Consider the following 144179-nt stretch of genomic DNA (forward strand, 5'->3'; position numbering starts at 1 on the left):
CTCCCGTACCCAGTGTTTGTGTTGGACGGCCCAATGCTCGGTGGATATGACCGCATTGTGATGACTACAGCCGACACGCTTCAGGCCTTAGTGACAGTCGGCCCCCAACGCCGCCCGCCATTGGTCAACACGCATTATGATTTCATCACTCGGAGAAGGCCTCGCAGGGGACCCCCGCTGCTTCCATTTCTGAATATTTATAAAGCTGCTTCTGGTTTGACGGCCAAAAGATGACACAAAGCGTGAAAATGTCAAACGGAAAAATCTGTTTTTTAAGTGGTGAGGAGATCGGCACAGAGGATAACCGAGAACTCCGGAGGAACCGAAGAATTATCGGGATCATCAAAGGCAGAAGGACAACAATTTCATCTCTTCTACAAATCGGGCGTCAGAAACGTAAAGTCCAGAACCGGAGTACAGCCAACGCCGACATCTTCTAGAACCGACTTCCCGAAAACCATCACCGCAGAGATACATGAAGGAGAAATATCTTACCGGTCACAACTTGTACATGGGTCACATCAGCAACATAGCCGGATCCGTGACCTCATTCTTCTCCACCGCAAATAAACAATACAGACCGGCCCCCAGCCTGCCCTCAGCCTCTGATAGGACATAGAGCAGGGGTCTTAACCTGGCGGCCCTCCAGCTGTTGCGAAGCTACAAGTCCCATGATGCATTGCAAGGCTGACAGTTACAAGCATGACTTGCTCAGGCAGAGGCATGATGGGACTTGTAGTTTCGCAAAAGTTGGAGGGCCGCCAGGTTGAGACCCCTGACATAGAGAGACAGGCCGGCCCACAATGCTGACCACCAGTGAACGGATAGGCTGCATTCTCAGTGATGTCACCGCTCTCTAGTGATTGGATAGGCTGCATTCTCAGTGATGTCATCGCTCTCTAGTGAATGGATAGGCTGCATTCTCAGTGATGTCACCGCTCTCTAGTGATTGGATAGGCTGCATTCTTAGTAATGTCACCGCTCTCTAGTGATTGGATAGGCTGCATTCTCAGTGATGTCATCGCTCTCTAGTGATTGGATAGGCTGCATTCTCAGTGATGTCACCGCTCTCTAGTGATTGGATAGGCTGCATTCTTAGTAATGTCATCGCTCTCTAGTGATTGGATAGGCTGCATTCTCAGTGATGTCATCGCTCTCTAGTGATTGGATAGGCTGCATTCTCAGTGATGTCATCGCTCTCTAGTGATTGGATAGGCTGCATTCTCAGTGATGTCATCGCTCTCTAGTGATTGGATAGGCTGCATTCTCAGTGATGTCATCGCTCTCTAGTGATTGGATAGGCAGTATTCTCAGTGATGTCATCGCTCTCTAGTGATTGGATAGGCTGCATTCTCAGTGATGTCACCGCTCTCTAGTGATTGGATAGGCTGCATTCTCAGTGACGTCATCGCTCTCTAGTGATTGGATAGGCTGCATTCTCAGTGATGTCATCGCTCTCTAGTGATTGGATAGGCTGCATTCTCAGTGATGCCATCGCTCTCTAGTGATTGGATAGGCTGCATTCTCAGTGATGTCATCGCTCTCTAGTGATTGGATAGGCTGCATTCTCAGTGATGTCATCGCTCTCTAGTGATTGGATAGGCTGCATTCTCAGTGATGTCACCGCTCTCTAGTGATTGGATAGGCTGCATTCTCAGTGATGTCATCGTTCTCTAGTGATTGGATAGGCTGCATTCTCAGTGATGTCATCGCTCTCTAGTGATTGGATAGGCTGCATTCTCAGTGATGTCATCGCTCTCTAGTGATTGGATAGGCTGCATTCTCAGTGATGTCATCGCTCTCTAGTGATTGGATAGGCTGCATTCTCAGTGATGCCATCGCTCTCTAGTGAATGGATAGGCTGCATTCTCAGTGATGTCATCGCTCTCTAGTGATTGGATAGGCTGCATTCTCAGTGATGCCATCGCTCTCTAGTGAATGGATAGGCTGCATTCTCAGTGACGTCATCACTCTCTAGTGATTGGATAGGCTGCATTCTCAGTGATGCCGGCAATCTAACGTCTGGTTTGGTTACTTTGTACAATCATTTTGTCCTTGCTGGGGACAAGTGCTCTTACCCACTGAGTGATTGGTAATTATTTTATAAATCCTACAATTGTGATCAATAACCCAGCATTGGTAGCACCATGATACATATAATAACACTTATATAAGATGTCGGTTTCTGTGCATTAAACTCACAGATGATGTGTTTGTAGACGTCCGCCATGTTCCGGTGTCGTGCTGCTGAGTACCAGAGACACTGCGGTCAGATTGGCGTTCCTCGCTCTTCCATGGAATAAAAGTTAGATAAATACATTGTGTCATTGTGAAAGGAAACGTGAGACGAAATTGTCATTCAATATGTCAGCCTGTGGCTCCCCCAAGGACATGGGGAACGCTCGCCGCGGATCTAATAAATTCAGTATGAGCGATTTCATGAAATATGTCATCATGTGACAAGGTGGTGGTTCCTTCAAGCAGGTGCACTGCAATTTAAGAAATGGGAATTCTTCAGAGGATTGCGCAGCATAATGGATGGCAGCTTGATGGGTTTTGGCAGGATTTCAGATGGAACGGTATTTTTTTTTCTCCCCCCCTTTCTTAAACCCTTCCATCAGTTTGAAGAGAGCGCTGCCAAGATCTAAACCCCGATCTGGATACACACAGGCTCACGTTTAAATTCGGGGCGCTCAGCCAACTTTCTGCAACAGCCAAACTTCAGACCGCTCCATCAAATCCATGAAATGGAATGCAAGCTACGGACTGAATCCATGTTCTGCCTAATGAGCCTCAGAGTCGCCGAAAATCATTTTGTATTTAAAGTTTGAATGAAGCCTTGAAGTGAACCCGGGGAACATGGCTGGGCGGCCTGGGTCTCCCATCTTCATCCAAGGATCAGTGGTGGGTAGACATGTGCTATTCGGTTCGTTCAAATTCATTTTTCGGACGAAAATTCAATTTTCAGAGATTCGGATGTGTCCGCATTGCAGAATGGACAGCAAATGGAGCGAAAAAAATTATAACGGAATTTTCTGATTCATTTGGACACATTGGGAAGTTGGTTGTTAAGGATTTGGGCGGCTGACGCATCCGTAACAGCCAGTAGAAAGTACATTGTAAATGCAAAGTGCAAAAACAGCGTGGAGCTCAACCCTCAACCCATACCAGATCCTTTGGGATATTGGATGTACCTCATTCGTATGGGGGGGTAGGATCTGGGGGCCCCTTAATAAAGGGGGGCTCCCAGATTCTGATAAGCCCCCACCTATAGACAACCACTGGGCCAGGGTTGTGGGGAGGAGGCCCTTGTCCTCATCCTCCAAAGCACCTCCCTATGTTGGGGGCATGTGTCCTGGTATGCGCGCTCGTCTCCTGGCCTACCAGCCTATTCATCTAGCAATACCTTCAGATTACAAAGTAATAAACGCTGGGACTCGGTGATCACAGACCTATCAGTGGGTCTCAGTATGTGGCCCTGGGATTCGGTGTTCACAGACCTATCGGTGGGTCTCAGTATGTGGCCCTGGGATTCGGTGTTCACAGACCTATCGGTGGGTCTCAGTTGGTGGCCTGGGACACGGTGTTCACAGACCTGTTGGTGTCGTGGTATGTGGATCTGCGATTTGATGCTCACAGACCTATTAGTCAGTCTCAGTATGTGGCCCTGGGATTCGGTGTTCACAGACCTATTGGTGGGTCTTGGTATGTGGCCCTGGGAATGGCATGGCTAGGGGGTGACTTCTGGGGCTATAGACCCGAATCTGGGGCCCATAGCCCTGAGTCTCTTACCGGGTGAAGCGGCCGCTTGGGAAATCCCGTACACGCTCGGCCCTTTTCTAGTAGGCGGGCACATGCGCAGTGACATAATGACACCGGGCGGCACCATTTTTAAATGTAAAGCAGCAGTGTCACCTCTGTGAGGTCTCGGCGGTAGCGGGCACCTCTCATAACGGCCGGGTAAGACCCCTCTGCAGCTTCTGACTACCTCCTGGTATTGCTCTCCTGCACCATGTCCGCAGCCACTGACATCTCCTCCTGCACCACGTCCACAGCCTCTGACCATCTCCTCCAGAACCATGTCCACAGCCTCTGACTATCTCCTCCTGCGCCATGACCGCAGCCTCTGACCATCTCCTCCAGCACCATGTCCACAGTCTCTGACTATCTCCTCCTGCACCATGACCGCAGCCTCTGACTATCTCCTCCTGCACCATGACCGCAGCCTCTGACTATCTCCTCCAGCACCATGTCCGCAGCCTCTGACTACCTCCTCCTGCACCATGACCGCAGCCTCTGACTATCTCCTCCAGCACCATGACTGCAGCCTCTGACTATCTCCTCCTGCACCATGTCTGCAGTCTCTGACCATCTCCTCCTGCACCATGTCCACAGCCTCTGACCATCTCCTGCACCATGTCTGCCGCTTCTGACAATCTCCTCCTGCACCATGTCTGCAGCCTCTGACCATCTCCTGCATCATGTCTGCAGCCTCTGATCATTTCCTCCTGCACCATGTCCATAGCCTCTGACCATCACCTCCTGCACCATGTCCGCAGCCTCTGACATCTCCACCTGCACCATGTCTGCAGCCTCTGATCATCTCCTGCACCATGTCCGCAGCCTCTGATCATCTCCTCCTGCACCATGTCCATGGCATCTAAACATCTCCTCCTGCACCATGTCCATAGCCTCTGACCATCTCCTCCTGCACCATGTCCGCAGCCTCTGACATCTCTACCTGCACCATGTCTGCAGCCTCTGACTATCTCCTCCTGCACTATGACCGCAGCCTCTGACTATCTCCTCCTGCACTATGACCGCAGCCTCTGACTATCTCCTCCTGCACCATGACCACAGCCTCTGACTATCTCCTCCTGCACCGTGTCTGCAGCCTCTGACATGTCCTCCTGCACCATGTCTGCAGTCTCTGACCATCTCCTCCTGCACCATGTCCACAGCCTCTGACCATCTCCTGCACCATGTCTGCAGCTTCTGACAATCTCCTCCTGCACCATGTCTGCAGCCTCTGACCATCTCCTGCACCATGTCCGCAGCCTCTGATCATCTCCTCCTGCTCCATGTCCATAGCCCCTGACCATCACCTCCTGCACCATGTCCGCAGCCTCTGACATCTCTACCTGCACCATGTCCGCAGCCTCTGACCATCTCCTGCACCATGTCCGCAGCCTCTGACCATCTCCTCCTGCACCATGTCCGCAGCCTCTGACATCTCCACCTGCACCATGTCTGCAGCCTCTGACCATCTCCTGCACCATGTCTGCAGCCTCTGACCATCTCCTGCACCATGTCTGCAGCCTCTGACCATCTCCTCCTGCACCATGTCCATGGCATCTAAACATCTCCTCCTGCACCATGTCCATGGCATCTAAACATCTCCTCCTGCACCATGTCTGCAGCCTCTGACCATCTCCTGCACCATGTCCGCAGCCTCTGATCATCTCCTCCTGCACCATGTCCATGGCATCTAAACATCTCCTCCTGCACCATGTCCATAGCCTCTGACCATCACCTCCTGCACCATGTCCGCAGCCTCTGACATCTCTACCTGCACCATGTCTGCAGCCTCTGACTATCTCCTCCTGCACCATGTCCGCAGCCTCTCACCATCTCCTGCACCATGTCCGCACCCTCTGACCATCTCCTCCTGCACCATGTCCGCAGCCTCTGACATCTCCACCTGCACCATGTCTGCAGCCTCTGACTATCTCCTGCACCATGTCCGCAGATTCTGACCATCTCCTCCTGCACCATGTCCGCAGCCTCTGACCATCTCCTCCTGCACCATGTCCGCAGCCTCTGACCATCTCCTCCTGCACCATGTCCGCAGCCTCTGACCATCTCCTCCTGCACCATGTCAGCAGCCTCTGACCATCTCCTCCTGCACCATGTCCGCAGACTCTGATCATCTCCTCCTGCACCATGTCCCCAGCCTCTGATCATCTCCTCCGGCACCATGACCGCAGCCTCTGACATCTCCTCCTCCACCATGTCCGCAGCCTCTGACATCTCCTCCTGCACCACGTCCACAGCCTCTGATCATCTTCTCCTGCACCATGTCCACAGCCTCTGATCATCTCCTCCGGCACCATGACCGCAGCCTCTGACATTTCCTCGTCCACCATGTCCACAGCCTCTGATCATCTCCTCGTCCACCATGTCCGCAGCCTCTGACATCTCCTCCTCCGCCATGTCCGCAGCCTCTGACATCTCCTCCTCCACCATGTCCACAGCCTCTGATCATCTCCTCCTGCACCATGTCCACAGCCTCTGATCATCTCCTCCGGCACCATGTCCACAGCCTCTGATCATCTCCTCCTGCATCATGTCCGCAGCCTCTGACATCTCCTCCTCCACCATGTCCACAGCCTCTGATCATCTCCTCCTCCACCATGTCCGCGGCCTCTGACATATTCTCCTGCACCATGTCCACAGCCTCTGATCATCTCCTCCTCCACCATGACTGCAGCTTCTGACATCTCCTCCTCTAGCATGTCCGCAGCCTCTGACATATCCTCCTCCACCATGTCCAGAGCCTCTGACATCTCCACATCTCCTGCAGCATGACTCTTGCTTTATTTTCTTCCTCTATATCAAATATATTTAATTTATATATGGTAACGGTGGCCAACAGTTGGGTTTATATATTCCTCAGTCACATATGTGGGTACAGTTCTCATTAGTAGAAATTTAAAAATCAGAAGTGAGATATATTGTGTAACTATTGTTTCATTTTATAAAGCTATATTATATATATATTATATATATACATATATATATATATATATATATATAAATATATATATATATATATATATATATATATATGAATATATATACACACACACGTATATTATATACATGTGTATGCCCGCCCAAGCTTATGACTTTCTTTACTTCACTGCTTTGGGCTCTAGCCCCAGATCTTTTGTAGACCTAGCAAAGCCCCTGGCCATGGGACTCGATAATCACAGACCTATCTGTGGGTTTCAGTATATGGTCCTGAAACTTGATGATTGCAGACCTATTGGTGGGTCTTTCTATGTGGTCCTCCTGGGACAAGGTGATCACAGACCTATTGGTTTGTCTTTCTATGTGGTCCTGGGACTTAGCGTTCACAGACCTATCTGTGGGTCTCAGTTGGTGGTCCTGGGACTCGATGATCACAGACCTATCGGTGGATCTTTGGTATGTGGCCCTGGGACTCAGTGATCACAGACCTATTGGTGGGTCTCGGTATGTTGTCCTGGGACTCGGTGATCACAGACCTATTGGTGGGTCTCGGTATGTTGTCCTGGGACTCGATGATCACAGACCTATCTGTGGGTCTCGGTTGGTGGCCCTGGGACTCAGTGATCACAGACCTATCGGTGGGTCTTGGTATGTGGCCCTGGGACTCGGTGTTCACAGATCTATCTGTGGGTCTCGGTATGTGGTCCTGGGACTCGGTGATCACAGACCTATCGGTGGGTCTCGGTATGTGGCCCTGGGACTTGGTGATCACAGACCTATTGGTGGGTCTCAGTACATGGCCCTGGGACTCAGTGATCACAGACCTATCGGTGGGTCTTGGTATGTGGCCCTGGGACTTGGTGTTCACAGATCTATCTGTGGGTCTCGGTATGTGGTCCTGGGACTTGGTGATCACAGACCTATCTATGGGTCTCGGTATGTGGCCCTGGGACTCGGTGATCACAGACCTATTGGTAGGTCTTGGTATGTGGCCCTGGGACTTGGTGATCACAGACCTATCGGTGGGTCTTGGTATGTGGTCCTGGGACTCGGTGTTCACAGACCTATCGGTGGGTCTTGGTATGTGGCCCTGGGACTCGGTGATCACAGACCTATCGGTGGGTCTTGGTATGTGGTCCTGGGACTCGGTGTTCACAGACCTATCGGTGGGTCTTGGTATGTGGCCCTGGGACTCGGTGATCACAGACCTATCGGTGGGTCTCAGTATGTGGTACTGAGACTAGATGTTCACAGATCTATTTCTTGGGTCTTAGTATGTGGCCCTGGGACTTGGTGATCACAGACCTATCGTTTGGTCTTGGTATGTGGTCCTGGGACTTGGTGATCACAGACCTATCGGTGGGTCTCGGTATGTGGTCCTGGGACTTGGTGATCACAGACCTATCAGTGGGTCTCGGTATGTGGCCCTGGGACTCGGAGATCACAGACCTATCGTGGGTCTCGGTATCTGGTTCTGGGACTTGGTGTTCACAGATCTATCGGTGGATCTCGGTATCTGGTCCTGGGACTCGGTGATCACAGACCTATCGGTGGGTCTCGGTATGTGGCCCTGGGACTCGGTGATCACAGACCTATCGTTTGGTCTCGGTATGTGGTCCTGGGACTCGGTGTTCACAGATCTATCGGTGGGTCTTGGTATGTGGTCCTGGGACTTGGTGTTCACAGATCTATCAGTAGGTCTTGGTATGTGGCCCTGGGACATATTGATCACAGACCTATCGGTGAGTCTCGGTATGTGGCCCTGGGACTCGGTGATCACAGACCTATCGTTTGGTCTCGGTATGTGGTCCTGGGACTCGGTGATCACAGACCTATTAGTGGGTCTCGGTATGTGGCCCTGGGACTCGGTGTTCACAGACCTATCTATGGGTCTCGGTATGTGGCCCTGGGACTCGGTGATCACAGACCTATCGTTTGGTCTCGGTATGTGGTCCTGGGACTCGGTGATCACAGACTTATCGGTGGGTCTTGGTATGTGGTCCTGGGACTCGGTGATCACAGACCTATCGGTGGGTCTGGGTATGTGGTCCTGGGACTCGGTGTTCACAGATCTATCGGTGGGTCTTGGTATGTGGTCCTGGGACTCGGTGTTCACAGACCTATCGGTGGGTCTTGGTATGTGGCCCTGGGACTCGGTGATCACAGACCTATCGGTGGGTCTCAGTATGTGGTACTGAGACTAGATGTTCACAGATCTATTTCTTGGGTCTTAGTATGTGGCCCTGGGACTCGGTGATCACAGACCTATCGTTTGGTCTTGGTATGTGGTCCTGGGACTTGGTGATCACAGACCTATCGGTGGGTCTCGGTATGTGGTCCTGGGACTTGGTGATCACAGACCTATCAGTGGGTCTCGGTATGTGGCCCTGGGACTCGGTGATCACAGACCTATCGTGGGTCTCGGTATCTGGTCCTGGGACTTGGTGTTCACAGATCTATCGGTGGATCTCGGTATCTGGTCCTGGGACTCGGTGATCACAGACCTATCGGTGGGTCTCGGTATGTGGCCCTGGGACTCGGTGATCACAGACCTATCGTTTGGTCTCGGTATGTGGTCCTGGGACTCGGTGTTCACAGAACTATCAGTGGGTCTCGGTATGTGGTCCTGGAACTCGGTGATCACAGACCCATCGGTGGATATTGGTATGTGTCTCTCGGACTCAGTGATCACAGACCTATCAGTAGGTCACCGTCTCGGTATGTGGCCCTGGGACTCGGTGATCACAGACCTATCATTTGGTCTCGCTATGTGGTCCTGGGACTCGGTGATCACAGACCTATCGGTGGGTCTCGGTATGTGGCCCTGGGACTCGGTGATCACAGACCTATCATTTGGTCTCGGTATCTGGTCCTGAGACTCGGTGATAACAGACCTATTGGTGGGTCTCGGTATGTGGCCCTGGGACTCGGTGTTCACAGATCTATCTGTGGGTCTCGGTATGTGGTCCTGGGACTCGGTGATCACAGACCTATCGGTGGGTCTCGGTATGTGGCCCTGGGACTTGGTGATCACAGACCTATTGGTGGGTCTCAGTACGTGGCCCTGGGACTCAGTGATCACAGACCTATCGGTGGGTCTTGGTATGTGGCCCTGGGACTTGGTGTTCACAGATCTATCTGTGGGTCTCGGTATGTGGTCCTGCGACTTGGTGATCACAGACCTATCTATGGGTCTCGGTATGTGGCCCTGGGACTCGGTGATCACAGACCTATTGGTAGGTCTTGGTATGTGGCCCTGGGACTTGGTGATCACAGACTTATCGGTGGGTCTTGGTATGTGGTCCTGGGACTCGGTGTTCACAGACCTATCGGTGGGTCTTGGTATGTGGCCCTGGGACTCGGTGATCACAGACCTATCGGTGGGTCTTGGTATGTGGTCCTGGGACTCGGTGTTCACAGACCTATCGGTGGGTCTTGGTATGTGGCCCTGGGACTCGGTGATCACAGACCTATCGGTGGGTCTCAGTATGTGGTACTGAGACTAGATGTTCACAGATCTATTTCTTGGGTCTTAGTATGTGGCCCTGGGACTCGGTGATCACAGACCTATCGTTTGGTCTTGGTATGTGGTCCTGGGACTTGGTGATCACAGACCTATCGGTGGGTCTCGGTATGTGGTCCTGGGACTTGGTGATCACAGACCTATCAGTGGGTCTCGGTATGTGGCCCTGGGACTCGGTGATCACAGACCTATCGTGGGTCTCGGTATCTGGTCCTGGGACTTGGTGTTCACAGATCTATCGGTGGATCTCGGTATCTGGTCCTGGGACTCGGTGATCACAGACCTATCGGTGGGTCTCGGTATGTGGCCCTGGGACTCGGTGATCACAGACCTATCGTTTGGTCTCGGTATGTGGTCCTGGGACTCGGTGTTCACAGATCTATCGGTGGGTCTTGGTATGTGGTCCTGGTACTTGGTGTTCACAGATCTATCAGTAGGTCTTGGTATGTGGCCCTGGGACATATTGATCACAGACCTATCGGTGAGTCTCGGTATGTGGCCCTGGGACTCGGTGATCACAGACCTATCGTTTGGTCTCGGTATGTGGTCCTGGGACTCGGTGATCACAGACCTATTAGTGGGTCTCGGTATGTGGTCCTGGGACTCGGTGATCACAGACCTATCGGTGGGTCTGGGTATGTGGTCCTGGGACTCGGTGTTCACAGATCTATCGGTGGGTCTTGGTATCTGGTCCTGGGACTTGGTGTTCACAGGTCTATCAGTAGGTCTCGGTGTGTGGCCCTGGGACATATTGATCACAGACCTATCGGTGGGTCTCGGTATGTGACCCTGGGACTCAGTGTTCACAGAACTATCGGTGGGTCTCGGTATGTGGTCCTGGGACTCGGTTATTACAGACCTATCGGTGGGTCTCGGTATTTGGCCCTGGGACTCGGTGATCACAGATCTATCGGTGGGTCTCGGTATCTGGTCCTGGGACTCGGTGATCACAGACCTATCATTTGGTCTCGGTATGTGGTCCTGGGACTCGGTGATCACAGACCTATCGTTTGGTCTCGGTATGTGGTCCTGGGACTTGGTGTTCACAGGTCTATCAGTAGGTCTCGGTATGTGGCCCTGGGACATATTGATCACAGACCTATCAGTGGGTCTCGGTATGTGACCCTGGGACTAAGTGTTCACAGAACTATCGGTGGGTTTCGGTATGTGGTCCTGGGACTCGGTGATCACAGATCTATCGGTGGGTCTCGGTGTGTGGCCCTGAGACTCGGTGATCACAGATTTTTTGGATGGATCTCGGTATGTGGCCCTGGGACTCGGTGATCACAGACCTATTAGTGGGTCTCGGCATGTTGTCCTGGGACTCGGTGATCACAGATCTATCTGTGGGTCTCGGTGTGTGGCCCTGGGACATAGTGATCACAGACCTATCGGTGGGTCTCGGTATGTGGCCCTGGGACACAGTGTTCACAGAACTATCAGTGGGTCTCGGTATGTGGTCCTGGAACTCGGTGATCACAGACCCATCGGTGGATATTGGTATGTGTCTCTCGGACTCAGTGATCACAGACCTATCAGTAGGTCACCGTCTCGGTATGTGGCCCTGGGACTCGGTGATCACAGACCTATCATTTGGTCTCGCTATGTGGTCCTGGGACTCGGTGATCACAGACCTATCGGTGGGTCTCGGTATGTGGCCCTGGGACTCGGTGATCACAGACCTATCATTTGGTCTCGGTATGTGGTCCTGAGACTCGGTGATAACAGACCTATTGGTAGGTCTTGGTATGTGGCCCTGGGACTTGGTGATCACAGACCTATTGGTAGGTCTTGGTATGTGGCCCTGGGACTTGGTGATCACAGACCTATTGGTAGGTCTTGGTATGTGGCCCTGGGACTCGGTGATAACAGACCTATTGGTAGGTCTTGGTATGTGGCCCTGGGACTTGGTGATCACAGACCTATTGTGGGTCTCGGTATGTGGCCCTGGGACTCAGTGTTCACAGACCTATCTGTGGGTCTCGGTATGTGGCCCTGGGACTCAGTGTTCACAGACCTATCAGTGGGTCTCGTTGTGTGGCCCTGGGACTCAGTGATCACAGACCTATCAGTGGGTCTCGGTATGTGGCCCTGGGACTTGGTGTTCACAGATCTATCGGTGGGTCTTGGTATGTGGCCCTGGGACTCGGTGATCACAGATCTATCTGTGGGTCTCGGTGTGTGGCCCTGGGACATAGTGATCACAGACCTATCGGTGGGTCTCGGTGTGTTGTCCTGGGACTCGGCGATCACAGATCTATCTGTGGGTCTCGGTGTGTGGCCCTGGGACATAGTGATCACAGACCTATCGGTGGGTCTCGGTGTGTTGTCCTGGGACTCGGCGATCACAGATCTATCTGTGGGTCTCGGTGTGTGGCCCTGGGACATAGTGATCACAGAACTATCAGTGGGTCTCGGTATGTGGTCCTGGGACTCGGTGATCACAGATTTATCGGTGGGTCTCGGTATGTTGTCCTGGGACTCAGTGTTCACAGAACTATTGGTGGGTCTCGGTATCTGATCCTGGGACTCGGTGATCACAGACCTATCGGTGGGTTTCGGTTAGTGGCCCTGGGACTTGGTGTTCACAGACCTATCGGTGGGTCTTGGTATGTGATCCTGGGACACGGTGATCACAGATCTATCTGTGGGTCTTGGTGTGTGGCCCTGGGACATAGTGATCACAGACCTATCGGTGGGTCTCAGTGTGTGGCCCTGGAACTCGTGATCACAGACCTATCGGTGGGTCTCGGTATGTGGCTCTGGGACTCAGTGATCACAGACCCATTGGTGGATGTTGGTATGTGTCTCTGGGACTTGGTGTTCACAGATATATCTGTGGGTCTTGGTGTGTGGCCCTGGGACATAGTGATCACAGACCTATCTGTGGATCTCGGTATGTGGCCCTGACACTCGGTGATCACAGATTTATCGGTGGGTCTCGGTATGTTGTCCTGGGACTTAGTGTTCACAGAACTATTGGTGGGTCTCGGTATCTGATCCTGGGACTCAGTGATCACAGACCTATCGGTGGGTTTTGGTTGGTGGCCCTGGGACTTGGTGTTCACAGACCTATCGGTAAGTCTCGGTATGTGGCCCTGGAACTCAGTGTTCACTGATCTATCGGTGAGTCTCGGTATGTGGCCCTGACACTCGGTGATCACAGATTTATCGGTGGGTCTCGGTATGTTGTCCTGGGACTCAGTGTTCACAGAACTATTGGTGGGTCTCGGTATCTGATCCTGGGACTCGGTGATCACAGACCTATCGGTGGGTTTTGGTTGGTGGCCCTGGGACTTGGTGATCACAGACCTATCGGTGAGTCTCGGTATGTGGCGCTGGGACTCGGTGATCACAGACCTATTAGTGGGTCTCAGTTGGTGGTCCTGGGACTCGGCGTTCGGTTTCCCCGAGTAGACGTCCTGCTACATAGGAACTTCTGGCCTGTGAATGATTATCTGGTTATTGGGAACATTCTTGGAGGAGGAATGTACGGCAATTATATGAAGGAACAGATTGTAACTGACACCGGCGGAGGGGAAGTCGAGGTGACAGGTTCCTCTCCTCCGATTCCGCTTCATTCGCTCCTGGTGGGTCTCCCGACCTCCAGAGGTGAGATGGCGGGACTTTGTAATGCTGGAATGTTCAGGCCGTGTCCCCTCCGTACCCTCTCACCTCTCATTCCACGCAGGTGAAGCTGGACACGGGGGGCAAATAAAACGTCTTCATTTCCATGCAATATAGATTTTTGTACATTTTCATTATTGTGGCAAAAAGGGATGTCAACTGGGGAGGCAAAAATTACAGCCAAAGATAATAATATACATTGCATAGATATGAATAGCCCATTAAAACATTAATAAAACTCTATTCACCTTCAGTCCAGAGATTTCCTCTGCAGTACTTATTTTACACCACTAGATGTCCTCAGGCAAGAATCCTACAACCCACTTCCTGTGAGCACAGGTCACCCCAGCCTGTGATTGGCCAGTGAAAGAGGAAGCAGCCTCAGTCATCTCTATGACTCTCGGAGGCCGGGCGCGATGTTATGACGTCACATCCAGCTCCGGCAGTTGTAAACACTAACGTGTGATTGGCTGGAAAGCCTGAGATCGTTTTTTTTTTTTATCTCAGGCTTTCCTGCCTAGAGGAGAGATGTGAGGACTTATCGATCCCCAGATCTCTCCATAAAGAGGACCTGTCATGTTGTATTCATATTACAAGGGATGCTTACATTCCTTGTAATAGGAATAAAAGTGATAAAAAAAAAAAAAAAAAAAAAGGAAAGTGTAAAAACAACAATAATGTACAATGAAATTTTTTTTTTTAAATTAAAGCGCCCCTGTCCCAGCATGCTTGCCCCCATATGTAAGTAACGCCCACATTTGTAAACGACCTTCAAACCACATATGTGCGGTATCACCGCGAACGTTAGGGGAACGGGATCGTGGACGGAATAGCTGCACTTCCGCTCGCAGTTCCAAATCGCACCGCAATGCTGGCAAAATGCAGCTTCGTGCAGTGCAGTATGCCACAATTTTGGCGCGACTAGTCGCAGCAAAACCGCAGTGTATTTAGGATCCATTGAAAAAGAATGCATGCTGCGTTTTGCCAGTATCATAGCACGATTTGGAATCGCTGACATTTCGCCCTCGACCCCAAAATGCTAGATGTGAACGGGGCCTTAAATCCTTCCAAATCCTTTTTTTCTTTCCCTTTGGTTGTGGCTGTGTGACCACTTTGCACCTTTTCCTTGCTTGGGCGGCAAAGTTTGGGGGGAGGGGGGGGCAGAGACTCAAAATGATGTCACAGATCCCAGGAGCTACTGACAGAGTAACTCCTCCACTGTCAATCAGGCTCCCCCTGCTGGCGAGGGGGACCCCAGAAGAAGAGGTTACCAATACCATTACCAATACCATTACCATTACCAATACCATTACCATTATCATTACCAATACCTTTACCATTACCAATACCATTACCATTACCAATACCATTACCAATACCAATACCAATACCTTTACCATTACCAATACAATTACCATTACCAATACCAATACCTTTACTATTTCCAATACCATTACCAATACCTTTACCATTACCAATACAATTACCAATACTATTACCATTACCAATACAATTACCATTACCAATACCATTATCAATATCATTACCAATACCTTTACCATTACCAATATTATTACCAATACCAATACCATTACCAATACCTTTACCATTACCAATACAATTACCAATACTATTACCATTACCAATACAATTACCATTACCAATACCATTATCAATATCATTACCAATACCTTTACCATTACCAATATTATTACCAATACCAATACCATTACCAATACCTTTACCATTACCAATACAATTACCAATACTATTACCATTACAATTACCATTACCAATACCATTACCATTACCAATACCATTACCATTACCGTTACCATTATCAATATCATTACCAATACCTTTACCATTTCCAATACCATTACTACCCTGTTTCCCCGAAAATAAGACCTAGCGCGATTGTCGGTGATGGCTGCAATATGAGCCCTACCCCCCAAATAAGCCCTAGTTAAAGTCCTTGTAGGTCTTATTTTCAGGGTAGGGCTTATTTTCGGGGAAACAGGGTATTACCAATATCATTATCAATACCATTATCATTACCATTACCAATACCATTACCATTACCAATACCATTACCAATACCAATACCATTATCAATACCATTATCATTACTATTACCAATACCATTATCAATACAGTTATCAATAACATAACATTAAAATATATATATGTTTTACTATCGTAATTATAAACCTCATACACTGTATATCTCTTTCCTTACTCTCTCAGCTGTTATTTTTATTATAATGTGTAATAAATAAAAGAGACAAAATGTTAGTACTGAAGCTGAAGCCCAGAAGTCACATCTGTCGTGGAGGAATACTGCCACTCAGTGGCTGCATCTGGAATTACAGCTAGTACAGGTGTGACAGGGAGGTGGGGTTCTCACACCATTCCAATAGTCCCACCTTTGGAATCAAATCCCTTTTGCTTCCACAACTGTCTCACATTTAGGATTATAGTATATCTGAGGGCGATGTGTGTTTTTTGGATACAATGGGCAATGGTTAAAACCCCGAACGTTTTTTGTTTCGTTTTTTGGGGTATTTTTGCTCCTTTTTTTGTGGAGAAAGGTCAACTCTATCCAAAACACAAGACACTTCAGTTCTGAACCACTTCTAGAGTTCCTCTTCTGCTTTTATACTGCTGACTCCACCCACCCACACTTGGCGGCAGGCGGCAGGATACGTCTTCTTCCAGCCAATGCGGAAGGAGTTGTGGGAACCATCATGGAACCGTTAGGATTGGCCCTGGCCCTGGGGCAGTGGCGGCTGGTGCTCAAAATTTTTTTTTGGGGGGGGGGGGGGGGGAACAAACTGAAAAATAATTAAAAAAAAAAACATCAATTGCAGCCACACTGTGCCTATCAAAGTCAGCCACTGTGCCCGTCATATGCAGCCACTTGTGCCCACTGACCCTCCCACTCGCGGGGCTCGCACCTCTGGCAGCCCTTGGCCCCCCCCCGCACGCAGCTCTGACAGACCCCCCCGGCACTTACCGCAGGCAGGCAGCACCTCCTCCTCTCCAAGACAGTGCACAAGAGCGGCGGCGACCTCCACCTCAGCGTGTGTCTCCTCCACTCCTCTTCCCAAGCGCCTTGCATCCAATAGGGTGGCCTGGCGCTTTGGCCAATCAGGAAACAGGTCTGACGCCCTGCCTCCTGATTGTGTGAAAGTACTGAAAATGTATTTGCTATGGTCACACAATTGGGTGGGATCAGGGCGCACTCTCTGCCCACCCTATTTTGAAGCCTATTGAAGCCTCTGGCTCTAATCAGGTGCTTCAAAATGTACCACCTTCTCCTGCCCCTGCCATAGGAATCCATGCGTCCGGCGTCCTGAAAGGGGCCGGGCGCATGGATGGGGGGGCGGTGCCTGTGCGCCTACAATGCACGGGCCGCCACTGCCCTGGTGCCTTCGTTTAATGGGTCCAATATTCCCCTGGCTGAGCGGGAAGAGAGACCAGAGAGCGCCGCACGCCTGTTTCAGGTTCCCGTCCGGCTGATCAACTCCCTGTAGGATGACGCCCGCTGAGCAGTGATGGCGCTACCAGGAGAGAACCGGGCCGGCCTGGAACAGACTGTCGCACGCTTGGAGGGCCTGTTTGGAGAGAACGTGACAGTTCCAGAGTGGAGGCGGAGGTTCTTTGTCAGCAGGAGGGTGAAAGCCTCACCCACTTGGCAGCGGCACTCCAGAATCTTTGGAAGAACCTAGAGAAGAGGGGTGTGTGTGGCTGAGATGATATATCAGCCTCTGCCCACTTCTGAGGGACCAGTTTGTGGTGGGAATGAAGGCTGGACCAGTCGGGAGAACCCTATAGGAGCGGATCAAAGTGCAACCTGCCATCTTCTTCCAAGATACCTTGGTGGATGTTGCCTGGGAACTGGAAGATGTGGAAGAAACTGTGGTGGTGAAGAAAATGTAAGAACCGTTAGACCTGAAGGAGGAGGCCATGGCCCCATCTCCTCTGTCGGCCATACAGACAGCTTGGGGGGAACTCGCCCAGGACGTGGCCTACGTGAAACAAGAAGTGTTCCTATTCAAACAGGACACAGCCAACCTCTCTAATGCCGCGTACACACGATCGGAAATTCGGCCAGCAAAAGACCAATGAGAGCTTTTGGTTGGAAAATGCGACCGTGTGTACGCTCCATCGGACTTTTGCTGGCCGAATTCCAGCCAGCAAAAGAAAGAGAGCATGCTCTCAATTTTTCTGTCGGATAAAGTTCCGATCGTCTGCAGCAATTCCGACGCGCAAAATTCCTACGCATGCTCGGAAACAATTCGAAGCATGCTCGGAAGCATTGAACTTCATTTTCTCGGCTCGTCGTAGTGTTGTACGTCACCGCGTTCTTGGCGGTCGAAAGTTCAATAACCTTTTGTTTGACGGTGTGTAGGCAAGCTGAGCTTGAGCGGAATCCCGTCGGAAAAACCACCCAAGATTTTTCTGACGGAAAATCCGCTCGTGTGTACGCGGCATAAGGGCGAGAATCCCTTACGGAGGGACCCGGAGGAGGACCGGAAGTGCAGGCGGTGTAGCCCAAGAACTGTGGTTGGGCAGAATCCAAAAGTACCAGTAGACCGCCATTAAACTAGCAGCTCCCCGGGCAGAGGGACAACCCCTGGGACCGTAAACACAAGGAACTTAGTTAGTCTCTCCATAGACTTAAAGTGGTTGTAAACCCTCCATATACCCAGTGAAGTGACTGGCTTTAGGTGATACACAGAGATGAATCAAATCCTCCTACATAAGTTGTACCTGTTTATCTGCAGTCTTATCTTCTCTACATCCGTGCAAATTTATATAGCTTGTCTGAGAGTTCAGAAAAAAGGGGGTGGAGTGTTGAAGTTACACTCTGTAGAGCTCAGTGAGGAGAGCTCCGAGAGCTGATTGGAGGGAAGAGACACACGCAGAACACAGGAACAGAGCTGAGGCTGTCAATCACAGGCTGTGTGCTGAAGCTCCCTCCCCTGTCACCTTTTTATCTCTTGGTGTCAGAAAAACTTGTCAGAAGGGGCCTGTACAGTGAAGATTTGGGGGTGTACAGTAAAGAGTTGGGCCACATGCAGTAAAGATTTGAGGGCCCATACAGTGTTGATTTGGGGGTGTATAGTGAAGATTTGGGGCCCTACATACAGTAAAGACTTAGGGGTGTACAGTGAATGTTTTGGGGCCCCTAACAGTGAAGATTTGGGGCTCCATACATTGAAGATTAGGGTGTGTACAATGAAGATTTGGGGCCCCTGTACAGTAATGATTTAGGGCCCCCGTACAATGAAGGTTTGGGGCCCCATACAGTGAAGGTTTTGGGGCCCCGTACAGTGAAGATTTGGGGCTCCTGTACAGTGAAGATTTGGGGCCTCTGTACAGTGAAGATTTGGGGGCATACAGTGAAGATTTTGGGCCCCATATAGTGAAGATTTTGGCGCCCTGTACAGTGACAAATTTGGGCCCGTACAGTGATGATTGGGCCCCCTGTACAGTGATGATTTGGGGCCCCCTGTACAGTGAAGATTTGGGGGTGTACAGTGAAGATTTGGGGCCCCTGTACAATGAAGATTTGGGGGCATACAGTGACGATCTGGGGTGTACAGTGCAGATTTGGGGGGGTGCAGTGAAGATTTGGGGTGTGCATAGTTGCCAACAGTCACACATTTCCCGGGATATTAATGGGAAACTGACTGATGTCCTGGGGAGACTTTGTCCTGGGGAGAAACCCGAAAAATTATCAATGTCCCGGGTAGGACTGATCCAGGCGCGGAAGCATACGGGGGAGGCGTCCGCCCCAGGTGCCACACATTGGCGCGCCCCTGTTGGAGTCCTCGCCTCCCTCCTCCTCTCCTTGTATGTGTCATGCAGAGCGGCGATCTCCCGCTGTAACACTGAGCTTTGATCTCAAATGTCCCGCCTCCTAGACTGACTCCTGAGATTGATAGCACACTGATCCAATACTGGGAATTAGAATCAGTGTGACCTCTATCATAGCCGGTCTAGGAGGTGGGTGATTGTTACAGCAGCTACCCAGGCAATCCAACTCCTTGGCACAGCGGGAGATCGCCGCTTTATGTGATCCGGGCACAGTGAATCTGCAATGATGGGCTGCATTGATGGGCTCAGTGAATCTGCATTGATGGGCGCAGTGAAAGAGATGCTCCTCTAACGCGGGAATTCTTTGAGGAACAAATGAGTCAGGCAACATGGATGGTTGGAAACCATAATTCGCCATAAAGACAATCGGGAAGCGATATTAATGCCACTATTGTGAGCAAACTCCGCCCAAGGTAGGAGGTCTGACCAGTTATGGTGGTCAGAAATATAGCAGCGTAGAAACTGCTCCAAGGCTTGGTTGGCTCATTCTGCGGCCCCATGGACTGCGGGTGATACGCAGAGGAGAAAGAAAGCTGAATTCCTAACTGTGCACAAAAGGCTCGCCAAAACCTGGAGACAAACTGGCTACCCCTGTCAGAGATGATTGGGTAGCCCATGTAACTGAAAGATCTGGATGTGGGCAACTTCTTTAGTGGAATACAATGTGACATTTTTGAGAACCGGTCAACCACCATAAGAATAACTAACTGTGTTGCCCTGGGAGTTGGGTAACTCCACAATAAAATCCATAGACAGGTGGGTCCAAGGCCTCTCTCCATTGGGTATGGGTTGTAGGAGGCCCACTGGAAGGTGTCGTGATGTCTTACTCTGAACACATACGGAACAAGCAGCTACAAAGGTGGTTATATCAGCGCGGACACTAGGCCACCAGAATTGTTGAGAAATAGTCCAAATGAGTTGATTCTTCCCTGGGTGGCCAGCCACCTTGGGAGAATGGTAAGTCTGGAGCAAAGCAGTGCGGAGATTCTCAGGAACAAAGCAGGTTTCTCGGGAGGAGACTGGATCTGAGCGGCACAAATTCTAAGGTGAGGTGAGACTGGTGCGTACAGTATCCAGAATGCGATCGGGGGGTATTACAGGAACAGGCACCGACTCAAACTTGAAAGCGGAGGAAAACTGTTGCGACGATGCGTCAGCCCTTACATTCTTAGTACCGGGTAAGAATGAGACTATATAATCCAAACTCGACAGAAAAAGACCCCACCGCGCTCGTCTGGGAGATAAGCGGTTAGCCTCAGACAAGAATGTGAGATTCTTATGGTCAGTCAAAATGAGGACTGGCACAGTGGTACCTTCGAGGAGATGCCTCCAATCTTCAACCACTTGCCGACCAGCCGCCATCATTATACTGCGGCAGGTCGGCACGATCCCGCGAACCGTCGTAGCTGTACGCCGGCTTCTTTAAGCAGGATGGCAGGCGCACATGTGTGCCCACTGCACTGCGGGGGTGCCGATGTGCTATCGGTCGCGGGCACGAGAGCCAGAACAGGGACATGTGTGTGTAAACACACAAATCCCTGTTCTGTGAGGAGAGGAGAGGCAGATCGTGAGTTCCTTCCAGCTAGGAACAGAGATCTGTCATCTCCTCTAGTCATTCCCATCCCCCTACAGTTAGAACACACACTAGTGAACACACTTAACCCCTTGATCACCCCCTAGTGTTAACCCCATCCCTGCCAGTGACATTTACACAGTAATCAGTGCTTTTTTATAGCACTGATCACTGTATAATTGTTAATGGTCCCAAAAATGTGTCAAAAGTGTCCGATCTGTCCGCCATAATGTCGCAGTCCCCATAAAAGTTGCTGATCTGCGCCATTACTAGTAAAAAAAAAAAAATAATAAAAATGCCATAAATCTTTCCCCTATTTTGCAGACGCTATAATTTTTGCGCAAATCAATCAATATACGCTTATTGCGATTTTTATTACCAAAAATATGTAGAAAAATACATATCGGCCTAAACTGAGGAAAAAATTAGCTTTTTTTAAAAAAAAATGGGGGTATTTATTATAGCAAAAAGTACAAAATATTGTGTTTTTTTTTTAATTGTCACTCTATTTTTGTTTATAGCACAAAAAATAAAAACAGCAGAGGTGATCAAATACCACCAAAAGAAAGCTCTATTTGTGGGGAAAAAAGGGCGTCAATTTTGTTTGGGTACAGCGCCGCACGACCGCGCAATTGTCAGTTAAAGCTACACAGTCCCGAATCACAAAAAATGACCTGGTCATTGAGCAGCCAAATCTTCCGGGGCTGAAGCGGTTAAGTGCTAAAATGATAGCTAACAATTCTCTCTTCCCAATCTCATAATTGCAATCTGCAGGAGACAATTTCTTATAAAAGTAGCCACAAGGATGCATAGCGCTCTCAGAATTAGGACGTTGAGACAGAAGGGCGCCAACACTAGTCTTAGATGCATCAACCTCAAGAATGAAGGGCAGCCTAGGATCAGGATGTGCCAACACAGGAGCAGAAACAAAGGCAGCCTTGAGAGACTCAAAGGACTTAATGGACTCCGGAGACCAGTTACCGTCCTTTCTGGTCATATCAGTCAAAGGTTTGAGATGAGAAGTCTGGAATAAATTTCCGATAATAATTGGCAAAGCCAAGAAAACGGTTGAGGCCACTGGGTCCATCAAAAAAAAACAGCAGTAGAAATGTCATAACCCAGAAATGGAATTCTCACTTCTCCAACTTACAATGCAGGTTATTATCTCTCAGCCTCTGCAGCACAAGGGAGACATCTGTTTGGTGGCTCTCTAGGGATTTAGAATATATGAGAATATCATCGAGATAAACCACCACACACATTGCTGCAACATATCTTGAAGGACATCGTTGATGAACTCCTGAAATACTGCAGGAGCGTTGAAAAGACCAAACGGCATTACAACATATTCATAATATCCTGTCCTGGTGTTAAACGCAGTTTTCCATTCGTCGCCCTCCTTGATCTTCACAAGATTGTATGCTTCTCAGGACTGGGCTCGGCCCTTCCTTCTCAAAGCTGGCCACTCAACTGTCTGCTAATTGCCAGCTCCTTTCTCTCCACAGTGACTCACCTGTTGATATCCTGCTCATCAGTCCTGCCTACTTAAGATGTCCAGCCCAGATGATCTCTGCCTTCGCCTTGGTCACATCTCTAGAGAGGCTCTCCTGTGTTCTTGTTAAAGACTTGCTTGGCTGACATTCCTTCTGGCTCTCCGACGTTTTGGCTTGTCTGACTATCCGTTTCTGGTTCCTGAACAAGTGAGGTTTAACTGTACCTCTGTCTCAGTCTGATTCATGGTTCCTGACAGTAAGCCATGAATTCAGAAGATAGTCCATCCACTTGTTGGTAATATTTTTTTCCAGATTAGATGACCAGGATCATCGCATGGATCAGTTTGCCATGCCGTTACAAACGCTCCTGAGTCGCACGGCTCACCTGGAATCTCCCACTGTGGCTGCTCCGGTACAACTTGAGTTGTAGGCCATCCCTGCTGCTGCGCCAGTCTCTAAGCAGGCACCGGCCTTGAGTATTACCTCTATAAGAGGTATGTCTGGTTCCACTTCCCCAGCGATTTGGGGGCGATCCAGTTCAATGCAGAGGGTTTCTCAACCAGGTTGAGATATACTTTGAGATGCTGCCCCAGGCGTTTCCCATGGACAGAAGCAAAGTAGGCTTCGTGATATCTTTGCTTTCTGAGAGAGCCTTGGCCTAGGAAAACCCTCTATGGGAGATGCAAAAACCTGTTGTCTTGAGTTACCTTGAGTTTGTGGCCTCCTTTAAAAGGGTATTTGACGTTCCCGCATGCTCCGCTTCTGCTGCCAAGTGCCTCATGTCCATCAAACAGAGTACGAGAACTGTTGTCGACTACACCATCGAATTCTGTACTCTGGCAGCAGAGGTTGCTTGGAACAATGAGGCCCTCGTGGCTGCTTTTTCTCATGGTCTCTCGGATACCATCAAGGATGAGATAGCAGCCCAAGATATACTCACTGAGCTGGAGAGGTTGATCATGTTTGCCATCCTCATTGACTTCAGACTCAGAGAAAGACTCTCTTTTAAGGAGCGCTTGTGGAAGCCTCCTGTATATTTGTCTCCGAGCTTTGCAGTCCCACCTGTGCCTCCCTCACCTCCCATGCCTCCTGGTACCGAGTCGGTCAATGAAGGTGAACCCATGCACTTGGGCTTCACGCGTGTCTCTGCGGATGAGAGAGCCTTTAGGAGGAGGGAGAGATTGTGCCTTTATTGTGGCCAGGCAGATCACTTTTTGAAGTCTTGTCCTACCCGTCCAGGGAACGTCCGAACCTTAAGGTCCTGTCACGGACAGATCTTAGGTGGTGTTGTTTGGTCCCCAGTTATCCAGAAGAATAAGCCCCTGGTTTCGGTCACCCTTTCTTGGGCTGTGTCGTCCATCGAGATACAGGCTCTAATGGACTCTGGGGCTGCAGACCTGTTCATTGATGCTGCCTTTGTATCGAAGCAGTCAACTCCTCTGCAGCGTTTTCTTGACTTTGCCAACTATTATCGGAAGTTTTTTCGTAACTTCTCGTCTCTGGTCAAGCCCCTGACTGATATGACCAGAAAGGACGGTAACCCACAGAGTTGGTCTCCGGAGTCCATTAAGGCCTTTGAGAGTCTCAAGGCTGCCTTTGTTTCTGCTCCTGTGTTGGCACATCCTAATCCTATGTTACCTTTTATCCTTGAGGTTGATACTTCTGAGACTGGTGTTGGCGCCCTTCTGTCTCAACGTCCTACCTCTGAGAGCGCTATGCATACAGAGAGCTGTTGGCGATCATTTTAGCCCTGAAAGAATGGAGACATCTTCTCGACGGTACCACTGTTCCGGTTCTCATTCTTACTGACCATAAGAATCTCACATTCTTGTCTGAGGCTAAATGCCTCTCTCCCAGAAGGGCGCGATGGGCTCTTTTCTTATCAAGTTTCAATTACATTGTCTCATTCTTACCCTTTACTAAGAATGTAAGGGCTGACACTTTGTCACAACAATTTTCCTCCACTTCCAAGATGGAGTCAATTCCGGTTCCTGTGATTCCTCCTGATCGTATTCTGGCTACGGTTTGCACCAGCCTCACTTCTCCTTTGGGTGACAAAATTCTTGCCACTCAGGTCCATGCTCCTCCTGAGAAACCTTATGACCACTACTTTGTCTCAGAGAGTCTCTGTACTGCTGTGCTCCAGACTTACCATTCTCCCAAGGCTGCTGGCCACCCTGGGAAGGATCAACTCTTTTGGGCCATTTCCCAACGATTCTGGTGGCCTAGTCTACGTGCTGATGTAAGCGCCTTCATAGCTGCCTGTTCCGTGTGTGCTCAGAGTAAGACTCTACGATACCTTCCAGTGGGCCTCCTACAACCCATACCCAATGGAGAGAGGTCCTGGACCCACCTGTCTATGGATTTCATTGTGGAGTTACCCAACTCCCAGGGCAACACAGTTATCCTTATGGTGGTTGACTGGTTCTCGAAAATGTCCCATTGTATGCCCACTTCTAAGGAACTGGCTTCCATTTTTGCTCAGAACTTTCGCTTACATGGGCTACCCAAGGTGATTGTCTCGGACAGGGGTAGACAGTTTGTGTCCTGGTTCCCATAGGTTCTGTGGGTGCATACAGTACCTGGTGCATTGGAAAGGGTATAGTGCGGAGGAACGCTCTTGCGTCTCATCCTCGGACGTACATGCCCCTGTCCTCCTCCGTGATTTCCATAGATGTTTTCCCCTCAAGCCTGGTGGCCCTCTGAGGGGGAGGGTTCATTGAGGAAGGGGTACTGTCAGGGTTGGGCTCAGCCCTTCCATCCCTGAGCTGGCCGCTCAGCTGTCGGCTAATTGCAAGCTTCTTTCTCTCCATAGTGACTCACCTGTTGATGATCCTGCTCGTCAGTCCTGTCTACTTAAGCCGTCCAGCCCAGATGATCTCTGCCTTCGCCTTGGTCACATCTCTAGAGACGCTCTCCTGTGTTCCTGTTAAAGACTTGCTTGGCTGACATTCCTTCTGGCTCCCTGACGTTTTGGCTTGTTTGACTATCCGCTCCGGTTCCTGAACTCTGGCTATGTTTTGACTATGTTTACTCTGTTTACCTTTTTTTATTATTATTAAACAAGTGAGATTTAACTGTACCTCTGTCTCAGTCTGATCCATGGTTTCTGACAATGCCCCTCTCAGACTGAGCTTCGTGAAAACCGTTGCTCCCTTGAGGCGGTCAAATAATTCCATAAACAACGGAATCGCTGATGCGATTGAAACCCCTATAATCTATACAAGGTCTCAGTTCACCACTCTTCTTTTTCACAAAGAAGAAGCCAGCACCAGCAGGAGATGAGGATTTGCGGATGAACCCTGGAGAAAGTGCGTTAGCAACATACTCCTCCATAGCTTTATCTTCCGAGACAGACAAAGAATAAACCCAGGCACAGAAAGGCATAGCACCAGGTTGAAGGCCAATTGTGCAATCATACGACCAGTGTGGAGGCAAACTACTGGCTTGACCCTTGTCAAAGACATTGCTAAATTTGCGGGTACTCCTCTGGCAAGGAGGAGAGGGAAGAGGTGCATAAGACCTTAGCCACTTTCTGAAAACATGTCTTACTGCATTGTGGCAACCAGGAAAGAACCTCAGTACGAAGCCAATCAAAAGAGGGGTTGTGCTTCTGTAACCAAGGATAACAATAACTACTGGATAATCAGGAGAGGAAATGACTTGAAATTGGATTATCTCATGGTGAAGAGCCCCTACGGCCATGGCCAATGGAGCAATCTCATGAGTCACATGGGCAGGCTGTAGAGGTCTCCCATCAATAGCCTCAATGGCAAGTGGAATGGCACTAAGCTGCAGCGGAATGGAGTGCTTAGACACAAAGGCACTATCTATGAACAGGCCTGCAGCCCCAGAATCGATTAGCACCTGTGTATCGATGGATGACTCAGACCACGAAAGGGTAACCAAAACTAGAGGCTTATCCTTCTGGGTAACTGGGGATGTAACAACGCCACCTAAGATCTGTCCCCTACAGGACCTCAAGGTGCAAGCGTTTCCCGAACCGGTAGGACAAGACTTCAAGAAGTGACCTGCCTGGCTACAATCTCTCCCTCCTCCTAAAGGCCCTCTCATCCTCAGAGAGATGTGTAAAGCCCGATTGCATGGGTTCTACTTCACTGCCAGACTTGGTACCAGGAGGCATGGGAGGTGAGGGAGGCACGGGTGGGACTGCAAAGCTCGCAGCCAAATGTACAGGAGGCTTCCGCAAGCGATCCTTAAAGGAAGTTCTCTCTCAGAGTCTGGAGTCAATGAGAATGGCAAACGTGATCAACTTCTCCAGATCTGTAGGTATATCTCGGGCTGCTATCTCATCTTTGATGTTATCTGAGAGACCATGAGAAAAAGCAGCCACGAGAGCCTCATTGTTCCAAGCGACCTCTGCTGCCAGAGTACGGAATTCAATGGCGTAATTGGTAACAGTTCTCGTACTCTGTTTGATGGACATGAGGCTCTTGGCAGCAGAAGTGGAGCGTGCGGGAACGTCAAATACCCTTTTAAAGGAAGCCACAAACTCTGGGTAACTCAGGACAATGGGTTTTTGAGTCTCCCATAGAGGGTTTTCCCAGGCCAAGGCTCTCTCAGAAAGCAAAGAAATGATGAAGCCTACTTTGCTCCTGTCCGTGGGGAACGCCTGGGGCAGCATCTCAAAGTATATTCCAACCTGGTTCAGAAAACCCCTACATTGAACTGGATTGCCCCCAAATCACTGGGGAAGCGGAGCGGAACCAGACATACCTCTTACAGAGGTAATATTTAAGGCAGGCGCCTGAACAGAGACTGGAGCAGCAGCAGGGATGGCCTGCAACACAGGTTGTACTGGAGCAGCCACAGTGGGAGGATCCAAGTGAGCCGTGTGAATCAGGAGCATCTGTAACGCCATGGCAAACTGATCCATGTGGTGATCCTGCTCATTCAACCTGGAAAAAATAACCAGTTACACTTACCGGTAACGGTGTTTCTGGGAAGTCTTCCAGGATGGCACCCTGAGAGATGACTGGTCCACCTGACAGGAAACACAATCAATCAAGAGGTTAAAGGCCCCCCGCCCCTCCCTGTGCTCCTCAGTTGTGACAAAGTATGTGAGTCAGTTGTGACACCAGTGCAGAGTGAAGAAAATAAACACCACCACACTCTAAACATTGAATTACACCTAAAGAGAACGGGTGGGAAGTAGGCCATCCTGGAAGACTTCCCAGAAACGCCGTTACCGGTAAGTGTAACTGGTTATTTTCTCAAGTCGTCTTCCAGGACGGCACCCTGAGAGAGAAGCAAGTAGCTCAGGCCTACCTTTAGGGCGGGACAACCGCTTGCAGGACTTTCCTGCCAAATGCCAGATCCTGAGGGGACAGTAACTCCACCCTGTAATGCCTCAGGAAAGTGTTCTGCCTTGACCATGTAGCGGCTCTACATATCTGCTCCATCGAAGCTCCGTCCCTTTCTGCCCAGGAGGTTGCCAGAGATCGCGTGGAATGCGCTTTAAGGTCCCTAGGAGCTGCCTTACCGGACTGCTCATAGGCTAAAGAAATTGTATGCTTAATCCATCTAGCTATGGAAGCCTTGGACACTTGTTGGCCCTTCTTTTGGCCTGAAAAATTAACTAAAAGATGGCTGGACTTTCGAAACTCCTTAACTTTCTCGAAGTAGGATAATAAACAACGTCTGACATCCAGATAGTGAAAAGAAACTTCCCTTTCATCTTTGGGATTGTTACAAAAGGAAGGTAGCACTACGTCTTGAGTTCTGTGGAACTTTGATGCTACCTTAGGAGGTACAGGGGGTCCTGCCTAAGTATAAGCCTGTCCTCAAATAAACGAAAAAATGGCTCCTTAATCGAGAAGGCCTGGATGTCACTTACTCTCCTGGCTAAGGTGATCGCTAGTAGAAAAGTCAACTTAAAGGTCAGGATCCTAAGGGGGGTCTGATCTACTGGTTCAAACGGGGCCCTCGTTAACCCTTCTAATACTAAGGTAAGGTCCCAAGGTGGATACCTAGACATCTGAACAGGGGACAACCTCTCTCTGACCAAGAGAAATCTCTTGATCAAGGGGTGTAATGCCAAGCGCCTCTCCAGAAAGCAGGACAAGGCTGAGACCTGTGCCTTAAGTGTCTTGGTTGCCAAACCCTGATCTGCTCCATCCTGGAGAAATTCTAAAATAGTAGGGATCTCTTCTTGTGAAGTCCCTCTCACCTGACACCAGTGAGAAAAAACCCCCCAGGTCTTACGCCTTGTGATCGGTTTTCTACTAAGGAGTAGTGTATCCACTACTCTGTCCGACAGGCCCTTCTCCCACAGGTTCTGCCTTTCAAGAGCCAGGCCGTCAGCTTGAAGAAGCTGGGGTCTGGATGGCAGACTGGACCCTTAAAGAGAAGGTCGCACCGAACAGGAAGGTGTAGGAGGTGGGGCTATGGACCAACCCTGCAGGGTTGGAAACCAAGCTCTCTTGGGCCACCAGGGGGCTATCAGAATCAGAATGCCTTCCTAGAGGAACAATTTTTGAAGAACCCTGGGAATTAACCCCAAGGGGGGAAAGGCATAGGCCAGTCGGAAGTCCCAAACTTGGGCCAATGCATCTATCCCCTCTGAGCCCCTCTCTCGGGAAAGGGAAAAGAATCTCTTTACCCTTCTGTTTTTTCTGCGGGCGAAGAGATCTATCTTTGCAACGCCGAACTGCCGACCTACCAGGGAGAAGACCTCTGGATTCAATAGTCTGCCTCTATATTCAAAGTTCCCTTTATGTGGAGTGAGGAAATGGAGAGAATCCGACTCTCCGCCCAACACAGGATCTCTGATGACAGGGACAGGAGAGTTGTAGATCTGGTGCCTCCCTGATGATTCAGGAATGCTACTGCTGTGGCATTGTCTGATAAGACCTGAACCTCCTGGTCCCTGATCCTCCCCTTGAAAGCTTTTAATGCTTCCCCTATGGCCAAAAGCTCTCGAAAGTTGGAGGAGGTCCTTCTTTGCCTTGGATCCCAGGACCCCTGAGCTATTAGATCCTCCAGGTGGGCCCCTCACCCCCAGGAACTGCGTCTGTAGTTATCCTGAGAGGCTGAAGCTGACTCCAAAGGAGACCCCACTGAAGCCTCTGAGGAAAAAGCCACCAGTGAAGAGAGTCTTTTACTTCGACCGGAATGGTAGCCTCTATGTCCAGAGAGTCTCTTTTCCTATCCCTAGAGGATAGGAGGAAGTGCTGGAGGGTCCTGGAATGTAGTTGTGCCCAAGGAACTGCTGGGATAGATGTGGTCATCAGACCCAGTACCCTCATGATACCTCTGTAGGAGATGGTCTTTGCCTGTACAGTGATGTGACTGCTGATATGAGGCCTTCTACCTTGCTCTGGGGTAGAACTAATTTTTGTTCCGAGGAATCCACCAGGAAACCTAGATACGACTTTTGTTTGGGCAGGAGACAGCAAGGATTTTTCCTTGCTGATGATCCATCCCAGGGATTCTAAGGTCTCCATTACTCTGGTTAGATCCAGAAGTAGCTGATCCCGATTTTGATTGTAAATCAAAATGTCGTCTAAATAGGGAATCAGTGCCACTCCCTGGAGATGCAGGAAGCCCACCACTTCTGCCATAACCTTTGTGAAGACCCTTGGACTGGATGCCAATCCAAAGGGGAGGGCCACAAACTGCCAGTGCTGCACTCCCTCTGGAGAAGCAATCATGAATCTCAGGAAGATCTGATGGTCCTGGAATATAGGGACGTGAAGGTAGGCGTCCTTTAATACTAAGGTTACCATGAACACGTCCTTGAGGAGGTGTCTCCTGAGAGAATAAACACTCTCCATGCGTAACTTCTTGTATCAAAGAAAAACATTGAGGTTCCTTAGATTTATGATAAGACGATACCTTCCTGAGGGCTTTGGTACCACAAATATGTGGGAGTAAAAACCTTGACCCTGCTGGCCCACTGGGACTGGTATTATGACCTCCTGACTGGCCAGTTCTTCTATTTTCTGTAGGTTTTCTGCTGCTTTGCAGGGCTCCCTGGGAAGGTAAGTCAAGAGAAATTTGGGGGGCGGAGGGGAGAGAAACTCTAATCTGTAACCCTCTCTTATAATTTGAAGAATATGGGGGCTCTGTGTGACCCTTTCCCACTGAGGGGCAAAGTGGGAAAGTCTTCCCCCCACTGTAAAGTCATTTAGGGGTCTTGTCGCCTGACTTCTGGCTGGAAAAGAGAATGCCTGATTTTTGCTTGTCCTTTCCAGCGCCCCAACGTCTATTAGGGGAGACCTTTTTCTCCGAGAAGCGTTTTTTTGCCTGGGGGCCTCGAAAAAACCTCTTCCTCTCCCTCCTAGGTTTAGTAGGGAATTTCTTCCCCTTTTCGGTAGACCTAGCCAGGGCTTGATCTAGGCCAGTACCAAAAAGGAGGGTCAAAAGGGAGACCGCATAGATGGGTTTTGGATGAGTTATCCCCGTCCCAAGTTTTAACCCAGAGGTCTCGCCTGGCTGAGTTTAATAAAGCACCTGATTTGGCGGTTGTACGCACCGTCTCAACCGCAGCATCCGCTAAGTATTCCACAGCATTCCCTATGACCTCCAATGAATCTAAGATCTCCTTAGATTTGGAGGTTCGGTATACGTGGTCCATCAGTTTACAGACCCACATGTCTGCATTCCTTGCGATGCAAGCTGAGGCCAAGGCGGGGCTCATAGCCGCCGCGTTAGCCTCCAAGGGTCTGTGTAAAATGGTTTCAGCCCTTTGATCCATTTGATCCTTTATATTACCAGTGTCTTCGTAGGAAAGATTAGACTGCTTAGAAACCTGTGCTAAGGAGGTGTCTAGCCTAGGTGTTTTGAAAATGTTTTCCTCGTTCTCCTCAGTAAAGGGGCATCTACGCTTCCATGTTTTGTATTTCAGGAGTCTTTTTTCTGGTTCTTTCCATTCCCTCAAGATGACCTCCTTCAGGGAGGAATGTACAGGAAGAATCCTGGCCTGAGGCTTAATTAAGCCTCTATACCTTTTATCTTGGGCAGAGACCTGCGCAGCGGGCTCCTGAATTTCTTCTGAAGCATAAATGGCTCTCAGAAGATCATATCCTGAATTCATGGCCTTCGCCTACTGTCAGGAACCATGAAACAGACGGAGACAGAAAATTCAGTAAAAATCACAACTTTTAATAAATTGGTAAAATAGTAAAACGTAGTCAAAACATAGCCAGAGCTTGGTAGCCAAATCAGGTAGTCAGAACAAGCCAGGAAATCAAGTAGGCAGAGATCAGCGTAGTCAGAGGCAGGAACCAGAAGGGACGTCAGCAAGGCAAGTCTTCCACAGGAACACAGCCGAGAGTCTCCAGATATGTTCACCAAGGCCAAAGGCAAATGATGAAATGAACCAGGCAGTTTAAATAGCCAGAAGGGGCTGGCTGTGGGGTTTACTGACGAGCAGGAAATGATCAACAGGTGAGCCACTATAGAACGATGAGTACTGGCAATTAACCGACAGCTGAGCAACCGGAGCACAGAGAAGGAAGGGCGGAGAGCCCAGCCCTGACAGATGCATTGATGGGCACAGTGAATCTGCATTGATGGGCACAGTGAATCTACATTGATGGGCACAGTGAGTCTGCATTGATGGGCACAGTGAATCTGCATTGATGGGCACAGTGAGTCTGCATTGATGGGCACAGTGAGTCTGCATTGATGGGCACAGTGAATCTGCATTGATGGGCACAGTGAGTCTGCATTGATGGGCACAGTGAGTCTGCATTGATGGGCACAGTGAATCTGCATTGATGGGCACAGTGAGTCTGCATTGATGGGCACAGTGAGTCTGCATTGATGGGCACAGTGAGTCTGCATTGATGGGCACAGTGAGTCTGCATTGATGGGCACAGTGAGTCTGTATTGATGGGCACAGTGAGTCTGTATTGATGGGCACAGTGAGTCTGTATTGATGGGCACAGTGAGTCTGTATTGATGGGCACAGTGAATCTGCATTGATGGGCACAGTGAGTCTGTATTGATGGGCACAGTGAGTCTGCATTGATGTGCACAGTGAGTCTGCATTGATGGGCACAGTGAGTCTGCATTGATGGGCTGCATTGATGGGCACAGTGAGTCTGCATTGATGGTGTGATGGATCAGAACCGCAATCGGGTTCAAATTAGATATCTGCTGCTGGTCCTAATTTAAAAGTGAAGATGTGCGTGTACGCCGGGAGTAATCACTCTGACTGCTCAGTTCAATCACTTCCTAATCTTTGTTTATTGCAGGGCGGTGCCCAACGTTTTATACACAAAGAACAATCGATTCTACATCATTACTATGTAAATGTGGTCAGTCTAAAAGGTACCTCTTATTGGCTGAAATACAAGAAGAATGCAGGAACTTGATGCTGAGGCTCGGTTGTTGTTGGTTCTTCTCTTTACTTCCTCATACCTCCGGTGCGGGGGCAGTAGGGGGTAGACGCCATCTTTGGTTCCAAGGCAGAGCTGAGCTGTTTACTATATAATAAGTAAGGAGTTGCATAGAAACATGTATACAGATAAGAGAATAGATATTTTTATGATTATCATTATGTTCATTACACTCATTCCTGCAGTGAATCTGCATTAATGGGCTGCATTGATGGGCACAGTAAGTCTGCACTGGTGAGTCTGCATTGATGGCACAGTGAGTCTGCATTGATAGGCACTGGTGAGGCTGCATTGATAGGCACTGGTGAGGCTGCATTGATGGGCACAGTGAGGCTGCATTTGATGGGCACTGGTGAGGCTGCATTGATAGGCACTGGTGAGGCTGCATTGATAGGCACTGGTGAGGCTGCATTGATAGGCACTGGTGAGGCTGCATTGATGGGCACAGTGAGGCTGCATTTGATGGGCACTGGTGAGGCTGCATTGATAGGCACTGGTGAGGCTGCATTGATAGGCACTGGTGAGGCTGCATTGATGGGCACAGTGAGGCTGCATTTGATGGGCACTGGTGAGGCTGCATTGATAGGCACTGGTGAGGCTGCATTGATAGGCACTGGTGAGGCTGCATTGATAGGCACTGGTGAGGCTGCATTTGATGGGCACTGGTGAGGCTGCATTGATGGGCACAGTAAGTCTGCACTGGTGAGTCTGCATTGATGGGAACAGTGAATCTGCACTGATCAGTTTGCATTGATGGGCACAGTGAGTCTGCATTGATGGGCACTGGTGAGGCTGCATTTGATGGGCACTGGTGAGGCTGCATTGATGGGCACTGGTGAGGCTGCATTGATGGGCACTGGTGAGGCTGCATTGATGGGCACTGGTGAGGCTGCATTTGATGGGCACTGGTGAGTCTGTATTGATGGGCACTGGGGAGGCTGCATTAATGGGCACTGGTGAGGCTGCATTGATCTCCTGCATCATGTCCGCAGTCTCTTGTATCTGTTTGATGGGATCTGCCTGGGGGGGGGGGGGTGGTGTTTGGAGTATCTTTATCTGCTGATTGTTTCTGGAATACACATATTTCTATTGTAGGATCCGGGCCTGCTGTCCCTCCATCCCTCCTTCTTTCCTTCCTTCTCTCTCCTTCCCTTCCTATCTCTTTTTTCTGACTTTCTTTCCCCCCCTCCATCTCCCTCTTCCTTCTCCCTTTATCCCCCTCTCCCTTCTCCCTCCATCCCCCTCTCCCTTCTCCCTCCATCCCCCTCTCCCTTCTCCCTCCATCCCCCTCTCCCTTCTCCCTCCAACCCCCTCTCCCTTCATCCCCCTCTCCCTTCTCCCTCCATCCCCCTCTCCCTTCTCCCTCCATCCCCCTCTCCCTTCTCCCTCCATCCCCCTCTCCCTTCTCCCTCCAACCCCCTCTCCCTTCATCCCCCTCTCCCTTCTCCCTCCATCCCCCTCTCCCTTCTCCCTCCATCCCCCTCTCCCTTCTCCCTCCAACCCCCTCTCCCTTCATCCCCCTCTCCCTTCTCCCTCCATCCCCCTCTCCCTTCTCCCTCCATCCCCCTCTCCCTTCTCCCTCCAACCCCCTCTCCCTTCATCCCCCTCTCCCTTCTCCCTCCATCCCCCTCTCCCTTCTCCCTCCATCCCCCTCTCCCTTCTCCCTCCATCCCCCTCTCCCTTCTCCCTCCAACCCCCTCTCCCTTCTCCCTCCATCCCCCTCTCCCTTCTCCCTCCATCCCCCTCTCCCTTCTCCCTCCATCCCCCTCTTCCTTCTCCCTCCATCCCCCTCTCCCTTCTCCCTCCATCCCCCTCTTCCTTCTCCCTCCCTCCCTCTTTCATCTCAGGACTCTAATCACACCCCCTTTAAGCCACGCCCAATATTTTACATAGTTGAAACCACGCACATTTTTCCACTCTAACTAGAGCACACCTACAAATGAATGCCCCGCCCCTAATTAAAAAATACTCCGTCTACAGACAAAGTGTCCCTAGATATTGTTTGAGAATGTTGGCAGATTTGGGGCCCCTGTACAGTAAAAATTTGGGGCTCCTATATATTGTAGATTTGGGGGTGTACAGTGAAGATTTGGGGCCCCGTACAGTGAAGATTCGGGGCCCCCGTACAGTGAAGATTCGGGGCCCCTGTGGATTTGGGGCCCCCATACAGTGAAGATTTGGGGCCCCCCATACAGTGAAGATTTGGGGCCCCCCATACAGTGAAGATTTAGGGCCCCCTGTACAGTGAAGATTTGGCCTGTGCAGTGTAGATTTGGGGCCCCCTGTACAGTGTAGATTTGGGGCCCCTGTGTAGTGTAACTTTGGGGCCCCTGTGTAGTGTAACTTTGGGGCCCCTGTGTCGTGTAGCTTTGGGGCCCCTGTGGATTTGGGGCCCTGTACAGTGAAGATTTGGGGCCCCCTGTACAGTGCAGATTTGGGGCCCCCTGTATAGTGCAGATTTGGGGCCCCCTGTACAGTGTAGATTCGGGGCCCCCTGTACAGTGTAGATTCGGGGCCCCCTGTACAGTGTAGATTCGGGGCCCCCTGTACAGTGTAGATTTGGGGCCCCGTACAGTGAAGATTTGGGGCCCCTGTACAGTGTAGATTTGGGGCCCCTGTAGATTTGGGGCCCCCTGTACAGTGTAGATTTGGGGCCCCTGTAAAGTGTAGATTTGGGGCCCCTGTAGATTTGGGGCCCCTGTAGAGTGTAGATTTGGGGCCCCTGTACAGTGTAGATTTGGGGTCCCTGTAGATTTGAGGCCCCTGTAGAGTGTAGATTTGGGGCCCCTGTACAGTGTAGATTTGGGGTCCCTGTAGATTTGAGGCCCCTGTAGAGTGTAGATTTGGGGCCCCTGTACAGTGTAGATTTGGGGTCCCTGTAGATTTGGGGCCCCTGTACAGTGTAGATTTGGGGTCCCTGTAGATTTGGGGCCCCTGTAGAGTGTAGATTTGGGGCCCCTGTACAGTGTAGATTTGGGGTCCCTGTAGATTTGGGGTCCCTGTAGATTTGGGGCCCCTGTACAGTGTAGATTTGGGGCCCCTGTAAAGTGTAGATTTGGGGCCCCTGTAGATTTGGGGCCCCTGTAGAGTGTAGATTTGGGGCCCCTGTACAGTGTAGATTTGGGGTCCCTGTAGATTTGAGGCCCCTGTAGAGTGTAGATTTGGGGCCCCTGTACAGTGTAGATTTGGGGTCCCTGTAGATTTGGGGCCCCTGTAGAGTGTAGATTTGGGGCCCCTGTACAGTGTAGATTTGGGGTCTCTGTAGATTTGGGGCCCCTGTAGAGTGTAGATTTGGGGCCCCTGTAGATTTGGGGTCTCTGTAGATTTGGGGTCTCTGTAGGTTTGGGGTCCCTGTAGATTTGGGGTCCCTGTAGATTTGGGGTCCTTGTAGATTTGGGGTTCCTGTAGGTTTGGGGTCCCTGTAGATTTGGGGTCCTTGTAGATTTGGGGTTCCTGTAGATTTGGGGTCCTGTAGATTTGGGGCCCCTGTAAAGTGTAGATTTGGGGTCCCTGTAGATTTGGGGCTCCTGTAGAGTGTAGATTTGGGGTCCCTGTAGATTTGGGGCCCCTGTAGAGTGTAGATTTGGGGTCCTGTAGATTTGGGGCCCCTGTAAAGTGTAGATTTGGGGTCCCTGTAGATTTGGGGCCCCTGTAGAGTGTAGATTTGGGGCCCCTGTAGAGTGTAGATTTGGGGCCCCTGTAGATTTGGGGTCTCTGTAGATTTGGGGCCCCTGTAGAGTGTAGATTTGGGGTCCCTGTAGAGTGTAGATTTGGGGTCCCTGTAGAGTGTAGATTTGGGGCCCCTGTAGAGTGTAGATTTGGGGTCTCTGTAGATTTGGGGTCTCTGTAGATTTGGGGCCCCTGTAGATTTGGGGTCCCTGTAGATTTGGGGTCCCTGTAGAGTGTAGATTTGGGGCCCCTGTAGAGTGTAGATTTGGGGTCTCTGTAGATTTGGGGTCCCTGTAGATTTGGGGCCCCTGTAGATTTGGGGTCCCTGTAGATTTGGGGCCCCTGTAGATTTGGGGTCCCTGTAGATTTGGGGTCCCTGTAGATTTGGGGTCCCTGTAGATTTGGGGCCCCTGTAGATTTGGGGTCCCTGTACAGTGTAGATTTGGGGTCCTGTAGATTTGGGGTCCCTGTACAGTGTAGATTTGGGGTCCTGTAGATTTGGGGGTCCTGTAGATTAGGGCCCCTCTCTCTCTCTCTCTCTCTCTCTCAGACTAGAAGGTTGCGGTGATTCTCGCCGTCCAGCAGGCGTCGCTCTTTTCTCTTCTCTTCTCTCCTCTCTCAGGTCACGTGATGTTAAATGTCCCAGCAGGGGCGGCACGTGACTGTTGCGCGCTCCCGGGAGCCGGTACCGGCGGAGGCGCGCAGGGAGTCAGTTGATCGCCTCATGTCGGGGTTGGCCGGTACCGGGGCGGTATGACGGAGAAGAACGGCGAGTGTGATTGGGGGGAGGGGCCGGAGGACGGGGGGAGGGGCCGGTGTCGCCGCCGCCGCCCGGAGATGAGTCTGGAGCTCACCGCCTTCCACTCACCGGAGACCGGAACACCGGAGGAGGAGGAGGAGCCTGAGGAGAGATTACCCCTCCCCCTTCCCGGGAGGAGGAGGACCCGATCCAATACATCCCGGCCCCGGTATGAGATCGTCACCGAGCTGGGCCCGGAGGAGGTCCGATGGTTCTACCGGGAGGAGCGGAAACCATGGAAACCGTTCATTGGATACGACTCCCTCCGAGTGGAGACCACCTACCGGCGTCTGGAGGAGGGGGAGGGGCCGCTACTACCGGTGTGTGTGAGGAGCGGACTGTACGAGGTGGACGTCACCGAGGGGGAGTGTTATCCGGTGTACTGGAACCGTGAGTACCTACCTCCCCCACCTACCTACCTACCTACCTCCACCCCTCCCCCACCTACCTACCTACCTCCCTCCACCCCTCCCCCCACCTACCTATATACCCCCCCATATACCCCACCGAGGGGGAGTGTTACCCGGTCTACTGGAACCGTGAGTACCTACCTACCCCACCTACCTACCTCCACCCCTCCCCCACCTACCTACCCCCTACACACCTACCTACCCACCTCCCTACATACCCCTCCCCCCCTATATACCCCACCGAGGGGGAGTGTTACCCGGTCTACTGGAACCGTGAGTACCTACCGACCGACCTACCTCCCCCACCTACCTACCTCCCCCCCCTACATACCCCTCCCCCCCTATATACCCCACCGAGGGGGAATGTTATCCGGTCTACTGAAACCGTGAGTACCTACCGACCTACCCCTCCCCCACCCTCACCTACCTACCTACCCCCTACATACCCCACCGAGGGGGAGTGTTATCCGGTGTACTGGAACCGTGAGTACTTACCTACCTACCTACCTCCCCCACCTACCTACCTACCTACCCCTCCCCCACCTACCTACCTACCTCCCCCCACCTACCTATATACCCCCCCATATACCCCACCGAGGGGGAGTGTTATCCGGTCTACTGGAACCGTGAGTACCTACCGACTGACCCCTCCCCCACCTACCTACCTACCTACCTACCCCTCCCCCACCTACCTACCCCTCCCCCCCACCTACCTACCTACCCCCTACATACCCCTCCCCCACCTATATACCCCACCGAGGGGGAGTGTTATCCGGTCTACTGGAACCGTGAGTACCTACCGACTGACCCCTCCCCCACCCTCACCTACCTACCTACCCCCCTACACACCTACCTACCTACCCCCTACATACCCCTCCCCCCCTATATACCCCACCGAGGGGGAGTGTTATCCGGTCTACTGGAACCGTGAGTACTTACTGACCTACCTACCTACCCCTACCCCCACCTACCCCCTACACACCTACCTACCCCCTACATACCCCTCCCCCCTATATACCCCACCAAGGGGGAGTGTTATCCGGTCTACTGGAACCGTGAGTACCTACCTACCCCTCCCCCACCTACCTACCTACCTCCCCCCACCTACCTATATACCCCCCCTATATACCCCACCGAGGGGGAGTGTTATCCCGTGTACTGGAACCGTGAGTACTTACCGACCGACCCCTCCCCCCACCTACCTACCTACCTACCCCCCCCTACATACCCCTCCCCCCTATATACCCCACCGAGGGGGAGTGTTATCCGGTGTACTGGAACCGTGAGTACCTACCTACCCCTCCCCCACCTACCTACCTACCCCCCTACATACCCCTCCCCCACCTACCTACCCCTCCCCCCTATATACCCCACCGAGGGGGAGTGTTATCCCGTGTACTGGAACCGTGAGTACCTACCGACCTACCCCTCCCCCACCTACCTACCCCCTACACACCTACCTACCTACCTCCCTACATACCCCTCCCCCCCTATATACCCCACCGAGGGGGAGTGTTATCCGGTCTACTGGAACCGTGAGTACTTACCGACCTACCTACCTACCCCTACCCCCCTACACACCTACCTACCCCCTACATACCCCTCCCCCCTATATACCCCACCAAGGGGGAGTGTTATCCGGTCTACTGGAACCGTGAGTACCTACCGACCCCTCCCCCACCTACCTACCTCCCTACATACCCCTCCCCCCCTATATACCCCACCGAGGGGGAGTGTTATCCGGTGTACTGGAACCGTGAGTACTTACCTACCCACCTACCGACCCCTCCCCCACTCTCACCTACCTACCCCTCCCCACCCCCCCATATACCCCACCGAGGGGGAGTGTTACCCCGTGTACTGGAACCGTGAGTACTTACCGACCTACCTACCCCTCCCCCCCTATATACCCCACCGAGGGGGAGTGTTACCCGGTCTACTGGAACCGTGAGTACCTACCGACCCCTCCCCCACCTACCTACCCCCTACATACCCCTCCCCCCTATATACCCCACCGAGGGGAAGTGTTATCCGGTCTACTGGAACCGTGAGTACCTACCTACCTACCGACCGACCTACCCCTCCCCCACCTACCGACCTACCCCTCCCCCACCTACCTACCTCCACCCCTCCCCCACCTACCTACCCCCCCATATACCCCACCGAGGGGGAGTGTTATCCGGTCTACTGGAACCGTGAGTACTTACCGACCGACCTACCTACCTACCCCTCCCCCACCTACCTACCGACCCCTCCCCCACCTACCCCCCTACACACCTACCTACCTACCCCCTACATACCCCCCCATATACCCCACCGAGGGGGAGTGTTATCCGGTCTACTGGAACCGTGAGTACTTACCGACTGACCCCTCCCCCACCTACCTACCTACCCCCCTACACACCTACCTACCCCCTACATACCCCTCCCCCCCTATATACCCCACCGAGGGGGAGTGTTACCCGGTGTACTGGAACCGTGAGTACCTACCCCCACCCCTCCCCCACCTACCTACCCCTCCCCCCCTATATACCCCACCGAGGGGGAGTGTTACCTGGTCTACTAGAACCATGAGTACTTACCGACCTACCTCCACCCCTCCCCCCACCTACCTACCTCCACCCACCTGCCCACCCCTCCCCCCCTATATATCCCACCGAGGGGGAGTGTTATCCCGTGTACTGGAACCGTGAGTACTTACCGACCTACCTACCAACCGACCCCTCCCCCACCTACCCCCTACATACCCCCCCATATACCCCACCGAGGGGGAGTGTTATCCGGTCTACTGGAACCGTGAGTACTTACCGACACCTACCTACCCCTCCCCCACCTACCCCCCTACACACCTACCTACCTACCCCCCCATATACCCCACCGAGGGGGAGTGTTACCCGGTCTACTGGAACCGTGAGTACCTACCTACCGACCTACCTACCCCTCCCCCACCTACCTACCTACCCCCCTACATACCCCTCCCCCCATATACCCCACCGAGGGGGAGTGTTACCCCGTGTACTGGAACCGTGAGTACCTACCTACCCCCACCTACCTCCACCCCTCCCCCACCTACCTACCGACCCCTCCCCCACCTACCTACCTATATACCCCACCGAGGGGGAGTGTTATCCGGTCTACTGGAACCGTGAGTACTTACCTACCTACCTACATACCCCTCCCCCACCTACCCCCCCTACACACCTACCTACCTATATACCCCACCGAGGGGGAGTGTTACCCCGTGTACTGGAACCGTGAGTACCTACCGACCGACCTACCTCCACCCCTCCCCCACCTACCTACCTACCCCCTACATACCCCTCCCCCCCTATATACCCCACCGAGGGGGAGTGTTATCCGGTCTACTGGAACCGTGAGTACTTACCTACCCCCACCTACCTACCTACCCCCCACCTACCTCCCCCCTATATACCCCACCGAGGGGGAGTGTTATCCGGTCTACTGGAACCGTGAGTACCTACCTACCTACATACCCCTCCCCCACCTACCTACCTACCCTCCCACCTACCCCTCCCCCACCTACCCCCCTACACACCTACCTACCTATATACCCCACCGAGGGGGAGTGTTACCCCGTGTACTGGAACCGTGAGTACCTACCGACCTACCTACCTACCCCTCCCCCACCTACCTACCTCCACCCCTCCCCCACCTACCTACCTACCCCCTACATACCCCTCCCCCCCTATATACCCCACCGAGGGGGAGTGTTATCCGGTCTACTGGAACCGTGAGTACTTACCTACCCCCACCTACCTACCTACCCCCCACCTACCTCCCCCCTATATACCCCACCGAGGGGGAGTGTTATCCGGTCTACTGGAACCGTGAGTACCTACCTACCTACATACCCCTCCCCCACCTACCTACCTACCCTCCCACCTACCCCTCCCCCACCTACCCCCCTACACACCTACCTACCTATATACCCCACCGAGGGGGAGTGTTACCCCGTGTACTGGAACCGTGAGTACCTACCGACCGACCTACCTACCTACCCCTCCCCCACCTACCTACCTCCACCCCTCCCCCACCTACCTACCTACCCCCTACATACCCCTCCCCCCCTATATACCCCACCGAGGGGGAGTGTTATCCGGTCTACTGGAACCGTGAGTACTTACCTACCCCCACCTACCTACCTACCCCCCACCTACCTCCCCCCTATATACCCCACCGAGGGGGAGTGTTATCCGGTCTACTGGAACCATGAGTACCTACCTCCACCCCTCCCCCACCTACCTCCCCCCCCTCCCTCCCCCCACCTACCTACCCCCCCTCCCCCCCACCTACCTACCTCCACCCCTCCCCCCCCATATATCCCACCGAGGGGGAGTGTTATCCCGTGTACTGGAACCGTGAGTACCTACCTACCCCTCCCCCACCTACCTACCCCTCCCCCCCCATATACCCCACCGAGGGGGAGTGTTACCCGGTCTACTGGAACCGTGAGTACCGACCTACCTACCTACCTACCCCTCCCCCACCTACCTACCTCCACCCCTCCCCCCCTATATACCCCACCGAGGGGGAGTGTTACTCGGTGTACTGGAACCGTGAGTACCTACCTACCCCCACCTACCCCCTACATACCCCTCCCCCCCATATACCCCACCAAGGGGGGGTGTTACCCAGTCTACTGGAACCGTGAGTACCTACCTCCACCCCTCCCCCACCTACCTACCCCTCCCCCACCTACCCCCTACATACCCCTCCCCCCCCTATATACCCCACCGAGGGGGAGTGTTACCCGGTCTACTAGAACCGTGAGTACTTACCGACCTACCCCTCCCCCCACCTACCTACCTACCCCTTCCCCCCCCTATATATCCCACCGAGGGGGAGTGTTATCCCGTGTACTGGAACCGTGAGTACTTACCTACCCCTCCCCCCACCTACCTACCCCTCCCCCACCTACCCACCCCTCCCCCCTATATACCCCACCGAGGGGGAGTGTTATCCCATGTACTGGAACCGTGAGTACCTACCTACCCCTCCCCCACCTACCTACCTACCCCTCCCCCCCCTATATACCCCACCGAGGGGGAGTGTTATCCGGTCTACTGGAACCGTGAGTACCTACCTACCCTCCCCCACCTACCTACCTCCACCCCTCCCCCCACCTACCTCCACCCCTCCCCCACCTACCCACCCCTCCCCCCTATATACCCCACCGAGGGGGAGTGTTATCCGGTGTACTGGAACCGTGAGTACCTACCGACCTACCTACCCCTCCCCCACCTACCTACCTACCCCCCTACACACCTACCTACCCCTCCCCCCTATATACCCCACCGAGGGGGAGTGTTACCCCGTGTACTGGAACCGTGAGTACTTACCGACCTACCTACCGACCCCTCCCCCACCTACCCCCCTACATACCCCTCCCCCATATACCCCACCGAGGGGGAGTGTTATCCGGTCTACTGGAACCGTGAGTACCTACCGACCCCTCCCCCACCTACCTACCCCCTACATACCCCTCCCCCCTATATACCCCACCGAGGGGGAGTGTTATCCGGTGTACTGGAACCGTGAGTACCTACCGACCTACCCCTCCCCCCACCTACCCCTCCCCCACCTACCTACCTACCCCCTACACACCTACCTACCTATATACCCCACCGAGGGGGAGTGTTATCCCATGTACTGGAACCGTGAGTACCTACCTCCACCCCTCCCCCACTGACCTACCTACCTACCCCCCCATATACCCCACCGAGGGGGAGTATTATCCGGTCTACTGGAACCGTGAGTACTTACCTACACCCCTCCCCCACCTACCCCCCTACACACCTACCTACCTACCCCCTACATAACCCCCATATACCCCACCGAGGGGGAGTGTTACCCCGTGTACTGGAACCGTGAGTACCTACCGACCTACCCCCCTACACACCTACCTACCCCCTACATACCCCCCCCCCATATACCCCACCGAGGGGGAGTGTTATCCGGTCTACTGGAACCGTGAGTACTTACCTACACCCCTCCCCCACCTACCCCCCTACACACCTACCTACCTACCCCCTACATAACCCCCATATACCCCACCGAGGGGGAGTGTTACCCCGTGTACTGGAACCGTGAGTACCTACCGACCCCTCCCCCACCTACCCCTCCCCCACCTACCTACCTACCTCCACCCCTCCCCCACCTACCCCTCCCCCCTATATACCCCACCGAGGGGGAGTGTTATCCCGTGTACTGGAACCGTGAGTACCTACCGACATACCTACCTCCACCCCTCCCCCACCTACCTACCTCCACCCCTCCCCCACCTACCCCTCCCCCCTATATACCCCACCGAGGGGGAGTGTTACCCCATGTACTGGAACCGTGAGTACTTACCTACCCCTCCCCCACCTACCTACCCCCCACCTACCCCTCCCCCCCCTATATACCCCACCGAGGGGGAGTGTTACCCGGTGTACTGGAACCGTGAGTACCTACCTAATACCCCACCTACCTACCCACCCCTCCCCCCACCTACATACCCCTCCCCCACCTACCTACCCCTCCCCCCCCCCCTATATACCCCACCGAGGGGGAGTGTTACCCGGTGTACTGGAACCGTGAGTACCTACCTACCTACCCCTCCCCCACCTACCTACCTACCCCTCCCCCACCTACCCCCTATATACCCCACCGAGGGGGAGTGTTATCCGGTCTACTGGAACCGTGAGTACTTACCTACCCCTCCCCCACCTACCTACCCCTACATACCCCTCCCCCCTATATACCCCACCGAGGGGGAGTGTTACCCGGTGTACTGGAACCGTTAATACCTACCTAATACCCTACCTACCTACACCTACCTACCCCCCACCTACCTACCACCTACATACCCCTCCCCCCTATATACCCCACCGAGGGGGAGTGTTACCCGGTGTACTGGAACCGTGAGTACCTACCGACCTACCTACCCCTCCCCCCCACCTACCTACATACCTCCACCCCTCCCCCCCTATATACCCCACCGAGGGGGAGTGTTATCCGGTCTATTGGAACCGTGAGTACTTACCGACCTACCTACCCCTCCCCCACCTACCTACCCCCCTATATACCCCACCGAGGGGGAGTGTTATCCGGTGTACTGGAACCGTGAGTACTTGCATACCCCCCACCTACCTACCTCCACCCCTCCCCCCCCATATACCCACCCCTCCCCCCTATATACCCCACCGAGGGGGAGTGTTACCCGGTGTACTGGAACAGTGAGTACCTACCTAATACCCCCACCTACCTACCCCTCCTATATACCTCACCGAGGGGGAGTGTTACCCGGTGTACTGGAACAGTGAGTACCTACCTAATACCCCCACCTACCTACCCCTCCTATATACCTCACCGAGGGGGAGTGTTATCCCGTGTACTGGAACTGTGAGTACCTACCTCCACCACCTACCTACCTACCCCCCTACATACCTCTCCCCCCTATATATCCCACCAAGGGGGAGTGTTATCCCGTGTACTGGAACTGTGAGTACCTACCCCTCCCCCACCCTCACCTACCTACCCCCCTACATACCTCTCCCCCCTATATATCCCACCAAGGGGGAGTGTTACCCCATGTACTGGAACCGCGAGTACCTACCTACCTGCCCCTCCTATACCCCACTGAGGGGGAGTGTTCCTCTCTATACTGGACCCACCAATACCTTAAAAATAACAAACATGTCATAATTCCCTCCTCTGTACAGAGCGGCCCCCATCCTCCTCTTCTCGGGTCCCTCTTCTGTCATCCTGGCCCCTCCCTCATGCTGAGTGCCCGCCCACAGCCAGCAGCTTTCTACGGGGGCAGCTGAGTCACATCCACCAATGGAGCCCCGCCCCTTCTCTCTCCTCATTGGCTCACTGACTTTGACAGCAGTGGGAGCCAATGGCACTGCGCTGCTGTCTCAGCCAATGAGAAGGGGAGTGCTAGACTGCCGAGACTCCTGTGCACATCGCTGGATAGAGAGGGGGCTCAGGTAAGTATTAGGGGGGCCGATACACACACAATGCACCTCCTTCTGCCTTTACATCCTCTCTAAATAGACGGCTTTACTTCCGCTTTAGCACGTTCAAAAAACACACACAGTGTGTGTATATACAGTATCTGACAAAAGTAAGTACACCCCTCAGTCACATTTGTGAAAATCTTTTCTTCGTTTCTTCATACAGAGGAGGGTCAGTGCACCGGGGACACAGGAAGTCCATACAAAGGACAGACCCGACCCCGGGGACACAGGAAGTCCATACAAAGGACAGACCCGGCACCGGGGACACAGGAAGTCCATACAAAGGACAGACCCGACCCCGGGGACACAGGAAGTCCATACAAAGGACAGACCCGGCACCGGGGACACAGGAAGTCCATACAGAGGACAGACCCGGCACCGGGGACACAGGAAGTCCATACAGAGGACAGACCCGGCACCGGGGACACAGGAAGTCCATACAGAGGACAGACCCGGCACCGGGGACACAGGAAGTCCATACAAAGGACAGACCCGACCCCAGGGACACAGGAAGTCCATACAAAGGACAGACCCGGCACCGGGGACACAGGAAGTCCATACAAAGGACAGACCCGGCACCGGGGACACAGGAAGTCCATACAAAGGACAGACCCGGCACCGGGGACACAGGAAGTCCATACAAAGGACAGACCCGGCACCGGGGACACAGGAAGTCCATACAAAGGACAGACCCGGCACCGGGGACACAGGAAGTCCATACAAAGGACAGACCCGGCACCGGGGGACACAGGAAGTCCATACAAAGGACAGACCCGGCACCGGGGACACAGGAAGTCCATACAAAGGACAGACCCGGCACCGGGGACACAGGAAGTCCATACAAAGGACAGACCCGGCACCGGGGACACAGGAAGTCCATACAGAGGACAGACCCGGCACCGGGGACACAGGAAGTCCATACAAAGGAGGGTCAGCGCACCGGGGACACAGGAAGTCCATACAGAGGACAGACCCGGCACCGGGGACACAGGAAGTCCATACAAAGGACAGACCCGGCACCGGGGACACAGGAAGTCCATACAGAGGACAGACCCGGCACCGGGGACACAGGAAGTCCATACAGAGGACAGACCCGGCACCGGGGACACAGGAAGTCCATACAAAGGACAGACCCGGCACCGGGGACACAGGAAGTCCATACAAAGGACAGACCCGGCACCGGGGACACAGGAAGTCCATACAAAGGACAGACCCGGCACCGGGGACACAGGAAGTCCATACAAAGGACAGACCCGGCACCGGGGACACAGGAAGTCCATACAAAGGACAGACCCGGCACCGGGGACACAGGAAGTCCATACAAAGGACAGACCCGGCACCGGGGACACAGGAAGTCCATACAAAGGACAGACCCGGCACCGGGGACACAGGAAGTCCATACAAAGGACAGACCCGGCACCGGGGACACAGGAAGTCCATACAAAGGACAGACCCGGCACCGGGGACACAGGAAGTCCATACAGAGGACAGACCCGGCACCGGGGACACAGGAAGTCCATACAAAGGAGGGTCAGCGCACCGGGGACACAGGAAGTCCATACAAAGGAGGGTCAGCGCACCGGGGACACAGGAAGTCCATACAGAGGACAGACCCGGCACCGGGGACACAGGAAGTCCATACAGAGGACAGACCCGGCACCGGGGACACAGGAAGTCCATACAGAGGACAGACCCGGCCCCGGGGACACAGGGAGTCCATACAAAGGACAGACCCGGCCCCGGGGACACAGGGAGTCCATACAAAGGACAGACCCGGCACCGGGGACACAGGAAGTCCATACAAAGGACAGACCCGGCACCGGGGACACAGGAAGTCCATACAAAGGACAGACCCGGCATCGGGGACACAGGAAGTCCATACAAAGGACAGACCCGACCCCGGGGACACAGGAAGTCCATACAAAGGACAGACCCGACCCCGGGGACACAGGAAGTCCATACAAAGGACAGACCCGACCCCGGGGACACAGGAAGTCCATACAAAGGACAGACCCGGCACCGGGGACACAGGAAGTCCATACAGAGGAGGGTCAGCGCACCGGGGACACAGGAAGTCCATACAAAGGACAGACCCGGCACCGGGGACACAGGAAGTCCATACAAAGGACAGACCCGGCACCGGGGACACAGGAAGTCCATACAAAGGACAGACCCGGCACCGGGGACACAGGAAGTCCATACAGAGGACAGACCCGGCACCGGGGACACAGGAAGTACATACAAAGGACAGACCCGGCACCGGGGACACAGGAAGTCCATACAAAGGACAGACCCGGCCCCGGGGACACAGGGAGTCCATACAAAGGACAGACCCGGCACCGGGGACACAGGAAGTCCATACAAAGGACAGACCCGACCCCGGGGACACAGGAAGTCCATACAAAGGACAGACCCGGCACCGGGGACACAGGAAGTCCATACAGAGGAGGGTCAGCGCACCGGGGACACAGGAAGTCCATACAAAGGACAGACCCGGCACCGGGGACACAGGAAGTCCATACAAAGGACAGACCCGACCCCGGGGACACAGGAAGTCCATACAAAGGACAGACCCGACCCCGGGGACACAGGAAGTCCATACAAAGGACAGACCCGACCCCGGGGACACAGGAAGTCCATACAAAGGACAGACCCGGCACCGGGGACACAGGAAGTCCATACAGAGGAGGGTCAGCGCACCGGGGACACAGGAAGTCCATACAAAGGACAGACCCGGCACCGGGGACACAGGAAGTCCATACAAAGGACAGACCCGGCACCGGGGACACAGGAAGTCCATACAAAGGACAGACCCGGCACCGGGGACACAGGAAGTCCATACAGAGGACAGACCCGGCACCGGGGACACAGGAAGTACATACAAAGGACAGACCCGGCACCGGGGACACAGGAAGTCCATACAAAGGACAGACCCGGCCCCGGGGACACAGGGAGTCCATACAAAGGACAGACCCGGCACCGGGGACACAGGAAGTCCATACAAAGGACAGACCCGACCCCGGGGACACAGGAAGTCCATACAAAGGACAGACCCGGCACCGGGGACACAGGAAGTCCATACAGAGGAGGGTCAGCGCACCGGGGACACAGGAAGTCCATACAAAGGACAGACCCGGCACCGGGGACACAGGAAGTCCATACAAAGGACAGACCCGACCCCGGGGACACAGGAAGTCCATACAAAGGACAGACCCGACCCCGGGGACACAGGAAGTCCATACAAAGGACAGACCCGACCCCGGGGACACAGGAAGTCCATACAAAGGACAGACCCGGCACCGGGGACACAGGAAGTCCATACAGAGGAGGGTCAGCGCACCGGGGACACAGGAAGTCCATACAAAGGACAGACCCGGCACCGGGGACACAGGAAGTCCATACAGAGGACAGACCCGACCCCGGGGACACAGGAAGTCCATACAAAGGACAGACCCGGCACCGGGGACACAGGAAGTCCATACAGAGGAGGGTCAGCGCACCGGGGACACAGGAAGTCCATACAAAGGACAGACCCGGCACCGGGGACACAGGAAGTCCATACAAAGGACAGACCCGGCACCGGGGACACAGGAAGTCCATACAAAGGACAGACCCGGCACCGGGGACACAGGAAGTCCATACAGAGGACAGACCCGGCACCGGGGACACAGGAAGTACATACAAAGGACAGACCCGGCACCGGGGACACAGGAAGTCCATACAAAGGACAGACCCGGCCCCGGGGACACAGGGAGTCCATACAAAGGACAGACCCGGCACCGGGGACACAGGAAGTCCATACAAAGGACAGACCCGACCCCGGGGACACAGGAAGTCCATACAAAGGACAGACCCGGCACCGGGGACACAGGAAGTCCATACAGAGGAGGGTCAGCGCACCGGGGACACAGGAAGTCCATACAAAGGACAGACCCGGCACCGGGGACACAGGAAGTCCATACAAAGGACAGACCCGACCCCGGGGACACAGGAAGTCCATACAAAGGACAGACCCGACCCCGGGGACACAGGAAGTCCATACAAAGGACAGACCCGACCCCGGGGACACAGGAAGTCCATACAAAGGACAGACCCGGCACCGGGGACACAGGAAGTCCATACAGAGGAGGGTCAGCGCACCGGGGACACAGGAAGTCCATACAAAGGACAGACCCGGCACCGGGGACACAGGAAGTCCATACAGAGGACAGACCCGGCACCGGGGACACAGGAAGTCCATACAGAGGACAGACCCGGCACCGGGGGACACAGGAAGTCCATACAAAGGACAGACCCGGCACCGGGGACACAGGAAGTCCATACAGAGGACAGACCCGGCACCGGGGACACAGGAAGTCCATACAGAGGACAGACCCGGCACCGGGGACACAGGAAGTCCATACAAAGGACAGACCCGGCCCCGGGGACACAGGAAGTCCATACAAAGGACAGACCCGGCCCCGGGGACACAGGAAGTCCATACAAAGGACAGACCCGGCCCCGGGGACACAGGAAGTCCATACAAAGGACAGACCCGGCCCCGGGGACACAGGAAGTCCATACAAAGGACAGACCCGGCACCGGGGACACAGGAAGTCCATACAAAGGACAGACCCGGCACCGGGGACACAGGAAGTCCATACAAAGGACAGACCCGGCCCCGGGGACACAGGAAGTCCATACAAAGGACAGACCCGGCCCCGGGGACACAGGAAGTCCATACAAAGGACAGACCCGGCCCCGGGGACACAGGAAGTCCATACAGAGGAGGGTCAGCGCACCGTGGACACAGGCTGGCATGGGATAAAGCAACACTGGTCAGGCAACGCAGTTCCGGTAAACGGGCAATGAGATTTGAAGAGGGGATGGAAAATGGGTGAGGTCAGCCGGTCTCCACAGCGGTAAAGGGGTACCGGAGATGGGGGAGAGACAGCCTGTGGTCACTTATAGTTCCAGAAGACGGGGTACAGTGTGGATGCGAGAGCGGTCACTTACAATATCTCAAAGTAAGTACACCCCTAACATTTGTGTAAATCTTTTCTTCTATCTTTTCATGTGACAACACTGAAGAAATGACACTTTGCTACAATGTAAAGTAGTGAGTGTACAGCTTGTATAACAGTGTAAATTTACTGTCCCCTCAAAATAACTCAACACACAGCCATTAATGTCTAAACCGCTGGCAACAAAAGTCAGTACACCCCTAAGTGAAAATCTCCAAATTGGGCCCAAAGTGTCAATATTTTGTGTGGCCACCATTATTTTCCAGCACTGCCTTAACCCTCTTGGGCATGGAGGTCACCAGAGCTTCACAGGTTGTCACTGGAGTCCTCTTCCCCTCCTCCATGATGACATCACAGAGCTGGTGGATGTTAGAGACCTTGTGCTCCTCCACCTTCCGTTTGAGGATGTCCCACAGATGATCAATAGGGTTTAGGTCTGGAGACATGCTTGGCCAGTCCATCACCTTTACCCTCAGCTTCTTTAGCGAGGCAGTGGTGGTCTTGGAGGTGTATACCAAAAGAGAAGAAGGGAAGGGACTTTTGGACTTTTTAGGCACAACCAAATGTGTAAATAAAAATTCTTATTTTATTAATATAGAAAAACATGTAGCAAAAAGAGACAAAAATATTAAAAACGCAACATATGTCTATGTTCAGATAATTGCTATACAACACCATCTACAGTATATGGTTCTTCGGACATCTGAAGAGTTGCTTCAAATATGGATCAGTCCGAAGAGGTGGCTAGATATCTAGATCTATCTAGCCACCTCTTCGGACTGATCCATATTTGAAGCAACTCTTCAGATGTCCGAAGAACCATATACTGTAGATGGTGTTGTATAGCAATTATCTGAACATAGACATATGTTGTGTTTTTAATATTTTTGTCTCTTTTTGCTACATGTTTTTCTATATTAATAAAATAAGAATTTTTATTTACATGTTTGGTTGTGCCTAAAAAGTCCAAAAGTCCCTTCCCTTCTTCTCTTTTGGTATACGTAATTGTTAGGACGTGGCACAGTGTTATTTTATGTGTATCCACGGCACCACTCCGTGTGACGATACACTTTTTCACATTTTTTTCAATTGACAGGTCTTGGAGGTGTGTTTGGGGTGGTTATCATGTTGGAATACTGCCCTGCGGTCCAGTCTCTGAAGGGAGGGGATCATGCTCTTCTTCAGTATGTCACAGTACATGTTGGCATTCATGGTTCCCTCAATGATCTGTAGCCCCCCAGTGCCGGCAGCACTCATGCAGCCCCAGACCATGACACTCCCACCACCATGCTTGACTGTAGACAAGACACACTTGTCTTTGTCCTCCTCACCTGGTTGCCCCCACACACGCTTGTCACCATCTGAACCAAATACGTTTATCTTGGTCTCATCAGACCACAGGACATGGTTCCAGTAATCCATGTCCTTAGTCTGCTTGTCTTCAGAAAACTGTTTGTGGACTTTCTTGTACATCATCTTTAGAAGAGGCTTCCTTCTGGGATGACAGCCATGCAGACCAATTTGATGCAGTGTGCGGCGTATGGTCTGAGCACTGACAGGCTGACCCCCCACCCCTACAACCTCTGCAGCAATGCTGGCAGCACTCATACGTCTATTTCCCAAAGACAACCTCTGGATATGACGCTGAGCACGTGACCTCAACTTCTTTGGTGGACCATGGCGAGGCCTGTTCTGAGTGGAACCTGTCCTGTTATACCGCTGTATGGTCTTGGCCACCGTGCTGCAGCTCAGTTTCAGGGTCTTGGCAATCTTCTTATAGCCTAGGCCATCTTTATGTAGAGCAACAATTCTTTTTTTCAGATCCTCAGAGAGTTCTTTGCCATGAGGTGCCATGTTGTACTTCCAGTGACCAGTATGAGAGAGTGAGAGCGATAACACCAAATTTAACACACCTGCTCCCCATTCACACCTGAGACCTTGTAACCCTAACGAGTCACATGACACCGGGGAGGGAAAATGGCTAATTGGGCCCAATTTGGAGATTTTCACTTAGGGGTGTACTGACTTTTGTTGCCAGCGGTTTAGACATTGGCTGTGTGTTGAGTTATTTTGAGGGGACAGTAAATTTACACTGTTATACAAGCTGTACACTCACTACTTTACATTGTAGACAAGTGTCATTTCTTCAGTGTTGTCACATGAAAAGATAGAAGAAAAGATTTACACAAATGTCACTGAGGGGTGTACTTACTTTGAGATACTGTAAGTGACCGCTCTCGCATCCACACTGTACCCCGTCTTCTGGAACTATAAGTGACCACAGGCTGTCTCTCCCCCATCTCCGGTACCCCTTTACCGCTGTGGAGACCGGCTGACCTCACCCATTTTCCATCCCCTCTTCAAATCTCATTGCCCGTTTACCGGAACTGCGTTGCCTGACCAGTGTTGCTTTATCCCATGCCAGCCTGTGTCCCCGGTGCGCTGACCCTCCTCTGTATGGACTTCCTGTGTCCCCGGGGTCGGGTCTGTCCTCTGTATGGACTTCCTGTGTCCCCGGTGCCGGGTCTGTCCTTTGTATGGACTTCCTGTGTCCCCGGTGCCGGGTCTGTCCTTTGTATGGACTTCCTGTGTCCCCGGTGCCGGGTCTGTCCTTTGTATGGACTTCCTGTGTCCCCGGTGCCGGGTCTGTCCTTTGTATGGACTTCCTGTGTCCATGGATATCCCCATCACCCGATGTAGAATTGTTCTCCAATGGTCTGGAGATTCTAAAACTCCTCTTTCACTCTGCACACGCAACCTCCAGCGCCCCCTACCTGTAACCCCCATTATACCTGGATTACAGTCCTACCTGACACTCTGTTACCCTGTCCTACATCCTTCTCGGGGGTCCTCCTTTTAGGGGTCCTTTTTTTGGGTCTCCTCCCGGGGGGTCTTCCTTTTTGGGTCTGCTCCCCGGGGGTCTTCCTTTTTGGGTCTGCTCCCCGGGGGTCTTCCTTTTTGGGTCTGTTCCCCGGGGGTCTTCCTTTTTGGGTCTGCTCCCCGGGGGTCCTTCTTGGTTCAGCTGCCACGTTCCTCAGATAATGACTATGGCATGGAAGGTCACGCTAGCCAGATTTGTCATCTCTATCCCCTGGTAGCTTTTGTGTCTTTCATTTATGTCAATCCCAATGTTCCCTCTCCTCTCCCCTCCCCCTCTCCTCTGACCCGGCGCCCAGAGCGGACTCTACCCCTCCAGCACCCAGAACGGATACGACACACACACGCGCAGGCACCCCCCGGCATCTAGACCGTTTTTTTGCCATCTGTCCCATTGGGAAGATTTCCCTTCACTTCCTGTCCCACAGAAACAACAGGAAGTGAGAGGGATCCCAGGTGTCCCCATTCAAAGATTAGATTTCCCCTCTATTCCTGGTCTGGGGACACCCTCAAATTAGAGATTTTCTTTCACTTTTGCTCTCGGTGATGGTAGTAAATAGAGAGGGGGAATCTCATGGACACCGGCAGCAATAAAAACCTGAGGGGTTCTAATCCTTCTCCACTCCATCCAAAAAAGAAGTAAGTTTTGCCCTTTAGTTCTAGTTTGCTGAGTGCCGAGTTGAAGGATTTCTCTGAATGAAAACCAGAAATGGACGTTCCAATATGTCTGCTCACTGCAGACAGCGGAGATCCCCTTTAAATGCGACGTGGCTGCGGTTCCTCCTGGTGTCGGGATTTGTAGGCGGAGCCGTCTTGTGGTCGGTCGGATTTTGGAGATCATACGCTCTGACATTGTAGAGTGGAGGACATGACTCATCACATGGGCGGCTCGGGGAACAGAAGTCACACGGTCCTCATGCGATCGAGCGGATGGTGGATGTGTCCCACCCCCCCCCCCCCCCCCACCTGCTTGTTGCATGATTTCCATCAGAGTGACAAACGCTGCTGTGTGATGTCATAGCGAAAATGCTGCGCGACGTTGTAGGAAGCGCGATAATAAACAACGATCATTTTTGTTAGGAATAAAACGATTTTACAGCGGGGGGGGGGGGAATGATCTGCATTAATTGTAATGTCAGTGGGAGTCCCGCCCCCACTTCCTGTTGTGTCTCTGGGACAGGAAGTGGGGGAAATCCTCTCCCCCGGGGTCACAAACAGCAAAGACCATCCAAATCTACAGTTAAAAACGTTTGACTTCTTCTATAAATAGTGCCCCGCCCCCCATTGGCTCAGCACTAGGGACAGCGGTGTCCGTACCGCCTTATGGCTGGAAACCAGCGATAAGTGTGCGCTGCGACTTAACTTCACTGCGTGTGGCGAAAAAAACGTCCGCTGATTAAGGCTTCATTCTAAGTTGTGTGACTTAGCCCCCCCAAAGTCTCATAGCAAGTTGCACCCCATGTTTCCCACTGCACTGCTTTGGTCTGACTTTCATGCGACTTTGGGGGGGGCCATAGACTTCAATGTAAACCCTCAAGTCACACCTGCAAGATATACATTCGACTTGTCAGCATCTTTGTAGAGCACAAACTATCATATTTGGTCTCAAAGACGCATCAAGTCGCACTGTAAAGTCACCACGGAAGTCGCACCATTGTGAAGAGGCGGACCCTTCTGGGAATGTCTTCATTTATTGACTGTTAAAGAATTGAATCGTCTGCATCATTCTTCCAGCGCGGGGGGGGGCGGAGACTCTTCCAGCATAAGGGATTGGTTGTTATAGGCAATACTGAAATACTGCCGCGGGGTTCGGAATCTTTAAACGCAGAGACGCTCGATCAGCGGACTCTCCTTGTGATGGGTGGTAGATCTGGACTGCGCTGGGATCAGACCGCGTCGGCCGACCGCTGAGCTCCTCCCCTCTCGCAGAGCTCTGTTGGCGGCTCTCATGCGTTTATATAGAGCGCCGCGTTCCGGGCCGGCTGTGGCAGTTTAAATTATTTTACACCGTCTGCCTGGCGTGCCGCGGTATCCTCGCTACGCCGCGCTCTAAGCTCCGCTGTCTTAACATGGAATCATCTGCTGACTATCCTCTTATCTGCGGATTATGAATCCCGCCGGAATAAATGGCTTTCTTGTGGGATTTTCATAGAAAAGCCGCAGAGGGTACAAAACGCAGATCATCACCTCCCCTCCCCCGGGTATAGAGAGAAAAGTGACCACAAGGCTAAATTTAGGTCAATACCTCAAAGGGGGGGAGGGGGGCCTCTGTACACACCGTCCCTGTGATCAATGGCTGGTCACATGACTAACTGCCATGGCATCCGACAGAATCGGGGATGGTGAGAACCCCTCATAATGGGCACAGCGGGTGTACAGACCCGGGAACTCAGCACAGGGATGGTGAGAACCCCTCATAATGGGCACAGCGGGTGTACAGACCCGGGAACTCAGCACAGGGATGGTGAGAACCCCTCATAATGGGCACAGCGGGTGTACAGACCCGGGAACTCAGCACAGGGATGGTGGGAACCCCTCATAATGGGCACAGCGGGTGTACAGACCCGGGAACTCAGCACAGGGATGGTGGGAACCCCTCATAATGGGCACAGCGGGTGTACAGACCCGGGAACTCAGCACAGGGATGGTGGGAACCCCTCATAATGGGCACAGCGGGTGTACAGACCCGGGAACTCAGCACAGGGATGGTGGGAACCCCTCATAATGGGCACAGCGGGTGTACAGACCCGGGAACTCAGCACAGGGATGGTGGGAACCCCTCATAATGGGCACAGCGGGTGTACAGACCCGGGAACTCAGCACAGGGATGGTGAGAACCCCTCATAATGGGCACAGCGGGTGTACAGACCTGGGAACTCAGCACAGGGATGGTGGGAACCCCTCATAATGGGCACAGCGGGTGTACAGACCCGGGAACTCAGCACAGGGATGGTGAGAACCCCTCATAATGGGTACAGCGGGTGTACAGACCCGGGAACTCAGCACAGGGATGGTGAGAACCCCTCATAATGGGCACAGCGGGTGTACAGACCCGGGAACTCAGCACAGGGATGGTGGGAACCCCTCATAATGGGCACAGCGGGTGTACAGACCCGGGAACTCAGCACAGGGATGGTGGGAGCCCCTCATAATGGGCACAGCGGGTGTACAGACCCGGGAACTCAGCACAGGGATGGTGGGAGCCCCTCATAATGGGCACAGCGGGTGTACAGACCCGAGAACTCAGCACAGGGATGGTGGGAGCCCCTCATAATGGGCACAGCGGGTGTACAGACCCGGGAACTCAGCACAGGGATGGTGGGAACCCCTCATAATGGGCACAGCGGGTGTACAGACCCAGGAACTCAGCACAGGGATGGTGGGAACCCCTCATAATGAGCACAGCGGGTGTACAGACCCGGGAACTCAGCACAGGGATGGTGGGAACCCCTCATAATGGGCACAGCGGGTGTACAGACCCGGGAACTCAGCACAGGGATGGTAAGAACCCCTCATAATGGGCACAGCGGGTGTACAGACCCGGGAACTCAGCACAGGGATGGTGGGAGCCCCTCATAATGGGCACTACCACCATGGCCTCTCCTCTTGGTGGTGGTTGTCCAATAGTGTGGAGCGGTCTTAGGATTCTGGGCGGGCCAGTTGTATACGGCAAATAATATGTGAGATTGAAGTGCCAACTGCGGCGTCGCTCCTCCGGATAACCAATGTGCTCTGTTGTCATGAAGTAGACTTTACAGTCGCGTCAATATGTTGTTGGAGCCAGACTCCGCCCCCTTCATCAGCTGCTGATGGACCCCGGACATCCATGTAGTCTATACTTCATATTTCTATCCATTTGCAGACCTCGATCTCTATTCTGAAGCCCTGATGAAGGGGGAAGGGTCTTTGGCCGAAACGCATTGTCACAATAGTCAAGTCTTCTATTCAGTCAGATTGGAACGGAATTCCAGGATTCGTGTTCAGTTTGAGGTTTTTCTATGGACCGGTGACAGAGGGGACACTCAGCCCCTCCCCTGCTGAGTTTTATTTTCTTACCGCCCAGATATTCAATGGCGTTTTGAAATCGATCTGAAGGAGGTGAATTCTCTAATTTGCCTTTCAAATCTATTTTGCCTGAGAATTTGTTTAGCTCTATGAAGTTGTTTTATTTGTGTCACATCAGATGGTGAACGTTCGAAGGGAACTCTCTTCTTGGTTGTCCCTTAGTGTCCACAGAAGAAGCTTTCCCTTGTGTTCCTGTTTTGGTGACAACTGTCACATATTGGATTTCCCTTCACTGTCTGTCTCGGAGGACACCAGAACGGGGGAGGCTGAGTCTCCATTGTGGGGGGGCACAAAACCTGACCTCTTTATCCCCCCCCCCCTTAAACCCAGAGCTCCTCCAGATCCTTCCCTAAGTGTTGGTTGTAGATTTGGTTCTTTCTGTCAGTTTTTCTATATTTCCTGTTCCTGTCTTTCAGAGGCGGATAAGATCCCGGTGATGCGCGGTCAGTGGTTCATCGATGGTACTTGGCAGCCGCTGGAAGAAGATGAAGGTAACCTGATTGAGCAGGAACATCTGAACTGCTTCCGGGGGCAGCAGATGCACGACAACTTCGACCTGGAGGTGGCCAAGCCAGTGGTGGACCACAAGGATGGTGAGAGACATTTTCCCCCCGCCACTCTACATCCATCGGAAAGAACTCGGCTGGTTGGGTCAGATCAGGGAACCCAATGGCAGAGATCTGGCCAATCAATAGGCAAGAGCCTGCGTTGGGAGGCCCATAGAAGTCAATGGTAGCGCCTTGTATTCAAAAATACGTTGAAAAAGAACACACAAAAGAAACAAATGCTAACAACGCACCGACCTATCCCTTCCGAAAAAGCACCTATAGAGATAAATAGACCCTGTTTGGTTACTATGTATCTAATAATGAATTGTCTGTAGATCGCATCTCCTATGGGGAGGTTTTGGCTTCAGCCGAGTTCTTTCTGTGGTTCCTCTTTGATGAAACAAATTGTTGATGGTGAAAATGAACTTCATCTGGTATAAAAAGTGCCAAAAGTAACATTACTATGGTTCAGCACCGTGTGGCCCCTACAAGTAGTTTTCAGATACGTCCCTGTGGAGCCCCTGTGGATTTTAAAGGCCAGTCTATCGGTAGGACCTCGACTTCTCTCCAACTTCCCTTCCGATGCTGATCCTTCTACCAACCACCTATCAAATGCCAGAGCTTCATACTTTAGAGGTTCTGGCATTTGATAGTTGAATGACAGAGGGCAGGGTTTAGCATCAATGGGCGGAGCTTACAAATAGAAGGCTTCATGGGACACGAGGATCCATTTGAAATACCAACCGGTTCTTCCAGGAACCCCAAAGTTCTGCACGTCAGCCCGGTCTCACCTTTGGCATTTTTTAGACCAGGTTTGCCTTAATGGATAACCAAATGCTGTTATTGGTTCCCCTGGTAGATCGATCACACAGGATGCATATAGATCATAAATCACTAGAATGTCATGTAGGTTGGTCAGAATCCTTCTTAAAGGGACAGTCCACCCAGAAGTCAGATTTCAGTAATTATCATAAAATGGTATGTGTCCCTTCCTGCCCCCTTGTATTGTCTGTGACCCTCTTGGAACATACACACATCCCATAATACCCATATCTCCTTGTGATGCTCTCAGGTCTCAATTATGGCTCTGAGCTAAGCTCCACCCTTCCAGAAACAGACCTGTCTGACAGACGGGGGCGGGATTAGTTCCTCGGAGGTGGGACAGCAGTTGAGGGATTAGTATGACATGCACTTATGGTCAGGAGGGCTCCTCGGGTGTATAAGAAACTACATAGGGTTTTATAAAGGGCCTCGTCTTCAGGAGTTCATTGAAACACTTTAATTACCTGATCACAGATTCATTAAAATATTTGAAATGTAGAAGTCCTGCCTGATGGCACACACCACATGGTCCTTCCGTTGTTTTTGTTGGGAACAAAGTCCCTGTCTGTGCACCCCTCCGGTCTTTGGGTTACTTGGGTCCTAGCAGTTTGACTTGACGGGTAAACTTCCTCCACCACCACCATTCACCTGTCTAATGAGCACAACTTTGTTGTCCAATGAGAGCATCTCCTATTGGCCAGTTGTTGGGCGGACTTAACCCTGAAGCCAGGGAAATCAAACCCCAGTAATGAAGTGAAATTAATTTCAGAGGGACACTCTATGGAGGCATTTCTGTCTAACACACGTGTAGTAACTGCTTATGGTCTCCTCTTTTACGTCGGACCTTTGCGTGCAAAAGTTTAAATTACCTCTCCAATGGAGTTCAGGGCTGCGTTTTCAGCAATGTCCAGTCCATGAGGGAGACTCACAAAGGCTGTATAGGTTGATGTGTGGAGATTTTCATCTCTCCTTCTGGGTTCCCTGGCAGATATTGGTTGGGTTGGGCACCTCTAAACATTGGTCACCTTTTGGCTGGACTGTCCCTTTTTAAATTCCAATATGACAGTCATTGTTAAAGATTTCATTTTTTATGGTGATGTTATGAGACTCGGATCCATTAGACTAAATCATTAATAATTAAATACCTCAGAGTGGGTGGACGTCATTATCGTCCTATAGTCGATGGATGCCCGTGTTCACCGGCTCCTCCTATAGTCGATGGATGCCCGTGTTCACCGGCTCCTCCTATAGTCGATGGATGCCCGTGTTCACCGGCTCCTCCTATAGTCGATGGATGCCCGTGTTCACCGGCTCCTCCCTATAGTCGATGGATGCCCGTGTTCACCGGCTCCTCCTATAGTCGATGGACGCCCGTGTTCACCGGCTCCTCCTATAGTCGATGGACGCCCGTGTTCACCGGCTCCTCCTATAGTCGATGGACGCCCGTGTTCACCGGCTCCTCCTATAGTCGATGGATGCCCGTGTTCACCGGCTCCTCCCTATAGTCGATGGACGCCCGTGTTCACCGGCTGCTCCTATAGTCTATGGATGCCCGTGTTCACCGGCTGCTCCTATAGTCGATGGATGCCTGTGTTCACTGGCTGCTCCTATAGTTGATGGATGCCCGTGTTCACCGGCTGCTCCTATAGTTGATGGATACCCGTGTTCACCGGCTGCTCCTATAGTTGATGGATGCCTGTGTTCACCGGCTGCTCCTATAGTTGATGGATGCCCGTGTTCACCGGCTGCTCCTATAGTCGATGGATGCCCGTGTTCACCGGCTGCTCCTATAGTTGATGGATACCCGTGTTCACCGGCTGCTCCTATAGTTGATGGATGCCCGTGTTCACCGGCTGCTCCTATAGTCGATGGATGCCCGTGTTCACCGGCTGCTCCTATAGTCGATGGATGCCCGTGTTCACCGGCTGCTCCTATAGTTGATGGATACCCGTGTTCACCGGCTGCTCCTATAGTTGATGGATGCCCGTGTTCACTGGCTGCTCCTATAGTTGATGGATGCCCGTGTTCACTGGATGCTCCTATAGTTGATGGATGCCCGTGTTCACTGGATGCTCCTATAGTTGATGGATGCCCGTGTTCACTGGCTTCTAGGTGGATTGCCCTGCTTCTGAATCCTGCATTAAAATTTACCAAATTAATTTAATATTCCTCATTCTTTTGCATTCCACAAATCTGTTAAAGATGCTGCCAATTTACCCTTTGCTGGAAATAAAGCCAGGGCTGGTCATGTGACCAGTGCCAAGTCAGCAGTCACATGGTCTTTGCCTGGAGGATTCGACTGTTCTGGCAGTCAGGTCAAGTCAGCCAATCGGCGTCTCTGCCTGAGCAACCATTGTGTTGGGTTTGGTTGTAGAATGAACCATTGGTCTGTAAAGGTTTTCCAGCAAAAGATATGTTGTAGCATCTTAAAGAGAATTCTAGGCATGTAGATTGTTGCATTGTTCCAATCTCAACCAAGAGGAATCCCACAGGTCTGGTGGATACATAGTACAGTGATGGAGAACCTTGGCACCCCAGATGTTTTGGAACTACATTTCCCATGATGCTCAACTACACTGCTGAGTGCCTGAGCATCATGAGCAATGTAGTTCCAAAACATCTGAGGTGCCAATGTTTGCCATCACTGCTCTAGAAGCTGGAAATCACTCTGGTAGACACCACTACTACATCGCTGCTGCACCTCTACTACCCTAGCACTACACCCCTACTACTATTACTACTACTACTACAATGTCACTGCCCCACCTCTCCACCTCATCCAATGAGAGAGTGCTTTGCATTCACTGAGAAAAATAGGTGAATGGTGCCCATGCCCAGCACCCGCCCTTCTGTGTTCAGATGGCAGCCCTTCAGCACAGGACACGGAATCTAGTGGAGATAAATGTAGTAGCAGTGTAGTAGTAGTAGTGGTGTCTATACAGGAGTTTCCAGCTTCTACGGGGATCCCACAGTTATTGGTGAATATATAGTTGGTACAAGTTGCAACAATGTAATTCTATCCATACCTGGAATTCTTTTAACTTTCACTAATCTTTTGCTAATGAAAAAACTTTGTTGAATTTTGAGTTCTCTTCAGTTGGTCTTTCTCCTGTTTTAACCATTAGATTTGTTACCTCCCCCGGTTACTGATCAGCCCCCAGGGACTGGAGGCAGTACTAACGGTCACATTGTAGAATGTTGTGTCGGTGATAATCGCATGTTGTATAACCTTTTGTGTTGCTCTCAAAGTTCTTGGTCCAGAGACGAGTAAAGTTTCCTCTCTTTGCTAGTTGTCCCTCCTCCCTTCTCCCTCCCCTTCCTGTTCAGTTGGAGAGGATATAACGAGAGCACAGGCGCCCCATGCGCTAAGAGAAGGCGTTACGAAGGTACGGTAACCTTAGACGCCTCGTAGATACTTTCTTAGATGCTTTGTACTGCCGCTGTATAGATGTAGATCTCACTGGAGGAAGTCTTATGTCTCACGGCTTATGATGTCAGGGTGACACCGGTCTCCGAATTCTGGAGCCTGCACGGTCTGGGTCACCTGTAATGTTGGGCCCCGCCCCAATTCTTCAGGTAGACATGTTGGCGTCTTCATGATAAACCCAATTAGTTGTATTAGGTTTTTACCTTTTTATTGATGACCTGGTGATTCTGCCAGTAACGCCCTTCCTGTTCTAGGGTGACAACACTCTCTCATCAATCTATGGAGGAGCAGTGTTGTCACCCTAGGCTGCTTCTCTGGGTCTCCTCTCCAATTCCATTAAAGGGGGGGGGGGGGGGGGGGGGCAGGGGAATTTGTGGTTTATGGAAGATAGCTGTATACTCAATGAAAATGTTCTTAGATGAAATAATGGCGCAGCATCTGAAGACCGGCCATGTTTGTTGGGATTAGATCAGTCACTAACCCAATAAAATAATGACCGCCTGCAAAAGACGAAACCCTCTCTGTTCCGGTGGGCGGTGTGATGGAACTTTTGGTCTTGTGGACCTCCAGGGCCTACTAATATTGGACGCTTCAGTTGTGTCAGTGCTGCTGGCCACTCTGGTGCCTTCTGCCAGTCCCCTACATTACTACTTCAATAATGCACTCGGGAGCTAAAAATATAAATGCAAGTTACTCTCTAGGGGGAGAACCTCTGGGGGATTCCAGGATGGAGAAAGAGTCCTGGGGCCCCTAGTAGATGACGGGCTCAGCAATAGCATTCAATGCCAAGCTGCAGCAAGCAAAGCCAGCATACTATTAGCATGCATTAAAAATTTGGATTTACTCCAAGGATAAAACAATAATTCTGCCACTTTATAAAACTCTGGTCTGTTCATCTCTCGAGTATTCCGTCCAGTTCTGGTCTCCAGTACTCAGGAATAATGTGCTGGAACTGGAGAGAGTCTAAAAAATGGTGACAACGCTAATAAGGAGGATGGAGAAGCTGGGTCATGGAGGAGCTGGGTCATGGAGGAGCGGAGGAGCGGAGGAGCTGGGTCATGGAGGAGCGGAGGAGCTGGGTCAAAGCTGGGTCATGGAGGAGCTGGGTCATGGAGGAACTGGGAGGAGCTGGGTCATGGAGCAACTGGGAGGAGCTGGGTCATGGAGCAACTGGGAGGAGCTGGGTCATGGAGCAACTGGGAGGAGCTGGGTCATGGAGCAACTGGGAGGAGCTGGGTCATGGAGGAACTGGGAGGAGCTGGGTCATGGAGGAACTGGGAGGAGCTGGGTCTGGGAGGAGCTGGGTCATGGAGGAACTGGGAGGAGCTGGGTCATGGAGCAACTGGGAGGAGCTGGGTCATGGAGCAACTGGGAGGAGCTGGGTCATGGAGCAACTGGAAGGAGCTGGGTCATGGAGCAACTGGGAGGAGCTGGGTCATGGAGGAGCTGGGTCATGGAGGAGCTGGGGGGAGCTGGGTCATGGAGGAGCTGGGTCATGGAGCAACTGGGAGGAGCTGGGTCATGGAGCAACTGGGAGGAGCTGGGTCATGGAGGAGCTGGGGGGAGCTGGGTCATGGAGCAACTGGGAGGAGCTGGGTCATGGAGCAACTGGGAGGAGCTGGGTCATGGAGCAACTGGGAGGAGCTGGGTCATGGAGCAACTGGGAGGAGCTGGGTCATGGAGCAACTGGGAGGAGCTGGGTCATGGAGCAACTGGGAGGAGCTGGGTCATGGAGCAACTGGGAGGAGCTGGGTCATGGAGCAACTGGGAGGAGCTGGGTCATGGAGCAACTGGGGGGAGCTGGGTCATGGAGGAGCTGGGGGGAGCTGGGTCATGGAGGAGCTGGGTCATGGAGCAACTGGGAGGAGCTGGGTCATGGAGCAACTGGGAGGAGCTGGGTCATGGAGCAACTGGGAGGAGCTGGGTCATGGAGCAACTGGGAGGAGCTGGGTCATGGAGCAACTGGAAGGAGCTGGGTCATGGAGCAACTGGAAGGAGCTGGGTCATGGAGCAACTGGAAGGAGCTGGGTCATGGAGCAACTGGAAGGAGCTGGGTCATGGAGGAGCTGGGTCATGGAGGAGCTGGGTCATGGAGGAGCTGGGTCATGGAGGAGCTGGGTCATGGAGGAGCTGGGTCATGGAGGAGCTGGGGGGAGCTGGGTCATGGAGCAACTGGGAGGAGCTGGGTCATGGAGCAACTGGGAGGAGCTGGGACATGGAGGAGCTGGGTCATGGAGGAGCTGGGTCATGGAGGAGCTGGGTCATGGAGGAGCTGGGTCTGGGGGGAGCTGGGTCATGGAGCAACTGGGAGGAGCTGGGTCATGGAGCAACTGGGAGGAGCTGGGTCATGGAGCAACTGGGAGGAGCTGGGTCATGGAGCAACTGGGAGGAGCTGGGTCATGGAGCAACTGGAAGGAGCTGGGTCATGGAGCAACTGGGAGGAGCTGGGTCATGGAGGAGCTGGGTCATGGAGGAGCTGGGTCATGGAGGAGCTGGGTCATGGAGGAGCTGGGTCATGGGGGAGCTGGGTCATGGAGCAACTGGGAGGAGCTGGGTCATGGAGCAACTGGGAGGAGCTGGGTCATGGAGGAACTGGGAGGAGCTGGGTCATGGAGCAACTGGAAGGAGCTGGGTCATGGAGCAACTGGAAGGAGCTGGGTTATGGAGCAACTGGAAGGAGCTGGGTCATGGAGCAACTGGAAGGAGCTGGGTCATGGAGCAACTGGAAGGAGCTGGGTCATGGAGCAACTGGAAGGAGCTGGGTCATGGAGGAGCTGGGTCATGGAGGAGCTGGGTCATGGAGGAGCTGGGTCATGGAGGAGCTGGGGGGAGCTGGGTCATGGAGCAACTGGGAGGAGCTGGGTCATGGAGGAGCTGGGTCATCGAGCAACTGGGAGGAGCTGGGTCGTGGAGCAGCTGGGAGGAGCTGGGTCGTGGAGCAACTGGGAGGAGCTGGGTCGTGGAGCAACTGGGAGGAGCTGGGTCGTGGAGCAACTGGGAGGAGCTGGGTCATGGAGCAGCTGGGAGGAGCTGGGTCATGGAGGAGCTGGGGGGAGCTGGGTCATGGAGCAGCTGGGAGGAGCTGGTTCATGGAGCAACTGGGAGGAGCTGGTTCATGGAGCAACTGGGAGGAGCTGGTTCATGGAGCAACTGGGAGGAGCTGGTTCATGGAGCAACTGGGAGGAGCTGGGTCATGGAGCAACTGGGAGGAGCTGGGTCATGGAGCAACTGGAAGGAGCTGGGTCATGGAGCAACTGGGAGGAGCTGGGTCATGGAGGAGCTGGGTCATGGAGGAGCTGGGGGGAGCTGAGTCATGGAGCAACTGGGAGGAGCTGGGTCATGGAGCAACTGGGAGGAGCTGGGTCATGGAGCAACTGGGAGGAGCTGGGTCATGGAGCAACTGGAAGGAGCTGGGTCATGGAGGAGCTGGGTCATGGAGGAGCTGGGTCATGGAGGAGCTGGGGGGAGCTGGGTCATGGAGCAACTGGGAGGAGCTGGGTCATGGAGGAGCTGGGTCATGGAGGAGCTGGGTCATGGAGGAGCTGGGTCATGGAGGAGCTGGGTCATGGAGGAGCTGGGTCATGGAGGAGCTGGGTCATGGAGGAGCTGGGTCATGGAGGAGCTGGGTCGTGGAGCTGGGTCGTGGAGCAGCTGGGAGGAGCTGGGTCGTGGAGCAGCTGGGAGGAGCTGGGTCGTGGAGCAACTGGGAGGAGCTGGGTCGTGGAGCAGCTGGGAGGAGCTGGGTCGTGGAGCAGCTGGGAGGAGCTGGGTCATGGAGCAGCTGGGAGGAGCTGGTTCATGGAGCAGCTGGGAGGAGCTGGTTCATGGAGCAACTGGGAGGAGCTGGTTCATGGAGCAACTGGGAGGAGCTGGTTCATGGAGCAACTGGGAGGAGCTGGTTCATGGAGCAACTGGGAGGAGCTGGTTCATGGAGCAACTGGGAAGAGCTGGGTCATGGAGCAACTGGAAGGAGCTGGGTCATGGAGCAACTGGGAGGAGCTGGGTCATGGAGGAGCTGGGGGGAGCTGGGTCATGGAGCAACTGGGAGGAGCTGGGTCGTGGAGCAACTGGGAGGAGCTGGGTCATGGAGGAGCTGGGTCGTGGAGCAACTGGGGGGAGCTGGGTCGTGGAGCAGCTGGGGGGAGCTGGGTCGTGGAGCAGCTGGGAGGAGCTGGGTCGTGGAGCAGCTGGGAGGAGCTGGGTCGTGGAGCAGCTGGGAGGAGCTGGGTCGTGGAGCAGCTGGGAGGAGCTGGGTCGTGGAGCAGCTGGGAGGAGCTGGGTCGTGGAGCAGCTGGGAGGAGCTGGGTCGTGGAGCAACTGGGAGGAGCTGGGTCGTGGAGCAACTGGGAGGAGCTGGGTCGTGGAGCAACTGGGAGGAGCTGGGTCGTGGAGCAACTGGGAGGAGCTGGGTCGTGGAGCAACTGGGAGGAGCTGGGTCGTGGAGCAACTGGGAGGAGCTGGGTCGTGGAGCAACTGGGAGGAGCTGGGTCGTGGAGCAACTGGGAGGAGCTGGGTCGTGGAGCAGCTGGGAGGAGCTGGGTCGTGGAGCAGCTGGGAGGAGCTGGGTCATGGAGCAGCTGGGAGGAGCTGGGTCATGGAGGAGCTGGGTCATGGAGGAACTGGGAGGAGCTGGGTCATGGAGGAACTGGGAGGAGCTGGGTCATGGAGGAACTGGGAGGAGCTAGGTCATGGAGGAACTGGGAGGAGCTGGGTCATGGAGGAACTGGGAGGAGCTGGGTCATGGAGGAACTGGGAGGAGCTGGGTCATGGAGGAACTGGGAGGAGCTGGGTCATGGAGGAACTGGGGGGAGCTGGGTCATGGAGGAGCTGGGTCTGGGAGGAGCTGGGTCTGGGAGGAGCTGGGTCATGGAGGAACGGGGAGGAGCTGGGTCATGGAGGAACGGGGAGGAACGGGGAGGAGCTGGGTCATGGAGGAACGGGGAGGAACGGGGAGGAGCTGGGTCATGGAGGAACGGGGAGGAGCTGGGTCATGGAGGAACGGGGAGGAGCTGGGTCATGGAGGAACGGGGAGGAGCTGGGTCATGGAGGAACGGAGGAGCTCGTTTGTGAGGAACGTCTACAAACATTAAATTTCTCCCTGGAGAAGAGACACTTAAGAGCAGGGGACTCAAACTGGCGGCCCTCCAGCTATTGCAAAGCTACAAGTCCCATGAGGCATTGCAAGGCTGACAGTTACAAGTGTGACTCTCGCAGGCAGAGGCATGATGGGAATTGTAGTTTTGCAACAGCTGGAATGCCGCCAGTTTGAGACCCCTGCTTAAGAGGAAATACAATCACAATATACAAATGATGACTCTAGCATTAGGATAAAACTTTAATATTGGGTCTCTAAAGACACACCGCCACCGACGCACTGAATTTGGATGAGAAGCAGTTCAGTGTTAAACTGTTTAAGGGGTTTGTTATAGTTGGAGCAGTAAGAATGTGGAGCTCCCTTCCTCAGTTGGTGGTGTCAGTGGAGAATGTAGATAAATAAGAAAAAAAATTTATATGGTAGTGACATAAACGCTCACTGGATGGTCTGGGTGTCCTTTGTCAACCTTACCAACTAAACTATGTAATTACTATGCCCTGTAATGATGTAAGATGTTGGCAGGAGGAATGTCCACACCCAGTGGTGGGTCTGACACGCCTGAATGTTGGAAAGCAGCCCCCCCCCCCCCACACCTTCATACTCATCTATACTTATCTCTCCTTTTGCTAACTACAAAGCAAATACCCCAAGTATGGAGGGGCACTGGGGGTAGGTGCTGCTTGGGTGGAGGTGGGTTATTAGGTTGTCAGTTGGGCTTGTGTATGCTCTTCCTCCTGGGAATGGCGCCAGAATGTACTGTAATGGTCGATGTGAAGACATTCTTCTACTTCTAGGTCAGAGGTTGCAAAGTTTTCATTCCCCCAGTCAGGTCCCTGTCTGCTGTACGGTGTCCTCCTGTCTTCTCTGTTGCTGAGCAATGGCCGCTGAGTAGGATCCGCTCTCCCTGTAGTACTGCTGACTTCTTAAAGTGCCCCCGCTCTTTATTAGTAAGCAAAGGCTTTGACGCAGACAGGGGAGGGGTGGACTGTATACATGACAGCTGTATTTCTGTAGTTACATTGGATAGTCGGAGGATACAGGTCCAGTTATCGGCATCCTACCGACATGGATGCTACCAAACCGGCCCAGAAAGTCACCATTGGGTATCGCCAAGGATCTGTTGGTCCTGACTTCACTCTTAGAAGATTTGGATCTCCCCAATTTTTATTAACTTTTATTAGTGTGCGAGGGGCAGTGATCACCTGAAGTCTGACAGTTGCTGTCTTGAAATCCGAGGCCGGTACGAGTTCACATCCCTATCACCTGCAGGATCCTGTTATAGCGTCATGTTGTGCTCACTCAGGAGCTGGGAGACAGCATGTGAGGTCAGCAACTGTCAGTGGACGATGATCTATGTCAGCTGATTGACAGCAACTGTTAGCCTCTTTCCGCACCCGGAATATACAGCCGCCATCAGTAATGAATGGCTGTCAGTGACTTTACACCTTTTCTTGCATAAACCCATGCGTGCATTTGGGGTTTTACATCTGTCCGCATGCGCAGGTTTGCACAAGTAGCGGCGTTAGTTCACCTACAGCCATTCATTACTATGGGATACAGTATGTGGCAGCTGGATATCCTGGGTGCGGAAATACGTTCTGTGACTAAAGTGCCTGTGTGTGCAAGTCCTTCTATACACAGCAGGGGGCGGCTTTTTTCAGAGAATAGATGCAGGTACTCTTTCCTCCCCCAAATTACTTTGGTCTCCGCCCCTACCTGCCTCTGAGCCACGCCCCTTGTCGACTAAGGCCCGCCTCTGAGCACTGTCCCTCGTCTCCAGCCCCCTGCCCGCCTCTGAGCACTGTCCCTCGTCTCCGGCCCCCTGCCCGCCTCTGAGCACCATCTCTCTTGTCTCCGGCCCCCTGCCCGCCTTTGAGCACCGTCCCTTGTCTCTGACCCCCTACCCGCCTCTGAGCACCATCTCTCAATTCCAGCCCACTACCCGCCTCTGAGCACCGTCTCTCTAGTCTCCGGCCCCCTACCCGCCTCCGAGCACCGTCCCTTGTGTCCGACCGACCCCGCCTCCGAGCACCGTCCCTTGTGTCCGACCGACCCCGCCTCCGAGCACCGTCCCTTGTGTCCGACCGACCCCGCCTCCGAGCACCGTCCCTTGTGTCCGACCGACCCCGCCTTCGAGCACCGTCCCTTGTGTCTGACCGACCCTGCCTCCGAGCACCGTCCCTTGTGTCCGACCGACCCTGCGCCTCCGAGCACCGTCCCTTGTGTCCGACCGACCCTGCGCCTCCGAGCACCGTCCCTTGTGTCCGACCGACCCCCCGCCTCCGAGCACCGTCCCTTGTGTCCGACCGACCCCCCGCCTCCGTGCACCGTCCCTTGTGTCCGACCGACCCCCCGCCTCCGTGCACCGTCCCTTGTGTCCGACCGACCCCCCCGCCTCCGAGCACCGTCCCTTGTGTCCGACCCACCCCCCGCCTCCGAGCACCGTCCCTTGTGTCCGACCGACCCCCCCGCCTCCGAGCACCGTCCCTTGTGTCCGACCGACCCCCCCCCCGCCTCCGAGCACCGTCCCTTGTGTCCGACCGACCCCCCCCCCCCCGCCTCCGAGCACCGTCCCTTGTGTCCGACCGACCCCCCCCCCCCCCCCCCGCCTCCGAGCACCGTCCCTTGTGTCCGACCGACCCCCCCCCCCCCCCCGCCTCCGAGCACCGTCCCTTGTGTCCGACCAACCCCCCCCCCGCCTCCGAGCACTGTCCCTTGTGTCCGACCGACCCCCCGCCTCCGAGCACCGTCCCTTGTGTCCGACCGACCCCCCGCCTCCGAGCACCGTCCCTTGTCACCGATCCCCCTCGCCTCCGAGCACCGTCCCTTGTCACCGACCCCCGCCTCCGAGCACCGTCCCTTGTCACCGACCTCCGAGCACTGTCCCTTGTCTCCGACCGACCCCACCTCCAAAGACCGTCCCTTGTCTCCGACCGACCCCGCCTCCGAGCACCGTCCCTTGTCTGCGACCGACCCCGCCTCCAAGCACCGTCCCTTGTCTCCGGCCCCCTAGCAGCCTCCGAGCCCCGTCCCTTGTCTCCGGCCCCCTAGCAGCCTCCGAGCCCCGTCCCTTGTCTCAGGCCCCCTAGCAGCCTCCGAGCACCGTCCCTTGTCTCAGGCCCCCTAGCAGCCTCCGAGCACCGTCCCTTGTCTCAGGCCCCCTAGCAGCCTCCGAGCACCGTCCCTTGTCTCAGGCCCCCTAGCAGCCTCCGAGCACCGTCCCTTGTCTCAGGCCCCCTAGCAGCCTCCGAGCACCGTCCCTTGTCTCAGGCCCCCTAGCAGCCTCCGAGCACCGTCCCTTGTCTCAGGCCCCCTAGCAGCCTCCGAGCACCGTCCCTTGTCTCAGGCCCCCTACCCGCCTCCGAGCACCGTCCCTTGTCTCAGGCCCCCTACCCGCCTCTGGTAGGTCATAAAAAGGCAGACTAATTCCCTGCAGCCAGCAACAATAGCTCCCCAGCCAGCAACAAGTCCATCCCAGTCCAGCCCACACCCTTAGCAACAATAGACCCCACCAGAGTAGTAGTTAATCTCCCTGCAGCAACAACAGATCATCCAATGCAAGTAGTAAAAATCGATCTGCCATTACCCCAGCAGCTAACAACGGTTGACACCCCCCCCCCACTCCCCTGCAACAGTAGATCCTTCCCAGCAACAATAGAACCTCCAGCATGTCGCCCATGCGTCCCTTGGCAGTACATGCATTCGGTGATAGCTCTAGATATACACAAATTTCAATGTTCTACAAAGATGAATGGTGTTGCTCTGTAGAAACAATAGATCAATAGTTCCTTCTATTTTCTTCTCCTTGCAGCACAATTTGTTTATAAATTGTTTGAGTTTTTTTTTTTTACTTGATGGCCAGTCTCTGTTCATGACAAAATGTCTGTAACTGAACGCGATGAGGGAGCGCCATTTATTATAGCGATATTTCTGAATTCAGTGTCACATTTATATTCACAACAACGTGACTTCTTCTAAAACTCTCTTGTCAGTTTTTTTTTTTTTTTTAAATACAAAGATGGGATAAGAGTGTTTTTCAGGACGGGGTTAATCCTCGGTTCAACCTACGCCTCTGCGCACATCGCTGCCCTCACCGCCATTACACAATTCTATGGAGGGTTTATATCAGGACACCGTCCACCTCTTATTATACTTTGCAGCCTGTAGGAAACACACAGATGTGTGAAGGAAAAGCAGCTATTTTATATTTTGCACTAAAAATAGACATTTGTTTCTCTTAATTTAGGTAAAAATTATATGCAATTATTTTTAAATATAACTCGTTCATGTGGTGAAAAATACTAGAAAAAGCAACCGACTTTTAAGCTAATTTTATAAGTGTGTGTGTAAAAAGAAAAAAAAAATAAATAGGGGAGATCAGATTACACACACAGACTCAGAGGTGAAACTCTGCCTACATTTTTTTTTTTCCCAGAGATGGGATTTATTTTTTTACTTTTTTCCTTCATTTTATTTTTTTTATTTTGGTTTTGACCATGTTCTTTTACCTTCCTTTTTTTTTTTTTTTTTTTTTTTTGAAAAAAAAAAATTCATTTAGATGTATATTTGTTTTTAAAAATAAAACAACTCAGGACTTTAATAAAGTTAGGATAAAAAGTTGATAATTTCCCTTTTTTTAAAGCGCTTGTTAGACGCTGCCGCGGTGTCCCGTCTTGTCGCGCTCTCCGAGGTCTGTAGCTCACAGTCTGTGTCGGTAATGGAGCCGCAGCCCCCCCCCCCCCCCCCCAATCATGTGACGAATCTTCCCTCCTCTGATCGCATTTCTGTCATTTCAGCCGTTCACAGCCTGAAGCTGAGCCGCAGCCACGTGGACTGGCACAGCGTGGACGAGGTCTACCTCTACAGCGACGCCACCACCTCCAAAATAGCGCGAACCGTCACCCAGAAGCTGGGCTTCTCCAAGGGTAAGCTGCCTGATTTTATCTTTTTTTTTTTCCCCGGAATAACGAGCCGCGATTGGCTGGTTAGAGATCCCGGAACTCCACTAAGGAGACCACATGTGAACCTCTCAACCTTTTCACTGCTACGGCGGTTTTTGTACATACATTAAATTTTCACAATTTAGGGCCAAAGATTAGTAAAAAGTGTTGCAATTTTGTATTTTTTTTCATTGCATGTTATTTGCAAAACTGTTTATCAAATATTTTCAGTAAAAATAAATTCAACTCAATCTTGGCGCACACTAATACTAGGGATGCACAGATTTATCGGACAAAAATGGGGTTCTTGGCGTTTTGCCGATAGGAAAAAAAAAAATGTGCCGATAATGGCCAAAAATTCATATTCATTTAAATTAATCATCTTAATTAAAAGTCAAATATAATTAAAGGGTAACTCCACTTTCGTGGGGAGAAAATAAAGAAATAAATAATATAGTGCATATGATTGCGACACAAATCATTGAATGTTATTAAAAATGACCTTTTCCTTTTCAATCTGCAGCCAATGTAATTTTCCGAGAATATATTGCAATATGGCCACCTAGAGCTGTTCTGTACAGAGTGTGTACTGACCACGCCCCCAGAAACATCATTTCCTGCTTGTGTGATTGGCTCACCAATTTTCCCAGAAATCTGCCTAAGATACAAGTCACGTTTCAGGCATCCCCTGCAACAAAAATTTCAATTTTTGAGAGATACTTTCAATAGGAACACGTCTAAAGGGATGCAGGCCCAGCAGATTTCCTCTTTAGTGCCCTGCAGCTGCACACCTGACTGATAATTATGAAACCTCCTCCCATTAGACCCACTCTGTACAGAGGCACAGACAAACACACAGGGCTTCAGAATAACAAAAGGGAGGAATCTGCTACAAAGTTTGTTATAATCCTTGCAATGTACAGAGATCACCCCGAGGTGAATGTTTCTTTCTCAATAAAAGTGGAGTTAGGCTTTAATCATAAATATATATATATATATATATATATATATATATATATATTTATAAACTATGGTTAAAAAAAAAAAAAATAATTTTGGTCTTTTTTTTGTTTCTTCAGCTAAAAAAATACCCCCCGAGGGGATTAAATACAACCAAAAATTGGCCTGGGCAGGAAGGGGGTGAAAGTGTCCGGTAGGCAAGGGGTAAAAAAAAAAAAAAATTATATATATATATATATATATATATATATATATATATATATATATATATATATATATATATATATATATATATATATATTTATTGATTTATTTTTTTTACCCCTACCGGACACTTTCACCCCCTTCCTGCCCAGGCCAATTTTCAGCTTTCAGCGCTGTCACACTTTGAATGACAATTACGCCGTCATACAACACTGTACACATAGGACATTTTTATCATCTCCCCCCCCCCCCACAAATAGAGCTTTCTTTTGGTTGTATTTAATCCCCTCGGGGGGTATTTTTTTAGCTGAAGAAACAAAAAAAAGACCAAAATTATTATTTTTTTTTTTTAACCATAGTTATATATAGTAATATTTTGCAAACAGGTAATTTTTTTTTTTCTCCTCCACTGATGGGCACCGATGAGGCAGCACTGATTGTCACTATTTGGAGCACTATTTGAATCGAGTTTTGTTTTTTGTGACACCGCGCCGGTCCTGAGGAGCTGTAAGGCCTCGCGGACTAGGCTGAAGCTGCGGCCTTGCCTAAAAACTCCTCCCCGCAGCTCCTTAGGACCGGCGCGGTGAAAAAAAAAAAAAAATCTAAAAAAAATCGATTTGCTTAAATTTTGAATCTGATTTTTGATTTGATCTCTCAACTCGATTCAAGATTTAAATCGATTTTTTTTTTCCCCAACCCTAACTAAAAGGTGGCACTGGTGGGCACTGATAAGTGGCACTGATAGGTGGCACAGATCAGGACACATGTCCCTGTAACAGAAGCTGGTCACCGGCTTTATTCTTTTCTCCTCACACTGGAGAGAAAAAAAAAAGTGAGGAGAAAAAAAAGCCGATAAGCGGCTTCTATTCACTTCCCGATCAGCTGTGATTGGCTGACCGCTGATCCCGTGGTAAAGGGCCCGCTGTGATTGGCCTTTTACCCCGTTATGTGATCAGCCAAGTCTGAAGGACTCGGTGATCGCAATGTGTGCCCCACGATCACTGGAGGACGTCTATTGATGCCCGCGCTGTACCCGTCATTGGGTTATAGCGCGGGTGGAAAGTGGTTCAAACTGTCCATTTGGGTTTTCCCGGCATCCTGATGTCTTCAGTCCAGAATTTTTTCGGTTTTGGAGCACCACTAATATTTATATTACAAGGTTTTTAGTTTATATAAAAAGATGAGGTTGCGTCATGTAAATAGATCTCATCTGGTGCCATGCCTCCCGTTGGACACGCCCATAAAGCGGCAAAAACAAATTGATACCCAAAGTTTGTCTGTAGGAGACGCTCTAAACGCCTTTGCAGGTCATTCGTCTAATTCAGGTGAAGTTTGATCACAAATGTCCGAATTGTGCCGCGATCTTGTGAGGAAGCCGAGGATCCGGTGCTCAGGCTGGCCGTGTCTCCGCTCACACTCCATAGAAAGATTCAGCCGGAAACTCGCCATCATCCAATTCCAGAAATGATGACTTTGCTCTGACTGAGGCCTCCGGCAAAACGCCGATCGGTATTTCTGTTGTCTTTCACCTTTCTGCAATTGGACGATACCGACTTGCTGGCTGTTTATCTCAATAACTTTCAATGATATGTGACGGCACCACCATACACCCTCACCGGACACTTTATTAGCCCCACCTTGCTAGTAGCGGGTTGGACCCCCTTTATTATAAAGGGGGTCCAACCCACTACTAGCAAGGGGGACCTAATAAAGGGGGTCCAACCCACTACTAGCAAGGGGGACCTAATAAAGGGGGTCCAACCCACTACTAGCAAGGGGCACCTAATAAAGGGGGTCCAACCCACTACTAGCAAGGGGCACCTAATAAAGGGGGTCCAACCCGCTACTAGCAAGGGGGACCTAATAAAGGGGGTCCAACCCGCTACTAGCAAGGGGGACCTAATAAAGGGGGTCCAACCCGCTACTAGCAAGGGGCACCTAATAAAGGGGGTCCAACCCACTACTAGCAAGGGGCACCTAATAAAGGGGGTCCAACCCGCTACTAGCAAGGGGGACCTAATAAAGGGGGTCCAACCCGCTACTAGCAAGGGGCACCTAATAAAGGGGGTCCAACCCACTACTAGCAAGGGGCACCTAATAAAGGGGGTCCAACCCACTACTAGCAAGGGGGACCTAATAAAGGGGGTCCAACCCGCTACTAGCAAGGGGCACCTAATAAAGGGGGTCCAACCCGCTACTAGCAAGGGGGACCTAATAAAGGGGGTCCAACCCGCTACTAGCAAGGGGGACCTAATAAAGGGGGTCCAACCCGCTACTAGCAAGGGGCACCTAATAAAGGGGGTCCAACCCGCTACTAGCAAGGGGCACCTAATAAAGGGGGTCCAACCCACTACTAGCAAGGGGGACCTAATAAAGGGGGTCCAACCTGCTACTAGCCAGGGGCACCTAATAAAGGGGGTCCAACCCGCTACTAGCCAGGGGCACCTAATAAAGGGGGTCCAACCCGCTACTAGCCAGGGGCACCTAATAAAGGGGGTCCAACCCGCTACTAGCCAGGGGCACCTAATAAAGGGGGTCCAACCCGCTACTAGCAAGGGGGACCTAATAAAGGGGGTCCAACCCGCTACTAGCAAGGGGGACCTAATAAAGGGGGTCCAACCCGCTACTAGCAAGGGGCACCTAATAAAGGGGGTCCAACCCGCTACTAGCCAGGGGCACCTAATAAAGTGGCCGGTGAGTGTATATTCATCTGCGGCACCCGGTGTGGTTGAACAGCAGATATTCCTATGTGAGTCTATAGAGGAGTTTCGGACTGTAGAGAATCCCTCCTCGGGTATAACAGATACAATAATGACCAAGTGAGCTAAATAATTAACATTGCGGAATCCGTGTCACCCGGATCTCTCTGTGGTTATAGTAACAAAGTATCCATTACAGAGACACATGGAGGAGATTAGAAGCTCTTCAGGTAAAACGTGAATAAAGAAGACACAAAGTATCCACAGACCCTGCAATCTATAAATGGAGATCAAACCTTCCATCTCCCATCCCCCGCACTTCTCTCCCATCCCCCGCACTTCTCTCCCATCCCCCGCACTTCTCTCCCATCCCCCGCACTTCTCTCCCATCCCCCGCACTTCTCTCCCCCATCGTCCCCTCTGTGTGATCTGGGATTGGGATCGATAATAATAAATCTCACCCAGGACATGGAATGATCATTTCACCACAATGTTCCCTTCATGGGAATTCGGATTGAGGTCCAAAACTTTTATATTCCACATCGATCAGCCATAACATTGTGAATACTGACAGAAGTGATCACATTATCTGGTTACAAAGAGATCTGGAAGTGGGTGGGATATATTAGGCAGGGAGTGAACATGTTGTCCCTGAAGTTGATGGCCATCGCAGGTTGTGGTGTATGGGGGATGTGTAGTGGCAGAGCGGTCAGGGTGTCCATACTGACCCGTGTCCACAGCCAAAAGCCCCTACAATGGTCATGTGAGGATCAGAACTGGAGGAAGGAACCATGGAAGAAGGTGGCCTGGTCTGAGGAATCATGTGGGTGGCCGGGTGGGTCACTTACCTGGGGAAGAGTTGGCACCAGGATGCATTATGGGAAGGAAGCCGGTGGAGGCCGTAAGATGCTTTGGGCAATGTTATGCTGGGAAACCTTGGCTCCTCCCATTCATGTGGGTATGGCACGTACCACCTACCTAAACATTGTTGGTGACCAAGTCCACCCCTTCATGGAAACTATTCCCGGATGGCAGTGGCAAGATAAATGCGCCCCTCCACACTGCAAAAATGGTTCAGGAATGGTTTGAGGAACTCAACAATGAGTTTGAGGTGCTGACTTGGCCTCCAAATGCTCCGGATCCCAATCCAATCAAACATCTGTGGGATGTGCTGGAAAAACAACTCCGATCCATGGAGGCCCCGCCTCCCAACTTACAGGATCTGCTACTGATGACAGATACCACAGCGTACCTTCAGAGGTCTAGTGGGGTCCATGGTGAGACGGAGTCAGGAAAGGGGGGGGGTGGTCATTATGTTATGGCTGATCTGTGTAGACTCCACATGTACATCTTCATCCAATGAGATGCAAGAAGTGCTGCAGATAAATATTTGTGGACTTTCTATATTTCGGAGTTGCAGGAAAACTCCTTCCTGATGTCTCAGTCTGTACAGAAGGTGGGAGTGGCCTGTGTATAAAGTGACTGTATAGTAGTGATGGACCCAATCCCAAAATTCAGGATGCTCTTGGCTGAAAACCAAAATGGACAGTTTTTTTTTTTTATTTATTTTTTTTTTTTTTAAATGTTTTTAACGTGGCTGGTATTTTCGCATTGAAGTCAATGGGAGCTTCCTTCCTTCCTTCCTTCCTCTCCTCTCCTCTCCTCTCCTCTCCTCTCCTTCCTTCCTTCCTCTCCTCTCCTCTCCTCTCCTCTCCTCTCCTCTCCTCTCCTTCCTTCCTCTCCTCTCCTCTCCTCTCCTCTCCTCTCCTCTCCTCTCCTTCCTCTCCTCTCCTCTCCTCTCCTCTCCTCTCCTCTCCTCTCCTTCCTTCCTCTCCTCTCCTCTCCTCTCCTCTCCTCTCCTCTCCTCTCCTCTCCTTCCTTCCTTCCTCTCCTCTCCTCTCCTCTCCTCTCCTCTCCTCTCCTCTCCTTCCTTCCTTCCTTCCTTCCTTCCTTCCTTCCTTCCTTCCTTCCTTCCTCCTCCTCCTCTTCCTCCTCCTCCTCCTCCTCCTCCTTCCCTCCTTCCCTCCTCCCTTCCCTCCTTCCCTCCTCCCTTCCCTCCCCTCTACTCTCCCCTTCCTTCCCTCCTTCCTTCCCTCCTTCCTTCTCCCTCTCCTCTACTCTCCCCTTCCTTCCCTCCTTCCTTCCCTCCTTCCTTCTCCCTCTCCTCTACTCTCCCCTTCCTTCCCTCCTTCCTTCCCTCCTTCCTTTCTTTCCTTTTCCCTCTCCTCTCTCCTCTACTCTCCCCTTCCTTCCCTCCTTCCTTCCCTCCTTCCTTTCTTTCCTTCTCCCTCTCCTCTACTCTCCCCTTCCTTCCCCTCTTCCTTCCTTCCTTCCTTCCTTCTCCTCTCCTCTCCTCTCCTTCCTTTCTCCTCTCCTCTCCTTCCTTTCTCCTCTCTCCTTCCTTTCTCCTCTCCTCTCCTCTCCTTCCTTTCTCCTCTCCTCTCCTTCCTTTCTCCTCTCCTCTCCTTCCTTTCTCCTCTCCTCTCCTTTCTTTCTCCTCTCCTCTCCTTCCTTTCTCCTCTCCTCTCCTCTCCTTCCTTTCTCCTCTCCTCTCCTTTCTCCTCTCCTCTCCTCTCCTCTCCTCTCCTTCCTTTCTCCTCTCTCCTTCCTTTCTCCTCTCTCCTTCCTTTCTCCTCTCCTCTCCTCTCCTTCCTTTCTCCTCTCCTCTCCTCTCCTTCCTTTCTCCTCTCCTCTCCTTTCTTTCTCCTCTCCTTCCTTTCTCCTCTCCTCTCCTCTCCTTCCTTTCTCCTCTCCTCTCCTCTCCTTCCTTTCTCCTCTCCTCTCCTCTCCTTTCTTTCCTTCCTTCCTTCCTTTCCTTTCCTTTCCTTTCCTTTCCTTTCCTTTCCTTTCCTTTCCTTTCCTTTCCTTTCCTTCCTTCCTTCCTTCCTTCCTTCCTTCTCCCTCCTCCTCCTCCTCCTCCTCCTCTTCCTCCTCTTCCTCCTCCTCCTCCTCATCCTCCTCATCCTCCTCCTCCTCTCTTCTCACTCCTTCCCTCCCATCTCACTCCTTCCCTCCCTCCCTCCCTTCCTTGCTTTCTTCCTTTCTTCCTTTCTTCCCTCTCTCCTCTCCTCCCTCCCTTTCTTCCCTCTCTCCTCTCCTCCCTCCCTTCCTTCCTTTCTTTCCTTCTCCCTCCCTCCCTCTCCTCCCTTCTCCCTCTCCTCTCTCCTCTACTCTCCCCTTCCTTCCCTCCTTCCTTCCCTCCTTCTTCTCCTCCTCTCTTCTCCTCCTCTCTTCTCACTCCTTCCCTCCCTTCTCCCTCTACTCTCCTCTTCCTTCCTTCCTTCCTTCCTTCCTTCCTTCCTTCCTTCCTTCCTTCCTTCCTTCCTTCCTTCCTTCCCTCCTTCCCTCCTTCCCTCCTTCTTCTCCTCCTCTCTTCTCACTCCTTCCCTCCCTTCTCCCTCTACTCTCCTCTTCCTTCCTTCCTTCCTTCCTTCCTTCCTTCCTTCCTTCCTCTCCTTCCTTTCTCCTCTCCTCTCCTTCCTTTCTCCTCTCCTCTCCTTCCTTTCTCCTCTCCTCTCCTTCCTTTCTCCTCTCCTCTCCTTCCTTTCTCCTCTCCTCTCCTTCCTTTCTCCTCTCCTCTCCTTCCTTTCTCCTCTCCTCTCCTTCCTTTCTCCTCTCCTCTCCTTCCTTTCTCCTCTCCTCTCCTCTCCTTCCTTTCTCTCCTCTCCTCTCCCCTTCCCATCTCCTCTCCTTTCCTTTCCTTCCTTCCTCCCTTCCTTCCTCCCTTCCTCCCCCCTCTGTCCCTTCCTCCTCCTCCCCGCTCACCTTCCCTCTCACCTCCTCCCTCCTCTTCCCTCCCTCTTTGTGGCCAATATATCGGTGCACCCTTGGTATATAGATATTTATATATACACTCGCACTGTATGTGAGGAGTTTTCTAGAACACTCCAGTGTACCCGCCAGCCCAATGGTTTCCCAATTATGGATATAGCGGGGGATGGGGGGTTAGAACCTCTTTTTGGGTTCACTTTTTATCTTTGACCCCCATTCAGAGATCCCCTTTCCTGGTGACAATGTTGTGCGTTTGTTTTGCAGCTTCGAGTAGCGGCACGCGGCTGCACAGAGGATACGTGGAGGAGGCCACATATGAGGACAAGCCTGTAGATACAAGTCACATTGTCTTCGTTGTCCATGGCATCGGGCAGAAGATGGACCAAGGCCGGATCATCAAGAACACGGCTATGTGAGTCCCACTGACCACCCCCGTGAAAGTGATCCCTCCTCTGACCACCCGCGTGAAAGTGATCCCTCCTCTGAACACCCGCCTGAAAGTGATCCCTCCTCTGACCGCCCGCGTGAAAGTGATCCCCCCTCTGACCACCCGCGTGAAAGTGATCCCCCCTCTGACCACCCGCGTGAAAGTGATCCCTCCTCTGACCACCCGCGTGAAAGTGATCCCTCCTCTGACCACCCGCGTGAAAGTGATCCCTCCTCTGACCGCCCGCGTGAAAGTGATCCCTCCTCTGACCGCCCGCGTGAAAGTGATCCCCCCTCTGACCACCCGCGTGAAAGTGATCCCTCCTCTGACCACCCGCGTGAAAGTGATCCCTCCTCTGACCACCCGCGTGAAAGTGATCCCCCCTCTGACCACCCGCGTGAAAGTGATCCCCCCTCTGACCACCCGCGTGAAAGTGATCCCTCCTCTGACCGCCCACGTGAAAGTGATCCCTCCTCTGACCACCCGCGTGAAAGTGATCCCTCCTCTGAACGCCCGCGTGAAAGTGATCCCTCCTCTGACCACCCGCGTGAAAGTGATCCCTCCTCTGAACGCCCGCGTGAAAGTGATCCCCCCTCTGACCACCCGCGTGAAAGTGATCCCTCCTCTGACCACCCGCCTGAAAGTGATCCCCCCTCTGACCACCCGCCTGAAAGTGATCCCTCCTCTGACCACCCGCGTGAAAGTGATCCCTCCTCTGACCACCCGCCTGAAAGTGATCCCTCCTCTGACCACCCGCCTGAAAGTGATCCCTCCTCTGACCACCCGCGTGAAAGTGATCCCTCCTCCCATCCCCTGACTTGTGTATTGTTCTGTCTCCTGTATTCTGATCTCATGTCTGATGTCTCAGGATGAGGGAGACGGCCAGGAAAATAGAAGAGAAGCATTTCTCCCACCTGACCACAGAGCACATGGAGTTCCTTCCTGTGGAATGGCGATCCAAGCTGGCTCTGGATGGAGGTAAGTCCTCAGTGATCGTCTCTGTCCCCCATCTCCTCACCGATCGCCTCTGTCCTCATCTCCTCACCGATCGCCTCTGTCCTCATCTCCTCACCGATCGCCTCTGTCCCCCATCTCCTCACCGATCGCCTCTGTCCTCATCTCCTCACCGATCACCTCTGTCCTCATCTCCTCACCGATCACCTCTGTCCCCCATCTCCTCACCGATCACCTCTGTCCTCATCTCCTCACCGATCACCTCTGTCCTCATCTCCTCACCGATCGCCTCTGTCCTCATCTCCTCACCGATCACCTCTGTCCCCCATCTCCTCACCGATCACCTCTGTCCTCATCTCCTCACCGATCACCTCTGTCCTCATCTCCTCACCGATCACCTCTGTCCTCATCTCCTCACCGATCACCTCTGTCCCCCATCTCCTCACCGATCGCCTCTGTCCTCATCTCCTCACCGATCACCTCTGTCCCCCATCTCCTCACCGATCACCTCTGTCCTCATCTCCTCACCGATCACCTCTGTCCCCCATCTCCTCACCGATCACCTCTGTCCCCCATCTCCTCACCGATCGCCTCTGTCCTCATCTCCTCACCGATCACCTCTGTCCCCCATCTCCTCACCGATCACCTCTGTCCTCATCTCCTCACCGATCACCTCTGTCCCCCATCTCCTCACCGATCACCTCTGTCCTCATCTCCTCACCGATCACCTCTGTCCCCCATCTCCTCACCGATCACCTCTGTCCCCCATCTCCTCACCGATCACCTCTGTCCTCATCTCCTCACCGATCACCTCTGTCCCCCATCTCCTCACCGATCACCTCTGTCCCCCATCTCCTCACCGATCACCTCTGTCCTCATCTCCTCACCGATCACCTCTGTCCCCCATCTCCTCACCGATCGCCTCTGTCCTCATCTCCTCACCGATCACCTCTGTCCTCATCTCCTCACCGATCACCTCTGTCCCCCATCTCCTCACCGATCACCTCTGTCCTCATCTCCTCACCGATCACCTCTGTCCCCCATCTCCTCACCGATCACCTCTGTCTGTGTATTTCTCTTCTTTTAACATGTTTTTAGATACATTGGTAACATTTTGTTGCACTTCTTTCATCCTCCTGTTCTGATTGGTCGCTCCCTCAGACACTGTAGACTCCATCACCCCGGACAAGGTGCGCGGTATACGGGACATGCTGAACAGCAGCGCCATGGATATCATGTACTACACCAGCCCGCTGTACAGAGACGAGGTAAGAGGAACTCCGCACTGATACCGCACCGATACCGATACCATACCGCACCGATACCGATACCATACCGCACCGATACCATACCGCACCGATACCATACCGCACCGATACCGATACCATACCGCACCGATACCGATACCATACCGCACCGATACCGATACCATACCGCACCGTACTGATACCACACCGCACCGATACCATACCGCACCGATACCGATACCATACCGCACCGTACTGATACCACACCGCACCGATACTGATACCGCAACGATACCATACCGCACCGATACCATACCATACCACACCGATACCATACCATACCGCACCGATACCATACCATACCGCACCGATACCATACCATACCGCACCGATACCATACCATACCGCACCGATACCATACCGCACCGATACCATACCATACCACACCGATACCATACCATACCACACCGATACCATACCATACCACACCGATACCATACCATACCGCACCGATACCATACCATACCGCACCGATACCATACCATACCGCACCGATACCATACCATACCGCACCGATACCATACCATACCGCACCGATACCATACCATACCGCACCGATACCATACCGCACCGATACCATACCGCACCGATACCATACCATACCACACCGATACCATACCATACCACACCGATACCATACCATACCGCACCGATACCATACCGCACCGATACCATACCATACCGCACCGATACCATACCATACCGCACCGATACCATACCGCACCGATACCATACCGCACCGATACCGATACCATACCGCACCGATACCGATACCATACCGCACCGATACCATACCGCACCGTACTGATACCACACCGCACCGATACCATACCGCACCGATACCGATACCATACCGCACCGTACTGATACCACACCGCACCGATACTGATACCGCAACGATACCATACCGCACCGATACCATACCATACCACACCGATACCATACCATACCGCACCGATACCATACCATACCGCACCGATACCATACCATACCGCACCGATACCATACCATACCGCACCGATACCATACCGCACCGATACCATACCATACCACACCGATACCATACCATACCACACCGATACCATACCATACCACACCGATACCATACCATACCGCACCGATACCATACCATACCGCACCGATACCATACCATACCGCACCGATACCATACCATACCGCACCGATACCATACCATACCGCACCGATACCATACCATACCGCACCGATACCATACCGCACCGATACCATACCGCACCGATACCATACCATACCACACCGATACCATACCATACCACACCGATACCATACCATACCGCACCGATACCATACCATACCGCACCGATACCATACCGCACCGATACCATACCATACCGCACCGATACCATACCATACCGCACCGATACCATATCGCACCGATACCATACCGCACCGATACCATACCATACCGCACTGATAGCATATCGCACCGATACCACACCATACCGCACCGATACCATACCATACAGCACCGATACCATACCGCACCGATACCATACCATACCACACCGATACCATACCATACCGCACCGATACCATACCATATCGCACCGATACCATACCATACCGCACCGATACCATACCGCACCGATACCATACCGCACCGATACCATACCGCACCGATACCATACCATACCGCACCGATACCATACCATACCGCACCGATACCATACCGCACCGATACCATACCGCACCGATACCATACCATACCACACCGATACCATACCACACCGATACCATACCATACCACACCGATACCATACCATACCGCACCGATACCATACCATACCGCACCGATACCATACCGCACCGATACCATACCATACCGCACCGATACCATACCATACCGCACCGATACCACACCGATACCATACCATACCGCACCGATACCATACCGCACCGATACCATACCATACCGCACCGATACCATACCATACCGCACCGATACCATACCATACCGCACTGATACCATATCGCACCGATACCATACCGCACCGATACCATACCATACCGCATCGATACCATACCATACCGCACTGATAGCATATCGCACCGATACCACACCATACCGCACCGATACCATACCGCACCGATACCATACCATACCGCACCGATACCATACCATACCGCACCGATACCATACCATACCACACCGATACCATACCATACCGCACCGATACCATACCATATCGCACCGATACCATACCGCACCGATACCATACCATACCGCACCGATACCATACCGCACCGATACCATACCATACCGCACCGATACCATACCGCACCGATACCATACCATACCGCACCGATACCATACCGCACCGATACCATACCGCACCGATACCATACCATACCGCACCGATACCATACCATACCGCACCGATACCATACCATACCGCACCGATACCATACCATACCGCACCGATACCATACCATACCGCACCGATACCATACCATACCGCACCGATACCATACCATACCGCACCGATACCATACCATACCGCACCGCACCGATACCATACCGCACCGATACCATACCGCACCGCACCGATACCATACCGCACCGATACCATACCATACCGCACCGATACCATACCATACCGCACCGATACCATACCATACCGCACCGATACCATACCGCACCGCACCGATACCATACCGCACCGATACCATACCGCACCGCACCGATACCATACCGCACCGATACCATACCATACCGCACCGATACCATACCATACCGCACTGATACCATACCGCACCGATACCATACCGCACCGATACCATACCATACCGCATCGATACCATACCATACCGCACTGATAGCATATCGCACCGATACCACACCATACCGCACCAATACCATACCATACAGCACCGATACCATACCGCACCGATACCATACCATACCGCACCGATACCATACCATACCGCACTGATACCATATCGCACCGATACCATACCATACCACACCGATACCATATCGCACCGATACTATACCATACAGCACCGATACCATATCGCACCGATACCATATCGCACCGATACCATATCGCACCGATACCATATCGCACCGATACCATACCATACCGCACCGATACCACACCATGCCGCACTGATACCATGCCGCACCGATACCATGCCGCACCGATACCATGCCGCACCGATACCATGCCGCACCGATACCACGCCGCACCGATACCACGCCGCACCGATACCACACCGCACCGATACCACACCGCACCTATACCATGCCATACCGCACCGATACCATGCCATACCGCACCGATACCATGCCATACCTCACCGATGCCACACCGCACCCATACCATACCAATACCGCCCCGATACCATACCGATACCGCACCAATACCGATACTGCACCTATATAATACCGCACCGCACCGATATGCACCGATACCGCACCGTCATGGGGAGCACAGGTAACGGCAGAGGCTGCTCGTTGGGTGGAATCTTCCGGATTTTATTCAGGAAATGTCAGCTGTCCGTCCCGTTGGCTGCGGGACAGGCACTCATCCTGAGGCATGTGGGGGGGGGGCATATATATATTCTCTTGAGAGATTTCTTATGTAGAAGCTGTGATTGCACAATGAAGGAGCAGCAGCAGATTGATGAGCTCCTCCCTGTGCTCTCTCCTTCTCCAATCAGCAGGTTCCTTGTCTGCCCAGAGAGTGCACCTGATTGGCCTCCACTATATGAGGTGATACCAGGCAGGTTCGGGAACCTTCTATCTGTATATAATACATTATTATAGTTTATTATTCAGATTCTGAATACTTTATTAATTCCAAAGGGAAATTATTATATATCTCTAATTTGTGTTCATTAAAATATGAAGTCTGATATTGTAACATTTTTATACTTTATCATTATGATTTTTTTTTTTTATTCTCTTCTTTTTATTTATTTATTTTTTTTCTGATCTCCCCTCCTTCCCCTTCATTCATTCGATTTCAAGCAGTGGTAAATCCGCTGACTTTTTTTTTTTTTTTTTTTTCCTACACCTGCAAGGGAAAAGGCATAATGAGCTAGTATGCACCGCATACTAGCTCATTATAAGATACTTACCTTAGAACGAGGCGCCGGCATGTCACCCAGTCCACACCGGGCTTCCAGCCGAGAATCCCCTGTGCGCATGCGCCGCTGCAGTCAGCGGCTCATTGCGAGGGGAATATCTCCTAAACCGTAAAGGTTTAGGAGATATTTTTTTTACCTACAGGACTGACACCCACCCATCAAGACATTTTGATATTTGCATAACTCCTCCCACTGCTTCCATCAGGACGGGGGGGGATGTTTTCAGGAAACTATGTACAGCCCCTTGCTGGCCCCTCCCACCAGCCAATGATCTGCCCCCTGCTGGCCCCTCCCACCAGCCATGATCTGCCTGTATTGCATAGAGAAGCACAGAGATCTGGTGATGTCACCGAGTCTAAAGTAGAAAATGTAATGCAATTGGAAAGGTTTTATTTGCAAATATCATCCTCATGTTATTGGGGGGGGACCAGAGAAGGTGAAATATAAGCGGATTAAACTTCCACTTTATTACATTGTATCACTTTATAAGAAATGTAGAATTTCGGACTTCACTTTACTTTTTTCTCTTTCATTCCTTTTTTTTTGTCTTTTTTCATTGTGTGTATTTCTTGTTTCCTCCCCCCTCCCGGTGTACGGAGGTATTCTCTCCCCTCCCCCCCTTAGCCCGGCTCTCTCAGCGCCCGGACATTAGTACATGGCGAGGATAATAGTCGCTGTCACTGATGTTTGCTCTTGTTCCGCCTGTTAGACACAAACAATGCGCCTCCCTATTAGCGGCTATGCGTGTCGCCAGCTCAGTCGTGTCGCTCATCAATTATTCAGCGCTCAGCGATCCGCTGCCAGAACACGGGAACCGCGCCGAGTCACCGCGTCCCGCACACCACCTTCACCTGTGTGTGTCACCTGTGTGCCGGGGGAGGGGGGATAGTTCTCAATCCCACAGACTAGCTGGTTAAAGGCCAACTCCGACCACAACCAGGCCTGAATGATGATTTTAGGTTCCTCCCGAACCCCGAGAGCCCAGCTGACCAATCAGAATACATTTCATTAAAGGGGTTTCTTTAGAAAGCCACAGACTGAGTAGGGAAGACTCTCCCCTGCCAGCATGGTACACAGGAGGAGCCCAGCAAGGAAGAGATGGGGGCTGAGCTATGAATGCAGAGCTAGAAGCCTCCTTCACTAGGGGCTCTCTGTAAGGAAGCAGGGCTCTCTCTGCAGAGGTCTGCCCCCCCCCCCCCCCCCTTCCTCAGTCAGAGCCAGAGATCTCCAACCAACAGGGTGCATGATCTATGAATGCAGAGCTAGAAGCCCCCTTCACTAGGGGCTCTCTGTAAGTTACATGAGATCTCCATAAAGAGGACCTGTCATCTCTTATTTCTATTACATGAGATCTCCATAAAGAGGACCTGTCATCTCTTATTTCTATTACATGAGATCTCCATAAAGAGGACCTGTCATCTCTTATTTCTATTACATGAGATCTCTCCATAAAGAGGACCTGTCATCTCTTATTTCTATTATATGAGATCTCTCCATAAAGAGGACCTGTCATCTCTTATTTCTATTACATGAGATGTCTCCATAAAGAGGACCTGTCATCTCTTATTTCTATTACATGAGATCTCCATAAAGAGGACCTGTCATCTCTTATTTCTATTACATGAGATCTCTCCATAAAGAGGACCTGTCATCTCTTATTTCTATTACATGAGATCTCCATAAAGAGGACCTGTCATCTCTTATTTCTATTACATGAGATCTCCATAAAGAGGACCTGTCATCTCTTATTTCTATTACATGAGATCTCCATAAAGAGGACCTGTCATCTCTTATTTCTATTACATGAGATCTCCATAAAGAGGACCTGTCATCTCTTATTTCTATTACATGAGATCTCCATAAAGAGGACCTGTCATCTCTTATTTCTATTACATGAGATCTCCATAAAGAGGACCTGTCATCTCTTATTTCTATTACATGAGATCTCCATAAAGAGGACCTGTCATCTCTTATTTCTATTACATGAGATCTTCATAAAGAGGACCTGTCATCTCTTATTTCTATTACATGAGATCTCCATAAAGAGGACCTGTCATCTCTTATTTCTATTACATGAGATCTCCATAAAGAGGATCTGTCATCTCTTATTTCTATTACATGAGATCTCCATAAAGAGGACCTGTCATCTCTTATTTCTATTATATGAGATCTCTCCATAAAGAGGACCTGTCATCTCTTATTTCTATTACATGAGATCTCCATAAAGAGGACCTGTCATCTCTTATTTCTATTACATGAGATCTCCATAAAGAGGACCTGTCATCTCTTATTTCTATTACATGAGATCTCTCCATAAAGAGGACCTGTCATCTCTTATTTCTATTACATGAGATCTCCATAAAGAGGACCTGTCATCTCTTATTTCTATTACATGATCTCCATAAAGAGGACCTGTCATCTCTTATTTCTATTACATGAGATCTCTATAAAGAGGACCTGTCATCTCTTATTTCTATTACATGAGATCTCTCCATAAAGAGGACCTGTCATCTCTTATTTCTATTACATGAGATCTCCATAAAGAGGACCTGTCATCTCTTATTTCTATTACATGATCTCCATAAAGAGGACCTGTCATCTCTTATTTCTATTACATGAGATCTCTCCATAAAGAGGACCTGTCATCTCTTATTTCTATTACATGATCTCTCCATAAAGAGGACCTGTCATCTCTTATTTCTATTACATGAGATCTCCATAAAGAGGACCTGTCATCTCTTATTTCTATTACATGATCTCCATAAAGAGGACCTGTCATCTCTTATTTCTATTACATGAGATCTCTCCATAAAGAGGACCTGTCATCTCTTATTTCTATTACATGATCTCTCCATAAAGAGGACCTGTCATCTCTTATTTCTATTACATGAGATCTCCATAAAGAGGACCTGTCATCTCTTATTTCTATTACATGAGATGTCTCCATAAAGAGGACCTGTCATCTCTTATTTCTATTACATGAGATCTCCATAAAGAGGACCTGTCATCTCTTATTTCTATTACATGAGATGTCTCTATAAAGAGGACCTGTCATCTCTTATTTCTATTACATGAGATCTCTATAAAGAGGACCTGTCATCTCTTATTTCTATTACATGAGATCTCCATAAAGAGGACCTGTCATCTCTTATTTCTATTACATGATCTCCATAAAGAGGACCTGTCATCTCTTATTTCTATTACATGAGATCTCTCCATAAAGAGGACCTGTTATCTCTTATTTCTATTACATGAGATCTCCATAAAGAGGACCTGTCATCTCTTATTTCTATTACATGAGATCTCCATAAAGAGGACCTGTCATCTCTTATTTCTATTACATGAGATCTCTCCATAAAGAGGACCTGTCATCTCTTATTTCTATTACATGAGATCTCCATAAAGAGGACCTGTCATCTCTTATTTCTATTACATGAGATCTCCATAAAGAGGACCTGTCATCTCTTATTTCTATTATATGATCTCCATAAAGAGGACCTGTCATCTCTTATTTCTATTACATGAGATCTCCATAAAGAGGACCTGTCATCTCTTATTTCTATTATATGATCTCCATAAAGAGGACCTGTCATCTCTTATTTCTATTACATGAGATCTCCATAAAGAGGACCTGTCATCTCTTATTTCTATTACATGAGATCTCCATAAAGAGGACCTGTCATCTCTTATTTCTATTACATGAGATCTCTCCATAAAGAGGACCTGTCATCTCTTATTTCTATTACATGAGATCTCCATAAAGAGGACCTGTCATCTCTTATTTCTATTACATGAGATCTCCATAAAGAGGACCTGTCATCTCTTATTTCTATTACATGAGATCTCCATAAAGAGGACCTGTCATCTCTTATTTCTATTACATGAGATCTCTCCATAAAGAGGACCTGTCATCTCTTATTTCTATTACATGAGATCTCCATAAAGAGGACCTGTCATCTCTTATTTCTATTACATGAGATCTCCATAAAGAGGACCTGTCATCTCTTATTTCTATTACATGATCTCTCCATAAAGAGGACCTGTCATCTCTTATTTCTATTACATGATCTCCATAAAGAGGACCTGTCATCTCTTATTTCTATTACATGAGATCTCCATAAAGAGGACCTGTCATCTCTTATTTCTATTACATGAGATCTCCATAAAGAGGACCTGTCATCTCTTATTTCTATTACATGATCTCTCCATAAAGAGGACCTGTCATCTCTTATTTCTATTACATGAGATCTCTATAAAGAGGACCTGTCATCTCTTATTTCTATTACATGAGATCTCTCCATAAAGAGGACCTGTCATCTCTTATTTCTATTACATGAGATCTCCATAAAGAGGACCTGTCATCTCTTATTTCTATTACATGAGATCTCCATAAAGAGGACCTGTCATCTCTTATTTCTATTACATGAGATCTCTCCATAAAGAGGACCTGTCATCTCTTATTTCTATTACATGAGATCTCCATAAAGAGGACCTGTCATCTCTTATTTCTATTACATGATCTCCATAAAGAGGACCTGTCATCTCTTATTTCTATTACATGAGATCTCCATAAAGAGGACCTGTCATCTCTTATTTCTATTACATGAGATGTCTCCATAAAGAGGACCTGTCATCTCTTATTTCTATTACATGAGATCCCCATAAAGAGGACCTGTCATCTCTTATTTCTATTACATGATCTCCATAAAGAGGACCTGTCATCTCTTATTTCTATTACATGATCTCCATAAAGAGGACCTGTCATCTCTTATTTCTATTACATGATCTCCATAAAGAGGACCTGTCATCTCTTATTTCTATTACATGGGATCTCTCCATAAAGAGGACCTGTCATCTCTTATTTCTATTACATGATCTCCATAAAGAGGACCTGTCATCTCTTATTTCTATTACATGAGATCTCCATAAAGAGGACCTGTCATCTCTTATTTCTATTACATGAGATCTCCATAAAGAGGACCTGTCATCTCTTATTTCTATTATATGAGATCTTCATAAAGAGGACCTGTCATCTCTTATTTCTATTACATGAGATCTCTCCATAAAGAGGACCTGTCATCTCTTATTTCTATTACATGGGATCTCTCCATAAAGAGGACCTGTCATCTCTTATTTCTATTACATGAGATCTCCATAAAGAGGACCTGTCATCTCTTATTTCTATTACATGAGATGTCTCCATAAAGAGGACCTGTCATCTCTTATTTCTATTACATGAGATCTCTCCATAAAGAGGACCTGTCATCTCTTATTTCTATTACATGAGATCTCCATAAAGAGGACCTGTCATCTCTTATTTCTATTACATGGGATCTCCATAAAGAGGACCTGTCATCTCTTATTTCTATTACATGAGATCTCTCCATAAAGAGGACCTGTCATCTCTTATTTCTATTACATGAGATCTCCATAAAGAGGACCTGTCATCTCTTATTTCTATTACATGAGATCTCCATAAAGAGGACCTGTCATCTCTTATTTCTATTACATGAGATCTCCATAAAGAGGACCTGTCATCTCTTATTTCTATTACATGAGATCTCCATAAAGAGGACCTGTCATCTCTTATTTCTATTACATGAGATCTCTCCATAAAGAGGACCTGTCATCTCTTATTTCTATTACATGAGATCTCCATAAAGAGGACCTGTCATCTCTTATTCCTATTACAAGGGACGTTTCCATTCCTTGTAATAAGTTATTTTAAAAAAAATTTAAAGGGACAGTGTTCAATAAGAAAAAATAATAATCTAAAGCACCCCCATCCCTCCAAGCTCGCGTTCAGAAGCGAACGCATACGCAAGTTGCGCACACATATGTTAGCAGTGTTCGCACCACACATCTGAGATATCGCCGCAATCGTTAGAGTGATGGCAATAATTCTAGCACTAGACCTCCTCTGTAATTCTAAACGGGCAATTTGTAAAGGCGTTTAAAGCGTCGCCTATTGAGATTTTTAAGTACTGTAGTTTGTCACCATTCCACGAGTGTGTGCAATTTGAAAGCGTGAAATGTTAGGTATTTACTCGGCGTATCATCTTTCACATTATGCAAACAAATTGGGGTAAATATTGTGGTTTTTGTGTTTTTTTTTTTTTTTTTTTTTTTTTTTTTTTTGCTTTTGCAGAACCACTGCGCAAATATTGTGTGACATTAAAAAAAAAAATTGCAACAATCGCTATTTTATTCTCAAGGGTCTCTGCTAAAAAAAATGTATGTTTGGGAATTCTAAGTCATTTTCTAGCAAAAAATACTGATTTAAATTTGTAAACAAAAAGTGCCAGAAAAGTCTGGTCAGCAGGGAGTTAAATAAGGACCGGGTAAATCCTCCAAACATGTCAACCAAAAAGAGCAAAGGGCGCCACCATCTGAGTGTAGCAATTTATTCTAAACAAATAAAAGGACTTTTATGCACTTGCATGTAATAGAAAACATCAGGCACATCACCCCCCCCCATTGGAGCAGCTGGATATCACATGCTTAGTGAACGTCAGGAAGCGGCTGCGGGCATGGCTACGCATTTCAGGCCATAAACACGCTCCTTTCTCGAACCTTTAATTGCTACACTCAGATGGTGGCGCCCTTTGCTCTCTTTGTTGTCAGTATTCTTCGTCCTGGCTGCACAGAGAACTGATGGTTGTCCGGAAATGAGCGGTGAAGTCATTGGGTTTTGTTCTGTGTTGACAGTTGGTGAAAGGTCTCCAGCTAGAACTGAACCGTCTCTACACCCTGTTCTGCTCCCGGAACCCGGAGTTCGAGGAAAAAGGCGGGAAAGTCTCCATCGTGTCGCACTCGCTGGGCTGCGTGATCACGTATGACATCATGACGGGCTGGAATCCGGTGCACCTCTATGAGCAGCTGGAGCAGCACGAGCACGAGGAGGAGGAGACAGAGGAGCATTGGATCAGTTACGAGGAGCAGCATCTGCTCAGAGAACTCCTCTTGACTAAACAACGGTCAGTGGACACGGAGGAGGTCACGTGACTCCTAGAAGACCTTGTTCTCCAGAGCGATGGAGGTCGATCGGCTTTCACTGTTCATCCACCCATTTCCGAGATTTACCAAAACTTTTCTCTTTTGTTGTCCATTTGTACAGATTAAAAGAACTGGAAGATCGATTGCAGGGACTGAAGAATTCCTTGTCGACGACTCCGGCCTTAAAATTTAAGGTTAGTAGATTCGTGCAGCATAAACGTCCGTTATCTCGCCATCTGTCGATGATCACCATCTCTGCCCCCCCCCACACACAGGATTTAATCTGCGTTCTATTTCGGGACAAGGTGATACCCCCCCCCACCCCCCGGGGCGTGAAGTCTGAGTTTGATTTGTTCTTCACCAGAGTTCCTGATAGGAAAGATGGGCCGGAAATCCTTGAGGTCCCTGGTTTTGTCTAGGCTGCAAATTAGCACCAAGTTATAGCCCTCAGGATCACCCCACCAAGGGGTTTCTGGGATAGAAGGGCCATAGTGCAGAGACTTTTCATGATGTGGTAGGCAAGACAATAGTTGGGTCCAGGCAGGGGTCATGGCAGGCAGCAAACAAATTAATAAAGTAGTCAGGTGCAGGCAGGAGTTGTGGCAGGCAGCAAACAGTGGTCAGATCTGGGCAGGGGTTGTGGCAGGCAGCAAACAGTGGTCAGGTCTGGGCAGGGGTTGTGGCAGGCAGCAAACAGTGGTCAGGTCTGGGCAGGAGTTGTGGCAGGCAGTAAACAGTGGTCAGGTCTGGGCAGGGGTTGTGGCAGGCAGCAAACAGTGGTCAGATCTGGGCAGGGGTTGTGGCAGGCAGCAAACAGTGGTCAGGTCTGGGCAGGGGTTGTGGCAGGCAGCAAACAGTGGTCAGGTCTGGGCAGGAGTTGTGGCAGGCAGTAAACAGTGGTCAGGTCTGGGCAGGGGTTGTGGCAGGCAGCAAACAGTGGTCAGGTCTGGGCAGGGGTTGTGGCAGGCAGCAAACAGTGGTCAGGTCTGGGCAGGGGTTGTGGCAGGCAGCAAACAGTGGTCAGGTCTGGGCAGGGGTTGTGGCAGGCAGCAAACAATAAAATGGTCAGGTTTGGGCAGGGGTTGTGGCAGGCAGCAATCTATTAAATAGTCGGGCCTGGGCAGGGGTTGTGGCAGGCAGTAAACAATAAAATGGTCAGGTCTGGGCAGGGTTTGTGGCAGGCAGCAAACAAAGTGGTCAGGTGCGGGTAGGTATTGTGGCAGGTAGAAAACTTAGTAGTCGGATGCAGGCAGGGGTCGTGGCAGGCAGAAAATCTCACTCCAAATCTCCTGAGACTAGCAGTGCCCATAGTTCTGCTCAACACCTCTACATGTTCCCTGTCAGATAATGCTCTTTTTTTTTGGGTCCACTTTAAGCCAGAGTTTTAGGTCCCCCTATTATAAATGAACATAGGATTTGTGGGGTAGTCGGGGTGAGGTTATTGGGAAGTAAGTTCTCCTTTTACATTTTGATCGTGATTTCTCTTGATCTGTTTAGGTTGAGAATTTCTTCTGCATGGGATCACCTTTAGCGGTCTTCTTGGCGCTGCGCGGCATCCGTCCCGGAAATAGTGGAACTCAAGATCATATTTTGCCTCGAGCCATTTGTAACCGTTTGTGTAATATCTTTCACCCAGCAGACCCAGTGGTAAGTGGCCGCTCATCTCATTGTATCCAGCAGGGGGCAGCTCTGTTCATTAAAGGGAACCATTCATAACAGGGCTAATGTCCGGTATTCAGTCTGTAGTCATGCAGCCTTACCTATCTCACATCTACACCGATCAGCCGTAACTATGACCACCCACCTAATATTGAGTAGGCCCCCTCTTTTTCTGCCAAAACAGCCCCAACCCGTTGAGGCATGGACTCCGCTAGACCTCTGAAGGTATGCTGTGATATCTGGCACCAAGCCCTCAGTAGCAGATACTTTTAAGGCTCGGTTTCCACTAGTGCGACTTGGGACTGCAAAGTCGCATGACAAGTTGTTCCCTATGATTTCCATTGAGTACCAATCATATCTATGCGACTTCAGAATAGTTCCTGCACTACTTTGGTCCCACTTTGATGCGACTTGAGGTCCATAAACCTCAAGAATACACAGGCATTGTTTCCAGTCGCGGCAAAAAAATCGCACAACTTTCAGGTCCCAATAGTGAAAACCTGGCCTAAGTTCTGTAAGTTGGGAGGTGGGTCCTCCATGGATCGCACTTTTCCAGCACGTCCACAGATGCTAGATTTGGATTGAGATCTGGAGTCAACACCTCAAACTTGTTGTGTCCCTCAAACCATTCTTGAATTCCTCAGACCCAGCCACCTTCTTCCATTGCTCCGTGCTCCAGTTCTGATGTTGACGTGACCATTGTAGGGGCTTTTGGCTGTCGACACGGGTCAGTATGGACACCCTTGACCGGTCCGTGTCTACACAGCCCCATACACCACAACCTGCAATGTTCTGTGTGTTCTGACACATTTTTATCAGAACCAGCATTACTTTCTGAGCAATTTGAGCTCCAGTACCTCTTCTATTGGATCAGAACTACACGGGCCAGCCTTCCCTCCCTATCTCCATCAATGAGCCCTCCCCATCTCCATCAATGAGCCCTCCCCATCTCCATCAATGAGCCCTCCCCATCTCCATCAATCAGCCCCCCCCCCCCACCTCTGTCAATTAGCCTTTCCTCCCCACCTCCATCAATGAGCCTTCCCTCCCCACCTCCATCAATGAGCCTCCCCTCCCCCACCTCTGTCAATTAGCCTTTCCTCCCCACTTCCATCAATGAGCCTTCCCTCCCCACCTCCATCAATGAGCCTCCCCTCCCCCACCTCTGTCAATTAGCCTTTCCTCCCCACTTCCATCAATGAGCCTCCCCTCCCCCACCTCGATCAATGAGCCTCCCCTCCCCCACCTCCATCAACGAGCCTTCTTCCCTCCCCCACCTCCATCAATGAGCCTTCTTCCCTCCCCCACCTCCATCAAGGAGCCTTCTTCCCTCCCCCACCTCCATCAAGGAGCCTTCTTCCCTCCCCCACCTCCATCAATGAGCCTTTTTCTCTCCCCCACCTCCATCAATGAGCCTTTTTCTCTCCCCCACTTCCATCAATGAGCCTTCTTCCCTCCCCCACCTCCATCAAGGAGCCTTCTTCCCTCTCCCTCCTCCATCAAGGAGCCTTCTTCCCTCCCCCACCTCCATCAAGGAGCCTTCTTCCCTCCCCCACCTCCATCAAGGAGCCTTCTTCCCTCCCCCACCTCCATCAAGGAGCCTTCTTCCCTCCCCCACCTCCATCAAGAAGCCTTCTTCCCTCCCCCACCTCCATCAAGGAGCCTTCTTCCCTCCCCCACCTCCATCAAGGAGCCTTCTTCCCTCCCCCACCTCCATCAACGAGCCTTCTTCTCTCCCCCACCTCCATCAACGAGCCTTCTTCCCTCCCCCACCTCCATCAATGAGCCTTCTTCCCTCCCCCACCTCCATCAATGAGCCTTCTTCCCTCCCCCGCCTCCATCAATGAGCCTGCTTCCCTCCCCCACCTCCATCAATGAGCCTTCTTCCCTCCCCCACCTCCATCAATGAGCCTTCTTCCCTCCCCCACCTCCATCAACGAGCCTTCTTCCCTCCCCCACCTCCATCAACGAGCCTTCTTCTTTCCCCCACCTCCATCAACGAGCCTTCTTCCCTCCCCCACCTCCATCAACGAGCCTTCTTCTTTCCCCCACCTCCATCAACGAGCCTTCTTCCCTCCCCCACCTCCATCAACGAGCCTTCTTCCCTCCCCCACCTCCATCAACGAGCCTTCTTCTTTCCCCCACCTCCATCAACGAGCCTTCTTCCCTCCCCCACCTCCATCAACGAGCCTTCTCTCTCCCCCACCTCCATCAATGAGCCTGCTTCCCTCCCCCACCTCCATCAGTGAGCCTTCTTCTCTCCCTAACCTCCATCAGTGAGCCTTCTTCCCTCCCTCATCTCCATCAATGAGCCTTCTCTGAGCTGAGGGTAAAGGTGATGGACTGGCCAAGCATGTCTCCAGACCTAAACCCTATTAATCATCTGTGGGACATCCTCAAACAGAAGGTGGAGGAGCGCAAGGTCTCTAACATCCACCAGCTCTGTGATGTCCTCATGGAGGAGGGGAAGAGGACTCCAGTGACAACCTGTGAAGCTCTGGTGACCTCCATGCCCAAGAGGGTTAAGGCAGTGCTGGAAAATAATGGTGGCCACACAAAATATTGACACTTTGGGCCCAATTTGGAGATTTTCACTTAGGGGTGTACTGACTTTTGTGAGATATTTAGTGTGTGTGTGTGTGTGTGTGTGTGTATCAATTGGATTTCTTCACTATAGAGATACATATGGGTCACCACAGTGGAAGGGTCTACCACCAATAAGACATAAGGTGGCTTTCCAGAACATGTTGACCCAATTGGCTTATTCCTAATGGGTCTAAACAGGCAGTGGTGTTGAACACCTGGTACAGAATTGCCACTCCACTCACCACCGGACAAACTTTGAAACACTTGGGGGGGGGGGGAATCGACTTCCACCATAAATATTGCATCAAAATCGCACACAGCTATGCAGGACCATCAAAGCCGAATTCAGAGGTGGATAAATCCTCTCACCATCCCTCCATTAACACCTGAATCCAGAGAGGAAAAACAGAAAACTCGATATAGTGTAAAACCTTACGGCAAAAGTTTAATTCAAAATAATGTAGAACAATCACATTTCAGCAGATATAAAAGCGCATATCAGAATATTCCTTCTAGACATCAAGACAGGACACAATGGCATAATTGGGACTAGAAGCTGGCGCGTTTCGTCTTAGACATTATCTGGGGTCTGGTGGGGATTGCTGGGCCTTCCCATTAATCCCAGCCACCCTCATCTGTCCTGCAGAGGTTTCGCCTCAGTGTGCGCAGAGCTCAGAGAATTCTTCCTCCTATGTGATGGCCTCCATGCCTGGCAATGAGTGTTGGATTGTGAGGGAGTGTCACATATACCCCCTGAGAACCCTGGTCATTCTATGTGCTCTTATGGGGGCTAGGGAGAGCGGGCGATCGTGCATACAGTCACCTGGGCAGCACTTTATTTGAACGACCAATCACAAGTCGCCAGCATTTTCATATGGCAGGTGGGAAGATCCTTAACCTCAAACTGTGAACGATACTTTCTATTTGCTCCTACAGGAGGACTAAATGTACAATCTGAGGGGGAGGGGGGAGTTAAAGGGTTGCTTTAAACTGCATGGGTGAAATGCATGAGTGACCCGGTCACCTGCCCATTCGTGGCTGAGGCTACAAGGTCTCATTAGGATCTATATCCACAGGACAGTCCTATACTGGTCAGAGGATTTATCCAGATGACATTTACATTTTTATCATTTGCTGAGGGACACAGGAAGTGTTTAACCTTTTTGGATTATACTGCCACCTACAGGAGGATAGGAAACTGGCAAGCAAAAAAGCCTGTAAGCCAGCCCAGGATAACCCCTCCCCCTACCAGCATGCCTCAGCTTTTTGCTAGTGTCCCAGCAGGATGGTTGTCTCTTCTACAACTCTGCTGTGTTAAAGAGTAACTTCTTTTTCTTTTTTTTTTTTCCTCCTTTTTCATTTTTTGTTGGTTGTGTCTGACTACAGCTCTTCAGTGCCGTCGTCCTCTCCTGGCTTTTGGAGCACCGCTTCTGGACCCCACCAGACTGGACATTGCACAGCCAGCCTGGACCACAAACGGGGTTCATCTTGTGCTGCTTTTCATAGAGTAATGAGGGTAAAAGTCGGCAGCGGAGTGTTTACCAGGTCCAGAGGCATTGCCTTCACTTTGTTGAGTAGGCTGGTTGGACTGAACACCGGGAGATACTTTGTTTGCACGATTCCAGTGCCTTTCATTTTCTTGTTGCCTCCAGTTTCACCATCGAAGGAGTGAACACAAGGGAACTTAAATAAAAGGGAACGGGAAGGCGCTTCTAAGTGCAGTATTCCAACAGTATTTTGATTGCATAAACTATTAAAAACACTTACAAAACCCAGTGATAAACAGGCATGTCAGTAGAATACTCTTGGTTCCTGGTTCCAAACCTAGCCTTCACAAGGAGAAGCCGACCAGCAGCGGCATGTGGGGAGAGCGATGAGGGCAAGATGGCCGCCTTACTTCCAGAACCATTGTGGAGCAACTTTTGGCAGAAGCGCCCCTTTCCCCCACTCCTTCCTGAGTGCTGATGTCATCTGTTGGCTGGAATGTTGCTCTCAATCCCATCATTCAGCATATGTTGATATGTTGTCTAATACTACTGCCAGCCTACAGTGACCCTGTCCACCTCCGACCCCCATCAGACACAGGCGATCGGGTTGTGAGTAGCTGATGCTTTGCCTCGTACCTCGAGTGTAGTTCCATTATTGGCACAGGGTGACAACATGTCTGTATCTGGGCACAGGCTCGGTATCTACGGGATGTGAATCTTTAGTTTCATTCTCAACACCTGTTAGTTCTCAGAACATTGACACCTTTGGTGTGGTGCCTTTATCTGACATCCCCATTGTGAGACACTTGGCCCCCCCAGGAAAAGAGAAGTTACTGGGGGCCCTAGTAGGCAACATCGCCCCAAAGAGCTTAATGTAAGATCTGTCTGGATCTGGCCTTGGCAGGGTCCAGCACAGGAACCTGTAGGCTGTAAACAAACTCCTCGCTGGAAGGACTCGTAGCACGTTTGCCCCTGACCCCTCAGCATTCAATCGGGGGTTATACTTCTCCTCTTCTTTGCAGGGTTTGGGCATTGTGGGACCTTCCTGTTAGAAGAGGCACCTCTTCTCCACCTTTTTGTCTACCTCAGCTCCTTTCCCTGCTGCTGTGGGTCTAGTTCAGGTACCATCTGTCTGTATTGTGGACTAGGGAATTCCTGGCAGGATCACTCGGCTGTCTCATTTAGTGGCCGCTACGAATTTCTCTTCTCATTTCTAGAAGACTTTTTTCATTGGAGAGTTATTTTCTTCAGGTCTGCATTCTGATTTCCAGGAAAATGTGGTCCCTCCTTTGTGGGATTCTGCTCTGGGCAGGTCTCCTGGCTCAGACACCTTGGGATACCCATCTAGGTACTGCTGGGTTTTCTCCTGAAGCAGTAGGAGTCCTTCCTACATCAGCAGAGGTAGCCTGGTTGTGGATGGTACTGTGGATTTCGGTCTTACCCATGCTGATACCCTAAACGGGAGATCTAGAAACAAATTCCTTCTGATTAGCCTCCTGATACAGGTATCTTCAGGAACAGGAAATGCCTTGAGGACTCCATGGAACCTGTCCACCTGCGGTTTGGCCCATCTCCCTTGGTGGATCAGTAGGTATGTGGAGGCATTTCTGGCACTATTCCCTGTCCTGCGTTCACTCAGGCAAGTATTCCTTGCTGCCCTGATAAGGCTCCTGTCCATGTTTTATCGATCCTTTTTGCTTCTTTGGATCTGAGGTGTCTGGAGCATTCTTTGCCCTGTGACTCTTTATCAGGGTTAGGTAGACTCTTTCAGCAGGTATACCTCTTACAGCTTCCTCCAGAGGTGCATTTTGCATCACTGGTGAATGTCTGGGTTATTCCCAGCTCCCTCAGGGATGTAACCCACCTCACCAGGTTATGGTTAGGCTCTAGATGTCCTCTCCTGCCTGCACTTGTTGGGAGTGTTCCCATCCATCTTCAGTGGTGCTGACTTTGTGGGGTCAAATACTGGGTTCTCTGCTGGGGTCATGTTCACACTTCTTGCAGGTTGCGGTCATTGTCACTCCAGAGTTCTTCCTGAAGTTCTGGTGAGTCCTACCTTGGCCAAGTGATTGTCTGACTAGGTCTCCAGACTGTCATGTGAGTAAGGGTAGTAAAGGTTTAGAGCCTTTCTTTTAGACCGGCTGGTCTTGTCCTACAAGGACCTCTTTCCCAGTTTTCTTGTCTGCTACCTGATTCTACCAGGAACTTGTTCCTTTCCATGTTACCTGTGTTGATTTCTTCCCAATCGGGAATTCATTATTATCACATATTTTGGTGAGTTCAGGTTTTGCAGCTTCTCCCTTGGCCTATAAGTTCAGCGTTCTCCTATGTATTGATTCCTTCCTCTCCGGTGTTTGACCGTTTCGTCTTGGGCATCCAGTTGATTCTCCTTGTCCTGCTTTATTGGCAGGTTTCCCTGTTGGGAAGGAAGCTTCTCCTCTCCTGGTATCCTTCAGGTGGCTCTTGGGCTGCAGGTGGTCACTAGGTCTGTTTTGTGGGGCATTTTAATATGTTGGAAGATGCCCACCCCTCAGGTGAGCTGCTTTTGGACATCCCCACAGTATAGGACGCCTCTGTTCATTTTTGTACTCTCCTTAAAATACTTTTCTTGGAGTCCATTGAGGGACGAAGGTCCCACCATTCTGTTTTTTTGGTCATGCTCCGCTACTGCTTGCTACAAACCTTGGCATGCTGGGAGGGGGAGGGGATTATCTGGGCTAGCCTAGATTTTTGTTTGCCAGTGTCCAAATCCTCCCTTAGGTGGCAGTATAACCTGAAAGTATATCACTTCCCGAACCAATCGATTGACTCCTAAAATCCCATTATTGGACACATGGTAGAATATTATAGAGGGAAATAATGTGGCATTGATTTGTATGTATGGATAAGCAGGCTGAACTCTTCCTGATCTCTCTGGTTCTCCTCAGGCCTACAGATTGGAACCATTAATACTGAAGCACTACAACAACATCTCACCGGTCCAGATCCACTCGTCCAACACCACCAACCCTGTCCCTTACAAACAGGTGAGACCGGTTCTCATCAACCCATCCAAAGATACTACCTCAGTGTCCGACACCGAAAGCATACCGAGCCCCAGCACATCGCCGGTTCTGCCCCGACGGCACTACGGAGAGTCCATAACAAACATCGGCAAAGCAAGTATATTAGGTGAGTGTTTGCCATGACTCCCAGAATGCAGCATAATGGGGATTGATGCTGCTAATTATCAGATGGAGTATAAACCGGGAAACTTCCACATCAAACCCCACTCCAGCAAAACTTGATTTTATGAGGGTGAGAGCCTCTGACGGGTTTTTATTGCGGTCTGTGTAGGTAAGGAGGAGGTTTACCGCGCTTTTCATCCGTCACACCTAAAAAAAATAAATACGTGGTTATTAGAATCATTAGACACTAATAAAAAAACCCCAATAAAATTAGAAACACGAGTCGAGTCCCCACCAGAGTTCCTCCTACATGTGTGTGTGTCCCCCCCCCCCCCACGCCCCCCAGATTCCCTTCTTGCATTACATGTTGTTCCCCCTTGTGTGAAGGTCTCTCCTCTAGAATCCTACCTTTATAGGTGTGTCCTCACCAGAGTCCCTCCTTACATGGGAGTCCCCACTTACATGAGAATACCCCCCCCCCCCCCCTTGCATGATGGTCTCCTCCCACCCAGAGCCCCCCTTGCATGGAGGGTTCTGCCCCCCAAGATTTCCTCCTTGCATGAGGGTTCTGCCCCCCAAGATTTCCTCCTTGCATGAGGGTTCTGCCCCCCCAGTTTTCCTCCTTGCATTGGGGTTCTACCCCCCCCCCCCCCCCGATTTCCTCCTTGCAATGAGGTTTCTGCCCCCCCCCCAGATTTCCTCCTTGCATGTGGGTTTTGCCCCCCCCCCAGCCAGATTTCCTCCTTTGTATGAGGGTTCTGCCCCCCCCCCCCCCCCCCCCCAAAATTTCCTCCTTGCATGTGGGTTTTGCCCCCCCCCCCCCAGCCAGATTTCCTCCTTTGTATGAGGGTTCTGCCCCCCCCCCCCCCCCCCCCAAAATTTCCTCCTTGCATGAGGGTTCTGCCCCCAAGATTTCCTCCTTGTATGGGGTGTCCCCCCTTGACTCTCACCCCCATTTTGCATAAGAGCCTTCCCCTTGCATTAGGGTCCCACAAACCCCCCACTTCCCTAGAAGCTCAGTCTTGCATTTAGGTAACCTCTTACATAAGAGGACTTGATAAAATTCTTGCAGCGCGTCTGATTTGGCCCTCGGGACACAATTTGGATTCCCTGCAGTAAATTGTATGTAGACCTTACGTTTTTAATTGTTTTTTTTTTTTGCGTACCTTCAGTTTGTGATTGAACTGCGCAGCAGACAACTGAAGTAGCTCCCATGGCAGGCTGGTAATGCTGCTGCTCATTAAAAAGGCAATGGCTTGGCGTTGTCGGCCTGTCATGGGAAGTGCTGTCACTGGCAGCATCCCAAGGCGTTCACTAAATGTATTTGTATTAGAAATCTGTATAGAGTGCAGCATAAAGCCGTAAAAGGGGAATGCATAGACTGTGAATGTGACATCCTGCATAATCTATTCCAGCCACTAGGTGGCAGTCTGTGTCTGTAGGTCTCATTCTGTGTCTCTGCCTGCAGGTGCCGCCAGTATCGGGAAGGGTCTGGGGGGAATGCTGTTCTCAAGATTTGCACGTTCTAGTGCAGCCAACTACGAAGTAAAAGAAACCGCCGAGGGGGAGGACAAAAAATCAATACAAAGCCAGAGCACGACCACAACGTCTCTTCCGCACAGCATCTCCGGATCTCTGGACCCTGCAGGTTGGTCTTCAGGTCTGATCCTCATCTACTTAGTCCTGTAGAAGCTGCAGGGAGAGCAAACCTTCCTTTCTCTCTATAACTGCTGCCAGAGGGGTGAAGAGACCATCTGTGTGCGTTTATAAAGAGCTGAGGACCCTCTCTGGCCATTGAAGCTAATGCAGCGTCATCTGTGCTCCATTAACTTCAATGGAAGGCGGGTCTAAAAGACTTCCGATTTCTCATAATATATGAAAAAAATTGGAAGTGGAACCTGTTAAAATATTAAAAAATACATTTTGTTCCCTGTGTGTTTTTATAAAGTATTTGTAAAAAAAAAACAACGCCCAAGCGTTTAAACCCCACTCCCAAAAAAATAAATAAAATTGCGCCTGACCTGCCCGGCCGGTGTATGAAAACGTTGTTTCAGATGTAGACGTTTCATATCCCTGTGCATATTGCAGTGAGATCAATAATTAATAATTCTGGGCCCGTTATTCACAATGAACACTAAACTGATGATCTGGGGGGGGCATTTTAGGCGTCACCTATGGAGATTATAAGGGACTGAAGTTTGGTGGTGTTTTGCAGAACGCACACATTTAACGTAAATGTATTCTTTACTGAAATTACATGCTTATCCATTTGCCTTCCCGGGCACTTTTACCCCCTTCCTGCCCAGGCCAATTTTCAGCTTTCAGCGCTGTTGCACTTTGAATGACAATTACGCGGTCATACAACACTGTACTCATAGGACATTGTTATTTTTTCACACAAATAGAGCTTTCTTTTGGTGGTAATTAATCACTGCTGGGTTTAAAATTTTTTGCTACATGAACGAAAAAAAAGGGATAAAATTTTGCAAACGGGTCATTTTTCTCCTTCACTGGTGTGCGCTGATGGGACGGCACTGGTGGGGCGGCGCTGGTGTGCGCTGATGGGACGGCACTGGTGGGGCGGCGCTGGTGTGCGCTGATGGGACGGCACTGATGGGCGCTGGTGGGGCGGCGCTGATGGGGCGGCACTGGTGGGGCGGCACTGGTGTGCGCTGATGGGACGGCACTGGTGGGACGGCACTGATGGGCGCTGATGGGACGGCACTGATGGGCGCTGATGGGACGGCACTGGTGGGATGGCGCTGATGTGCGCTGATGGGACTGCGCTGATGGGATGGCGCTGATGGGCGCTGGTGGAGCAGCACTGATGGGCGCTGGTGGGGTGGCACTGATGTGCGCCACTGATAAGAAAGCAGTGATGAGGCGCTAATGGGCAGCACTAGGTGGCACTGATGGACAGAACTAATGGGCAGCACTAGGTGGCACTGATGGACAGAACTAATGGGCAGCACTAGGTGGCACTGATGGACAGAACTAATGGGCAGCACTAGGTGGCACTGATGGGTGGCACTGATAATCAGTGTAGATGTTCCTTTTGGAGAAGCCGGTTATCGTCTCTCTTCTCTGATCCTCATGCTGTCAGCGTGAGGAGAAGAGTGCCCAATGCCAGCATCTGTGATCAGCTGTGATTGGACACAGTTCATCACGTAGTAAAGAGCCACTGATTGGCTCTTTACCTCCAATATGTGATCAGTGTCCTCAGAACACTACGATCAGAGCGCCCATGCAGCGAGTGCGATCGCAAGATGCTGTCAGATGACGGCATCCTAGAACCAGACGACCGCACTGTAGCCGTCATTGGTTTATAGTGCGATCGACAAGTGGTTAATAAAATGTTGATGAAATATATTGTGTAACATAAAAAATTTGAGCTGTCACTATTTTATTCTCCAGGGTTTCTGCTTTCAGAAATGATATCGTGTTTGGGGGGGGGGGGGGGGGGGGTTCCGTAATCTTCAGGACTAAAATGATTTTAAATGTCTGCAAAAACTGCTCCTGGCAACGAAAGGGTTAAACGTTTCCTGTGCTGCCCATTGTCTCTGTAGTGTTGTATGGATGTGATTGTGAATGGGCTCTGATAGAAGCTCTCTGTAGCTTGCACTGATGAGCCTCGGTCTGATAAGATCCATACGTAGGAGATGAGTGGTTGGGCCGATCCCTGTAGAGGAGGAAATGAGATCAGTGTTGGGACTCGGCCCAGTATTGTCTCTTCATTAAGATTCTCATCATCTGTTCAGAGCGTTGTGCGCGTCCGTCCACGTGAAGGGTCGTCGCCCTATGAACAGCGAGCAATCACATCTTCAGACATTCATTTTAGGTGATCTTAAAGAGCAACTCCGACTATAAATACAATGAATGGAATACATCGGGCGTGTCTCCATCCTTCACCAAAATCGTGCCGGACTTCATGTCCTTCCACACCCAGTCCTGCACATTCTTCTTCTTTCTTCTTTCTTCTTTCTTCTTTCTTCTTTCTTCTTTCTTCTTTCTTCCTTCTTCTTTCTTCTTTCTTCTTCTTCTTTCTTCTTTCTTCTTCTTCTTTCTTCTTTCTTCTTTCTTCTTCTTCTTTCTTCTTCTTCTTTCTTCCTTCTTCTTTCTTCTTTCTTCTTTCTTCTTTCTTCTTTCTTCTTTCTTCTTTCTTCTTCTTCTTTCTTCTTTCTTCTTTCTTCTTTCTTCTTCTTCTTTCTTCTTCTTCTTTCTTTTTTCTTTCTTTCTTCTGTCTTCTTTCTTCTTCTTCTTCTTCTTCTTCTTTCTTCTTTTTTTCCTTCATTCTTCTTCTTCTTCTTTCTTCTTTCTTTTTTCTTTCTTTCTTCTTTCTCCTCTTTCTTTTTTTTTTTTTTTTTTTATAAATATATTTTTGTAGTCTGTAATATCTAACCATCTCTTGTGGTTATTATTTGTTTTTTTTTTTCATTTTCAGCATTTCAATAAAAATCAAAATATTATCTTAAAATATAAATAGAGCAAAAAAGAAAAAAGTAGGGGAAAAAAGAGCGAAAACAAAAAGAGAAAAGGGGGGGGAGGGATCTACGACCAATGTAAATATAGAACTGTTGAGAAGGCGCAGAAGCTATAAGGTTAATCAATATTAATAAGTCGTACTCTGATTTACCATCGGGGTCTGTTATCATTTTATAACTTCTCCTGCAGATTCTGATTTGTCCGCAGCTTTAGCGTCTGATTCTGAGTTACTCCAGGCCTTAACCAATGAGTTTACACCCCATCCCCCCCATCCCCGATGTGCCACAGTCTACTGCTATTACCCCCCAAAAAAAACCACTCGGTCTTCTGTTCTTTTCCGGGTGGATGTTTCAAGAAACAAGATCGGCCGTCAGAACATCAGGATTGAACAATCGATCAGATATAGATCCCATCGTTTTGCAGACGCTATAACTTTCCTACAGATTAATCAATATACACTTATTGGGATTTTTTTTTTTTTACCAAAGAAAAGTAGCGGAATACATTTTGACCTAAATTTATGAAGAAATTCGATTTTCTTGGATATGTTTTAAGTAGAAAATCTAATGGTTTTTTTTTGTTGTTTTTTTCAAATACCACCAAAAGAAATCTCTATGTGAAAATAATGATGATAATCAATATTCACTTATTGGGGATTTTTGTTTTTACCAATGACGTGTAGCGGAATCCATTTTGGCCTCTATTTTTTGAAGAAATTTTATTTTAATGGATGTTTTATAACAAAGCGGAAAACTGTTTTGTTTTTTTGTTGTTTTGTTTTTTTTGTTGTGTTTTTTTTGTTGTTTTTGGGGGTTTTTTTGTTTTTTTTTTTTAATTTTTGGTCTTTTTCTTTTTTTATTTAAAAAAAAAAAAATCCCAGAGGGGATCAAATACCACCAAAAGAAAATTCCATTGTGTGAAAAGTGTACAGAGTTACATGACCGCGCAATTACCAGTTATAATAGTGCAGTGCTGAATAGTGCAAAAAAGAAAAAAAGGCCTCGTCATGAAGGGGGGTAAAACTATCCGGAGGTCAGGTGGTTGAGTTGTGTGACATTGACTTTCCATCTGATGGTGCCGGCAACGTTCCAGGCATAACCAATGACACCAATGGTCTGTAAGGCTGGCATTCTATCACTGTAATGGTCGCGTTCTTATTATTGACCGCCAACATAAGGGGCTTTCATGCCATGGACCTCCGCCCCTCCCCCAATGATTTGTTTTTTGGGAAGGGTTCTCAGAAACCTGAAGTTTTATTTTAGGGGTTCCTCTGGGTAAAAAGGTTGAGACCGGCTGTAATAGACGGAGAAAATGGTTTGTAGTCCAGATTAGGAGAGTGGCCTACGGTGACAACGAAGTCCTCTATACCAGGGGGTCTCTAAACCTTCTAAACCAGGGGTCATTGGGAGGAATACGTTGGGGGTCAGTGGCAGGGATAGCGCCCCATCGTTGGGGGTCAGTGGCAGGGATAGCGCCCCATCGTTGGGGGTCAGTGGCAGGGATAGCGCCCCATCGTTGGGGGTCAGTGGCAGGGATAGCGCCCCATCGCTGGGGGTCAGTGGCAGGGATAGCGCCCCATTGCTGGGGGTCAGTGGCAGGGATAGCGCCCCATTGCTGGGGGTCAGTGGCAGGGATAGCGCCCCATTGCTGGGGGTCATTGGCAGGGATAGCGCCCCATTGCTGGGGGTCAGTGGCAGGGATAGCGCCCCATCGTTGGGGGTCAGTGGCAGGGATAGCGCCCCATTGCTGGGGGTCAGTGGCAGGGATAGCGCCCCATTGCTGGGGGTCAGTGGCAGGGATAGCGCCCCATTGCTGGGGGTCAGTGGCAGGGATGGCGCCCCATCGCTGGGGGTCAGTGGCAGGGATGGCGCCCCATCGTTGGGGGTCAGTGGGAGGAATGGCGCCCCATCGTTGGGGGTCAGTGGGAGGAATGGCGCCCCATCGTTGGGGGTCAGTGGGAGGAATGGCGCCCCATCGTTGGGGGTCAGTGGGAGGAATGGCGCCCCATCGTTGGGGGTCAGTGGAGGAATGGCGCCCCATCGTTGGGGGTCAGTGGGGGGATAGCGCCCCATCGTTGGGGGTCAGTGGGGGGATAGCGCCCCATCGTTGGGGGTCAGTGGGGGGATAGCGCCCCATCGTTGGGGGTCAGTGGGGGGATAGCGCCCCATCGTTGGGGGTCAGTGGGGGGATAGCGCCCCATCGTTGGGGGTCAGTGGGGGGATAGCGCCCCATCGTTGGGGGTCAGTGAGAAGAATGGCGCCCCCATCTTTGGGGGGGGGTCATTGGGAAGAATAGCTCCCCATCGTTGGTGGTCACTGGGAGGAATGGTGCCCCATCGTTGGGGGTCAGTGGGGGGATAGCGCCCCATCGTTGGGGGTCACTGGGAGGAATAGCGCCCCATCGTTGGGGGTCAGTGGGAGGAATGGCACCCCATCTTTGGGGGTCAGTGGGAGGAATGGCACCCCATCGTTGGGGGTCAGTGGGAGGAATGGCGCCCCATCGTTGGGGGTCAGTGGGGGGATAGCGCCCCATCGTTGGGGGTCAGTGGGAAGAATGGCGCCCCATCTTTGGGGGGGTCATTAGGAAGAATAGCTCCCCATCGTTGGGGGTCACTGGGAGGAATAGCGCCCCATCGTTGGGGGTCAGTGGGAGGAATGGCACCCCATCTTTGGGGGTCAGTGGGAGGAATGGCGCCCCATCGTCGGGGGTCAGTTGGAGGAATGGCGCCCCATCGTTGGGGGTCAGTGGGAGGAATGGCGCCCCATCGTTGGGGGTCAGTGGGAGGAATGGCGCCCCATTGTTGGGGGTCAGTGGGGGGATAGAGCCCCATCGTTGGGGGTCAGTGCGAAGAATGGCGCCCCATCTTTGGGGGGGGTCATTGGGAAGAATAGCTCCCCATCGTTGGTGGTCACTGGGAGGAATGGTGCCCCATCGTTGGGGGTCAGTGGGGGGATAGCGCCCCATCGTTGGGGGTCAGTGGGAAGAATGGCGCCCCATCTTTGGGGGGGTCATTAGGAAGAATAGCTCCCCATCGTTGGGGGTCACTGGGAGGAATAGCGCCCCATCGTTGGGGGTCAGTGGGAGGAATGGCACCCCATCTTTGGGGGTCAGTGGGAGATATGGCACCCCATCGTTGGGGGTCAGTGGGAGGAATGGCGCCCCATCGTTGGGGGTCAGTAGTGGGGGGATAGCGCCCCATCGTTGGGGGTCAGTGGGAAGAATGGCGCCCCATCTTTGGGGGGGTCATTAGGAAGAATAGCTCCCCATCGTTGGGGGTCACTGGGAGGAATAGCGCCCCATCGTTGGGGGTCAGTGGGAGGAATGGCACCCCATCTTTGGGGGTCAGTGGGAGGAATGGCGCCCCATCGTTGGGGGTCAGTGGGAGGAATGGCGCCCCATCGTTGGGGGTCAGTGGGAGGAATGGCACCCCATCGTTGGGGGTCAGTGGGAGGAATGGCGCCCCATCGTTGGGGGTCAGTGGGAGGAATGGCGCCCCATCGTTGGGGGTCAGTGGGAGGAATGGCGCCCCATCGTTGGGGGTCAGTGGGGGGATAGCGCCCCATCGTTGGGGGTCAGTGGGAAGAATGGCGCCCCATCTTTGGGGGGTCATTAGGAAGAATAGCTCCCCATCGTTGGGGGTCACTGGGAGGAATAGCGCCCCATCGTTGGGGGTCAGTGGGAGGAATGGCGCCCCATCGTTGGGGGTCAGTGGGAGGAATGGCGCCCCATCGTTGGGGGTCAGTGGGAGGAATGGCGCCCCATTGTTGGGGGTCAGTGGGGGGATAGAGCCCCATCGTTGGGGGTCAGTGCGAAGAATGGCGCCCCATCTTTGGGGGGGTCACTGGGAGGAATAGCTCCCCACCGTTGGGGGTCAGCGGGAGGCATGGTGCCCCAAGGGCCAGAAAAAGGTCCGCAGTTGGGAGAACACGGCTCTATACATACATTGCAGTGAGCGTTGTCACCCAGGACAGGAAGTGTGGTATTCGTGGGAATCACCAGGTGAAAATAAAGAAAAGGAATGCAGCCACCACATATCTGGTGCAATATAATATATTTTTGGTTTTGGATACTGTAAATGACATGCACTCCTCTGTACCCCCTCCCCCTCCTCTCTTTAGCGGTATGAAGAGAGATATTATAATGATGATGTTTGTTTTATTTCAGCGGTGGAGTTGGAGCATCGGATCGATTTTGAGCTGCGCGAGGGATTGGTGGAGAGCAGATACTGGTCGGCCATGACGTCGCACACCGCCTACTGGTCATCCATGGACATTGCACTTTTCCTTCTGACGTTCTTGTACAAGGAGGCCCATCTGGAGGAGGAGGACAAGCTGGGGGTGGATGAGGTGTAGAGACGTCACCGGCTGGAGACTGTTGGGGGGGAACATGGCCGCGATTTGCGCATGTTTTGAATGTTCCGTTTTCGCAGAGCGCCATCGATGACCATAACACGCCGTTCCCATATTTCCTTCACTCCGCCTTCTCCTCCCCCTGACCTATCCCAGCAATAGAGTGTGAGGGGCCACACCCCCTTCCTGGCAATGGACGGCTTTGTACACCGCGGCGTGGGCAGGCGCGGCCAGCGCCGGTCACACGTCACGTTTTGTTGGTTTGCGAAGTTTGAGACTTCCTCTGAGAGGAGTAAAAATGTAAAGTAGTTCCGCAAATTTGAACAATTTGACATTCGAGTTGTTATTTTTCTTTAAATGTAATGTCTGTATGGAGGGGGGAAGATGGCGGCGCGTGCAACCTACGAATATTCACTTCCTGCAAGAGAGGGCCGGGGGGGGGGGGGGAAGGGGAGTAGTTCTTAGGGCTGAACTTTAAGAGGACCCTACATGAACTGCTAGATCTTATCCCTTCCCCCAGTCTGAGCTCCGCTGTACAGGGACTGCATGGGGCTGATACTGGGTCCCCCCCCCATACACACGCAGGATAACCCAAACACCCCCCCCGATGCACAAGCGGAGGTTTACTGCACTCCCCATATGAAGGAATTGGTAGAGAGGGGTGGATGACCCCCCCTCCCCCGGCACAAAGAACACAATACACACAGAGGATGACCCCATCCCCCCCCCCAAATATCTGTTTCTGGCAATAACCGGTTTTGTAGGAAGAAAGGTGAATCGATTTTTTTATTGCAACTTAAATGCAATTTCTTTTTTACTTATTTTCCCGAATCTTACAGAAATCAACAAAACGCGCCTCCTGACCGGCGTGGATCGTTCTGCCTTCCCTGCGGTGTTCCATGTAGTCTGTAAAGGCTCTTGAAGTATCCACTGTGGCTAATGCAGAATGTTCTAGTTCTGCCATCATGGGGGGGGCGGGGCGGATCTACGGTGATCTGTTGCTGCCAATTGGCGCAGAAGAGATCTTCTGTATCGGTCATACAATCTCTATACGTTGTTAGGGGGGCGGAGCTCTGCCCAGAACACGGTTGGTGGGAGGAGATTTTGCAATATTCTTTTTTTAGTTAGGTGCGGAGGACAGGCTGGGGGGGGGGGGGGGGTTGGTCTTCATAGCGGTTTATAGTGATTGGCTCAGTCGGCTGATTTCCAGCGAGTTCCAGCTCCACGAATATCCTCAGAGCTCAGGACCCTAAATTATGCAAATTCTGACTTTTGCAATGTCAGGCCTGGCTCCGCCCACTCCTACCCTTCCATTGCCACCTGTCGGGAGGGGAAGATCTCCTTCACACTTGTCTTGATCTCTGATGAGGAATCTGAATTCGGTTTTGGGGCGCTTGCAGAGCAGCCCCCCCCCCATTTACTTGGATAAGGGAATGGATGTAAAAATGTGGCTCAGCCCTGAGGTTTTACTCCCCCCAGTGTGAAGGAGCCCTTAGGAGAGGCGGGCCCAAACCTCGGCTTCATTTGCTGAGATCAGAATTTGAATATTTAAGTTCTGTGGGGGGGGGGGGGGCAGCATTTCAAAAGATCCCCTTCCACTTTCACCTCGGATTGCGTAACTCGCAGTGTCTGGAGGGGGACCCCCCCTCCCCCCCCCTTCTGTCCTAATCAGCCCTTTGTAGGTAACGGAGGCTGAAACTGACATGGAGTGCAAGCTCTTCTGCCGAAAGTTAAAAAGAAACAAAAAAAAGGAGCTGATTTTTAGAAGTAGATATTTTTATTTTCTGATGACTTCGGGTTTCTCCGGAGTTCTTTTTTAAAAAGTGAAACTTTGAGGAAGTGAAAATTCCCGGGACGTCACCTCCGGGGAGCGCTACATCCCAAAAACCGATTCATAGGATTTGAGTAAGACGGGGCGACTTCTCTAATGGGATTGGACGGTTCCGATGACGTCCTATGGTCGGGTATGGAACCGTTCAAATCAGTGCCACTCCGACTTTGGGGAAAAAAAGGTTCCTGCATTATTGTTTTGCAATTTTATGTGTGACTTATAGATATCTGTGGATGAAGTCGCACCTCAGAATCGCACTGACCTGCAGCTTTGCCATTGTGTGGCTACAAGTAAATGTTGCATTCGGTGTGAAGCCTTTAGCCCCGGTTCCCACGAGTGCGGCTTTGAAATCTTGTAACTTCAGCGCCATTTCTAAGCCTCAGGTCACTGCGACTTGCACCTCCCATTTCATTGCGACTTCTGTTAAAACAAAGTTGCAAGCCGCTATTGAATTTGGGAAAAAAAAGTACAGGAACCTTTTTTCAAAGTCGCTGCGACGTGCGCAAATGTAATAGTTCCCATTGCCGGCAATGAGGTGTGACCTGTCGTGCGATTTTCTAACTGTCAGATTGCATTAAAAAAATCGCAGCGGTGTGAAGAAGGGCTCAAGTTGTGCCGGTTCACTCCCCAGCCTGTAGCTGAGCCGGGAGGGGGAGGGAGTACCGCATTTTACTACAAGTGATTGGCCAGCTTTGTGAGGTCACAGGGCTGCTGACCCGCTATTGGCTCCCTTGTGTATAAGGTCAGATCTGATAGGATCACATAAAGTGTGGTGTCCCACGTTAACCAATCAGTGACCAGTACAGGTGCCCTTTGCTCTGCTGTATTATTATAGGTGACCTCAGTGGGGGGGCGGGACCGATATGGCACTGGGCGTTTTTTGGCATGGCTGTAAAGTGCACCTGTCATGTGAGGATCGCTGGCCCCTCCCACCCCACACCTGTCATGGGAATATGGGGGTCGCTGGCCGCTCCCACCGCACACCTGTCATGCGGGGATTGCTGGCCCCTCCCACCGCACACCTGTCATGTGGGGATTGCTGGCCCCTCCCACCGCACACCTGTCATGCGGGGATTGCTGGCCCCTCCCACCGCACACCTGTCATGCGGGGATTGCTGACCCCTCCCACCGCACACCTGTCATGCGGGGATTGCTGGCCCCTCCCACCGCACACCTGTCATGCGGGGATTGCTGGCCCCTCCCACCGCACACCTGTCATGCGGGGATTGCTGACCCCTCCCACCGCACACCTGTCATGCGGGGATTGCTGGCCCCTCCCACCGCACACCTGTCATGCGGGGATTGCTGGCCCCTCCCACCGCACACCTGTCATGCGGGGATTGCTGGCCCCTCCCACCGCACACCTGTCATGCGGGGATCGCTGGCCCCTCCCACCGCACACCTGTCATGCGGGGATCGCTGGCCCCTCCCACCGCACACCTGTCATGCGGGGATCGCTGGCCCCTCCCACCGCACACCTGTCATGCGGGGATTGCTGGCCCCTCCCACCGCACACCTGTCATGCGGGGATTGCTGGCCCCTCCCACCGCACACCTGTCATGCGGGGATTGCTGGCCCCTCCCACCGCACACCTGTCATGCGGGGATTGCTGGCCCCTCCCACCGCACACCTGTCATGCGGGGATTGCTGGCCCCTCCCACCCCACACCTCAATGACTGGAAAGGAGCACAAATCCGAATTCCTCGTCTGTATCCATCTTCCCGGATCGTCTTCTACATCAATAACAGCCAGGCAACCGGCATTTTCAGAGTGTCGGCCGCCTGCAGACCTGTGACGTGTCTCTCCTGCGGTCCGTAGTGCTGGGATGGGGGAAGTCGCTCCACTGGACTCAATGCCTTTTATAATCATAGTAGGAACATACAAACTCCATGCATGCCATGTTCTGGGGGGGGAGGGGCTCGGCCTCTACATTCCCCCTGCGATTTCCAATCAATCTGGAGCTCACCTCCAGAAACTTCCAATCAGACCAGCATGACTGCCAGAAAACGAGCGTTTCCCAAAGGAGGGAAACCGCCATTTCTTCACTTCCTGTCCGATGAAACAGGAAATGAGAGATCTCTCCGCAGTGGGGGAAGGGCCCCCCTGGCGGTCCCTGGAGCAGTTTGGAAGATTTCTTCCACTGTTTTTTGATTTTTTTCCGGCGGCCTCATGAAATGAATAGGCTGCTAAAAATGCGCAAAAATTAAATGTGCGCCCTCAGAAGCACCTTCGGCTCCATTCACACGCGGCTCTATGGGCGGCAAACACCCCAAAGAGGCTCCAGCACCTATTTAAGGCCGTCAAGCTTTGTGTGTTTTTTTTTTTTTTTATGTTTCCCGCACACAAACGTGCGTCCGCTGCCCGTTTTTTGGGGCGCCCTTAACAATTAATACAGGTATGTCGTGTTTTTTGTGTGCTTTCAGGAAATGCGCAGATGTGAATGTAGCCTTATGGTGTGAAGGAGCCCTTTGTGTAATGTACAGCAAATATGTCCAACCAGAGGGGGCGCTACACTCCGTATAGGAAATGTACAACCAGAGGGGGCGCTACACTCCGTATAGGAAATGTACAACCAGAGGGGGCGCTACACTCCGTACAGGAAATGTGTACAACCAGAGGGGGCGCTACACTCCGTATAGGAAATGTCCAACCAGAGGGGGCGCTACACTCCGTATAGGAAATGTCCAACCAGAGGGGGCGCTACACTCCGTGCAGGAAATGTGTCCAACCAGAGGGGGCGCTACACTCCGTACAGGAAATGTGTCCAACCAGAGGGGGCGCTACACTCTGTATAGGAAATGTGTCCAACCAGAGGGGGCGCTACACTCCGTATAGGAAATGTGCAACCAGAGGGGGCGCTACACTCCGTATAGGAAATGTACAACCAGAGGGGGCGCTACACTCCGTATAGGAAATGTACAACCAGAGGGGGCGCTACACTCCGTATAGGAAATGTACAACCAGAGGGGGCGCTACACTCCGTACAGGAAATGTGTACAACCAGAGGGGGCGCTACACTCCGTATAGGAAATGTCCAACCAGAGGGGGCGCTACACTCCGTATAGGAAATGTCCAACCAGAGGGGGCGCTACACTCCGTGCAGGAAATGTGTCCAACCAGAGGGGGCGCTACACTCCGTACAGGAAATGTGTCCAACCAGAGGGGGCGCTACACTCTGTATAGGAAATGTGTCCAACCAGAGGGGGCGCTACACTCCGTATAGGAAATGTGCAACCAGAGGGGGCGCTACACTCCGTATAGGAAATGTACAACCAGAGGGGGCGCTACACTCCATATAGGAAATGTGTCCAACCAGAGGGGGCGCTACACTCTGTATAGGAAACGTATAACCAGAGGGGGCGCTACACTCCGTATAGGAAATGTACAACCAGAGGGGGCGCTACACTCCGTATAGGAAATGTACAACCAGAGGGGGCGCTACACTCCATATAGGAAATGTGTACAACCAGAGGGGGCGCTACACTCCATACAGAACATGTCTACAACCAGAGGGGGCGCTACACTCCATACAGAACATGTCTACAACCAGAGGGGGCGCTACACTCCGTATAGGAAATAAGACGTGTGAGGAAATGTAGAGGGCGTTACTTTGTATCCATCCAATGATCAGATTACAAATCGATACGTTGAATTGTTAATGATTGTCATTTGTATGTGCGCCTAACATCATCAATATCCTTTATAGGTGATTTTTAGACCTGGCAGGAAGGGACGGCCATATTGCCGATCGGTGATAGTATAAGAAGGGGGCGGAGTGAACAATGCACCTTAATCGCCATTCGTTGAGGATCCGTCACAAAGGGAAATGGGAAGCTGCAGAATAACATCAGATAATTCCAATCAATAAAACCTTCATCATTACTAATCCATTTATGAGAATTTTTAGTTTTCTACTTGTTTCTTTTTAGGTGAATTTTGGGCCTGGCAGGAAGGAGTGGCCATGTTGCCGATCGGTGATAGGATAAAAAGGGGCGGCCATGTTGCCGATCGGTGATAGGATAAAAAGGGGCGGCCATGTTGCCGATCGGTGATAGGATAAAAAGGGGCGGCCATGTTGCCGATCGGTGATAGGATAAAAAGGGATGGCCATGTTGCCAATTGGTAATAGGATAAAAAGGGGTGGCCATGTTGCCGATCGCTGATAGGAAAGAAGGGGCGGCCATGTTGGTGATCATATAAAAAGGGGTGACAATGTTGCCGATGGGTGATAGGAAAGAAGGGGTGGTCATGTTGCCAATGGGAAGAAAGAGGCGCCCATAGGAAGGAAGCACCCACGTTGCCGATGGGCGATAGTATGAGAAGGGGCGGCCACGTTGCCGATGGGCGATAGTATGAGAAGGGGCGGCCACGTTGCCGATGGGCGATGGTATGAGAAGGGGCGGCCACGTTGCCGATGGGCGATGGTATGAGAAGGGGCGGCCACGTTGCCGATGGGCGATGGTATGAGAAGGGGCGGCCACGTTGCCGATGGGCGATGGTATGAGAAGGGGCGGCCACGTTGCCGATGGGCGATGGTATGAGAAGGGGCGGCCACGTTGCCGATGGGCGATGGTATGAGAAGGGGCGGCCACGTTGCCGATGGGCGATGGTATGAGAAGGGGCGGCCACGTTGCCGATGGGCGATGGTATGAGAAGGGGCGGCCACGTTGCCGATGGGCGATGGTATGAGAAAGGGCGGCCACGTTGCCGATGGGCGATGGTATGAGAAGGGGCGGCAATGTTTCTGATCGGCGATAGTATGAGAAGGGGCGGCCATGTTGCCGATGGTATGAGAAGGGGCGGCCATGTTGCCGATGGTATGAGAAGGGGCGGCCATGTTGCCGATGGTATGAGAAGGGGCGGCCATGTGGCCGATGGTATGAGAAGGGGCGGCCGCGTTGCCGATGGTATGAGAAGGGGCGGCCGCGTTGCCGATGGTATGAGAAGGGGCGGCCGCGTTGCCGATGGTATGAGAAGGGGCGGCCATGTTGCCGATGGTATGATAAGGGGCGGCCACGTTGCCGATGGTATGAGAAGGGGCGGCCATGTTGCCGATGGCCGATAGTATTAGAAGGGGCGGTGTGAGCGATGCGCCTTAATCTCCTTTCACTGTAGAAACAAAGGGAAATGGGAAGCTGCAGAATAACATGTTAATTCCAATAAATAAATAAAACCTTCAATGTTACTAACCCATTTCAAAGAATTTGTTCTCTACGCGTTTCTTTTTAGGTGATTTTTAGATTCGGCAGGAAGGGGTGGCCATGTTGTCGATCAGTCATTATAAAAAGGGGGCGGTGTGCCTTAAATACATTCATTGAGGATCCGTCACTAAGGGAAATAAGAACTAACGTCAATTAATTCCAATATAAAAAATCTTCATCCTCAACATTATTAATCCATTTCCAATAATTTTTTGTTTTCTACGCGTTTCTTTCTAGTCCAGGAGCCACGTCCATTTTCTACATTTCCCAGATGACATATCTTTGTACTAAATTCCTGTGGACAATGGCTCACTGTCAATGATATTTTCATTACAAAAAAAATAAACCAATCCTTGTGGGTTCACAGAAATCGTCTCCGCTCAATTATTCCAAAATGAAAAACGGGATTCTGGACGTCTGGGTTGGTTGGGACGCAACAATGTAACTTGTACAAGAGTCGGGGTGAAAATAACTCTTTGCACACTGATGACATCACACAGATTCCAGATAATTGAAGCTGACAATTGCTGTTACAGTCCCTGCCCCGGGATCTTCATCTAACGCGTTTCACCCAAAAGGGCTTACTGATAAAGATCTATGAGTGAGACTATGGGAACACACAAAATTGGGCACTTTTCTGACGTACAAAGAAATGCACTGCCCGTTGGCAGTGCCAAATATTGGTAATGGAACACCCAGGCATGTGCGTGCACCAAACTGCGTGTCACATTTTTGGAAAAGGGTCATGGACTTCTCCATGTTCCCCATACATGGGCCATCCCATTGGAATGAGTGGGCTTTTGTAAGCAGAACACACAAGAATTGCATGTGCACTCGGTCACAGCTGTGGGTGTGAACCTAGCCTAAGCCCTTTTGGGTGAAATGCGTTAGTGGGAATGGGGGAGAGACTGATGCAGCGTTTCAATGAATAGTAATCTGTGACATTATCAGGGTGCAGAGAAATCCTCTTTCTTGTGTTGAAGTGCCGACCCTTCCATCTGTGCCCTGTAGAGGGCAGAGCGGGAAGGATTTGGATTGAGAGCGGAGGACAAGAGGCGGCATTTGCTGGAGACACCCATCCACAGAGAGATCGCCGGGACTTCATTGTATCAACATCAAGCAAAAGGTTACAGAGGATCTAAACCAGATCTGAGCTCCACAAACTGAAAACGCTTTTTAATTAATTTTGTTAATCAAAGTAAAGTCCCCCCCCATCCATCCATGTCTCCATCCAAACATGTCTCCATCCATTCCCCCCATCCATCCATGTTCTCCATCCATCCATGTCTCCATCCAAACATGTCCCCATCCATGTCTCCATCCATCCATGTCTCCATCCATTCCCCCCATCCATCCATCCATGTTCTCCATCCATCCATGTCTCCATCCATTCCCCCATCCATGTCTCCATCCATTCCCCCATCCATAAAGTAAAGGAAAAAGCTGCTGCGCCCACCAAACAAACCAAATATATATATGGAATACAAAGTGTAGTGAAAACTATAAGCTGCCAACACCACCAATTAGACTAATTGTGACAACAAATATAAGAAAAAAAGTGTAGCGCTATAGTATATCAGTCAAAAACATTAAGGTGTACTGATTGACCAGTAGTGTATATCCCAAAAGTTAAATGGTATTGGATCACATATACAAAAGTAATAAAACAGTGAAAATTCCAAAATTTACAAAGAAAACCACTCTTATTAAAACCTTTAAGATATAACAAAAGAGTGTGTATCACACAGATTAAACCCAAACCCTTATAGCTGACCACAAGCATATAGGGATGGGAGCAAGTGATAAGTCCCTGAAGTGAGAGAAGTTCTTTTAATCAGGTAGAGACCTCTTAAAACATGGATCCAGATCTCATAGAAATGGTTGTTAATGGTGGACAGTTTTTTTCGCCAGTGTCGGTCACGGTTAATGAGTGCTTGTAGATGGCCTGAACAGGGTCAGGGAGAATTCAGAAAATAACAAATTTGGAATGCCTTAAAAATCTTGATGTCTTGGACTTACATGGAAATCAGATATCTAAAATTGAGAATATTGGCCACCTGGGAGAGTTACGAGTATTAAACCTTGCCCGGAATCGGATAACAGAAGTGGAAAACTTGAACGGTCTAGACTCACTGACAGAGCTCAACCTGAGACATAATAACATCAGTCTTGTGACCCAAGAGAGTGCTGGAGGACGAATCGAGAGACTGCTCAGGACTGGAGTCCTTCTCAAGACCATCGGGTTGCAGACCAGGAACAGCTATAACCCTACCGTGCTACACGGTTCAAGCTCGTACGACTCACCGCTGTATGGCTTGTGAGTCCACCGCGTCTGGTAAGGGCATTTTATGTTATTCTTTGCATCAGGCTGATCAGTGGAGGAGTCCACCATTAACAACCATTTCTATGAGATCTGGATCCATGTTTTAAGAGGTCTCTACCTGATTAAAAGAACTTCTCTCACTTCAGGGACTTATCACTTGCTCCCATCCCTATATGCTTGTGGTCAGCTATAAGGGTTTGGGTTTAATCTGTGTGATACACACTCTTTTGTTATATCTTAAAGGTTTTAATAAGAGTGGTTTTCTTTGTAAATTTTGGAATTTTCACTGTTTTATTACTTTTGTATATGTGATCCAATACCATTTAACTTTTGGGATATACACTACTGGTCAATCAGTACACCTTAATGTTTTTGACTGATATACTATAGCGCTACACTTTTTTTCTTATATTCCCCCATCCATGTCTCCATCCATTCCCCCATCCATGTCTCCATCCATTCCCCCATCCATGTCTCCATCCATTCCCCCATCCATGTCTCCATCCATCCATGTCTCCATCCATTCCCCCATCCATGTCTCCATCCATTCCCCCATCCATGTCTCCATCCATCCATCCCCCATCCATCCATTCATGTCTCCATCCATTCCCCCATCCATGTCTCCATCCATCCATGTCTCCATCCATTCCCCCATCCATGTCTCCATCCATTCCCCCATCCATGTCTCCATCCATCCATCCCCCATCCATCCATTCATGTCTCCATCCATTCCCCCCATCCATCCATCCATCCATGTCTCCATCCATTCCCCCATCCATGTCTCCATCCATTCCCCCATCCATGTCTCCATCCATTCCCCCCATCCATCCATGTCTCCATCCATTCCCCCATCCATGTTCTCCATCCATCCACGTCTCCATCCTCTCCCCCATCCATGTTTCCATCCATCCATGTCTCCATCCATCCCCCTATCCATCAATGTCTCCATCCATCCATGTCTCCATCCATTCCCCCCATCCATCCATCCATGTCTCCATCCATTCCCCCATCCATGTCTCCATCCATTCCCCCCATCCATCCATCCATGTCTCCATCCATTCCCCCATCCATGTCTCCATCCATCCATCCCCCATCCATGTCTCCATCCATCCATGTCTCCATCCATCCCCCATTCATCCATGTCTCCATCCATCCACGTCTCCATCCTCTCCCCCATCCATGTTTCCATCCATCCATGTCTCCATCCATCCCCCTATCCATCAATGTCTCCATCCATCCATGTCTCCATTCACTCCCCCATCCATCCATTCCCCCATCCATCCATGTCTCCATCCATCCCCCATCCATCCATGTCTCCATCCATCCATGTCTCCATCCATTCCCCCCCATCCATCCATCCATGTTCTCCATCCATTCCCCCATCCATGTCTCCATCCATTCCCCCATCCATGTCTCCATCCATCCATCCCCCATCCATCCATTCATGTCTCCATCCATTCCCCCATCCATGTCTCCATCCATTCCCCCCATCCATCCATGTCTCCATCCATTCCCCCATCCATGTCTCCATCCATTCCCCCATCCATGTCTCCATCCATTCCCCCATCCATGTCTCCATCCATTCCCCCCATCCATCCATGTCTCCATCCATTCCCCCATCCATGTTCCCCATCCATCCACGTCTCCATCCTCTCCCCCATCCATGTTTCCATCCATCCATCCCCCTATCCATCAATGTCTCCATCCATCCATGTCTCCATCCATTCCCCCCATCCATCCATCCATCCATCCATGTCTCCATCCATTCCCCCATCCATGTCTCCATCCATTCCCCCCATCCATGCATCCATGTCTCCATCCATTCCCCCATCCATGTCTCCATCCATCCATCCCCCATCCATGTCTCCATCCATCCATGTCTCCATCCATCCCCCATTCATCCATGTCTCCATCCATCCACGTCTCCATCCTCTCCCCCATCCATGTTTCCATCCATCCATGTCTCCATCCATCCCCCTATCCATCAATGTCTCCATCCATCCATGTCTCCATTCACTCCCCCATCCATCCATTCCCCCATCTATCCATGTCTCCATCCATCCCCCATCCATCCATGTCTCCATCCATCCATGTCTCCATCCATCCTCTATCCATCCAATCCCCCATCTATCCATGTCTCCATCCACTCCCCCATCCATGTCTCCATCCATCCCCCATCCATCCATGTCTCCATCCACTCCCCCATCCATGTCTCCATCCATCCCCCATCCATCCATGTCTCCATCCATCTCCCTATCCATCCATGTCTCCATCCACTCCCCATCCATCCATGTCTCCATCCATCCATGTCTCCATCCATTCCCCCATCCATGTCTCCATTCATCCACGTCTCCATCCATCCCCCTATCCATCCATGTCTCCATCCATCCATTTCCCCATCCATCCATGTCTCCATCCATGTCTCCATCCATCCATGTCTCCATCCATCCATGTCTCCATCCATTCCCCCATCCATGTCTCCATTCATCCACGTCTCCATCCATGTCTCCATCCATCCATGTCTCCATCCATCCATGTCTCCATCCATCCATGTCTCCATCCATCCCCCCATCCATCCATGTCTCCATCCATCCCCCTATCCATCCATGTCTCCATCCATCCATGTCTCCATCCATCCATTTCCCCATCCATCCATGTCTCCATCCATCCATGTCTCCATCCACTCCCCCATCCATGTCTCCATCCATCCCCCTATCTATCCATGTCTTCATCCATCCCCCATCCATGTCTCCATCCATCCATTCCCCCATCTATCCAAGTCTCCATCCTCTCCTCCATCCATCCATGTCTTGATGCTTTATTTTGTTGAGAAATCACTTTGAACCCCCCAGCATTTCTGGCTGTGGCCATCTTGAGTAAGGGCAGATGAGTCATGTAGCCTTTACTTCTCGAAATTTATCTGCCCTTAGCTCAGATATACAGTCAGGAGGGTGTGCTTAGCTGAGAAGGCCCCTCCTCCCATGAAGACTTCTGGGATGTATGACATCATTGTGGCCTAGGCCAGAAACCAGAAAGTAACTGAAGAAATGTAAAAAAAAAAAAAGTTTACAAGTAAATTGAATCTCCCTTCTTATCTATTTACTAATGCTAGACACATAAGGATTCCACAGAGCCAACCAATGAGAAACAATGGCTGTGTTTGGTAGGTTTTTTTTTAAGTTTGTTTTATTTACCTTTGCTTAATTTTGATAAAATGGAGAATGGCGTGCTGGGAGACCCGGATGTGTTTCTTGGATTGTATTGTAGCCTCACCCCCCCCCCCCCCCCCAAGCTAACCCCACCCCCCACCCCCCACGGAGGATGAGGAGCGGGATCGCTACGGTGAGTGACACCCCTCTTGGGTTATATCGCCCTTCCCCCGCCCCGCAGATCTGACTTTGGTAATCAAAAGCAGGAGACAGAATCCCGTCTGACAGTGAGGGGATTTATATTTTGCTGTCAGAGAAAGGAAAAGTTCAATCATTTCATATCATGTATTTATGGCTTTTATCTCTATTTCCAATGTTTGAGTTTTCAAACAATTTTCACAAATAATCCGAGTCCCTGAGCTCCGTATCACAATCCCATCGGCGATGTATATATGAGGCCCCGCCTTCCATCGACGATGTATATACGAGGCCCCGCCTTCCATCGACGATGTATATACGAGGCCCCGCCTTCCATCGACGACGTATATATGAGGCCCCGCCTTCCATCGACGATGTATATACGAGGCCCCGCCTTCCATCGACGATGTATATACGAGGCCCCGCCTTCCATCGACGATGTATATACGAGGCCCCGCCTTCCATCGACGATGTATATACGAGGCCCCGCCTTCCATCGACGATGTATATACGAGGCCCCGCCTTCCATCGACGATGTATATACGAGGCCCCGCCTTCCACGCGACAATACAGAACACTCGTCTGTTTTATATAAACTGTATACAGTGTATATATAGTGTATATATGTATAATTTTTTTGTGTTTATTTTGTACTCTACATGCATATAAAACATCTGACAGAAGGATTTCCATCCACTTTCTCCTTTTACAGAGACATAAATATGAAAAATAATAAATAACTTCCCATCCTGGAAACGTCGTATTAATGACGAAATGGTTACATTGTTTTGTATTCACTTTGTGCTTCTGAACGTGACGGAAAATGTGACTATTCCAAGAAGAATCCATTCCCTCCCTGCAGGTCATTGCCCTCTTCTAGGAATGTCTGTCTACTGTCTGTGCTGGTCCAGCTCCTCCACCTCCCTAGAGAACTGGAGGGCAAACCAGGAATTCACTGTACTGAAACTATAAATCCCATCATGCCCTTGTAGGTTCACCAATAGCAGTGGCAGCTGGTGTTTTTTTTTGTTTTGTGGCAAACAAGCGAAACCCCCCTCCCCCACCCCATGACAACTCAGCCCCCCCTGCTGTCTGACGATCAGTCTACAGGCACTTACCCCATCTCGGGTTCAGTCATTGGCGGTCATCTGAGGAGCAGCGGCAGGAATTGGGCAGCCGAGGAGCGGCGAGGCCCGGGCATCCAGCGGATCTTCTACTCACTTGCGGCTCCTCCCCCCTCCTCCTAGGCCTCCAATGGGACCACCTGTCCTTTCAGCCAATCGGGTCATGGATATCAGACCTGCTTCCCAGTTGGCTGGGAGGAGGATCAGTGTTGCAATAGGGAATAGCCATTCGCTGTTGCAACACACCTGGGTGGGCTCTGCGCCCCGAGCCTACCCTATTTTGAAGCCTATTAGAGCCTCTGACTCCAATCAGGTGCTTCAAAAAAAAAAAAAAAAACACTGTACCTGCCACTGTAATTCATGCGACCGGTGCCCTGAAAGGGGTGGAGGAACTTGACTGTGCTGCACAGAGTCCTGTCCTCAACCCGATAGAACACCCTTGGGATGAATTAGAGAGGAGACTGCGAGCCAGGCCTTCTCATCCAACATCAGTGACCTCACAAATGCTCTTCTGGAAGAATGGTCAAACATTCCCATAGACACCCTCCTAAACCTTGTGGACGGCCTTCCCAGAAGAGGTGAAGCTGTTATAGCTGCAAAGGGCGGAGCCAACTCAATATTGAACCCTCCGGACTAATGCCCCGTACACACGATCGGATTTTCCGACAACAAAATTCTGGATATTTTTCCAAAGGATGTCGGCTCCAACTTGTCTTGCATACACACGGTCACACAAATCTTGTCGGAAATTCAAGATTCGGAATGTCAAGAACGCGAAGACGTTCGACAAGCCGAGAAAAATGAAGTTCAATAGCCAGTGCGGCTCTTCTGCTTGATTCCGAGCATGCGTGGAACTTTGTGCGTCGGAATTGTGTACACACGATCGGAATTCACGACAACGGATTTTGTTGTCGGAAAATTTGAGATCCAGCTCTCAAATTTTCGTTGTCGGAAATTCCGACAACAAATGTCCGATGGAGTCTACACACGGTCGGAATTTCCCACAACAAGCTCACATCAAACATTTGTGGTCGGAAAACCCGATCGTGCGTACAGGGCATTAGACTGGGATGCCATTAACCACTTCAGCCCCGGAAGGATTTTCCCCCTTAATGACCAGGCGATACGGCACTGCGTCGCTTTAACTGACAATTGCGCGGTCGTGTGACGTTGTACCCAAACAAAATAGACGTCTTTTTTTTTTCCCCACAAATAGAGATTTCTTTTGGTGGTATTCGATCACCTCTGCGTTTTTGTTTTTTTTTTTGTGCTATAAACAAAAAAAAAAAACGACAATTTTTTTTAAAGGAACAATTTTTTTTTTACTTTCTGCTATAATACATATCCCAAAAAATATATAAAAAAATGAATGTCTTCCTCAGTTTAGGCCGATACGTATTCTTCTACATATTTTTGGTAAAAAAATCGCAATAAGCGTATATTGATTGGTTTGCGCAAAAGTTATCACGTCTACAAACTAGGGGATAGATTTAGGGACTTTTTTATTCATTTTTATTGTTTTTGCTGGTAATGGCGGCGATCTGCGATTATTAGCGGGACTGCGACATTACGGCAGGCAAATCTGCCCCCAAATTACGCTTTTTTGGGGACCAGTGACATTATTACATCGATCGGTGCTATAAAAATGCACCAATTTAATGTATAAATGACACTGGCAGGGAAGGGATTAACACTAGGGGGCGATCAAGGGGTTAAGTGTGTTCCCTGGGTGTGTTCTAACTGTGGGGGGGGGGATGGGCTCCCGATCACAGTAGATCTCTGTCATGTCATTAGGCAGAGTGGGGAATCGCCTTGTTTACATAGGCAGTTCCTCGTTCTGCCTCTGTACACCGTGATCGCGGGTCGCCGGTGGACATCGAGTTCCCGAAACCCGCGGGATGGGCATGCGCGTGCGCCCGCTATCCTCCTTGCACGGACCGCCATACAGGACAACATAGTGTATATGTAAATTGGATGTGGGTTTCTCCGCATGACAGGCGAGTGTGACCGGTTCATAGACATGCACCAAACCCGAGGCACGAACCCACGTCTGTCCGCACATCTGAACCCGGACTTAATCTTAAAATCACGTATTATAAACTTTTTTTTTATTGCCCAGAGATGGTCTGTAAGGTAAACCTCCAATTCTCACACAAGATACAAAGGTGTCTTCTACCTTCCCTTGGATAGATGTCAGTGCGATGCGCGGTGTGTATAGCGATCTCGGATAGATGTCAGTGCGATGCACGGTGTGTAGAGCGATCTCGGATAGATGTCAGTGCGATGCACGGTGTGTAGAGCGATCTCGGATAGATGTCAGTGCGATGCGCGGTGTGTATAGCGATCTCGGATAGATGTCAGTGCGATGCGCGGTGTGTAGAGCGATCTCGGATAGATGTCAGTGTGATGCGCGGTGTGTAGAGCGATCTCGGATAGATGTCAGTGCGATGCGCGGTGTGTAGAGCGATCTCGGATAGATGTCAGTGCGATGCGCGGTGTGTAGAGCGATCTCGGATAGATGTCAGTGCGATGCGCGGTGTGTAGAGCGATCTCGGATAGATGTCAGTGCGATGCGCGGTGTGTAGAGCGATCTCGGATAGATGTCAGTGCGATGAGCGGTGTGTAGAGCGATCTCGGATAGATGTCAGTGCGATGCGCGGTGTGTAGAGCGATCTCGGATAGATGTCAGTGCGATGCGCGGTGTGTAGAGCGATCTCGGATAGATGTCAGTGCGATGCGCGGTGTGTAGAGCGATCTCGGATAGATGTCAGTGCGATGCGCGGTGTGTAGAGCGATCTCGGATAGATGTCAGTGCGATGCGCGGTGTGTAGAGCGATCTCGGATAGATGTCAGTGCGATGCGCGGTGTGTAGAGCGATCTCGGATAGATGTCAGTGCGATGCGCGGTGTGTAGAGCGATCTCGGATAGATGTCAGTGCGATGCGCGGTGTGTAGAGCGATCTCGGATAGATGTCAGTGCGATGCGCGGTGTGTAGAGCGATCTCGGATAGATGTCAGTGCGATGCGCGGTGTGTAGAGCGATCTCGCGGAATGGTCGGTATCGCTGGTTGCTCTGATCCTTCCACATGGGACAAATTACAGGCAGATGTTGTAACTGTAGCCGAAGACATTCCTGGCGTCTCTGGACTCTGATGGACTTTTTTTTTTTTTTTACCTCCTATTAGCGTTTTGATGTTTTTCTAGAACTACCGTTTGCCAGTTACACAGAAAAAAAAAAAGACATTTTATATCTTATACACAGTGGTGACGGAAAGTATTCAGACCCCCTTACATTTTTCACTCTTTGTTATATTGCAGCCATTTGCTAAAATCATTTAAGTTCATTTTTTTCCTCATTAATGTACACACAGCTCCCCATATTGTACACACAGCTCCCCATATTGTACACACATCACCCCATATTGTACACACATCACCCCATATTGTACACACAGCACCCCATATTGTACACACAGCACCCCATATTGTACACACAGCACCCCATATTGTACACACAGCACCCCATATTGTACACACAGCACCCCATATTGTACACACAGCACTATATATTGTACACACGGCACCCCATATTGTACACACGGCCCCCCATATTGTACACACGGCCCCCCATATTGTACACACGGCACCCCATATTGTACACACGGCACCCCATATTGTACACACAGCACCATATATTGTACACACAGCACCCCATATTGTACACCCAGCACCCCATATTGTACACCCAGCACTATATATTGTACACACGGCACCCCATATTGTACACACGGCACCCCATATTGTACACACGGCCCCCCCATATTGTACACCCAGCACCCCATATTGTACACCCAGCACCCCATATTGTACACCCAGCACCCCATATTGTACACCCAGCACTATATATTGTACACACGGCACCCCATATTGTACACACGGCACCCCATATTGTACACACGGCACCCCATATTGTACACACGGCCCCCCATATTGTACACACAGCACCCCATATTGTACACACAGCCCCCCATATTGTACACACAGCACCCCCCATATTGTACACACAGCACCCCATATTGTACACACAGCCCCCCATATTGTACACACAGCACCCCCCATATTGTACACACATCACCCCATATTGTACACACAGCACCCCATATTGTACACACAGCACTATATATTGTACACACGGCACCCCATATTGTACACACGGCCCCCCCATATTGTACACACAGCCCCCCATATTGTACACACGGCACCCCATATTGTACACACGGCCCCCCATATTGTACACACGGCACCCCATATTGTACACACAGCCCCCCATATTGTACACACAGCACCCCCCATATTGTACACACATCACCCCATATTGTACACACAGCACCCCATATTGTACACACAGCACCTCATATTGTACACACAGCACCCCATATTGTACACACAGCACCCCATATTGTACACACAGCCCCCCATATTGTACACACAGCACCCCATATTGTACACACAGCCCCCCATATTGTACACACATCACCCCATATTGTACACACAGCACCCCATATTGTACACACAGCACCCCATATTGTACACACATCACCCCATATTGTACACACAGCACCCCCCATATTGTACACACAGCACCCCCCATATTGTACACACAGCACCCCATATTGTTCTACACCTTCATTTGAGTCCAGCTGTGTTTGATTATACTGATTGGACTTGATTAGGAAAGCCACACACCTGTCTATATAAGACCTTACAGCTCACAGTGCATGTCAGAGCAAATGAGAATCATGAGGTCAAAGGAACTGCCTGAAGAGCTCAGAGACAGAATTGTGGCAAGGCACAGATCTGGCCAAGGTTACAAAAAAATTTCTGCTGCACTTAAGGTTCCTAAGAGCACAGTGGCCTCCATAATCCTTAAATGGAAGACGTTTGGGACGACCAGAACCCTTCCTAGAGCTGGCCGTCCGGCCAAACTGAGCTATCGGGGGAGAAGAGCCTTGGTGAGAGAGGTAAAGAAGAACCCAAAGATCACTGTGGCTGAGCTCCAGAGATGCAGTCGGGAGATGGGAGAAAGTTGTAGAAAGTCAACCATCACTGCAGCCCTCCACCAGTACTTTCCCTCCCCACTGTATATAACTAAAAATGACATTGATTTACATTATTTAAATTAATCAAAAGAGCAGCCCCAGGGAATATATAAAGATATAAAATAAAGACAACCTTCTGTACTTGTATCACACAGAGCTATGAGGACAGTCTATAATCATTCCACTAAACAATCGATGTATTAAATATCTCCCTATTATATACACTAAACAAATATAAGAGAGATGAAAAGGAAGGTTTCGGTGGTTGTATATTCTTTAATTATAATCAATATTTTAGGTAATAAATTTAAAAAATAAACCATAATTGATATTTTGTATTGGATCTGTTAGAACAGTTATAATGTAACGATAATCGCGGTAATTGACCATTCAGTGGCGCAGTGTGGAGAATGTACTTCTCTGACTGCATTAACATTCATTGCGTTGTTTCCACATTTCTTCCAATTAGTCGCATTTCTCAGATCACTATAAAGGTTTTATCGGTTTTGGGATGACTCCTCACACATGGGATCGCCCCCTCTCTCTCTGCATGCGGATCTGACCGATACAGCGAAAGCTTTGTAATGGTGGGATAAATATTCTTATAATTTAATATTGTCAGAAAAAAAAACGAATCAGGTAAATATAAAATAACTTGTATTTTGTATATATCCGCCCAGCAGGTGGAGCCGTTGCCTCCTTTTTGCATGTTTTCTTGCCTTAAAGGAGTTGTAAACCCTCGAGGCTTTTCACCTTAATACATTCTATGCATTAAGATAAAAACCCTTCTGTAGTGCAGCTGCCCCCCCCCCCCCCAGAGCCTCCCCTTTTACTTACCTGAACCCCGATCTTTCCAGCGACGGGGACGAGCACAGCAGCTCCAGCCGCTGTCTCGGGGCCTCATTGGGGATAGATTGATAGGAGCGCAGCCATTGGCTCCCGCTGCTGTCAATCCAGTCCAGTGACACGGGAGCAGGGGGGGGAGGGGGCGGGGCCGAGTCCTGGTGTCTGTGTCAATGGACCTAGCAGCAAGACTCAGGAACGCGCGTGCAAGGTACCCACCATGGAAAGCGGCTCTCTGTGGGGGCACTCAAGAAGAGGAGGAGCCAGGAGCGCCGTTGGGGGACCACAGAAGTGACAGTTGATCACGTGATATAAACAGAGCCGGTAATCGGTTATTTTTTCTCCTCACACTGGTAGCATGAAGAGAAAAAAAAAAAAAGGCGATCACCGGCGGCTGTGAGAGAGACATCGGTCCCGATCATGGAGAGCCTCTGCATAGGCTTCTGTGCCCACCAGTGCCACCTATAAATGTCACCAATCAGTGCCTCATCACCAGTGCTGACTATCAATACCACCTATCAGTGCCACCTACCAGTGCCCATCAGTGCCACCTATCAGTGCCCACAGTTCCACCTATAAATGTCACCAATCAGTGCCAGTGCCCCTCAGTGCCAGCTATCAGTGCCACCCATCAGTGTTGCTTATCTGTGCCTATCAGTGCAGCCCATCAGCGATTATCAATGAAGGAGAACAATGACCCATTTGCAAAACTTTATAACAAACTATGAAACGTTTTTTTTTTTTTCAAAATTTTCCATCTTTTTTTGTTTGTTTAGCAAAACATAAACCCCCCCCCAGTGGTGATTACATACAACCAAAAGTAAAAAATGATAGAAATGTCCTATGTGTACAGTGATATATGACCGCGCAATTGTCATTCAAAGTGTGACAGCGCTGAAAGCAAAAATTTGGTCTGGGCAGGAAGGGGGCACTTGCCGACCGGCTCCTGTACAAATACGTTGGCAAGTTTAAAGATGGCTAGTATCTCGGTAACGGCAGCGGCTGCCGCCACGACCGAGGCGTCAATCTTTTGAGCCGGCGGTCCCATTTACGATAATGGTGGTTTCTGCGGCGGATTCGCCGCAAGATCACCGTTATCGGCGGCAGGAGAGGGGCCACTCCCCTTACCCCGCTTACCGGAGCCGTCAGCGGCGGTGGAGGCGATCGGGACCTGTCCGTGGCGCTGGGTATGGAGACGAGTGAGGAGAAGATGGATCCCCACCCGTCTCCATACTATAGCAGGGCGGAAGCGACGTCATAACGTCAGCTCCGCCCATACGTCTTAAAGGCACATTTTTCTGTTGTCATTTTTTCGAATGACAATTTTTTTTTTTTGCATTTAAGTCCAAATATGACATCTGACAACTTTTTGACCCCCAGATCTCATATATAAGAGGACCTGTCATGCCTTTTATTCCTATTACAAGAGATGTTTACATTCCTTGTAATAGGAATAAAAGTGACACTTTTTTTTTTTTTTTTTTTAAACTGTGAAAAAATAAAATAAAATCAAGTAAAATAAATAAGAAAGAAATTTTTTTTTAAAGCGCCCCATCCCGTCGAGCTCGCGTGCAGAAGCGAACGCATACGTGAGTAGCACCAGCATTTGAAAACGGTGGTCAAACCACACATGTGAGGTATTGCCGCGATCGCTAGAGCGAGAGCAATAATTCTAGCTCTAGACCTCCTCTGTAACTCTAAACATGCAACCTGTAGAATTTTTTAAACGTCGCCTATGGAGATTTTCAAGGGTAAAAGTTTGACGCCATTCCACTAGCGGGGCGCAATTTTGAAGCGAGACATGTTGGGTATCGATTTACTCGGCGTAACATTATCTTTCACAATATAAAAAAAAAATTGGGCTAACTTTACTGTTGTCTTATTTTTTTATTCAAAAAAAGTGAACTTTTTCCAAAAAAAGTGCGCTTGTAAGACCGCTGCACAAATACGGTGTGATACAAAAGTATTGCAACGACCGCCATTTTATTCTCTAGGGTGTTAGAAAAAAAATGTATAATGTTTGGGGGTTCTAAGTAATTTTCTAGCAAAAAAACTTGTTTTTAACACCGGGTCTAAAAAAAGAGGCGCGGTCTTTAAGTGGTTAAATAAATAAATAAATAAAACCTTCCCAACCCCTTTAAAAGGAGAAGTGTGGGCAAAACTTTTTCTTTTCATTTAGGGTAGAGTAAGGCCCCCTTGGGGCGATGGGGCGTCGGCGGTAAAACGCCGCTATTTTTAAATGCGAACAGTGCCAGTGGCTGAATTTGTGTCTTTTTTTTATATCTCGGGGAAGTTCGGATTTCAAACCCAAATGAACTTTCGGTTTAAATCAACTAAATGCCATTCCACGTCCATCGGAAGTTGTGACGTCTTATACTGTAGTTGGCTTTAGAAATCAGCCACAACCTAAATAGAAAAGCCTGTCCCCTGCCAGCATGCTGCAGAGAAGGGGCACCTTGCTCTATGTGTGGAAACAGCCGTCTCTCCGCAAAGGTCCGACACACCCCCTTTTTTCAATCAGAGGTAGCTCCAATCAGTAGGAAGCATTACCTTTGTTGATTTGGATTTAGAGGTCTGACTTGGCAGTGGAGGAGGGGGGGGTGACGGATCTCTGCGATGAGACCACTGCTTCCACACAGACGGCAAGGATTAATCTGGGCAGCTGCTGGCAGGGGATTGGCTTTCTTTTTGCTCTGGCTGTAGCTGCTTTAGAAATGAACTGTAAGACACTGAACAGGCGGAATGTATTTAGGCAGAGGGCTCAGTGAAGCTTCAATTCTATATTCTGCATGACGTTCTCATTGCATGTGATGGCAGCCTGAGCGACTCGGATCGATTATAAAGTAGCTATGAGCGTATCGATCGTAGAATTGAGCGTTAGTCCTGGTTTACACTCGCTTCAATATGTGGCATTGGACACGATTTGTTAAAGCTCTCTAAATGCCCATGAAAGCTCCTGTCACTAAATAAAAGGGGTCCTTACAGTCCGGGTCACACATTGTGTTTTCTTCAATAATGATCCTCCGTGTCGCTTTCTTGGCGCTTCAAAGTGTCTCCAAAGCCTCCATAGAAGTCTATGACAACGCTCGCTAACAGCACCTGCAGCCTCTCAGGGGCTTTTATTCGGTTTTAGCTTTGCTTTGTTCTGGAAGGTATGAGATATCCCAGGATGCACTGGGAAACGAAAGACGTCATCAGCAGTCACTTCTGGTTCATGTGTATATATTCGGGGAGTGTCCGGTGCAGAAGAAGGTGAGTGAGGACCGGAGAGAGAGAACTGAGCTGCAGAGGATCAGCAGAGCTGCGGGACCGAAGCAGGAGAAACTAGCAGATGTCACATGTGATGCGCAACATGGGAGGTGAGCGGGGACCAGAGAGAGTGGAGGATGGGCAAACCAGAGGATCAGTAGAGCTGGGGGTTATTATTGAGAATGGGATCCGCAGAGCTGGGGGTTATTACTGAACAGAGGATCAGTAGAGCTGGGGGTTATTACTGAACAGAGGATCAGTAGAGCTGGGGGTTATTACTGAACAGAGGATCAGTAGAGCTGGGGGTTATTACTGAACAGAGGATCAGTAGAGCTGGGGGTTATTACTGAACAGAGGATCAGTAGAGCTGGGGGTTATTACTGAACAGAGGATCAGTAGAGCTGGGGGTTATTACTGAACAGAGGATCAATAGAGCTGGGGGTTATTACTGAACAGAGGATCAGTAGAGCTGGGGGTTATTACTGAACAGAGGATCAGTAGAGCTGGGGGTTATTACTGAACAGAGGATCAATAGAGCTGGGGGTTATTACTGAACAGAGGATCAGTAGAGCTGGGGGTTATTACTGAACAGAGGATCAATAGAGCTGGGGGTTATTACTGAACAGAGGATCAGTAGAGCTGGGGGTTCCTGTTGAGGGCATCAGCAGAGCTGGGAGTTATTATTGAGCAGGGGATCAGCAGAGCTGTGGATTACTATTGACATACCTCCCAACTTTTTGAAAGGGGAATGAGGGACACCTATCAGGAAAAGTATGCAGGCATAGGACACACCCCTAGCCACACCCCCTTAAAGGAGAATTGTACAAAAAAACAAGATTGGTTAAACCCACAAGTGCTTTTTTTACCACTACTATTCCTTTATATTGGCTTTTGGAGTTTACAAATGTAGCAATTTAGAAATCAGATGAAAGGTTTAGCACTGGGAAACACTTTTTGATAGATAAAAAGTACATTTTATATACATCTATACAGATCAGACCAAAATGAGGGACAAATGAGGAGGAATGAGGGACGGAGGGACATTGCTCCAAATCAGGGACAGTCCCTCGAAATCAGGGACAGTTGGGAGCTATGCTATTGAGCAGGGAATCAGCAGAGCTGGGGGTTATATTGACTGGGGGATCAGCAGAGCTGGGGGTTATATTGACTGGGGGATCAGCAGCGCTGGGGGTTATATTGACTGGGGGATCAGCAGCGCTGGGGGTTATATTGACTGGGGGATCAGCAGCGCTGGGGGTTATATTGACTGGGGGATCAGCAGAGCTGGGGGTTATATTGACTGGGGGATCAGCAGCGCTGGGGGTTATATTGACTGGGGGATCAGCAGAGCTGGGGGTTACTACTGACTGGGGGATTAGCTGAATGAGGGAACTTATAAGCTGGGGATCTCCTGCGTCCCTTTAAAACAAATAGAAAGTCCACACAGACATTTGCCCAGCATGGTGATGAGGAAGGTGGTTTGATGCGTATTGAAGATGATATAAAGTTTAATTGAACGGACAGCGTCCAGCATGGAGGACGTGCTGGCAGAAGAATTCTGGCGCACTGTTTACACCTTTCCTCCAATTAGTGGGAGAATTGTGGATGTGACATTTCTCATTTCTCACTATAAACATTGTAGCAGGTCTGAGTTCACTCCTCGCTCCTCACTCCTCGCTCATGAGGCTGCAGATCCTATTAGAGGGATACATACAGTGAGAGTTTTACTATTACCCCCCCCCCCCCCCCCCACATACCAGTAGTGAGGAATGTGCCGCCATTTACACAGCTGCTTTCTATCAGAGAGAAGTGTCATCTACAGGCGGCATCAAGTGCTGAATTGTACAAATATTTCTCCTTCATTCTTCATACTGAATGTTACATTATACAATCTCCTGCAGTCCAGAGATTGAGGCCCCAACAATCGATTCCTCCACCATCCATCATCCACAATCACTGGCTGAATGCTGAACACCTGCAGCTCTATACACCTCTTTAACCCCTTCAATACCCGGCACTCCCCTCCCCCTTCCTGCCCAGGCCAATTCTCAGCTTTCAGCGCTGTCACACTTTAAATGACAATGACGCGGTCATGTGACTCTGTACATATAGAATAGTTTTATTATTTTCTCACACAAGTCGAGATTACTTTTGGTGGGATTTAATCACCTCTGGGAGGTTCTCATAGTTTGTTATAAAATTTTGCAAACAGGTAATTTTTCTCCTTCATTGATGGGCACTGATAGGTGGCACTGATGATGAGGCACTGATGGGCACTGGTGGGCACTGCTTAGCAGTACTGATATGCACTGGTAGGCAGCACTGGTGGGCACTGATTGGCTAGCCTAATGGGCACAGATAGGTGGCACTGGTAGGTGCCACTGGTGGGCGTTGCTTATTAGTACTGATATGCACCGGTAGGTGGCACTGATGGGCACTGATGAGGCTGCACTGATAGGTGGCACTGATGGACACTGATTGGCAGCACTGATGGGCACTGATAGGTGTCACTGGTGGGCACTGATAGGTGATAGGTGACAGGTGATTGCCAGACCGTTGTTCCTAATTTTTACAGACAGTCTATTGACTGGAATGGTACCAGCTGATTGGAGAAAAGCCAATGTAGCACCAATATTTAAAAAGGGCCCAAAAAACATCCCTGGGAATTGCAGACCAGTTAGCCTAACATCAGTAGTATGTAAACTCTTGGAGGGGATGATAAGGGACTATATACAAGATTTTAGTAATAAGAATGATATCATTAGCAGTAATCAGCATGGATTCATGAAGAATCGTTCTTGCCAAACCAATCTATTAACCTTCTATGAGGAGGTGAGTTGTCATCTAGATAAAGGAAGGCCCGTAGACGTGGTGTATCTGGATTTTACAAAAGCATTTGACACAGTTCCCCATAAACATTTACTGTACAAAATAAGGTCCGTTGGCATGGACCATAGGGTGAGTACATGGATTGAAAACTGGCTACAAGGGCGTGTTCAGAGGGTGGTGATAAATGGGGAGTACTCAGAATGGTCAGGGGTGGGTAGTGGGGTCCCCCAGGGTTCTGTCCTGGGACCAATCCTATTTAATTTATTCATAAACGACCTGGAGGATGGGATAAACAGTTCAATCTCTGTATTTGCAGACGATACTAAGCTAAGCAGGGCAATAACTTCTCCGCAGGATGTGGAAACCTTGCAAAAAGACCTGAACAAATTAATGGGGGAGGGGCAACTACATGGCAAATGAGGTTCAATGTAGAAAAATGTAAAATAATGCATTTGGGTGGCAAAAATCTGAATGCAATCTATAGACTGGGGGGAGAACCTCTGGGGGGATCTAGGATGGAAAAGGACCTGGGGGTCCTAGTAGATGATAGGCTCAGCAATGACATGCAATGCCAAGCTGCTGCTAATAAAGCAAACAGAATATTGGCATTAAAAAGGGGATCAACTCCAGAGATAAAACGATAATTCTCCCGCTCTACAAGACTCTGGTCCGGCCGCACCTGGAGTATGCTGTCCAGTTCTGGGCACCAGTCCTCAGGAAGGATGTACTGGAAATGGAGCGAGTACAAAGAAGGGCAACAAAGCTAATAAAGGGTCTGGAGGATCTTAGTTATGAGGAAAGGTTGTGAGCTCTGAACTTATTCTCTCTGGAGAAGAGACGCTTGAGAGGGGATATGATTTCATTATATAAATACCGGACTGGTGACCCCACAATATATAAATACCGAACTGGTGACCCCACAATATATAAATACCGGACTGGTGACCCCACAATATACAAATACCGGACTGGTGACCCCACAATAGGCAGGAAACTTTTTCGCAGAAGAGAGTTTAATAAGACTCGGGGCCACTCATTGCAATTAGAAGAAAAGAGGTTTAACCTTAAACTACGTAGAGGGTTCTTTACTGTAAGAGCGGCAAGGATGTGGAATTCCCTTCCACAGGCGGTGGTCTCAGTGGGGAGCATTGATAGTTTCAAGAAACTATTAGATAATCACCTGAATGACCGCAATATACAGGGATATGTAATGTAATACTGACACATAATCACACACATAGGTTGGACTTGATGGACTTGTCTTTTTTCAACCTCACCTACTATGTAACTATGTGGCACTGCTAGGTGGCACTGAAGGGCACTGATAGGTGGTGTGGATAGGCACTGGTAGGTGGCACTGGTGGGCACTACTTAGCAGCAGTGGGTGTCTGTGTTGGGGACTGATGTCCCGTTTACTCAGGCCAGTAATCGGCGTTTTATTTTCCTCCTCACACTGTCAGCAGGAGGTCACAGATCGTCCCTTTACTCCGATCTGTGATCAGCCTCATGGACTCATTAATCACAGAGCCCGCGCCCCACAGGAGGCGCACAAGCAGCCCATGCATGGGAGGACCTACATGGATGCCCCCCAGCAATTTAGGCCCGAGTTGTAGCCGTCTTTCAGCTGTAGCGTGGGCATGAAGAGGTTAACATAAAGCATCAGACTCCAGAGTTCCCCTTTACATCACAATCCACAAAGTTGTCCCTCAGAGTCTGCAGAGTTCCCCTTTACATCAGAGTTCCCCCTTATGCCCAAATCCATTCCAGTCCTTGTGTGTGGGCAGATGTGCCAACTGGCTCTTCCATGGGTACATCTACCCAGCACCAGAGGGGCAGGAGACTGTCCAGAGCAGGACTAAAGAACCACTTTAAAGGAGATTGTACAGTGTATGGAGTGTATGGCCATCTTACAGGAGATCGTACAATCAGATTGTATAGTGTATGGTCATCTGCAATCAGATTGGACAGTGTACAGACATCTGCTCTCTCTCCTCCTGTCAGCATGCAGCCTGGAATTTGCAGATGAGTCCCAGCACTCTACAGGCAGGTAGCGGGTAGAAGCATAACTCCGATTGGACATTTTTAGTGAACTACAATTCCCAGCATTCCTTGGCACTGCTCTAGGACTTGTAGTCCTCCAGCCAGTCTTCCCCTCTGGTGGGGAGAATAGCTGTACCACCTCCGCCCGGTCTCTGCTCCCTGCCTCCCCTGTACTTAGCCTCCTTCTGGCACACCGATCTGGCACACCGTCCAGGGCTCTGAGGCGCTCATGTGATACCTCGGCCTGCCATGTTCCCGTGTCCTCGGCCCGGCTGCCCCTCCTGTAGCCTGTAGTTCATAAAAGGCGCCGCGATGTTACCAACCTTACGCCCGGCTGCCCGCCCCCTGCCTGAGCCCCTGCTGGCACACTTACAAAGCCTGCAGACATATTTCTTACAGGCATAACCGCAACCTTGCTCCACGCTCGCCCTCCACTGATTTCCACTTGCCAAATGCGAGCGGCGAGTGGAAATTTTGAGGGCTACTGGAAGTGGTTATAAAATGTGAGCTGGAGTTTGGCTTCAATTTGTTAGTGTATTTAACTCTGCTAATACATTTAACACTCCCCCCCCCCCCAGACTGACAGTGCTGCTGTGCAAAAGTGCCCCCTGTGCTCCTTCATCCAGAGTGGGGGAGGAGGGGGCGCTCTAATACAGGAGGTGTGTTACTGGTTAGACCATCAGGTGAAAACAGAGGGGGGGAGAAAACGAGTGCAGCTGCCACATCTAATGATCAGTAAGATGGAATATATGACGGCCTGCCCAGCATTAGGATCCCTATATATAAAAATACAATCAAATGATTCAAGAAAGCACAAAATCCACTTCACATTCCACCTACACTGAGGAAGAGGGCCGAGCACAAAACCATAGGGGCGCCTTAAATAATTCCCCTCCCCTTAAATTATTCTCCTCCCCCTAATTGATTCCCCTCCCCCTAAATGATTCCCCTCCCCTGAATGATTCCCCACCCCTTAAATGATTCCCCGCCCCATAAATGATTCCCCTCCCCCTAAATGATTCCCCTCCCCTTAAATGATTCCCCTCCCCCTAAATGATTCCCCTCCCCCTAAATGATTCCCCTCCCCTTAAATGATTCTCCTCCCCCTAAATGATTCCCCTCCCCTTAAATGATTCCCCGCCCCTTAAATGATTCCACGCCCCATAAATGATTCCCCGCCTCCTAAATGAATCCCCTCCCCTTAAATGATTCCCCTCCCCTAAATGATTCCCCGCCCCCTAAATGATTCCCCTCCCCTTAAATGATTCCCCGCCCCCTAAATGATTCCCCTCCCCTTAAATGATTCCCCTCCCCCTAAATGATTCCCCTCCCCTTAAATGTTTCTCCTCCCCCTAAATGATTCCCCTCCCCTTAAATGATTCCCCTCCCCTTAAATGATTCCCCTCCCCTTAAATGATTCCACGCCCCATAAATGATTCCCCTCCCCTTAAATGATTCCCCGCCCCCTAAATGATTCCCCTCCCCTTAAATGATTCCCCTCCCCCTAAATGATTCCCCGCCCCCTAAATGATTCCCCTCCCCTTAAATGATTCCCCACCCCCTAAATGATTCCCCTCCCCCTAAATGATTCCCCTCCCCCTAAATGATTCCCCTCCCCTTAAATGATTCCCCGCCCCCTAAATGATTCCCCTCCCCCTAAATGATTCCCCTCCCCTTAAATGTTTCTCCTCCCCCTAAATGATTCCCCTCCCCTTAAATGATTCCCCTCCCCTTAAATGATTCCCCGCCCCTTAAATGATTCCACGCCCCATAAATGATTCCCCTCCCCTTAAATGATTCCCCGCCCCCTAAATGATTCCCCTCCCCTTAAATGATTCCCCTCCCCCTAAATGATTCCCCGCCCCTAAATGATTCCCCTCCCCTTAAATGATTCCCCACCCCCTAAATGATTCCCCTCCCCCTAAATGATTCCCCTCCCCTTAAATGATTCCCCGCCCCCTAAATGATTCCCCGCCCCCTAAATGATTCCCCTCCCCCTAAATGATTCCCCTCCCCTTAAATGATTCCCCGCCCCCTAAATGATTCCCCTCCCCCTAAATGATTCCCCTCCCCTTAAATGATTCCCTGCCCCCTAAATGATTCCCCTCCCCCTAAATGATTCCCCTCCCCTTAAATGATTCCCCTCCCCCTAAATGATTCCCCTCCCCTTAAATGATTCCCCGCCCCTTAAATGATTCCACGCCCCATAAATGATTCCCCTCCCCTTAAATGATTCCCCGCCCCCTAAATGATTCCCCTCCCCTTAAATGATTCCCCGCCCCCTAAATGATTCCCCTCCCCTTAAATGGTTCCCCTCCCCTTAAATGATTCCCCTCCCCCTAAATAATTCCCCTTCCCTTAAATGATTCCCCTCCCCTTAAATGATTCTCCTCCCCTTAAATGATTCCCCGCCCCTAAATGGTTCCCCTCCCCTTAAATGATTCCCCTCCCCCTAAATGATTCCCCTCCCCCTAAATGATTCCCCGCCCCTAAATGATTCCTCTTCCCTTAAATGATTCCCCTCCCCTTAAATGATTCCCCTCCCCCTAAATTATTCCCCTCCCCTTAAATGATTCCCCGCCCCTAAATGATTCCTCTTCCCTTAAATGATTCCCTGCCCCCTAAATGATTCCCCTCCCCCTAAATGATTCCCCTCCCCCTAAATGATTCCCCGCCCCTAAATGATTCCTCTTCCCTTAAATGATTCCCCTCCCCTTAAATGATTCCCCTCCCCCTAAATGATTCCCCTCCCCTTAAATGATTCCCCATCCCATAAATGATTCCCCTCCCCCCAATTGATTCCCCTCCCCCTATGCTCTCTGAAATATTGCGAGCATCCTTCGTTACATCGCAACGCTTCGATTTCTTAAACATTCATAAAATGTAAAATACGAAAGTCATTTCCATCCCAATTCATTTTATTAACTTATTGCCCTGAATTCCCGGAATCCCCGCCCCCTTCTTCCTGTAATTGGCTCTCCTCCCCTCCCCTCGCTCCGTAAATATCTTCCGAGTCGCGGATAAAAAGAAGGTAAAAATCTGCAACAAAAGTTCCAACTCTAGACAGTCATCAAAAGACACAAATGAATTCATTTCTGTATTTCTTCAATTGTCAGATCGCTTTGTCATTTCAGATCGCCGAGGTGTGAATGGAGCCTTAATACATTTAGTAAAGGCAGCTGAATGTGATCTGCTATCAGCCCTGTGCAGCCCCTGTACAGTAGAGCTCAGATTGGGAGAGGGAAAAGAGGTTCCAGTTCATGTAGGGTGCCCCTATCCTATACTGTCTGCCAGTGACAGCCCATTCATTAAGGGCGCTGGAGCGCCACCCCCTCTGCCACCCCTCATGCTCTATCCGCGTGGATTACAGCGGCGGGTGTTTTTTTTTTTTTTGCACCTGATTAGAGCCAGAGGCTCCAATAGGCTTCAAAATAGGGTGGCCTCTGGGCGCAGAGTATTGCACCAGGAGCCCACCCAGGTATTCGCTATTGAAACACTGATCCTCAATCCGGCCAATCAGAAGCAGGTCTGAGACCCGTTTTCCGATTGGTCGAAAAGAGAAGAGACCCAATTGTCCGCCAAGTAGGAGGGAGGAAACGGAAGACGCCGCCATGCCCGTGGAGAGCAGAGGAAGGGAAAGCCGTCGCCACCGCCCCTGAGCAAGGGAAGCCGCCAGTGAAGCCCGGGAGAGTGCCTCCCATAGATGGGGTAAGTGCACTAGAACCCACCCGGCCGTCCGCGACCAATCGGGGGGGGTGGGTGCCGCCCCCCCCAAAATAATTACCCCTGGCCGCCACTAAAATCAATAGTAAATATCCTCCTCCTAAAAGATGAACCCCCGCCCCGCCTGGGGAGGAGCAGCAACAATGAGAACTCCAAATTCATGAAAGTCTATATTTTATTGTATTAGAGAAGAAAAGAGTTAAAACTCCAATCAATATGGCAATGGAGGGAACACATCAAAGGCAACAAAATGTCATTATAAATACACAGTATCAGTTTAACAAATGAAAAGTATTCTACATACAGTGGGGGAAAATGCTGATCATCTCTCCTGCAGATTGTGTAAGTTTTGCCCACTTACAAAGAAATGAAGGGTCTATAATTTTTATCATAGGTGTATTTTATAGGATAGAGACAGAACAGGGCCGTTTTTAAGTCAGAGCAAAAGGGGCAGCTGCCCTGGGCCCCGTCATTGTTGTGGGGCCCAAAGC

At 50.7% G+C, this 144179-nt stretch overlaps 1 protein-coding gene across 2 annotated transcripts; it reads left to right on the top strand.

Annotated features, from left to right (window-relative positions):
* The first annotated feature begins 37513 nt into the window (after positions 1 to 37513).
* DDHD1 (DDHD domain containing 1) lies at positions 37514 to 113714 on the top strand. 2 transcript variants are annotated; one of them, XM_073609655.1, is made up of 13 exons: positions 37514 to 38080; positions 58486 to 58662; positions 62730 to 62825; positions 72758 to 72886; positions 80800 to 80947; positions 81831 to 81940; positions 83078 to 83184; positions 94063 to 94331; positions 94472 to 94544; positions 95848 to 95997; positions 103010 to 103253; positions 104718 to 104897; positions 111896 to 113714. In XM_073609655.1, the coding sequence occupies exons 1-13, from the start codon at positions 37645 to 37647 to the stop codon at positions 112081 to 112083; spliced, it is 2307 nt and encodes a 768-aa protein (XP_073465756.1). In that variant the 5' UTR covers positions 37514 to 37644; the 3' UTR covers positions 112084 to 113714. The 2 variants fall into 2 exon arrangements, with proteins under 2 accessions (XP_073465756.1, XP_073465758.1); XM_073609657.1 differs by lacking the exon at positions 62730 to 62825 and having other exon boundaries at positions 37515 to 38080.
* Positions 113715 to 144179: the final 30465 nt, after the last annotated feature.

The sequence above is a fragment of the Aquarana catesbeiana genome, linkage group LG13, assembly GCF_042186555.1.
Source record: "Aquarana catesbeiana isolate 2022-GZ linkage group LG13, ASM4218655v1, whole genome shotgun sequence".
Lineage (NCBI taxonomy): Eukaryota > Metazoa > Chordata > Amphibia > Anura > Ranidae > Aquarana > Aquarana catesbeiana.

Bases quoted from the DNA above. Each gene is read 5' to 3' on its own strand.
- DDHD1 (XM_073609655.1), top strand. From the start codon at position 37,645: ATGACGGAGAAGAACGGCGAGTGTGATTGGGGGGAGGGGCCGGAGGAC. The intron at 72,887-80,799 runs GTAAGCTGCCTG...TTTGTTTTGCAG, and splicing joins GAAGCTGGGCTTCTCCAAGG to CTTCGAGTAGCGGCACGCGG. The intron at 81,941-83,077 runs GTAAGTCCTCAG...TCGCTCCCTCAG, and splicing joins CAAGCTGGCTCTGGATGGAG to ACACTGTAGACTCCATCACC.